This window comes from Pan troglodytes, chromosome 21, assembly GCF_028858775.2.
Source record: "Pan troglodytes isolate AG18354 chromosome 21, NHGRI_mPanTro3-v2.0_pri, whole genome shotgun sequence".
Classification (NCBI taxonomy): Eukaryota; Metazoa; Chordata; class Mammalia; order Primates; family Hominidae; genus Pan; species Pan troglodytes.
Window position 1 is genome coordinate 29,829,843 of NC_072419.2, and position 137,098 is coordinate 29,966,940.

A 137,098-nucleotide genomic window follows, 5' to 3' on the forward strand; every position below is an offset into this window, starting at 1 on the left:
TAATAGGCAGAAGAGAAGAGAAAGAGAAACAGCTCTCTCTCCAGAGAGAGGAGGGGTTTCCAAGTGGAAAAGACCGGCTGGCAGATGTGCCAGATTTTGTAGTCCAGCTTGAGGAGGCGGTGTCTGATTTACATAAGGCTCACAGATTAGTTCCATCAGGTGTGACATTTACATAGCATGTGGGGAAGGCTGGTCACCCCACCCTAATCTTATTTTGGGGCAAGGACCTTCTGTTCCTAGAAAATCACAAGGATGCCTTCCCTTGAGCTATACCTCCGGTTACTCAGGCAAGACATTCCCTGATCTTGCCAAACAAGATCACTTCCCTGAACTGTAAAACTTCCCACACACTGCATACACAGAGGGGATAAGAGATATGATGGCCGCTGACAGGAAAGGAGGAAATTATGATACAAAATTTGGAGATCCCGTTGCCGACACCTCATCGGGCAGTGGGAGGCGGGGGTCAGTCCAGAAGGCTTTGGATAACAACGGTAGGAGGTAGCCCCAGCCAGAAATCTTCAGTTGCCCCAGGACTTCTTTCAGCCCCACACAATAGCTAAGTCCTCTGTGAAAGAAAGCTGGCTCAAACATGGCCTATATACCCAGCAATCCTGGGTGCTGGGAGATTCTCCATGTTCTCCCCAATAAGCCTGTCCCCCAAGTCTTATAAGGTTGGCAGCCATGCTATTGTTTTTAAATGGCTGAAGGGGACCCCATATTTGGTTTGATTTGGTTCTAAAATGGAGGCTGAGAGCCTCGAAATGCAAGGACAGAGTTGGAGTCTGCCCCTCTACTCACTGTTTCGATGAGTATTGTACCTTGGTACCCCGGATGAGGTCCCCAGTATGAAGCAGCTACATTGTCTGGGGTATATACCTTGGGGTTCATTGTCTTGCACCAGGAAAATTTCAGACACGAACACACCCGAGGAGTTTAGGAGTGAAGGTTTAACAGGCAGAAGAGAAGAGAAAGAGAAACAGCTCTCTCTCTCTCCAGAGAGAGGGGTCTCCGAGCAGAAAAGACCCAAAAAGGGCAAATGTAAACACAGAGACATACACAGCAGAACGCCATGTGAAGGTGAACGCAGAGGTGGGAGTGATGTGGTGTCTACAAACCAAGGAACACCAAAGACGGCGGCAAACACCAGAAGCCAGGGAGATGCATGGAACAGACTCTCTCTCCAAGCCCTCAGAAGGAGCCAGCTCCACGGCACCTGGATCTCGGACTTCGGCCCCCAGAGATGATACATTTCTATTGTCTGAACCACCCAGAACAGGTAGCGTTTAGGGCAGCCCTAGTGGATTGGCTGAGTGGCTTTCTTATGTGGCTCACCGTGGGAGCTCAGCCAGGGCTCCTGAAGCAAGGACCTGCACGCAGCATCCCTATGGGACTGAGCGACTCACAGTGTGGCCAGGTGGAAGAGTGAACGTCCCGAGAGGGAACATCTGGAGAGGGAGCAGGGTGGAGACTGTGAAGCTTCTTGGCCCACCTTGGCAGTCCTGCAACATCTCTCTGCCGCAGTCTGCTGGTCAAGTGGGTCGCTATGGCCAGCCCAGACTCAAGGGGAGGGGACTGAGGCACCACCTCTCAGTGGACAGAGCAGCAAAGGGTTTTCAGCCCTCTTTATCAGCCGCAAGCAGCTACTAACAAATGGACATTACATCGACGTGTGCATCTATGCTGGGAAGTGTCCTATTGGCAGGAGACGTGGAGGGAGAGCAAGGTCAGAGGAGATCCAAGGTATCTACTCCTACCATGAGGAGAGTCTGTGCATTTGGGACCTATATGAGGCTGTCCCCCAGGGGGACAGAGAAACAGGGGCAGCTATTTTAAGAGAAAGGTCCAGTGACATGAACCGCAGTAGAATATATTCCATGAACTAAAATGCAGCCACATGGAAACATCATTAACTAACAATGGGCCACAGAGCCAGACATGGTGGCCCACACCTGTGGTCCCAGCTACTTTGGAGGCCAAGGCGGGAGGATCACTTGAGCCCAGGAAGTCAAGACTACAGTGAGCCATGATCGCACCTCTGCACTCCAGCATGAGTGACAGAGAGAGACCCCATTTCCAAAAAATAATGTGCCACCGAGACCATACTCTCAATAGTATGAGCATGAATCAGGGATTTCCATACAAAACACTACCAAACGTGAGGGCACTTCCTGAGTCTGAAGTCTCGTGTCGCATCCATGAGCACAGGTGCTCTTCATGCTGCCTTCTCAGTGGAGAGTAGGGAGGTGGGCTTACCTCCTCCCCCTCCCTGCCGCCCCCCGCCCCCGCTCCCTACCACCATTCCCCCGCCTACTCCAGCTGCTTGTCCTGAACCAGGGCATCACAGACCCAGGCAGTGCTGCTTCACCAGGGCCTGTTTGTCTTGGAGCCAATGTGCTGGGGTGAGGACTTGCTGGGCCAGGGCCTCTGTGATGTGCTAGGGAGGATGTGGCTCTGGGGCTCAATCTTCCAGTAGACATCAAAGCCCCCATTCTCCCTGCTGACAGGGTTGTAGGGAAAGCACACTGCAGAGAGCTAAACCAATACAGGGGCGGCAGCCAACAGCAGAGAGACAAAATTCCTGCAGCACCTCTGATACTTCCTCCTACCTCTCTTCCCAGTAGTCCTTATAAAGGAAAGTAGTGTGTACAGGGTGGCGATGATGGAGAGGTTGAAGGAAAGTAGTGTGTACAGTGTGGCGATGATGGAGAGGTTGAAGGAGAAGGGACTGACGATAGCTTCTCAGGGTGCTTCCGCAAGTCCGAGCAGGAGTCGCTGCTAAGACCCCAGGGTCCCCGGCAAGGAGCCCTCTCTGCCGGCTTCTGCAACACAAGCCCCAGAAGCTGAGCATCAACATTTCCAAACTTCTTTCTAGGTGCTGACTTGTGGCTGCATTCTCAAAATTATACACTGCATGTGCCAGGCTGCCTGCACATCTGACTTGTTTTCAAATGACAAAGAATTCAGTGACCAATCAGGAACCTGTTGTCCTTCTCCAGGGAGCGGGTAGGGGCCTCACATTCTAGTGCACCTGGCGCAGAAACGACTGGTGATGGGAAAGCTGATCTGGACAAGTTTGACCCAGGAAGGCAGTCAACTACCTAGGAGCAGCCTCTACCTAACCTAACTTGAGCTCAGACTCTCTCTTTCTCTTTCTCTCTCTCTCTCTCTCTCTCTCTCTCTGTCTGTCTGTCTCTCTCTCATTCTCTCTCTCCAGAAGAGCAGTGGGAGGCCTTCAGCCCCTTTGGCTCTGCTGAGGCGTTCACACTGAGGCCCCACTCACCCAATATGGCTGAGCATGGTGGGGGACTACAGCCAAGCCATCTGCCCAAGGCAGCACCCCACCAGTGAGCAGCCTGTGCAGCAGGGTCCCCCCGCGGGGCTGGCTGAGGATTTCTCAGCATTTCCTACCCATCCCTCATCCTTCACCCTCTCCTTGTCCCAGGGTCAGACTACACAGCATGGTTCCCCAGCAGACCTTCCACAAGTCACATTTCATCTTGGCATCTGCCTCTTGAACCAATGCATCATCCAAATTTACCTTGAGCTTCTCTAATGATAAGAAACTCACCAGGAAGCCTGTTCTGCTTTGATGTGATTTAAAGTTTTCTTTCTTTCCTTCTTTCTTTCTTTCTCATTCTTTCTTTCCCTCTCTCTTTCTCTCTCCCTTCCTTCCTTCTCTCTCTCTCTCTTTCTTTTTCTTTCTTTCTTTCTTGCTTGCTTTCTCTCTCTCTCTCTCTCTCTCTTTCGTTCTTTCTTTCTTCTTTTTTTCAGATGAAGTCTTGCTCTGTCACCCAGGCTGGATTGCAGTGGTGCAGTCTCAGCTCACTGCAACCTCTGCCTTCTGGGTTCAAGCAATTCTTGTGACTCAGCCTCCCGAGTGCCTGGGATTACAGGCACGTGCCACCACACCCGGCTAATTTTTGTATTTTTAGTAGAGACGGGGTTTCACTATATTGGCCAGGTTGGTCTCGAACTCCTATCTTCAAGTGATCTGCCTGCTTCAGCCTCCCAAAGTGCTGGGATTACAGGCGTGAGCCACCGCGCCTGGCCTAAAGTTATTTCTTACTGTATCATTGTGATGCTGGCAGAAAACAGATTTCTACTCAGAGGGTTCAGATGGGAACCTTTAATGGAGGGGCACTTTTCCAGGTGTGAAAGAGACAACCAGGATAACGAGCACCCAGGATGGGCAATGCCTGGGAGCTGTCAAAGCCTCACGCTGCAGGGCAGGGCTGCTTGGCGTTACTGCAGCCTAGAGAGGTGGGGCCATGTGGGTGCAGGTGCTGTCCCCCAGGGTCTGAGGCAGGGAAAGAAGGGCCACACTGTCCCCTCTCCCTGCTGGCCTGCTCCCCCTGTTCTTCACACTGACTGTGCCTCATGGGGAAGGCAGTCTGCAGGAGCACTGGGCAGAGACAGTGCCCTGGTGTACAGGGACAGCCAGAGTGAGAAAAGCATCCCGCCTCCCCAACAGCATCCTGCCTCTGCAAAAGCATCTTGCTTCCCCAACAGCATCCCGCCTCCCCGATGGCATCCCGCCTCAGCGACGGCATCCCGCCTCCCTGACGGCATCCCCCCTCCCCGACGGCATCCCGCCTCCCCGACGGCATCCCGCCTTCCCAATGGCATCCCACCTTGCCCGCCTCCCCACCAGCATCCCGCCTCCCCAACAGCATCCCACATTCTCAAGAGCATCCTGCCTCCCCAACGGCATCCCACATTCCCGACAGCATCCCATCTCCCTTCTTTGAGACCACAGGTGTGATTCTGGGCATCTCCTTTGCTGCTGTTCTCATCTGGAGCCTTACCTGTGATTCCCCTAGAATTTACTTTCAGATTTCAGCCTTGAGATTCCCTCCATCCCTCTCTGGGCTCATGCTACAGGCCTCAAGATGAAGCATCTATCTCCCACCGACACCCTCCTCTCAAGACACTAACCGCAGCCAGAACTAGCTGCTGCTGAGGGTGTGCCACTGACAAGGCCCTGAAGTCATCACTGTCTGCTCTCTACTCATGCTGTCTTGGGTGGAAACACTTGGCCAACTGAAAATATTTACCAAACCACAGAACTCTATGAACTTCTTGTTCACAGTTACTCATTCCAGCAGGCAGGGACTGCCAGAGCCTGCCTCCTTCCACAAACTGTGTGTGGCTGAGATAAGTTTCCAGCCAACCTAGGAGCCTCTTTCATGCCAAGTTTGCAGACCTCTGGGAACTGTGCACACAGCACTGTATGAACTCTGTGCTTTCAAACCAGAACCAGAGCCCAAGGACAGTCACCATCATTGAGTTATAATGTACAAAAGATGAAATATACAAAAATCCAAATTCACCCAAGGAGTCTCAAGGGAGCTGATTGCTTATCCATTGTGTTTTTAATGGGATCTCCATGTGATGCACAAAGCCTGGATTTTTATCCGCAATAGCAGCTTAACTGATGCACTGGTCCAAACATAATGCTGTAGCTTGCTCACATAAAAGCCAGGGAGCCCCTCACAGGGATAGGAATGAGGTTCCCCTTTATCAGCAGTGCCTTGGATCAGAAGTGTAGTGCCCCAGACTGTGTGACTCTTACGCAGGAGAATTGGGGGATTAAATTACAGCAAGCTTTTTATTCCAATACTATATCACAGCATGAAATAAAATCTCAAAAATGACAACAGGCTTTGATTTTTAATGAAATTCTCAGACAGTTGTTTTCCAGACATACATCTGCTGCCAAAGGAAAAAACACATCTCCTCAGTTATTTACTCCCATCCTGAGAGTAACATTGAATTCCTAGGAGCCAATGACCAGAAGCGAGGAGGAACTCAAGCCTTCCCCACTCCGGCAGCACATACACCAGCTCATCTGGGATGCTGCAGAGACAGAAACAGCCGACTCAGAGACCTCAGGGAGCCCAGAGCTCCTGGCAACAGCTGGACCTTTAAGCCACAGGCCTTCATACAGATTGCCCAGCCTGCACTGAATGCCTGCAGGGTGGAGAACACACTCCCCATGATGCTGAGTGGAGGACAGGCAGGCTTCACTCGCCACCACATTCTCGGGCCCAACCTTGCTCTAAGTGGGTGTCAAGGTGGTATCTCATACATGCCTGTCCTTTGGAACCACACGACAAGGCTAAACTTCACAGGAACACTGCAATCTTAGAAAACAGCAAAGGTTAATGACTTTCTTCACAGAATTGGAAAAAACTACTTTAAAGTTCATATGGAATCAAAAAAGAGCCTGCATTGCCAAGTCAATCCTAAGCCAAAAGAGCAAAGCTGGAGGCATCACACTACCTGACTTCAAACTATACTACAAGGCTACAGTAACCAAAACAACATGGTACTGGTACCAAAACAGAAATATAGATCAATGGAACAGAACAGAGCCCTCAGAAATAATGCCACATATCTACAACTATCTGATCTTTGACAAACCTGACAAAAATAAGAAATGGGGAAAGGATTCCCTATTTAATAAATGGTGCTGGGAAAACTGGCTAGCCATATGTAGAAAACTGAAACTGGATCCCTTCCTTACACCTTATACAAAAATTAATTCAAGATGGATTAAAGACTTAAACGTTAGACCTAAAACCATAAAAACCCTAGAAGAAAACCTAGGCAATACCATTCAGGACATAGGCATGGGCAAGGACTTCATGTCTAAAACACCAAAAGCAATGGCAACAAAAGCCAAAATTGACAAATGGGATCTAATTAAACTAAAGAGCTTCTGCACAGCAAAAGAAACTACCATCAGAGTGAACAGGCAACCTATAGAATGGGAGAAAATTTTTGCAATCTACTCATCTGACAAAGGGATAATATCCAGAATCTACAAAGAACTCAAACAAATTTACAAGAAAAAAAAAAAAACCCATCAAAAAGTGGGCGAAGGATATGAATGGACACTTCTCAAAAGAAGACATTTATGCAGCCAAAAGACACATGAAAAAATGCTCATCATCACTGGCCATCAGAGAAATACAAATCAAAACCACAATGAGATACCATCTCACACCAGTTAGAACAGCGATCATTAAAACGTCAGGAAACAACAGGTGCTGGAGAGGATGTGGAGAAATAGGAACACTTTTACACTGTTGGTAGGACTGTAAACTAGTTCAACCATTGTGGAAATCAGTGTGGTGATTCCTCAGGGATCTAGAACTAGAAATACCATTTGACCCAGCCATCCCATTACTGGGTATATACCCAAAGGATTATAAATCATGCTGCTATAAAGACACATTCACACGTATGTTTATTGTGGCACTATTCACAATAGCAAAGACTTGGAACCAACCCAAATGTCCAACAATGATAGACTGGATTAAGAAAATGTGGCACATATACACCATGGAATACTATGCAGCAGTAAAAAATGATGAGTTCATGTCTTTGGAGGGACATGTATGAAGCTGGAAACCATCATTCTCAGCAAACTATTGCAAGGACAAAAATCCAAACACCACATGTTCTCACTCATAGGTGGGAATTGAAAAATGAGAACACATGGACACAGGAAGGGGAACATCACACACCGGGGCCTGTTGTGTGGTGGGGGGAAGGGGGAGGGATAACATTAGGAGATATACCTAATGTTAAATGACGAGTTAATGGGTGCAGCACACCAACATGGCACATGTATACATATGTAACAAACCTGCACTTTGTGCACATGTACCCTAAAGCTTAAAGGTTAATTTAAAAAATACTAATAAATAAAAATAAATAAAAAGAAAAAAATTAGAGCTAAAAAAAAAAAGAAAAAACAGTGAAGGTTAAGAAATCGCCCCACCTTTTATGTTCTGAGAACACTGAAAAAACCCCTCATATGACTTAGATAAGAGTCACAGTTGCCCAGCCCCATTTACCTATGATAAGGTCAGATACAGACCCTCAAACTCCCTTTCCTTGAGTCATAAGTGATGCACTGAACTTCCTGTCCCACTGATCAATTGGAACAAAATGCTGGCTAACCACACTCTGGCAAAACATCTCTCCTTCTGAGCCAGCGCACAGCCCCTCCTGAGAACACTCTGGATCTACCGTCTGGTCTCAATCATGCCATCTCCACTCCTTCAAGCCACTTTCCCCACTTGGTTCTTTCTGGCCTTGTTAGCTCCCGTTCATAAAAGAAACGCCCTCTTTGCCTCACCCTTGTGACGCTGGCAGACCCCACAGTTGGAGTGATCTCCTTCCCTCTGGCAATAGCCCTCCTCCCCATGCAAGAATCTTTTCCAATAACGTCTCTCCTTACTAAGACCGGATTAGTTTTCATTTGGTGCGTAACAGCCATGATATCGACAGTAGTCGGCACCATCCCCGTAACTGCGCACACACACCTGCCATGCCCCTTGTTTCCTGCGTGATCTAATTCTGTACAGCATTACTATTACCAGAAAGAGAGAGCAAATGGCAGAGAGAGAAACTGAGGTGCCAGGGCATCAGAAAGTGAATGAAGAAGTGCTGAAGCCATCCCAACTCACTCTGAGCCAAAATCTCCACACTCTTCTGGTCATGCACAATTCATCGATTCCTGAGTTTTGCACAGTGTTCCAGTGTTCCTCAGTGTCACAACTACCTCACCACCCTCCCCTGCAAGATCTCAGAGGCCTTTCCTCTGTGGTTGAATGATGAGCATCTCCAATGCTTGTGAAAGATTCTGTCAGTCTCCTAGAAGATCTGAGATTCCCAGGTTCTGAGAATGAAGTGGGCCAATAAATAAAGTCAATTGGGGTGTGGCTCTGTAGAGTTGAGAGGGTGTGACAGAGACCCTGTTTCAACCGTGGCCATAGCAGTCCTGTCCTGAAGCTCTTCTCTGATGTGACCAATGTTCCTCCCACCCAGGGTTGGTCTACACACCCGCCCCTGAAAATGCGGGCTCTTGATGCCCCCAGGATGGACACAATGCTGTGTGACTTCTCAACTGAGCAAGACAACAAAAGGGGTCAGAGGCCACCAGTGTCTCCCTCCCTCTCGCCCTCCTCCTCCCCTTCCCCCATTCCCTCCTCTGTGTCTCCCTCCTCCTCCCCTTCCCCCACTCCCTCTTCTGTGTCTCCCTCCTCCCCTTCCCCCACTCCCTCCTCTCTGTCTCCCTCCTCCTCCCCTTCCCCCACTCCCTCCTGTCTCCCTCCTCCTCCCCTTCCCCCACTCCCTCCTCTCTGTCTCCCTCCTCTCTGTCTCCCTCCCTCTCGCCCTCCTCCTCCCCTGCCTTCCTCTCTCTCTTCATCTCTCCCTCTCTCCCCCTGTCTCCCTCTTCCTGCTCCTCCATCTCCCTTTCTATCTCTCTCCCCCACTCCTCCATGCTTGCCCATGGAACCGGCCACCATGTTATAAGGAAGCCCAGTCCACATGGAGAGGCTCATGTGGTGTCCCAGCTGGAGCCAGCACCCTGTAGGCTTGTGGCTAGATGAGTCTTCAGAGATTCCAGTCTATGACCTTCACATCTTCCAGCTGAGGCCCATGATGGAGCAAAAGCAAGCCATCCCACTGTGCCATGTCTGAACTTCTGACCCAGAGAAACTGTGGGAGATAGTAAAATGATCACTGTAGTTGGAAGCCCCCATGTTTAGAGGACATATGTTATGCAGTAAAGGACAACCAATCCAAGTGGAGATGGAGATGATATGCCAGTGGGTCAAAGCTCCACACCCTCCTTCTCCTGCCCCCTCACCTCTGCCCAGGCCACCCGCCAGCTTCTCATGCTCTGCCTGTCTCTCCTGCTCACTCTCTCACGGAAGGCCCCACTTCCCATGCCTGGTAAGGCTGCTCTCTTGTTTCTGCTACCAGTTCCTGTGGACCCATCTGCAGTCATCGCCGCCAGGTGTTCCTGCTTCAGCCATCTCTGCCAGGCCACAGATCCAGCAGCCAAGAGTTGCGTACAGCCTGGCCATCTGTGAGAGATGTGGCTTCCCAATTAGAGGTGACATTTCAGACGAGTCAACCCAGGAGCCACAGCCTCCGCACAAAGACGCACTGTGAATAATCACAGAGACAACAAAGTGACTGCTAGAAAGAATTCATTAATTGGGATCATCTTCACCCCAGAAATACATGTGAACATGACATTTGACAGCATCTAAAGTCTAATTTCACACCTGTCTGCAGCCACTACCTCCTTTCTCCTTCAGCTCATCCACTCTGACACCTCCTGCTATCCATCCAGAGCTTCACCCAGACACCATCCCACCCCACCCCCGCTTCCTCACCCTGCAACAGTCCCTCCTGCACCAGCCTGGGTTGCAAGACCCTGCAGGGAGCCCACCAGCCCCTACGACATGGGTGCATCCCACCTGCCCTGGGCCGGACTCTCCCTCCAGGCCTAGGACTGTGCATTCCTCATCTTCCCCCCATACTTGGTCCTACCCCTGCTCACGACCTTTGCTCCTATTTCACCCCAAAAAAGTAGAAACAGGGGCCGGCTCTACCCTTAGGCCTGGCTGCCTCTGCTGCCCCCAGTTGCTGGTGAGCCGAGGGTTCCCCTGGCCTCGGGGACTCACACCCACCCACAGCTTCTCTGGGGCTGTGCCCCTTCCCTGGCCCTGGCTATCCCATCAGAGCCTGGCCTGCTCTCCACTTCTCTCTCGCCCTAAATGCTCTTTTCTTACCCGTGGAAGTTCTCACTATAGACACGTTCACCCGTTCCCATAAACTCAAATAACCCTATAAGCCTAATGACTCCCTGTTATAAATCCAGACCCATTTCTCCCCTCAGCTCCAGTTTTGATTTTCCAGGGGTTACCCCATGTGGATGCCTCATGAACTTTATACACAGAAGGGCTCACATGTGCTCTGGTTTCCTCCACACACGGTAGGTCAAGGCAGGAAAGGCGGTTCCTCCCTTTCCTCACCCCAACAGCAATGCCAGATTATGCAATCCCCAAAATGCATCTCACCCATGGCCCTTTTGCTCCGTTTTTCACTCCTGTCACCTTCCCTGACCACCACGACCTCTCTTCAAGTGTTTCAGATTGCGCCCATCCATTCCTACCCACCACCACCCGCCCTGTCCCCCTCCCCTCCCACTCCAGCTCTCCAACCCATTTCCCACAGAGCCGGGGAGGGGGGTGCCCTTTAATGTGCATGCATTACATCACTGCTGCACCTGCAACTATTTTGACGGCTCCCATTAAGTATGAACAGCATTCCTCCCTGTTCCTTGCCACACCAGGCCAGGCGCGACCTGTCTCCAGAGGCTCCTCCAGCCTCATCCTATGCCACTCTGTGGCAGGAATGCCTTCCCACCAACCTTGTGTACCAGCCATGGGGTCCTCCTTCTGCTCCTTGAACACTCCCAAATCTAGTCTACTACAGGGCCTTTGCATTAGCTATTCTCTTTGCCTACAATGATCTTTCCCCCCAACCTTCACGGACTTGGCTAAAAGCCTACTCTTAGAGGCCTTCTCTTGACAATCCTGTCTACACCCAGTCTTCCCTTTCTTACTTGCTAGTCACTCCTTCTTTGCAATTCCTTTATTTATAAATAGGTCATGCAGGGTTCCAGGTTCTGTTCCCTTCATAACATACAATGTGCCCCAAATTTCTTTATCATCTTCTGTGTTTGTGTGTGTGTGTGTGCGTGCGTGTGTGTTATCTGTTTTGCCACCCAAGGGCAGGGCCACGACTCTTGTTTATTGCTGTATTTCACATTCAAAAGTACACACCTGGCAGTAAGTCGATGCCCAGTTACTATCTGTTGAACAAGCAAGTGAAAGAATGAATATGTGTATGTCATGAGCAACACCAAGGACAGTGCAGAGTTTTCCTTTGTAATCCTGAACCCCAGAAGATGAAAAAGGATGAAAAACGTTGTCATCAATGTTTTCTATTGTGTGCGACCTCTCAGGGACATTGATAAACAGGACAAAAATGTAGAGACTTGTTAATCACAGGAAAAGAGCTGCCCTTTCTCCAGGGACTCAGGGGAGGAGGCGTCACTCTGACTTGTGCACTCTGTCTGCGACCTTCTGATAAAGAGCTGACAAATCAAGTCAACTCAGACAGCTATCATTTTGTGCGTTAGGAGGTGTTTGAGGTGACAGCTGTCTTTATTCCTAGGAGTGGTAAGGCAAGAAGGAGCTGTCAGTATTTCCCACACTGGAGGCTGCCTCAAATAAAAGCATTCCTGGTGTAAGGACAGCCATAGATGTTACTGCACTAACAGCAATCTGGTAACCTTTGTCACCAGGGCTCAGCTAACAACATCTTGGTTCATTGCTTTGACTGATGAAGCTCTGGAAACCTAAGTGATTTTCTTTGTGTTTGTCCTGGACGATGAGGCAAGCAGAGAAAGATAAATCAGAAAGTTCTTTGTAAAATATTGTCAGGTTCCCAAAATGATCCTTGGAAAAAAGGATATAGGCTTATCTGTCTTTACTTTTTAGAAATACAATTAATGACAGACACAGACTATTTTAGTGTCCCCACATCCTGTCTATCAAAGACAGGGAATCAGATTGTTCTTTCAAAGATTGCCCTGTTCATTTCCTTTAAAAACATCTTGAGCACCCATCTTCAGCCAAACACTAAACCGGATCCCAAGAAATAGAAATGACCAAGACACAATCCTGATCTCCATGATCAGGATTGCTGGTAAGTGAAGAAGGCAGAAAAATAAGCAAAAGATCCCAAAATGGCAGGATAGGACTGTGATGGAGGTGTTCCCAGGGCTTCACCAGATGGGTAAGTGGAGGAGTGAGTGAAGGCAGCAGCAGAAGAGGCAGAGAGAGCTCTCAGGGGGGATGGATGACTGGAGGAGCTTCATTCTGGGCAAAGGCCAAGAATGTCAGTGCTGGAGGGTGACGGGATTCAGTAGACTGGCCTATGCTCTTTGTCCAAGGCTTGGCATCTAACATGTTTAAATGCAGAGCTCTGCCCACAGGAGGCCAGGCAAGGGAATGGTCAGTGCTGGAAACATACCTTTTATAGGAACTCAGTGGCCATAGTGTATGGCACCTTCTCTTTGTAGAGCACTCAATGAAGACATGCTTTTATTTGGTTATGCCCCATCTTCCCAAAGACCTGGAAAGCTCTTTCCTTCACCACTAACCCCCACCACCAAACATCTTTTGGAGACAATCCTAGCCCAGGCCCAGGGCCAGGTATTGAGGACACAAAGATGAGGAAGATGCCATCATCACCCCTCAGGTACAACAATCAAGCAGACCTTGAAGGCCAGGACTTCCTTTATCTCCTTAAACCCCCACTCCATGCATAAAATAAAATGGGAACCTTACAAATCATTGTTGGCTGAGTTCCTTCCCCAACTCTGTCTTTCCCTTCATTCCTCCTGAATTCCAGCCAATGGCAGATTCACAGGGAACACACTTCCAGAAAGCAGAGAGTACAGAGCAAGGGAGTGGACGAAAAATAGCAATGCTGAAACTTTCACCATGTTTGTCAGATGTCATAAACACTTAAAAAATGATTATACTGACTGTGACGACATTGGAATATGGAACAAAGAATTTTTATAATTGTTAAATATGTGAAGCGTACCCCAGACATCGTGATATGTCACCCCTAAATACTTGGTATGAGGACATTTTAAAAACTGACTCTGGTAGATTCAGGGCCATATCTTCAGAACAAATAATAACAATACTAATCTTTGACATTGAAATAACATGTAGAAGGAATTAGATTTTTGGTGTAGAGCTAAGGAGTTCAAATATATATATAAATATATTTGATATCTATATATTTGATACATAAATATATATATAAATATATTTGATATCTATATATTTATATATATATATCCTTCAAGTTTTTATATAGAGAGTGAATTTCATGGAGTGAGTAATTGAAGCTTTATTTATTTATTTATTTTACTTTCTGAGACAAGCTCTCATTTTGTCACCCAGGCTGGAGTACAGTGGTGTGATCATAACTCATTGCGGCCTCGAACTCCTGGGCTCAACTGACTCTCCTGCCTCAGCCTCCCAAGTAGCTAGAACTATAGGTACATGCCATTGCTCCTAGCTAATTTTTTTTAGAGACAGGGCCTTGTTATGTTGTCCAAGCTGGTATGAGACCTCAAGAGATCCTCCTGCCTCAGCCTCCCAAAGTGCTGGAATTACAGATGTGAGCCATTGTGTCCGGGCAACAGCAGTTAAACTTAGACTGTCATTTATTTACTTACTCTCAATACAGAGTAGTTGATGCTGCTGTCAAAATAGAAGAAATAGCCCCAGAGAACATTTCAGCCACTCTCAATAAGTTGGTCTAGTGTCTGTCTGTTTCAGTTATCTATTGCTGTGTAACAAACCAACCCAATGCTTGTGGCTTAAAATAACAATGTACTATATATATCACAGTTCTGTGGGTTGCCTAGGCAATTCTCCTGTACTAGTCAGGGCTTGCTGCTGTGGCTATCTTCAGCTGATGGCTGGGCTGGGCTGGGCTGGACAGCCCAGGATGACCTTGCTCCCACGTCTGGTTGGCACTGGTGGTGGCTGCTGGCTGGAATGTCTCAGTCTTCTTCCCACAGGCTGCACCATACTTCCACCTATCATGGAGGTCTCAGGCTCCAAGAGAGTGAGAATGGGAGTTCTCGAGACCAGAACTAGAATGTCATTCCTCCAGTCTGCTGGTCAAAGCAATTCCCAGGGCTAATCCAAATTAGAGGCTTCACTTCTTGCTGGGAAGAACAGCAACTTCACGTCGCAGAGGGGTGTAGCCCTAAGAGGCTTCGCTGGGAACCATTTCACTATAAGCATGTGTCACAGTGCCAGGAAAAGCACAAAGGAACCTCAGGATGTGCAACATTTAGGCCTCTGCTAATGGTTGAAAGGAAGGGAGATATTCCCCAAGAGATCCTCTGATGATCAAGGGGACAGGCTGCTACACATGGGAGGGATGCCTGGCTCCCGTGTCAAAGCTGCACATTTGCTATGTCTCATTAAGGTGTTTCCTTCAAATTCCTGGGGAAATGACCATCGGCATGTCTCCCTATGGCCTTCACTAGACATGCTTTTTCACTCAGAAATACAATTACAAACAAGCATGCATCCAGGGAGTACAACCCCAGCCGGCATGTGTCAATGCATCAGCCGCTGGTTCAGTGAATAGAACTATGAGAAAACATGTTTTTCTGGTCTCACTTTGGGCTGAAGGTCAGTTTCATTCCCATTCAAAGAGAGCGTCGGGTCACCCAAGGCTCCTCACCCTGGCTGATCCAAACAAACATGCTGTTCTTGGCAGACCAAAACTCCTGTCTCTGCAGGATTGCTCTCTGGAGTCCAGCGTTTTCATGCTCCATCTCCAAAATGGGGCCACGAGGGAAATTGCTCAAGACACAGAGTTTTGATCACCACAAAATATACCCCTCCTGAGAACATGAGCACACATGGAGAGCCATGTACACCAGGTGAGAACCAGCTTCAGTCCCATCTCCGTGCCCTTTCCCATCAGCCAGTCCTGCCCAAGCAGGGACATTCGCCCCACTTTCTAAACAAGCACACTGAATTCAACAATATTCTGGCAAGTCATGAAGAGCTGTTGTCTCGTTCATTTTGGTCCCACCATCACCTGGCAAGATTTCAATGCACTCTGGCTGCAGGCTCCTCCTGCTGAGATCATTCCTGTGTATCCCCGACACATCCACCCTCATTCATTTCCCCTGTCCTCACAGACCAATCCAGGGTACCTGGAACAGTCAGGGACCTTGTTTGCAAGCAACAGAGTCTGAAGCTGGCTAAGGCAGGCCAAAAGGGAAATTTCAATAGAAAGCTGTCTAAGAGCTCACAGAATCAATGCACAGTTTGGCAACCAGTCTTACATGTTCCTCTGGGTATATCATGCACCCCTAATGTGGCTGAGAGGTTCCAAGAAGCCTCTGCTGTTTAATAACATCTATACTGAGACCTGAGAGATGTACAAGACTCACCAGTGCAAGGTATCAGGAGGACCCAGCAGAGCCACTCCCTGCCAGCCTCCCTCAGTTTCCATCAGCTCTCTTGCACCAGACATCACTGGGCTTCCAGACCTTACACCACCTAGGGATGTCCTAGTCTGGTCTTGGGGAAGTAGCGCTCCTTTGGGAGTCAGGAAATTGAAATATTTTTTCCTGCCCCAGGATCCAGGGAATGACACTACTCAGCTATGGGCTTAGTTCCTTCCAGATATGGAAGCATGTGGACTTTGTGACTTTGAAGGCCCACCTAGTCTTATGTTCTATTTAGCAGCAGAGAATCCCAGCTTCTCTGTGTTCTACCTCCAGCTTTATAGAATCACGGCATGTTTTGCAGAGTAGTCACTGTGACTACTACTGCTTACTGAGCACCTAGTCAACCACAGGCTGTGCCCTAATGAAGGTAACACTGAGGTTCCTAAGCTTCACAGCAACCCTGAGCCAGAGGACCCCGGACTCCTGTTTACCTGTCCCCCAAATGTCTCTGGGCTACTAAACTCTCACAGTACAAATTATCCCAACGCGCAAATAAAATGGTTCCAATCCCCACTCCACTCCCAGATGGCAACCATACCTGAGTCCACAGGCTATTCAGCAGCCAGCACAGAGTGTCCACCATGCTCCCTGTCCCCTCAGTGGCTGTTCCTTGTTAACTTCTGCTGTCCACAAACCACCTGCCACTTGTGCCTGTCACAGGCACACTACGCTCCACATCCTGAGCTCTCCCAGCTATTTGGATGTTGAGGCAGGGCTGGGCTCTGTGCAGGGTGAGGGGTTCTTCTATCATGTATGTGGTCCCTTGGGCCCAAGGCAACTTGGCCTTCATCCAGATGCCTCGTGGGGTTCTTTTCTTAAGGCCCATTCTTCCAACTCTGCCTTGCCCAGACCCTGTCCACAGCACTGCGTTCAAATGTCCTGCCATCTTCTCTAAGGGCCACCATGCACAGTCACATTGTTCTTTCCTCCTTTGAGTAAAAAACCAAAGTTCCAGACAGAACAAGTCACATAATCTGCAGGGCCCAGTGCAAAATGAAAATGCAGTTTCCCTTGTTCAAAACTGACTAAGAATCTCAAGACGATGACCACAAAGCATTAATCTAGCATGGGGCCCTTCTGAGCCCTGTGCGACTGCACATACCATGTGCTGGGGAGTCAGCCCTGGCACCAGGCACCTGGGTGGCCATGCACGGGTGGTGAGGAGGATCTAATGTGCATGTCAAAGGCCAAAAGATCCCATGTGGGAAAACCAAGATGCTCTATGTCTGTGCAACTTTCCCATGGCTTTCTTCCACTCCACCCCTCCAAAGTGCTCAGCAAATGAATTTAACAACTGAATGAAAGCAGGGAGGAACAAACCTATGAGTTGGCAGGAAGCAAGACTGGTGCTTGGGTTTTCTGGCTCCTTCTTCATTGTTTCCACTCTTCCCAACTGCCAACCCTGTGCTGTAGGAGTTGTTTGCCTTAAGGGAAAGGTATAATTTTAAATTTATAACTAGGTCAGAGTAGCCCAGAAACTTTTTCTATCCTTGCTAGGGAGCTCGTGCCCCACCCTCTTGAGTGACCTTCTCAAAATATTTTGCAAATGTCCTCTCCAGTTTCCAGATTCGCCTGTGTCAACACAAGATTGGTAAATTAACCAGAAAGTATAGGACCTGAACTCAGATGCTCAGAATTGAGATCCCTGCTTGAAAGTGAGAACTCAAGCACCTTCAAAAGCATCATAAAGCAAAATCGCCCGGCTGTCCTTCCATCTCCATGGGGGAAGATATTTTTGGAAGGGCTTCGATGATTTCCCTATAATATTTTTGCCTGTGTCACTACAGGACTCTGTCCTAAGCCCAAGCAGAAGCCACTGTGAGAAGCTGCAAGAGCAAAACTATATGGTATAGAGGGAACCACTTGCAGACAGGCTTGTTTTGCAAACTACTTGTATTTGTCTTATTTTTTATTTATTTTTTTCGCGACGGGGTTTTGCTCTTGTCACCTAGGCTGGAGTGCAATGGCACAATCTCTGGTCACTGCAGCCTCAGCCTCCTGGGTTCAAGCAATTCTCCAGCCTCAGCCTCCCAAATAGCTGGGATTACAGGCATCCTCCACCATACCCGGCTAATTTTTGTATTTTTAGTAGAGATGGGGTTTCACCATGTTGGCCAGGCTGGTCTCAAACTCTTGACCTCAGGTGATTCTCCTTCCTCAGCCTCCCAAAGTGCTGGAATTATAGGCATGAGCCACTGTGCTCAGTCCTTTTTTTTTTTTTTGTCTGCCCTATTCCTCTAAATAAACAACAATTAAGCTAACAGCAGTGAGAGGATGAAACCAACATAATCTTTTCTGTGTTCTTGTTGCATCCAGACCTTGCAGGCATCGTGCACCCTGAATTATGCTTCTTCATCCACCCCTCACCCTTACCAACTGAACACATTATTCCCCAAGGTGAGATGCAATGTTGTAAATGGGTCCTAGAGCGACGAGCGGCTGAGCTCTGCAGGAGAAGCCCACACAGGGAGCTGTGTGGAGGGTGGGGGCCAGTGCTGGAAGAATTCTGGTTTTCATTAAGTTTAGGCAAAGTTAACCACATGGACGTATTCTTTTCTGCTAATTTCAGACATTCTGAGTTTTAAAGTGCAAACTAAATGCATTACATATCTAGAAGACACTGGAAGAAGGCAGAAGGGATGATATAGTCTGTTGTGGAAATCCAGTAGTGGACTTCCTCAAAGGGCACATGGCAATGCAATTACGGCAAAGCATGGCTGCTGGAGGATGGAGCTCTTTAAAGCAGTCCCATGAATCTTGTTGTGCCAATGTCAATCCTCACCTGCCTTCTTTCCCTGCCCCAGCCCTGCCAGGTGTGTTTTTGTAAATCTTGATTTTCTTGTGAAGTAAGATCTTGTTAATTAGAATGGAAACAGCAACAATTTTCAAACAATATGTCTTTTGGTTATTCATCTATCAGAAAGAAGAGAAGTTGATATCTGGGAATAACTGGGAACAATTCATGTTTGGGTTTTCCCTATAAAATGGAAGAATAGAGCTTCAGTTAAATAAGCCATCATGGAATGGGAAAGGCCATGGTGAATGCTGTGTTGTGGTTTCCCAGACACCCCTCATCCCCTAACAGGCCACGATGGTGGCTGCCAAAGGCTCCCTGCTAAGCCCGTCTGGGAAATTTCCTTGGCCTAAAGACAGCCACGTGGCCCAACGCCCATCCCTCCACCTGAGTTCCATGTTGTCTACCTTCCGATGTGAATTTCCTTTATTCATTCTTAGAAAAGTTTCCATGGTACAGTAAGATTGCAAAAGTCCAGTGACAAGGCCCAGAGGTGGGGTGTGGAGGGGAGCAGAGGTGGAGAGAGAAAGAAATAATAATGCAATAAACCAGTACGCCACACACTTGGGATACTCAGTAAATGTTTGTTGGGTTATTGATCTATTTATGGAAACACTTGTAAATAACTAAGGACTGATGATCCTGAAAGCAAAATATAGTTTTCCTCCCACTTCTCCTGAACTTGAAGAATCTCACAGAATTCTGTATTTATACCAGCAGCATATAATATGATTTGAATCCTGTTATTTCATGAGATGTTTAAACCAGACTTTCTCAATCTTGGCATGATTGACATTCGGGGCTGGGTAATTCTTTATTGTGTGGTATTGTCCTGTGCATTGAAGTATTTTCTAAGTAATGCCCCTGACATCTACTCACTCAATGCCAGCAGCACCCCCAGTCCCAGTGTGACCAGCTGTCTCCAGACACTGTCAAATGTCCTCTGGGAGCAAAATGTCCCGCCTTGAGAACCACTGATTTAGAGCAATGACCCAGAAGAACTAAATATTTATTCAAGAAAAGAACTCTGAATTATTTTGACTCAGATCTGCAAGAACCTTTTTATCTATTTTTTTTTTTTTTTTTGAAACAGGGTCTCACTCTGTCACCCAGACTGGAGTGCAGTGGCATGATCTCTGCTCACCACAACCTCCCCGCTCCCAGGCTGAAGCAATTCTCCTGCCTAAGCCTCCTGAGTAGCTGGGATTAGAGTTGCATGCCACTACCAATCGGCTAATTTTTGTATTTTTAGTAGAACGAGTTTCACCATGTTGGCCAGGCTGGTCTTGAACTCCTGACCTCAAATAATCCACCCGCCTCAGCCTCCCAAAGTGCTGGGATTACAGGCCTGAGCCACCATGCCCAGCCTGCAAGACCCTTTTTCAATAAAAATTGGCCTGCTGGAAACAAGTTCACAGACTCCACAGTGATCTGTTCCAAGCATCCTGGTTCTCCACGGTTGTTGTGTCCTCCTCCCCAGAAAAGCCAGGAGCACCTCTCACGCTGCTTATTTGTTCCGGCATTCATCTAGCTGAGCACCTGTTGCACATCAGGCATTGCTCTGAGTAATGCGGATAAAGCTGCACACAAGACGGAGGCTAGCCCAGCCTCAAAGAACTTTCCCTCTAGTGGAGAGGAAGGGGACGGCACACAAGGAAATGAATATACAACTTCAGTGGGAAGTCCACGTGAAATGGAAGAGTTCCCTGACCCTCCTCGCATGACACACAATAGGGGTGTGGCTCATCTGTTTGGCCACCTCACCTGTGCAAACCCCTTACAGGAAGGGGAGCATGCAGACAAGCAGGTGCAGGAGCCAGGGCAAGCACCTTGGGGCTCCAGCCCCATGGTAGCTTCTAGGGGTGGGTGCCTGCAACTCCCAAAGCCCAAGTAGGCATGTGTTACTGTGCATTCTTTTAACTGTGCTGCCTGCAGATAGCTTAAGTGTTAACCAGCTCAGTGCCCTCTTGGTACCTAGGTCCTTGTCCGGCATCCAGGAAGAATCAGGTCACACACAGACTTGAGGATGGTGAATGCAGGGTTTTATTGAGTGCTGGAGGTGGCTCTCAGTGGGATGGATGGGGAGCTGGAAAGGGGATGGAGTGGGAAGATGATCTTCCCCTGGAGCTTGGCTGTCCTGCGGTCTATCTCCTCTCTGACCTCCCCCAGCTGAATTTCTCTTGGCGTTCAGATGGTCCCTTTCTTCTCTCTGCCATGCCATTCTGCTGTTCTTCTGTTCTTCTGCTCGTTCCCTCGTCTGCTTCTGAAGCCTAGGGTCTGGGGTTTGTACAAGTACAGGATAGGGGGGCACGGCAGGCCAAAAGGCAACTTTTGGGCTTGAAAACAGGAATGGCTGTTCCCATTTAGGGCCACAGGTTTCCAGGCTTGAGGGTGGGATCTTTGCTGGGGAACCGCCCACTTCTACTCAGTATTTCCCTGTCTCCTGTCCTTATCACATGTAGAGAAAAAAGGCACTCAGCTAGAGAGGGATGGGGAAGGTGTGAGCTGTTTTAGGTAGGAGGGTCAGGGAAGGTCTCTCAGATGAGGTGACATTTGAGCAGAAACTAGGATGAAAAGAGAAAGCCAGCCCTGTCAGCATCCACTGCAAGAACAGCTAACCCCTAACCCTCAGCCCTGGGAAAGGCGCAAACACAGCTTGCTCTGAGAACAGCAAACAGGGCACTGGAGCTGAATTGGTGTGAACAAGGGTACAAGGGGGAGAAGATGAGGTGGGGAGATGGAGGGTGCATGCCATGCCGGGACTTGGCTTTGATTCGATTTTGGCTTATAGTCAGAGTGAGTGGGAAGCCAAGGGAGGGTTTGAGCAGGAGGGGACTGACAAGTTTCTAAAGAACCATTGTGGTTGCTATGTTGGAAATAAACAATGAGGGGGTTGGGTAAGGGCAGGGGCAGGAAACTATATCAGAGATGTGGCTAATTAGGATCAGCTGCATGGGGCCAAAATGCCCAAATAACAATGACTTCAGTAACACAGATGCTTCTCTCTCTAATGTAAACCAAGTATAGAGATAGGCCGATTGAGGCTGGTAATGGAGACCTTAAATTTTCTTCCAGCCTGCTTCCCCACCATCCAACATTGCTGCCTCACAGTCCCAGAGGGTGGTTCAGTCCCAGCCAGCACTCCTGCATTCCAGCAAGCTGCTGTAAGGAAAGGTCAAAGAAGAACCCATTCTGTTCTTTTAAGTGTATTTCCTAGAAGTCGTATAGGACACTTCTGTTTATTTCCTATTGGCCAGAGTTCCAGGGGAGGCTGGCAAATGCAGGTCTGTATTCTGAGCTACCATGTGCCCTCCCACTTCAAAATAATCAGGAGTTCTGTTCCTAAGGAAAAAGGGGGATGAATGCTGGGGAGACCATTAGCCATCTTTACCTTGGAGAAGACTGCACCAGTCCGGGTGAGAGATGATGGAGGCTCAACTGGGACAGGGAGAGTGGGGGTGGGGATGAAAAAAGAAAAAAACTTATCTGAGGAATATGAGTCTTTTTAAATGTCAAACCCACAACAAGCATGTTAAAAAAATGGTTAACATCACTAATCATCAGGGAAATTCAAATTAAAACTGCAATAAGGTATCACCTTACTCTGCAAGAATAACATAAAAAAGTCAAAAAACAATAGATGTTTGTGTGGGTGTGGGTGAAAAGGGAATGCTTATACACTGCTGGTGGGATGTAAATTGGTACGAACTCTGTGGAAAACAGTATGGAGATTTCTTAAAGAACTAAAAGTAGATCTACCATTCGATCCAGCAATCTCACTCCTGGGTTATCTAAACAAAGCAAAATAAATTATTATATCAAAAAGACACCAGCACATGTATGTTTATTGCAGCACAATTCACAATCGCAAAGATATGGAACCAACCTAAGTGTCCATTGACCAACGGGTGGATAAAGAAAATGTGGGATGTATGTGCCATGGAATATACTACTCAGGCATTAAAACCAACAAAATAATGTGTCTTTTCCAGCAACTTGGATGGAGCTGGAGGCCATAATTCTAAGTAAAGTAACTCAGGAATGGAAAACCAAATACCGCATGTTCTCACTTATAAGTGGGAGCTAAGTTGTGGATGCGTGGAGGCACACAGAGTGGCGTAATGAACACTGGAGACTCAGAAGGGGGAGGGTGGGAGGGGTATGAGGGATGAAAAACTACATATTGGGCACAATGCACACTACACTGCTCAGGTGACAGGTGCACTGAAATCTCTGACTTCACCACTATACAATTCATACACGTAACCAAAAATCACTTGTACCCAAAAGCTATTGAAATTTAAAAAATAATTCTTAAAAATAATAATAAGTTGAGGGTAAGGGAGTACATGGATCTCACTGTACTTTCTGCTCAGTTTTGTTGTGAACCTAAAACTGCTCTATGTAAAAGAATAAAATCTATATAAAAGAATTTTAAAAATTAAAATAAAAATAATAAAAAATAGAAATAAACATCAGGCCAGAGAGATATTAAAATGAGACAGCAATCACGTGCTACTTCTGCCTTGAGCTATGAATTTAACTCCTGAAACTGCTTGCTATTGCCACAAGTAGCTATAATGTCTTATGTAGCTAATTAACATAATAATGCTTCAGCAGACACTATAACCCACACTCTATAGCTTAACAATGTGTAGCCAATCAATCACTAACCAATATTATTGCAGTTAAACCAATGAGAATTCCTAACAAACAACTTCGTACAGGCCCACTCCCTGTCCCCCTTTTCTGCCTTTGAAAATCCCCTTGTGAGTGCTGCTAAGGGGGTATATGTATTCAGGCAACTTGGATCAATGCTCCCAGGTTGCAATCCTCAAGGTTGGCCCGGATCAACTCTACTTATATAAATTGTGCCCCAGCTTCTTCTTTTTAGATTGACAGTGGATATTTAGAAGTGGTGAAATTCTGGAAATATTCTGGAGGCAGAGCTGACCTGTTTTGCTGATGACTTAGGTGTGGATGTGAGTGACAGAGGGGAGCCAGGAACCAAAATTGTTTTCAGTTTCCATGGCTGCACAACAAATTACCAGAAACCAGTCTGTTGAAACAACACAGATAAAGCAAACAGCCCTCTAGAAACCTGGGTGCAGGTCTCACTGGGCTGAACTCCAAGTGTGCATGGGTCTGGGCTTCTTCTTTGGGCTCTAGGGGAGAATCCTTGCCTTGCCTCTTCCAGTTCTGAGGATGGTTGCATTCCTTGGCTCATGGCCACCTAACTCCAGCCTCTCCTTCTGTAGTCACCTCCCCTTCTCTGACTCTGATCCTCCTGCCTCCCTCCTATCAGAATATCAGGCCCACCCAGACGGGGAAGCCAGGATCATTGCCCCATCACAAGATCCTCAACTGAACCACACATGAGAGGTCTCGTTTGCCATGTAAAGTCACGTAGTCATAGGTCCCTTGGATTAGGACATGGTCATCATTAGGGGGCATTATTCTGCCTCCGCAGAAGTTTTAGCTGAATAACCAGGAGACTGGACTTGTCATTTAGTGAGATGGAGAAGAAGAAGGTTTGTGGGGAAGGGCAAGAGTCAAGCCCTGGTTTTGGCGGTGTTGATTTGGGACATCCTACTAGGCACCCAATGAAGAGAAGTGGAGCTGGCTGGTGGGAGGTTGAATATGAAATTCAGGGATCTGAGCAGGAAATGTAAGTTGTGGGGTCAGCAACAATTGGATAGGATGTGCGACCACAGGACGGGCTCTGTTTATATTGGGAATGTAAAGAAAGTGGTGTGGGAACTGAACTCTGAATGCCAGTGCTTAGAAGACTGGGCCATGAAGAAAAACCAGCACAGGAGACACAGAAGAGGCTTCTGGTGGGGAGAGGGAGACCCAGAGAGTGTTTCTTGTTTCTTTTATGAGTTTCATTGGCAACAGTAAGAAAAAGGGCTCCCTCTCTGGCTTTTGCCCAATACCCTGCCACTGCACCCCCTGCTCAGGAAGAAATGCAATCAGTTGAGGCAGCAGAAACAGGACAGAGGGCAGCTGGGAGGTTGAATCCACCTTAGGAGTGAGAAGGGGTAACAAGGTCCTTTGGGACTGACAGCTCCTACCTTTTGGGTGGCAGCAGCACCTTCCCTGGCACCAGGTCCCATCCTTCTCTGCAAAATAGCTCTTTCTGTAGGTTGTTACCTTTCCTGCAACAGTGGACCTCAGCCTCAGCTATGCAGCTTTGAAAAATGCTTATGCTTGGGAACCACCCCAGAATTTTGGATTTAATTGATCTAGGACGAGGCCCAGATAGGGCAAGCTTAAATGGCTCTCCTGCTGATTCCAGCATGCAGCCTGCTCTCCAGCTACAGCAAACCCTCCATCCACTGCAATCCCTGCAGGAGGCTGTTTTGCTAGCTTATACCTCAGATAAAGTCCTTTGTGTTTTAACTGTTCCTATGAAGTCCTGGTGAGGACGTGGAAGAACAAGAGCTCTCATGCTGTGCTGGTGGGATGTAAGATGGTGCAAGTGCTTTGGAAAACTGGCTGTTCCTTAAGGAGTGAAATGTTCACTTAACCACAAGGTCACAATTTTACCCCTAGATACTTACTCGAGGGAAATAAAGGCTAGGCACGGTGGCTCATGCCTGTAAACCTAACACTTTGGGAGGCCGAGGCAAGTGGATCATTGAGGTCAGGAGTTAGAGACCAGCTTGACCAATATGGTGAAACCCCGTCTCTACTAAAAATAAAAAATTAGCTGGGCATGATGGTGGGCGCCTGTAGTCCGAGCTACTGGGGAGGCTGAGGACAGGAGAATTGCTTGACCCTGGGAGGCGGAGGTTGCAGTTAGCCGAGAACGTGCCACAGCATTCCAGCCTGGGCACATGGGCATAGAGGAAGACTCTGTCTCAGAAAAAGGGGGGGTGTGGGGGGCAGGGGAAATAAAAAGATAACACCACAAAAAGGCTTCTAGACAATATCCCCTAGAAGCTCTATTTGTCCAAAACTGGAAACAGCCCACAGGTAAATAAAGAGATTGTGGAATAGCCATATATGGAACGCTACTCGGTGATGAAAAGAGACAGACCATCAATGCACTGAACATGGATGAGTCTTGAAGATATTATGCTGAACAAAAGAACCCAAGTGCAAAGGACCACATACAAGTGCAATTCCCCATGGGAAGCTCTAGAAGAGGCACACCCAATCCACAGTGACAAATGCAGGCTGTCTATCAAGGAAGAAAATGGTCCCTCAGTATCCATTTTCTCCATCCCCAATATTCCTCTGAGCACATGGCCACTCAGCATAAAAGCCACATTCCTCAACATCCTTTGCAGCTGTGCATAGCCATGTGCCTAATTTCCAGCCAGCAGGAAGTAAGCAGGAAGAAGTGTACAACTTCTTTAAAAAGAAGAGTTAACGATTTTGCCATCTGAGTGATGATGAGGACGTTTCCAGCCACCAAGATTGCTGATGCCGAAAAAGAAGAGTTGTCTCCCCTTTCCTTCCCACCTTGGTCAAAATATACCATCTTGCTTGGGTCAAGAAGATAAGGAATGGGACAAAAAAGTACCAGACACCGTGGACCATCACATTTGCCTGGACTTCCTACACCTGCACTATTATGTGGAAAGAATGCAAGTTATGCAAGTTATTTCTTTGTGGAACCTCTCTTATTTGGGGTGGCTATCAGAGCAGACAAATCTAGGTCCTAACCAATTCAGGTTCAGGGGATGAAGGGGGCTGAAATCACAGATTCTCAGGAGGTTATCACTATGCAATTCCTCATTCAGAGGACATGAGGAATTAGCAGACAAGCTGTGGGGAAGGAATGGAGCCTCCGTGTCTCCAACCTCCCTGTCCACCAGGGCAGCCACTGGAAACCCAGGGCTTGGCATATCCCACAAGTAAGAGAAACACACGGTGTCCTCCCTCCCGAGCCAGGCCTCTCACACGCGCTGATGATGGCAGTAGCCATGCTGCTCTCAGGACCAAGGAATCTGTCCCACAGCCGCTGGGAGGTGTGTTGGCCGACACCTTCAGCTGTCAGCTCTCTCCAGGAGCCACCTCAGCCCAGCCGAGTCCACATGAAGTCTTGTCTCTCCTGGGAGCAGCTGCACCCAATACTGATCCACCTGGAGTGTGGAGGCCCTCCCCTGAGCTGACCAGCTCTGAAGAGCCATTATAGCCTGACAGGTCCCCAGGGGGTGGCTGAGGCCTCTGTGGAGACACCTGCAGCCTTGTTTTTCCCCGGTGAACCTCCTGCTCTCCAGTCTCAACACAGAGCTGCTCCCCCTCTGGAACCAGCCAGTGACAGGCAGACAGCTATGTGTGGAACACAAGAAGCACTTGCAAACATTCTCTCCACACATGCCCGCAAGACCCCACAGGCCACTACTACTGAGGTCAACAGTGGGTTCTACCAGTTTTTTAAAAATTAGATGAGTCCGGGCATGGTGGCTCACGCCTGTAATCCCAGCACTTTGGGAGGCCAGGGTGAGCAGATTGCCTGAAGTCAGGAGTTCGAGACCAGCCTGGCCAACATGGCGAAACCTTGTCTCTACTAAAAATACAACAATTAATCGGGCATGGTGGTGGGCGCCTGTAAACCCAGCTTCTTGGGAGGTAGAGGGAGGAGAATCGCTTGAACCTAGGAGGTGGAGGTTGCAGTGAGCCGAGATCATGCCACTGCACTCCAGCCTGGGTGACAGAACAAGACTCTGTCTCAAAAAAATAAATTAATTAATAAATAATAAATAATAAATAAAAATTAGGTGAAATGAGGAAGAGCCAGTGTCCTGGGCTGGATGTCACCCATATCCCAGATGAGGCACATCATCTGGGGGGCACATCACGAACTTACCCACAATCTTTGCCTAAGTCACAGGAGGGCTGTAAAGAGAGCCGGGAGAGCCCCAGACACGCAGAGAGGCTGCAGGCTGGGAAGGCTTGAGGGGAGACCCTCAACCAGGGCCACGCAGCAGGAAAGTGGGGATGGCTTAGATGGCTAAAGCCTGCTGAATGACAGAAACACCCTTGTCTCCCCAGACGGCCTCAAGAAGATATCATTTCTCGACAGTGCCATAGCAAGGAATTTTTTTCTGGGAATTAAGCAGTGCAACGCAAGGGAAGAGGGAACCGCAGGAGGCCATAGGATCCCAGCAGAAGCCTGGGGATTTCAGCATCACCTGCATCTGGAAGGGCAAGGACCTGAAAGCTCTATACCGCTCTGGCCGCTGGCCACCATCCGAAGGTCTCCCCAGCAGCCGGCACCCTGCACAGGGTTCACAGGAGGCTCAGTGTCTGCACAACACAGACTGCGGCAGGAGCAGAGGGACACCACACTGGCACCAGCCACTGGGCCTCAGTGGGCCCCTAGAGATTAGATTTCTCCCTTCTGGCAAAAGAGCAAAGTGCCATCTCAAGCTGCAGGTCAAAAAGTTCTCCTATGTAATTGTCCACTTCTTATATTTAAGAACTCAAGGTAAAAACAAATTTCTGCTCTAACTGGCAGTCAGACCTCACGCTGCTTGATGTTCACAGTTCCCAAGCCTGAGCCACTGCTGGTCATCAGGGTTGGTGGTCAAGAGGACAGGCTGGACCTGAGCAAAGGAGGGCCATGTCACGCTGGGACCTGTTGGACATCTCTGCATCTGTCCATCGCCATATCCGACCTCAACCATGCTTGAGAGTGACAACTGCCACCTCACTGCAGCCTCCTGGATCTCAGGCAAGTTTTTCTTTGGCCAGCTGTAACCTGGAGCTGCGCAGGGAAGGGGTTCAGGTCACAGAGCTTGGCCAGGTCAAAAGGCACCATCCAGCCAGAGCCCTGAGGTGTAGCTGGCTGGTTCTTCAGGCGTGTGCAGCCCCTCCCTGGAGTCCTGCCCCAACAAAGAGCATGACGCTGCTCCTCACAGTGGCCCAACCTCACCTCTCAGCCTCGGTTTCCTCATCTGTACAATGGAGACAGTCATAAAACCCATCTGACAGGACCATTGCAAAGATCTTCAAAAACTACAAAGCTATACCAAGATGAAAGCAATCATCACCATTTAAGATGAGAAAAGCAGAATCTTGAAGAACAATGTTCAGTTTGGAGCATCAGTTTGCTTTTCCCTCCCCCTAAAAAAACTCCACAATTTAGGAGCTGCTGCCAATCATGAATCCTGACAGTGAGTAATGATAATTTTGCAATTGTTTTACACAAGTTATTTAAAATAAAATATCTGATGTGATTTCCAAATTACAGGGCTTGTTCCTAAGCAACAGCACAGGCTTTAAGAAATACGCACAAGAACAGAGAGAATCCAGGGCTGTGTTTTAGCAGCAGCTGTGCTGGGTGAGGGTAAGCCTTGGCCAAGGATGTCTGCCTTTCCCTCACCATTGCCCTCTGCCTTAGGGATCTCAAGAAGAAAGTGACTTTCTCTTCTTCTTTGGGGAGGCAGTTGACTCCTGACACATTGGCCTGGTGGGCCATCGGCTTCTACCCTGGCTTCCCTGCTGCTCCCAGCCATTGGTCCTTCACGAAACCCCCAAGGTTCATGTATCACATTCTTATTCAGGGCTGGGAGTGCATCTCTGCAGGCCCTTGCACCTACAAAGTGCAGGTGGCCAACTTCTGGCTTGTTGGGGCCCCTGCTCTGCACACACACACGTGGGTGGAACCGCCCTCCTGAGACCTCTTGGTTTTCATGGACCATGGTACCACCAAGGCATTTCCCCTTCTCAGCCCAAGCCTTTAGAACCCCATCTCTTCCTCATGCCTGTAGTTGCCCAGCAGGCTCTCATTCAGTCCTTGTCCACTCTTCTTGGCGGGCCCAGACCCATCTCTTCAGTCTTTTTCCTTCATGGTGGAGCCCATAAGACATGGGGCCAACAAGACCCCACTGGGGCTTGCTATTTTTATGGTTAACAGTGGGCTCTATCAGTTTTTAAAAATTAGATAAAATGAGGAAGGCCCAGTTCCCTGGTTTGGATGGATACCATCTCTTTTGCTGAGCTGCTACCTAAACGAATGCCTTTATTTGCCATCTGCTAAAAAGATTAGGTCCTTGAGAGCTGAAACGACTACCCTAGCTGAAGAATTGTATCTGATGAAGTGAGATGCTGTTCTTTGCTCCATAGTGCCTATTGGAGTCATTCCTTGTTGCCACCACCCAATGATTAAGATTGGGAGAATTTCTCCATCAAAGGCAATTTGTGGAACTCAGTCTGCTTTTGCATGGCTGCACCCTATTCTCAACAGTCCAGCACGCACAAGTCAAGGATATAATAAAACTTCACCAAGTGTGATGGTTGTTTTGTGTGTCAACTTGACTGGGTCACAGGGTGCCCAGATAGCTGGTTAAACGTGGTTTCTTGTGTATCTGTGAAGCTGTTTCCAGAAGAGACCAGCATTTGAATTGGTGGACTGAGTAAAGCCGATGGCTCTCCCCGCCGTGTGGATGGGCATCAATCTGTTGAGAGCCAGAATAAAACAAAAAGGCAGAGGAAGGGCAAACGCTTTCTCTTCTGAAACTGGGCCATCCATCTTCTCCCATCCTCAGACATTGAAGCTCTTGGTTCTCAGGTCTCCAGGCTCAGCCAGGTCTTAGCACATTGGCTTCTGAGTTCTTGGGTGGAAGAACTGCCTGACTGCTTGAGTTGGGACATGGATCTTCTGCCCTCTGTGCTTCTAGTCCTCAGGCTTTCAGACTGGACTGGAATCCACACCATTGGCTCTCCAGTTCTCGGGCCTTTGAACTACAGCACTAGCCTTCCTGAATCCCCAGCTTGCAGATGGCAAATTGTAGGACTTCTTGACCCCCATAATCATGTGAGCCAATGGCTTATAATAAATCTCCTTTTTCTAGATATATATCTGGAAATATATTTATTCATATAATTCTTACATTTATAATTTATATTCATATAATTTGTCATATTATTATTATATATTATATATAACAGCACACATTGAAGATATATAGATTTATATCTCCACTATCCTACTGATTCTGTTTCCCTGGAGAACCCTGACTACTGTACCAAGTGTAGTAGCATTCTGGGTAACCCACCATATCCCAGGATGATCACCCACATACATGCTACAACTGCCCCTTTCCTGGCCTTATTTTTTTTTCTCTCTTTTCTTCCTTTCTTCCTTATCGAATATTTATGACATAGGATTACTTATACTCAGAGATAGGGCCAAGCTTGTCTCCCACAAAGATGAAAGAGTTGTATAAACTCACCTCAAAGATGCTCCAGAAAGGAAATCAAAACAGTTTCAGAACTTGAATAGGAATCAGGAAAGAATCAGTGTTAAAGTATATTTCTCAAAATACAAATCATCTAGGGTGGGAGTGGGGGCTTGTGGAAGTTCACATTCCCAGGTCCTGCTCAGATGGACTGAATCAAAACACTAGAGATGGGTCTTGAGTTCAACATTTTGAGCAAACTTGCATTATTTGTTTGCTTGTGGTTGCACACAAGTTTGAGAACCAATGGCATAGATATTCAGGAACAAGGACATATGCAGGAGCTGCATTTTAGGAAGCTAAGTCCAGCAGTTTATGTAATATGCACTAAGGGGAGGGGGTGCTGGACACCTGGAGAAGATCAAAGAAGGATGGAGGCACTTGCAGTAATCCAAGTGTGAAGGCAGAGCCTCGAGTCAGGTCTTGTAGAAGCAGAGCCAGAGACAGGGGTGTGGGTGCCCATGACTGGAGGGAGGACTCAGGAGGAAGAGACGGAGGGAAGCAGAACAAGTCAAGGAAGGAGTGAGATGGCCTCATATCCGCTGCAGTCACACCTCAGCCTGGCCCCACTGGGGGCTCTGGAGCAGGGGCTGCACTGTGGCATTGATCCACCTTGACTCACAGGCACCATGTTGGTAATGTGGCTATTTCCAGCCAGCACACACAACAGCTGGGGGTGTGACCACTCAGTAAAATGAATTGGGCAGGGCACCTGCAGAGTTATAATACATCAACCCTGGAACAATACACACCCCTTCGAATTTACTGACAGGCCAATTTTCAAGCCAAAAATACAGTCCCCAAAAGGGTGTCAGTGGCTGGCCAAGGGAGGTATTAGTGGTGTTAGAAGGAGAAAAGGAATCAATCCCTAGAGAATATGCTACTTCTTCAGGGTCTGATGATTTCATTTGCAAGGATTTTTATTGGTGTTTTTTCTAAGCAAAGTTTACTGGAAAATACTAAAAGAGACCCATGGCAGGGACTGGAAAGGGAAGAGGAAGAAGTGACTAAGCTGATGTTTTACGCATGACTGACTGGGACGATAACAGTATCAGAACAGAAAGGACCACATTCAAGTCTTCTTTTCTGTTTCTCAGATGTTCACTAGAGCCATATCTGACCAACCAAGGTCCTTCAGGAGGGACTCAATCCTGAGATCGTCAATTCATCTTTCTCTCACAATAGCTTCATTAAAAACCCCACAATTCAATGCTGACAAATCCCCATTACTTCTCATTATAAATCTTAAAACCATAAGAATTAGCGTCTTCCTTACTACATAAACTTCCAGACCTCAAATCTCACCTTTTTTGGGTAAGGGTAAGCTATTTGTTGACATTTGCACAAACTTTTGCCTGGCAGAAAATTTTTAAACAATTTCTAAGGAATCATTCAAATAAAATGCCAGATCCAGGAAGAAAGAACCATTTCACTCACCAACAACAATAATGTCTCTCTCAGCCATCTATCCACACACGTCCAGGCACATCCCTTTTTGGTTTGGAACTGGTCAGGTGTGCACTGTGAAGGCATGACAAGTTGCTTCAGGAAAAGGACGATCAGGTGCACAGGCTGAGGTAGGCAGACAGGCTCTTATCTTTATCCCCAGTAGATCCATCACAGGGCATAAGAACAGCATAGCTCTTTGAGTAACTGGTTTCTGTGTAAGCAATATATGACATTTCACAGACATTAGGCTCCCTCTGGGAATTCTTCTTCTGCATGGCTCCTTTACAAAACGAGATCCTCTTCAAGACTGGTTGGTGCATCTTGGTCAATAAGAAGAGCATCAGCTCTATCATCATCTAACCCTTGAGGGTTTTCATTTAAATTATCGATTACTACCCACTATTGTAAAACAGCCTTACTATATCTTGAGTAAAATGCCACTTTTACAACCCTTGGTCTCTACTTTATATTTTTATTATGAGCTTTTCAGATCCTCCTGATATGGATTTAGCTTACAATGGTCAATGAAAAACAATCCAAACAACCAACATGTATGAATAAAGACAAAACAAAAAAATTTAGAACCCAGAAGTCATTTGGCTTTGACTCTGTCCAATGCCAGCAGAGTCCATTTTTCTTGTCCTATTTTCTCTGCTAAATGAGCCCCCAGAACTCGTTCCAGAGAAGTGAATAAAATGCATGACTCAGGATTCCCATCTCATTTATCTCCTGCCTCATGGAACCAGAAACCCCTTTTGTCCTCCATCAATCCCTGTTTAAATAATATTCCCACCTGCAATAAACTCTTTCTTCAGTCTCCACCAAAGGGCCAGCCAACCTTCACTGAGGGGTTCAGGGTCTGAGAAGTGACTGGCTTTGCCCTTCTATGCATGCTTGCTTTATTACTTAAGGTTATGACTTAATGCTACTTAATGAAAACCCTGGCTGGCAGGTCTGCAGAGCAATGCTTCAGAAAGGGCTCTGGATAGATAATCACCCTTTGCCAGAGCCCCTCAGCATTCCCAGTGCCTCCTTTCTTTCTTTCTTTGTTTTTTTTTTTTTTTTTAAATAGAGTGTCACTGTCGCCCAGGCTGGAGTGCAGTGGCATGATCATGGTTCACTGCAACCTCCACCTCCCAGATTCCAGTAATTTTCCTGCCTCAGCCTCCCAAGTAGATGGAATTACAGGTGTGCACCACCATGTCTGGTTAATTTTTGTATTTTTAGTAGAGATGGGGTTTCACCACGTTGGCCAAGCTGGTCTCAAACTCCTGACCTCAGGTGATCCACCCACCTTGGCCTCCCAAAGTGCTGGAATTATGGGCATGAGCCACTGTGCCTGGCTGGCCTTCTTTCCCTTCCCTGTCTGCTTTCCCACTCCCTACTGGTGCTCCCGAGCATCACCTGCAAAATGATCAAGGAGTTCATTCTTAGGTCAGGGAATCCATTCTGAGGTCAGGAAGTCCATTCTGAGTTCAGAAAGTTCATTCTGAGGTCAGAGAGTTCATTCCTAGGTCAGGGAGTCCATTCTTAGGTCGGGGAATCCATTCTGAGGTCAGGGAGTTCATTCTGAGTTCAGAGAGTTCATTCTGAGTTCAAAGAGTTCATTCTGAGGTCAGAGAGTTCATTCTGAGTTGAGAGAGTTCATTCTGAGTTCAAAGAGTTCATTCTGAGTTCAAAGAGTTCATTCTGAGGTCAGAGAGTTCATTCGGAGTTGAGAGAGTTCATTCTGAGTTCAAAGAGTTCATTCTGAGTTCAAAGAGTTCATTCTGAGGTCAGAGAGTTCATTCGGAGTTCAAAGAGTTCATTCTGAGGTCAGAGAGTTCATTCTGAGGTCAGGGAGTCCATTCTGAGGTCAGGGAGTTCATTCTGAGGTCAGGGAGTTCATTCTGAGGTCAGAGAGTTCATTCTGAGGTCGGGGAGTTCATTCTGAGGTCAAGGGTCCATTCTGATGGCAGAAAGTTCATTCTTAAGTAAAGAAGTTCATTCTGAGGTCAGGCAGTTCATTCCTAGGTCAGGAAGTTCCTGTTTAGGTTGGGGAGTCTATTATTAGGTCAGGGGATTCATGCTTGGGTCAGGAAGTTTATTCTTAGGTTGAAGAGTCTATTCTTAGGTTAGGGAATCCATTATTGCTTCGGGAGTTCATTCTCAGGTTGGAGGTTCATTCTTAGGTGGGGGATTTATTCTTAGGTCAGGGGGTCCATTCTGAGGTCACAGAGTCTATTCTGAGGTCAGGGAATCCATTCTGAGGTCAGAAAGTTCATTCTTAGGCCCAGGAATTCATTCTGAGGTCAGAGAGTTTATTCTAAGGTTGGGGAGTCCATCCTGAGGTGGGGGGGTCCTATTCTTAGGTCAGGGGGTCCATTCTGAGATCAGGAAGCTCTAACCTAAAACAGTCTTTAGCTGGAATCCCAGTGTGGCCACTTAGTAGCTGAGTGGTCTTGAGTAAGTCAGGACCTCCAGGTCCACATGATGATCCCACCAGGTAGGCTCATTCCCTGGGCAAATCTCACTACTCAGCACCTGCTCTGTAGCAGAGATCCTGAGAGTGCCCACGTGTGGTGGGTGCTCAGTGTCCTCTTCAGATTCTGCTCCAAGGCCAGGGTACCCCTTCCACACTGGTGGCTGAGCCCCTTCTGCATCCTCACCAAACCCCCCGCTGGTCTAATGAGCAGCCTATGGAAGGGACACGGGGAACCCTTGCCTCAACTCTGCAGGTTTCCAAAGCTCCAAGCTCCCCAGGGGCCAGTGGAGGCCTCTGTTGCAGCAGCATCAAAGCCCCACTGCTCTCTTACCCTTCCCAGGTGGGACTCCCAAGATCCCCTCCCCAACGAACCTCTACATGCAAATCTCCATCTCAGGGTCTGTTTCTAGGGGACTCAACCTGAGACATACTTCATAATGTTGCTGCAATCATCTAGGACAGAATAATCATAAACAGCAAAGCTCTGAAAAATGTTAAAACGTAAGTAGTAGCAGTAGTAGCAGCAGCAGCAGCAGCAGTAGTAGTAGTAGCAGCAGTAGTAGTAGTAGTATTTTGTTATTGTCAACATTCTCATCATGAGGGTCTTATGGCCTGGACTCTGGCCTGTGGGTCTCAACCCTCCCATGGCCTCCTGCAACCATCTCTCCCCTACCCCTCCATAGCACATAGCCTTATAGATTAAAATGTTCCTAATGGCCCCCAAACTGGTTGTGGCTCCCCCAGTGCTTGGGGGATTTCAGAGGGGCTGGAGAACAGTTTGGCTTCTGCAGCCATTTCTGAATTTCACTTTTGGTTTGTTCATGCTGTGCTGATGCTTCAGGAGTTGACCACAAAGTAGCCACCAGTCACCAAAGTGGCACAGGCTGGCCTGAGGGTCATGAGCCAACCCACTGGGCCATGAGTAACAGAGGCAAGCTGGCTACTTGGCTTCCCCTCACATTTCAGACCCGTTAAGCCAGGCAGGGGTGTGGGCACGCTGAAAGAACGTTCTTGTTCTCAATCTCTTTTAACCGGTGATGCCAAGAAAAAACTTAAAAAAAAAAAAACAAAAAAACTGACCAGGCGCAGTGGCTCACGCCTGTAATCCCAGCACTTGGGAGGCTGAGGCAGGTGGATCACTTGAGGTCAGGAGTTCGAGACCAGCCTGGCCAACATGGTGAAACCCCGCCTCTACTAAAAATACAAAAATTACCTGGGCATGGTGGCAGGCGCCTGTACTCCCAGCTACTCAGGAGGCTGAGGCAGGAGAATCACTTGAACCCGGGAAGTGGAGGTTGCAGTGAGCCGAGATCATGCCACTGCACTCCAGCCTGGGCAACAAGAAAAAGACTCTGTCATAAATAAACAAATATATAAATAAATTAATTAAATAAAATAAAATAAAACTGAGTTGGGCCAATGTGCAGCTTGAGGCAGTATTTCTTTGAGCCCTTTGTTCTCTAAGGATAAATCTTCCGAAGAGCGGCCCTCACATGGGTGGTCCAGATGAGGCAGAAGAATAGGGTCTGGAGGCAGGGAACCTAAGGCCATTTCAAGCTGACTTCCTAGAACTAAATTCAAAGTAAAGCCCTAACTTTCCACACCTTAGTAACAAACAGATCAGAAATCACTCCCTTTGCAAACCCTCACCTTTTCTGTGCAGCAGATGTGAAACTGAAAATACCTCTGATTGGTTGCTTTTTGCAACCAATCAGATGTTGCATAGGAGTGTAACTTTGTAACTTCACTTCAGCCTCTGATTGGTTGCAGAAAGCAGGCCGCCACTTCATTTACACCGGGTGAACACCAAGTGGCCAATGGGAAACCTCTAAGGGGCATTTGGACTCTGTAGATTCTATATCCTGGACCTTGAGCTGCTGCTCCACCCATTCCCACACTGTGGAGTGTACTTTCATTTTCAATAAATATCTGTTTTTGCTCTTTTGTTGCTTCATTCTTTCCTTGCTTTGCTGTGCGTTTTATCTAATTCTTTGTTCAAAACACCAAGAACCTGTACAACTTGCAGTCAAGACCAAGACCGTCTACTGATAACACAGGTCAGATACTTCACAGCCTGCTACTGAGGGATGCTGTGGAGCTTCCAGGGCCCAGGATCCTTGTTGGATCCACAACTTTCCAAGTGGCCCTCAGCACTCTGTGACCCCCACGTGGCAGCCTCCTCCCAGGAGAGACTTCTAGCCTGTATTAGCTTCATGCCAGCCTCCCGGTGTGGCTGCTCATACAATATGATGGCTGTGTTCCTTACCCAAAGCCTCTGTTCCCCATGAGCAGGAATGCCCTTGGAAGAGGAGCACCAGCGGGGGACAGGCCAGACACAGGGCAGCAACCTCATTAAATCTCATCCTTAGGGTCTTTGCTTTCTCTCATTTGGCACTTCTACCCAAATGTAGTCCCACTGCTAGATCCTGAGAAGACTCCCATTTTTACATGCCACAGAGCACTTTCCAGCACATTATTCTTCCTCTGAGCCCCCTGGGGTAGCTTGGGTTTGGCATGCTGACCCAGCACCCCATCCTTTATCTGGGATCTGAGTTGACTCCACTAGTCACAGAGGTGGTTGCAAGAATGGGCCTCACCAATTAAATTACTTCATGCACTGTCACAGCTTAGTGCTTGCTGCCAACTCTGGCTGCATAATAAATATGCATTTGAAAAGGGCACAGCAGAGCCTGCTGAAGGCTCATCCATTGCACATCTGACAACTGATGTTTGCTGTCACTGGGGCCTCACTCAGCTCCTCCCCAAATAGGCCTGTCCATGTCCTCTTTCCAGCTGGCCTAGTCCAGGTTTCCTCACAGCATGGTAGCTGCATTCATGGGTGAGCAGAGACAGACAGAGGTATGGGGAGTTGGAGGGAGAGAGAGAGAGAGAGGAAAAAAAAGAAGAGGGAGTGAGCACAGGTGAGCTGAGTGGAACCTGCATCACCTTCTATGACCTAGCCTGGGAACTCCTCTCTTCCCAGATTAAACGGGAGGAACATAGACGCCACCTCTCAGTGAGAGCAATGTCAGTCATGTTGTTAGAGCAGGAGGTCTGGGACAACTTTAATTGTTCAGACGCCTTTGGGCAATGCAATCTGCCACCAGTGACATGCACTCAGTACCTACCTGAAGTCAGGTACCACGTGTGCATCAGGTCATAGCAACCCTTTGATCTTGCCAAAGCCTTGAGGCAGATTAACTTGCCCAAGATCATGCAGCTGGTAAGTGGCAGAGCCAGCATTTGAACTGAGGATGCTCAGCTCCAGAGGTTTCTATGGACTTGAGTCTGTTCTCATAAATTTTGAGAGGTAATTGCATTCCTTATATATAAAAAGGAACAAGGCAAAAAGTACAATAGAAGAACAGAATACTAGAAAAAAGGACCAGTCAGGAACATGAGATCATGAAAGTAAGCTTAGAAAATAAAGATATAATTGGCCAGATAAGGCAAATAATAAGTCAATAGAAAGGATACACAATAAAGTTGTTTGTTTGTTTTTAATTCCCAGGGCACAGGCAAAAAAAAAAAAAAAAAAAAAAAAAAAAAAAGAAAGAAAGCAAGAGAGAGGCCAAAATTGCAAAAACAAGAGAAAGAGGAGAGAAAGTAAATGGGGGAAAGCCATAAAAAAAAATAGAATAACTTTTCCAGAGGATGAAGGAAACCCATACAGACTGGAAAGGTCCAAGGATCATTAGGGAGTGACTCCAGCGGTAAAGGGCTTTTCAAGCAATGAGGGGTGCTCTGGAAAGGCTGGCCCATGAGATGAAGGGATTAAGGCACATTATTTTGTCAACAGCAAAAGCAACAAAGACAAAAACAATTAGGAATTCCAAGAAAAACAAGATCCTGTTCCATAAAGATATAGCCGAATAGAAAGTAAACTAAAATAAGCATGGTGTAAGGAGGGTTGGAAAAGAGAAGGCTGTACACTGGACTTTGAATCTGGGAAAGTCACCCTTTAGGGGGTACAGACATCGTGGGAGAGAACCAAGCAAGTCCTACATGTGTGTGTTTCTATAGTAATCAACAGTTAGGCCTAATAGTGAAAATGCTTCTTATTTCTTTTCAATGCTTAGACTCAATCTAGACAAAGAATAAACCTAATCATCGCTGTAGAACAGAAGGTAAATGTAGTCATCCTTGATGCTGTAAATGTGAAGACAGTTCTTACCATATTATCTAGAATTAGTTTTGATGGCATCTAACTGATGAGCTCAAAATGATGTAAACAAAATAGACTTGTAGTTCTCACTTGCCTAAAAGAGAACTTATCATAGCTCTATGAAATAAAGGGAGCCAAGTCTTTCCACCCTCCTCTCTACCATCCCTAGGATCTGGCCCACATCTGCATGGTCCAAAATAGCAGCCAAAGTGCCAGCCATCACATCTGCATTTCAAGCAGTTGAATGAAGACATGGGAGATGGCCTAGCCTCCCTAGTTTTAGGAAGTCCCACACAACACTTCAAACTACATCTCATCAACCAGATGAGGTATATGCCACAGCTAGTGGGAGAGAAACTAGGAAGCATGGTCTTCAGGCTGAGTGGCCACACGCAAGTCAGGGTTCTATTTCCACAGGTGGAGGAGAGCATGGAGGTGACAGCAGCTCAAGGGTTAGTCACAGAGATGGGACTTAGGATGAGATGGTTGAGAGAACTGTTATCCCCGTCCGAGAGGGCAGAGAGTTAGACAACAGTCTCTATCATTGATGGAATAAGAAGCAGAGAGGAATTACATATTTAAAGCTATAAAGGTCATCACTAGAACTAAATCTAATGAAATTAGCTAAGAGACTATTTTGTAAGATTCCATTGTAATAGTCATTGAAGATTGTCCAAAATTGATAAGTCAAGCAATTGAATTACAAGCTCATTATTTAGAATTACAGAGGTAACTGCCAAAAGAACAAAAACATAGGAACAGTTGCAAGTGTTTACCCCACGAGCCTGAATGCGAGGGAAAGCAAGGGGCAGGACAAGAGGTACCTGCTCTCCTTACAAACCTTCTATGCTCTTGGATCTCTGTACCACGAGTTGGAACTTTGGCTTAAATTTTTAAATTAAATTAATGCAGCCTCTGCTTCCACTCGAGGCTGGGGACAGAAGAGTTGCCAGAAAGAAGAGAGAACCACTTGGCCTGTTGCTGACAGCTGCCATCCCCCATCCCCATGAAGACAGGGCCCCCAAGGAATGCAGAGGGCAAGGCTGGGGAGGCTTGGGGCATGGCCAGCTCTCCTGTCAGGGTGCCCCTTTCCAACTCAGCAGGGATGAGAATCCTCATCACCCGGAGTGCCCTCCAGGGGCCCACAGCTGGGAGCAGGAAGGGATACTGGGAATATTCCACCTGGGATGACCCTCTGATGTCACGGGAGAAGGGGTAGGGTCGTGGGGAGGGGCAGGATCTTCTCGATGCCCCCACCCCTCGCTGGTCATAGGCACTGGCTGGCAAGAACGGGCTGCCTGGGGCCCTGCGCCGGCACCCTGAGCTGATCCCCCACATGCCATCGCGCTCATCCCATTGTACACTGTGCATTTATCGCCTCGGAACCATCCCGGGACAAAGTGCCAAAGTCAGCCATTAGACCAAAATGCTCACCAGGAAGCATTTTTGAGACAGTACCTCAGAATTTGAAATAGCACCACACTAAAAGTTGTGCTGCTTTGGAGAGGCAGAGACATCTGCTTTCCCAAACCGTTTCTAAAATATCCTAGAGAAAAACAAAAAAGCCTCTCTGAGCAGCCACCTGTCAAGACAAAGGAGATTATCCTGTACTTTTTAAATGCCCTATGTTTGATATAGGGAAGGAACACTTTGGTTTCTTGATCAGAAAAGATGTCACTCAGATCCTGTCTACAACGCAAGCAGAGCGGCTCTTGTCAAAGGCTAGACCACCCTCGTGTGGCTGCTTCTGTGAATGGCAATTCAGATTTGAAGAGCAAGACAGATCAGACAGCTTCAAAAGCGGGAAAACTGGCTGGGCGCAGTGGCTCATGCCTGTAATCCCAACATTTTGGGAGGCCGAAGCGGGCAGATCACCTGAGGTCAGGAGTTTGAGATCAGCCTGGCCAACACGGCGAAACCCCATCTCCACTAAAAATAGAAAAATTAGCTGGGCAAGGTGGCACATGCCTGTAGTCTCAGCTACTCAGGAGGCTCAGGCACAAGAATTGCTTGAACCCAGGAGGTGGAGGTTGCAGTGAGCCGAGATCGCGCCACTGCACTGCAACCTGGCAACAGAGCGAGACTCCGGCTCAAAAAAAAAAAAAAAAAAGGAAAACTAAGCTCAACAGTCAAGGCTGAACTAATTGCAGAAGAGTGTAAAATAATAATTTACTTCATTAAAAAAGCTGCAGAGCACTTTTCAACCCAGGCTACTTTTATTCTCTAGTCAAGAGCAGTTGTTTTCAAAGTGTGGTCCCGGCTTTCCAGTATGACTAGAAATTGGTTAGAAATGCAAATTCTGGCCTCCCTTGGCCCTGCTATGTCTGAAACTTTGAAGCTAAGGCTCTGGCACCCTAGTGTTAGCAAGGATTCTGACGCTCCCTCACTTTGAGAACTGTAGTTTGCATTAGATTTGTTACGGTCTAGCACCAAAAGAGAGCTGTTAGCCAAGGCATTGACCCTTCAAGGGACCAGGAAAACCCATCTAGACATTCTTCAGGTGTTTCAACAGTGAGAGAAAGTCCTTTATTTGCTCCCTAGCTTAGACAGAGTCCCCAGCAGCAGCCCCTGAGACAACAATTGCACTGCAAGCCACTTATTTGAGAGGTGATCCCAGGGGCACCTGTTGGGGTATGGGGATGTGAGGCAGGGCAGGGGGAAGCCAGTACAGGGGCAGCACTGCAGGTGCCTGGCTCAGTCCCTGGGGAGCTCCGGGATGATGCGGGGTGTGCCTCAGAGATGTCCTGCCTGAGGGGCTGGAAGGGTTGGAACCCTCCAATTCCCATCTGTCCTTATTGAAGGATGCTCTTGGGTGTTAACTCTGGGCATTCCTGCCCTGCCATGAGTAAGGTCCAAGACTGTGGCCAGAAAACCCTGGTCTGGAAAGGAGTGAAGAGGGTATCTCACTGTCTGCTCCACTCAGCTTTCCCAGGCTGCAGGGGGAGACAAAAAGTGCTTGCCGCTCACTTCTGAGCTCTCAAGACTCTTTGATTCCTTATTCAAAGCCCACTCATCAATCAAGGCCTCTCTCAAGTCTCATCTTTGCCAAGCACCTCAGCATCTCCCACTTGGGAGCAGCCTCTCTCCGCACACAGACCAGCCCTCAGATCCATGCATCACTAAAACGTCTCTGCTGATGCTGGGCAAACCAGGGCCTTGCCCTGGGCCCACACGGCCTGGCCGAACACTGGGGAGAGAGCGAGAAATGAATGCCACAAAAGGGGCACAGGAATGTTCAGAGGGGGGAACACCACAGACCTTTCCACAAAGTGGGATGGCTGTAAAGAGAAGGTGGCATCTGAGCCAGTCCCTGAAGGATAGCGGAAATGTGTGCAGAAATGGGGGCAAGGTACACAAGGCAGAGAGGGCAGCCTAAGGACTGGGGCAAGCAGCATGGATTCCGCGTGGCCGAAACACGGGACGGGGGAGAATGGGTGGGAACCCAGCTCATGTCTTATTATGGAGGGCCTCGGGTCTGGGACCCTAGTCTAGGATATGGGGAGCTCACAAGTAGGGATACTGCAGAGTGACAGTTGTGCCCCAGGCAAGTCCCTTTGAGGAGCATGTGTGTTTCAGGACCAGAAAAGTTAGTGACCCGTTAAGAGAGGAAGAGAAGATGGGAGTGGAGTTGGGGTAATTGTGCCACAAGAGCTGCACCCACTACCCAGGCATTCTTCAGGTATCCACATGCCAACATCAGGGAGCAGGTACCCTGATTTTACAGGCTCAGAGGGTTAGATCATTCACAGGAGGTCATGCAGGTCTATCTGACTCCAAGTTCGCATGCTCTTTCTGCTCTATCCACCAGGATTGTTCAAATGGCCCCAGAGAAAGACAGCTGAGCCCAAACTCCAGACCCACAGTAGGAGCTGCAGGGGCATAAGCGACTCAGCAAGGCTGAAGTAAGTGTGAGCCTCAGAGCATGAGAGGAATGGCTGCCCCCAGCCCCCAGTCCTGAATCAGGAGGAAGGGACACAGACACTGGCCCCAGCCCTCAGCTCTCAGAGTCAGGAGGAAGGGACATATGGCAGCTAGGAGACAAAGCATCTAGAAGCAGAGGAACCCAGTGGCCATGAGGTCACGAAAGTCACCTCCAGTCACTTGGACCAGAAGACATGCCTTTGGGCAGCTGGCATGTCAACTGAGCCTCGAGGAAAGAGAATTTTTTTTTTCTGTTTAATAATTTCTTGAGGTGAAGTTTATATAAAATGGGCTATTTTAATGCAAACAATTCAATGGCTTTTAGCAGTTTCACAATATCGTCCAACCTCTATCAGTTCCAGAACATTTTCATGACTCAAAAGCCTGGTACCCATGAAGCTGCTTCTCCCCATTCCTCCCTGCCCACAGCCCCTGGCAAACATCATTCGGCATTCTCTCTGCAGATTCACCTATTCTGGATATTCCACAGAAATGGAATCCTACAACAGGTGACTTCTGTGTATGGCTTCTTTCACCATGTTTTCAAGATTCATCTACATTGCAGCATGTATCAGTACTTCATTTATTTTTATTTATTTTAGAAATGGGGTTTCTGTTGTCCAGGCTGCAGTGCAGTGGCATAATCATCGCTCACTGCAGCCTTGAACTCCTGAGCTCTAGAGATCCTCCTACATTATCTTCCCAAATAGCTAGTACTACAGGTGTGACCCACCACAGCTAGCAAGTTTTTTTTTTTATTTTTTGTAGAGGCTAGGTCTCATGATGTTGCCCAGGCTGGTGTGGAACTCCTGGCCCCAAGCAATCCTCCTGCGTCAGCCTCTCAAAGCACTGGGACTACAGGCATGAGCCACCACACCTGGCCAGTACTTTATTTTTCATGGCTGAATAATATTCCATTGTATGGGTATACCACATTTTGTTTATTCATTCATCCATTGGACATTTGGATTGTTTTTAATTTTTGGCTATTATGAACAATCATGAACAAATACTCACTTGAGCACCTATTTTCAATTCTTTTGGGTATTTACCTAGAAGTAGAATTGCTAGGTCATATGGCAGTTCTATGCTGAATTTTTTTGGACTCATCGTACAGTTTTTTACAGTGACTGAACCATTTTACATTCCCACCAGCGATGCACAAGGGTTCCAATTTCCCCACATTCTCACCAACATTTGTTATTTTCTATTTTTTGATTCTAGGCATCCTAAGATTGCAGAATGGCACCTCATTGGGGTTTTGATTTGCATGTCCAGAGAAGGGCATTCCTGGTAAACAAAGCAGCACAGGCCATTTTACAAGGCCATCATTCCCTAAGAGCCTAGTGTTTATAAGTGTCATGCCCTCAGCTCGAAGCTCAGCTCGAGAGCAGGGATCATACATCTTACCTTTCCTTTGTGTCATCAGCTTTGAGCACCCATGGCTTAATGAGGTTCACAGCCCCTTTCCACTCAGATCTACAGTTGGCCTACATGGTTGGGTCAATAGGAATAGCCACCTCCAAGGCTATGCCCAAGGTCACCACGGGGTTGCTTGTGAAGTACACTGAATATGCTGGGTCCTCCAGAAGCTGCTTGTGGAGCCACTTAAAACGCCTGCTATGATTGACACCTTCAGTGCCTGTCTGAGTCCTGGTACTTCCCTTTTCAGGGGGCTCTAGCTGATTTCCAAATGCCTAAGGGCTTTTTTTCCAGGCCAGTGGAAGAAAAGCTTCTCTGTCCCTCTTGCCAGACAAGAAAACGACACCTCCCCAGCAGCCCTCAACTCTCAGGAGTTGTGTGTAAATTCCACAGTTCCCACACGCTCCTGGCCCTCCAGGGGGAATAATTCTGAAGCATGTGTTCTATGCTGTTCTATGAGGAGCTGCACAGCGTGATGAGGATCCAGTCACCCACAGTGGTAGCAGCCTGGGTAATCTACTCCTCACCCATCCCAATTCCCTACACCCCTTTGCCTAGCAAACCAATTACTTGCACCAAAATACTTGCTTCGGATCAGCTTCTTGGGGAATCCAAACTAAGACATGTACCATGTGCTAGGCACTTCCTACACAGTAATTTATAAAACTGGCTTAGAAGCAGAGAAATAACAGTGTCCCTGAGAGTTAAAAGTCAATAAGACTTGGAACATACCTATGCAATGTCACCTTTAAGAGAAAAGAGATTCCCAGCCCATGAGGTGAACAAATTAAAATATCCACCACCAGAATGTGGAAACGCCCAAAAAAAGGGGTAGGGTAATTCACAGGGGCAAATGTGGGCAGAGCTGGTGAGAAGGGAATGTGGTCACCAGACTCACTGTGGGGTATCTGGTCTCCCTGGTGACCATGTTCCTTCCTGAGAACATAGATCCTTCAGGCCCTGTCAACTTGTGCCCTTGGCCACTGGGATCATGCCATCTACTGTGTTTCCTTGTTCTGACCCATGCTCTTATAGCCACCTGCACCTGCTCACATAGAGAGCACATGAACACATGCTGCTTAGTCCCTGGGAAGTTGGTTCTGGCTGTAGCTGAACCAACCAACACCTGCTCTGGAGTGCAGCCTTGTGAGCTTCTTCCTGTGACTGGTCCTAGCCAATGGACCCATTTTCAGAAATCAGGACAAAGCCAGCCTCAGGACTGTGGTGAGTTCGTTGAGGTGGCATCACTACGTAAGGCCTTGAGGGGCCTTCTTTTCTTTTCTTTTTTTTTTTTTTTTTGAGATGGAGTCTCGTCACCCAGGCTGGAGTGCAATGGCATGGTCTCAGCTCACTGCAACCTCCGCCTCCCGGGTTCAAGCAATTCTCCTGCCTCAGCCTCCTGAGCAGCTGGGATTACAGGTACCTGCCACCACTCACGGCTAATTTTTGTATGTTTAGTAGAGACAAGGTTTCACCATGTTGGCCAGGCTGGTCTCAAACTCCTGACCTCATGATGTGCCCACCTCGGCCTCCCAAAGTGCTGGGATTACAGGCATGAGCCATCGCACCCAGCCAAGGGGCCCTATTTTCAAGGTTCCATTAGCAGCAAGTGGCAAACCCAGGTCAGACATAAATTAAAAAGGAGTTATTGCCAGCACTAGGCTATTCCCTGGAACCTTGGGGCAGGACCACAGCAAGGACTTGGAGAAGGAAAGTAATGAGTAAGAACTCTGTCTTGCTGCATAGCAGACCACTACAAAACTTAGTGGGTTAGCATGACAACAATCATTTATTTTGCCCACAAATCTGCAGTTTGGGTGGGGCAAGGCAGGGTAGGCTCATTTCTCTTCAAGCCTTGCCAAGCTAGGACCACGGTGGTTCACACAAGCCACACAACTGGCTACTGGGCACGCGTTGCTGTGGGGTGGCTCAGCTGGAGTTGGGCTTTGCTTGCAGCACAGCACTGGGCTCCAGGCACATGTATAGCTAGAGAGCAGCACCGGCTGTATCTCCTTTTACAGGCCAACCTTGGCAGACATGTAACACCATTTAGCCTGAGCTCACACAGTCACAAAGGCCTGCCTGATCAAGGGAAGGACTCAACACCATCTCCTGACCGCGGGTGGCAAGGTAAGGTTCCAGATGAGGACATGGGACCAGAAATTTATTTTGTGTCCATTTTCAGAAAATGTAATCCATCATAGTAAGGAATCAAGGCAACCATTCTCCATAGCTCGTGTGTACACATGTGTACATGTAAGTGTGCATGTGTACATGTAAGTGTGCATATGTGAGTGTCCATGTGTGCATGTGTGTGTGCATACATGTCTTGCTCCAGTTCTCTCCTCTGGTCACATGACCTTGACCTCTGCTTCATCCTCTGTCTGTGCTCATGGCCTCAGTTATTCCTGCCTTCTCAGAATCCCCCCTCCTTCCTTTGGGAACAGCTCCTCCACATTACTTCTTTTGAGAAACTTCCTCCCCAGGTGTTTTTGGCAGGACTGTCCCTCAGGCCACCCATCCCTCCTGGGCAGCAGAGGGGTGGCACATGACTGAAGTTGGGCCAATCCAACTCTCTCCTGAGAATCTGACTTTAGTGGAGAATCCCAGGTTCTAGACACTGGTCACAGCTCTGTCAGTCCAACTCAGCCCCTGAGGCATCCATTGCCCAGTTCTTGTTCCCAGACTAAAAGAGCCACCTTACCAGTGCCTTCTGTAGACTCTGCAAGCATCCTGCAGTCTTCCATTAAATACTGATAAATATGTGTATTTAGTTCCAATTCCACATAGAGGCTTTGCAGCCGTCTGACCTCTCCCACAATTCCAGATGGCTGGTGGCTGAGCTGGGAGGAGGGCTGAGATTCAAACCAGAAATGATCCCTACAACCTTCTCAGACAAACGGCATCATTGCAGGCTGGACAAATTCTCCAGATGGTGCCTCCTTTATACACTGCCATTTAATGTCTACAGTGTTGACACCCCCATTTTACAGAGGCAGTAACTGAAGTACAGAGAAGGCAGAGCTCAGATTTCACAAAACTCTGTCTAACCCCATAGGGTTTGCTCCTTCGGTAAACCTCAGAATCTCCTCAAAAGTCAGGTCCCCAACTGCCCTCCTGGAAAAGCAGCCCCAGCTCACTCTGAACTGGCAGTGGCTCAGATGATCCTGCTAAGGCTGAGAGACGGAAAAGAAAGTGTTTTTGGTGGCAGTACATTAGAGTCACAACTGCTTTGCTGTCACCGTAGATTGACTGGCTCCAAGTCATGCAGCCTCTCATGGCAAACAAATGCTGTTAAGATCCTGCGCCAGAGAACAACATTGACAATGAGGGAAAAGATCAATCCTCTGTTTACAGACTTAAAGATCCTTAAGTCAAGCCTGTCATCAGAGCTGCCAAGGACTCTGCCTGTGTGACCAGATGTGCCCTTCCTCCCTGGACGGACTCCACGCTGCACATGGGACCACTGGGCTCATCTTCAGAAGGGCCCATGCAATTTGGTGACAAATCCCACCAATTTGTCAATACACTTCTTCCAAGTTTAAAAGCCAGTCATTGGAGGGATTGTTGGCAAATAAGGAAGTTGCTATAGATGCAAAATGTCAAAGCATGATTCTGCTTTCCCAACGCTTTCTGGATGCTACTTCATGCTCGGCCCCATATGAAGCACTTAGCATGCATTGTTTCGTTCGCTCTTCACGTCAGCCCAAGGAGATGGATATGACCATTGTCCCTATTCTACAGAGGAGGCAGCTGAGCCTCAAAGAGGCTAACTCACTTGCCATAGCCACCCTGCTAATGCTTAAGCCACACTAGTCAGGTTGCAAATAACTTTATGCTTATGCCCAATTTTAAATAGTACAAAAGATAAAAGGATTTCCTGGCTCTTGAAACTGAAAAGTCCAAACTTGAGGGATGATTTGACTCCCAACATAGTCATCAAGAGCCTGATTTCTTCCCAGCTTTCCTGTCTGCCTCATCAAGGGTCTACCACTCAGGGCAGCAAGATGGCTGCAACAGTGCTATCCACACACTGTGAGTCCAGAAGGGAAGGGAGAAAAATCTCCTTCCCCAGAATCCTTCAGCAAACACCTCCAGGCTCAGTGGCCCTAACTGGGCCTCCGACCACCCTCAGCTGTGCTCAAGGCATACAGTGCCAGTCGTGTGTCCTTTGGAACCAGGGATGTCTCTGACCTCCCCAAACTCCAGGATCATAGTGAGGGAGGAGACCACCCCTCATATTGTCTTATGCCCAATTTCTGCCTCCAAAGAAAAAAGTAGTAAAAACTAAAAGGCAGAAATGAAATCCACAAGCAGACAGCCCAGCGCCACACTCTGGGCCTGGTAAAGATTGACTCCTGACCTAATTGGTTGTTTGCATAAAAAAGGCACTGTGAAGATCCCTGTCCTGTCCTGTTCCGTTCTAATTACCTGTGCATGCAGCCCCAGTCACGTACCCACTGCTTGCTCAATTGATCATGACCCTCTCACGTGAACCCCCTTAGAGTTGTGAGCCCTTAAAAGGGACAGGAATTGCTCACTTGGGGAGTTCGGTTGTTGGAGACGTGAGTCTTGCTGAAGCTCCCTGGCCGAATAAAGCCCTTCCTTCTTTAACTTGGTTTCTGAGGGGTTTTGTCTGCGGCTTGTCCTGCTACAAATAGGGGGAATAAAAGCCAGGGTTGCTTCCAAAGAGAGCAGGGAGTGAGTGTTGAGGACAGATCATCACAACTGTGCAGTTGAGGAGCATGATTTGAACCCAGGCTTGTCTGTTCATTCAAACAGTATTTATTGAGCCCTTGCTTTGGGTCAGGCACAATTTTATATGCTGGAGACACAAACCTAAAAGGACCCTAACCTAAAAGGCAGACCCCACAAACCTAAAAGGCAGAACAGCTGCCTTTCAAAGCTAAAGTCTCGCATTTTTAAAAGGCCTTGGAGCTGCATTAATGTTCTTCTAACCAGCTTTTCTAGGTATGAATCGACCCTGTGACACCAGGATGGTTCTTTGTCAGCCTCCTTGTCTATAAAATCAGAAATAATGGTACCTCCCCCAATAAGTTATGTGAAACAAATTAAAGGGGCTTATTATACAGGAAACAAAAGCAGCACAACATCCAAACTACTGAGCGTGCAGTAAATCAACGCATTCCCACTTCCATTCCATCCACGCTGATTTAGATCAATCCAAGTATCACTGCCTTGGGGTTCAAAAGGCCATGTTAGTTCATAAAGCCCCGAAAATGCTCTTTCACACTCTCTGCTCAGCCTCCAACGTGTCTTTTTAATAATCCAAACTTTCCACCTACTTAACTGAAGTGTGTGGGGGGAGAGGGTGCGGGGGGGAAGGGGTAGCCTATACTAAATAGCCCAACTGTTTTCCACTTGTCCTGAAATCTGAGACCAAGATTCTCTTAGGAATGCACGCAAAGGGAGCCGACGGGACGCCAAGAAAGCACAGGTTAAACTACCTCACTTCATCTAGCCCCATTTCTCTCCTGGCTTTTCAATTAATTATTCAGCCTCAGACCAGCAGATGGAGCTGAAAATGTTGTCTAAAGAAATGAGGTTTTTCTTTTAATTTACAAGCTATAGTTTCTCATGCCTCCACACTGAATGGTTACATCCTGTTGAGCCTGTTCGTAAAGTTCAGTAAAAATCCAGTTCTCATTCCAGAACAGCTGAATCGTAGCTAGGGACGCGGAAGAACACAGTCCCAACCCCAGCCGGGCCCGGGTTTCCCGGAGTCCCTCAAGCCTCAAGGCAGTGGGGAGCCGCCGTCACGCCCCCGCCTCCCCCACGTCCCACCCTCGCCCCAGTCTCCTCCCACTTTTAGCTACTTTTCCCATCTGACTAAAACTGGCTTCCTCTGTGTCCACCAAGATGTCGCCTCTAAGTGGCCTAACTCCTAAAGAGCGCGATCGGCTCAAGCACTCCGCCACGCGGTTTCCACGGGGCGCGGCCGGCGTTGCCCTCGCCGTGGCCTCAAGCATTGCGGCGCCCCACATGTTGCCAGACGGAAGGCCTCGGCGGGGTCAGGCAGCTGCTGCTGGCCGTGACTACATCACTGGTGACGTTTCACGAGACTTTTAACTGAAATCACTCCAATACAAGCGCATGCGGGACGAGGGGAAAGCATCTCACCCGACCCCACACACCTTCCCCTCCCTCTCCAGCCTAGCGGCCTCCGCGCAGCGGAAAAAAAAGCAGACGCTACTCCCCGCTCTAGGTGCGGGACCTAAGAGGTTTGGCCCAATCAGGCATCCCACCTAACCAGACGGGCCGGAGTCTGTGGCCCGGTTGGACCAACGAAAACTCTAGGGCTGATTTGCCGGGATTTCTGGGAAAGTGACACTCCCGGAAGCTACCGCCTCTTATAAGCCACACATGGGCGGAGTTAGCCTTCCGGCCCGCAGTCCTACTGGCTGACTTCGCTGCCCGTCACGGGAATGCGGGAGAGGGCGGTGCCGGGGCGCTCGCGTCTGCGCGGAGACCGGCTGGCCGCGCGCGGGAAGCCGCGGAACTGCGCCGGAAAGTCCCCCGGTTCTGGGGCCCCGGTGACCCAGAGTAAGCCTCCAAGAAGGAGGAGGAGGGGAGAAAGGCGGCTCTTCCCGTGCCCCTACCAGAGGCTTCGGTGGGCCCACCTTGTGACCTCCGCGGCCGGCTCCTCAGTGGAACTGCGGCCCACGCGGGGGGCGTCCCGACCGTGGGGGCCGCGGCCCGCGCTGACCCTGGACGTCGCCGCGCAGGTACGTTGCCGTCCCCCGGCGGTCTGACCCCCGAGACAGCCCCTAGTGCATACCCCACGCCCTCCTCCATTGTCGAGAATGAGACACGGCTGTGCCTTTGTCCACGTGGTAGAGTTGCCGCCGCGGTGAGGCTCTCGCCTGTGCAAAAAGCGTGGCAGCGAATTCTCATCAACGAGGGGAGGCGCGTCCCCTCACAGCGCAGCTCTCGGGTCTGAGGAGGGCCGGGCAGGGCGTGCGTCTGTCTAGGTTTGAATTAAAGGCGACTCACAGGAAATAAGGCCATGCCACTGTGGTAGCTTTTCCCGTCCATCTCCGGACACTCGACGGTGTGGGTCGTGCGAGGAGGCGGCAGTCTTCACAGCCTCTTACTCTAGTCCTCACGGTCAGGTTCTTTTTCCGATTTGACACAGACAGCGGGACTGACGACCTCATAGGTAGCTGAAAACCGTAAGTGGAGATGGTCCTTCTATGGGGTGTGGGGGCGTGGCCAGTTGTTAGATTGTGTTTGGAAAGACAGCCAGGGGCAGAGAAGAGGGGCATTTCTGAGATGATGGGGGGACTGGTGCCATGGAGGGAGGAGGAGTGAGGTGGAGATCGGGAAATCCAGCCAAAGAGAAATGGGGTCCCTGGGAGAAAATTCCCACTCTAGCAGTCCTGGAGTTGTGCTCATGGAGACTTGCTTACGCTAGTACAAGGACAGCGTTGTATTGACAAAATTTCAGCCCTCAGTCTAGTCTTGTAAACGATAGATCAGGAGTGTACCTAACCGTCGTTACCTTGATCCAGCCCTAGGTTTCCCTTTTCTCATTTGTAAAATTGTTATAGTAATACCTTTTTCATCCATTTGTGGTAACAGTTAAATGAGGTAATTTGTGTGAAGCCCTTAGCAAACACAGCGCTTCTTATTCGTAGGTTCCGCGTGGGGTGGATTCAACCAACCTCAAATCAAAAATATTTTTCAGAAAAAGAAAAATGGGTTTGTACTGAACATGTAGAGGCTTTTTTTTTCTTGTCATTATTTCCTAAACTATACAGTATAACAACTATTTACATCCCATCTACATTGTATTAGGTATTATAAGTTACCTACAGATGATGAAGGTATATAGGAGGATGCTGCGCATAGGTTATATCAAACAGTACACCATTTTATCAGGGACTTGAGCATCTGCAGATGTTGGTATCCTCGGGGGTCCTGAATCCAGTTCCTCACAGATACCGAGGGACCACTGTACTCAGTCCAGAGTACAGTTGAGGCTTAACTATGAGGTCTGTGGAGGGCGTGGAAAGACCCACGTCTGAAATTGGCTCTTAACTGCTCATTTTTAGGACAGCTTCCCTCCCAGCCAGCCCTTTACCAGAGGCAATGCACCACCTTTGCAGCCGTTATAAGTACCTGGCTCTTTCCAGCCCTATGTGGAATGTTTTATTTATTTCATAAGCTAATCATTATAAAAAAAAAAGTCTTTTTTTTTAAATGAAAAAAAACTGTTCACTAAGTTTGTAAGTATAAACTATTTTAGTAATGTCTTCTATTTTAGTAATGTCCTCTTTTTTTTAAGTGAAATATTTTAATTATGGAGAAAAGAACATAACAGTTGTACCTGTACCCTGAAAAAAATAAATGTCAATTTTTTAAATGCTTTTGGACTTTTTTATTTGGGGGACAATGTGACATTTCAGCTATAGTTCATATTCTGTGCCCACACACCCAAGAGCTTTGAAATCTAACATGCCTTTCTGTGGAGGCACTGTGACTCCACAGGACTTATCTGGTGGATGTTAGTACCTGTGTAAGCTGGGTGTCCTCCCTTCTAATCCCCACTCACCCAAGAGGTTTGCTGCTTCCAGCTTATCATGGGGATTATGGCTGCCATTTTGGTTCTGTCCTCATGTCATTTGTGTTTCTACCCTCTTGAGAAACCTGCCTTCTCTGCCTTCCCAGTTCCTCCTGAGTGAGCTCATGATAGACTTTCCTAGACTCAGCAGCTGACGAGCATTTCATTGGTTTGGTTGGCCTTTATTGGGCCAGTGACCACTCTTCCCTTCAACATGGTCCACTGTCTTTACCAAGGGGCTGTCATGTCTGTTGCAAGCATTCAGGAAAGAGTGGCCTTCCATACTCAAATGTACTCTGTTTTATAAAATGTGATTTTAAAAATTCGTGGTCCAATCAGGCCTCCTTATCCTCTGGGAATTGATTCCAGCAGCCCCCCTACCCCCACAACAGACCAAATCTGCTGATGCTCCAAGTCCTTGATATAAAATGGCGTTAAGGCCGGGCATGGTGGCTCATGCCTGTAATCCCAGCACTTTGGGGGGCCGAGGCAGGCAGATCACCTGAGGTCAGGAGTTTGAGACCAGACTGGCCAACATGGCGAAACCCTGTCTCTATTAAAAATACAAAAATTAGCCAGGCGTGGTGGCGGGCATCTGTAGTCCCAGCTACTTGGGAGGCTGAGGCAAGAAAATCGCTTGAAGCTGGGAGGCAGGGGTTGCAGTGAGCCGAGATCGCGCCACTGCACTCCAGCCTGGGTGATAGAGTGAGATTGTCACAAAAACAAAATGGCATAGCACAGTCAGCCCAACGTATTTGCAGGTTTCGCCCTGAGGTTGGCTGAATCTGTGGATGCAAAACCCTCAGATATGGAGTGCTGACTATAACTAAATGTTTTTAAACTAAACACTTAAGGTATACTATCTCAGTTTGCCACAGTGGTAATCCCATCTTAACAGTGAGCAAACCGAGTCTTAGTAAAATTAGGCATTTAGGCATTGGGTACTATTTGAGCCTACAGTCATTGTTCTGCAGTCTGTAACTATTTTGCCAATAGTAGAAAAGGAGGAATGTTCCATTGTCAGGGCAGAATGAACTTTGGCATTCACATGGCTTCTCTTCAACCTTATTTCCCTGCAGCCCCTGGTTCCCCAAGGCAGAGTAAATACCCTGGTGGAGCCCTCCTTCCATAGAACCAGAGATGGCATCTGTGGATTTCAAGACCTATGTGGATCAGGCCTGCAGAGCTGCTGAGGAGTTTGTCAATGTCTACTACACCACCATGGATAAGCGGCGGCGTTTGCTGTCCCGCCTGTACATGGGCACAGCCACCCTGGTCTGGAATGGCAATGCTGTTTCAGGACAAGAATCCTTGAGTGAGTTTTTTGAAATGTTGCCTTCCAGCGAGTTCCAAATCAGTGTGGTAGACTGCCAGCCTGTTCATGATGAAGCCACACCGAGCCAGACCACGGTCCTTGTTGTGATCTGTGGATCAGTGAAGTTTGAGGGGAACAAACAACGGGACTTCAACCAGAACTTCATCCTGACCGCCCAGGCCTCACCCAGCAACACAGTGTGGAAGATCGCAAGTGACTGCTTCCGCTTCCAGGACTGGGCCAGCTAGTGGGGGTGGCAGAGGTCTCTTTGCTTCATTCAGCCCTAGCTCTGTAGAGAAATGCAAACCTCGACTCTCAAGGATGTGAGGAACACAAGTTCATTTCTGTTGTTGCGGAGACACTGCAGACTCCACTGTGCTGAGGTTGAACTCTTTTTTGTTGCTCAAGTTCTAGGAGTCCCTTTCCTGAATATATACTTGTTTGTCATAGTTTCCTTTTCAAAGTAGTAAACTTTTCTATTTTTCTACTTGCCCAGTAGAGACTCTGATTCTGGAAATTCTGACAAATAATTTAATAATACACATGTTGCTTCTTTCCCTGTCTGATGTGTTTGACCAGGTTGTGAGGGAGGAGGAGGGCTAAAGGCAGAAAGCATAATAGGAAGCACCTGCACAGGGGTGAGGATCAGGGCTTAGTACCTACCCCAGGCACCAGTGTGCACATAGTTGGCCCACCTGGAGCTGTGATTCACAGCCCCATGCACACTAGAATCCCTTGGGACACTGAAAATTACCTATGCCAAGGCCATACTCCAGACCCAACCATGCTTGAGTGTGTGTGTGTGTGTGTGTGTGTGATGGTGGGTAGGGGGGTTGGTTTTGTTTCAGGCTGGAGTGCAGTGGCATAATCTCGGCTCACTGCAACCTCCATCTCCCGGGTTCTAACAATTCTCGTGCCTAAGCCTCCTGAGTAGCTGGGATTGCAGGCACATGCCACCACACCCGGCTAATTGTTTGCCTGAATCTTTGAGGATACAGCTGGGCATGGGCAGTTTCTAAAAGCACCCTAGGTGTCTTTTAGGATACATCACCTTAGGATATAGCAGAATCACCTAACAGATGGCTGGGCCCTACCTTAGCACCTTAGCTGAGAATTAAATGATGAGAACAGATGAAATACTAGAGTTAGCCAATTGCTTATAAATGAAGCCACTATATTAAACTCATTCATAAAGAGAAAGTGAATCAGCACTGATTCTGAGAGGAAGAAGCACTGAAACTGGGATGGAGGACATCAGAACCAGAAGCTGCTGTTACTGATCCTAAAGGCCAAACCCAATTGCATTTCTTCAATGTAAAGAATAGAAAACCCTATAGAAGTTGGACCAATAGATGATGTGCCTGCCATGCTGCAGCTTCCCCAGTTAAGTTGTCTTTGGTAAGAGTGTGCTAGGTTTGGGATAGGGTAGTCAAGATACTGCAATGGGAAATTTTGAGAAGGGTAAGAATCCTGATAAGCACAGTGACACAGGTAGCCGTTTCCTCTTGACACCCCTTCCCTTCTCTATTATCTGAAGCCCAGTGTTTTGAGAGACAAGGGACCCACCTTAAATACTTGACTTTCTCATTCAATTTGTAGCTAGGTCTGACATGTGATTAAGTTCTGGCCAATGAAGTAGGACTGAACTTGGGGGAATTTTCCTTCAACAGACCCTTCTTTCTTTCCCACTCTATCCTGCTGCCTGGAAAGGTTATGCTGGCCTGATCACAGGCTCTGGCTCAGTCTTGGCCAAGAGAACAGCTCAGCCATACCCTAGAAGTAGGATAGTGCTGAGCTAAAAGGAGCCTAGGTCCCATGTGGAAACACCAAAATAGCCCCAGCTCACTCAACCAAAGACTTCTTTTTAAATGAGAAATCCCATCTTAAGCCATTATCAATTTGGGGTGTGTGACACTGACACACAGCAGTAATCCTAAGTGAGGAAAAGGATTTGAATGGGGCAGACTGTATTCACTACAGGGCCCAGAAGACGCGGGGACGGCCCCAACTACTGCCCCTCAGGTCCGGGCCAGACCCGCAATGGGCAGGATGGGTAGGGTACAGGGCGTGCGTCCCCACCTACACTAGCCTGGTTGCAGGCGGCCTCCAAGGGCACACCGGGAAGCTCCGCCCTTGCCATGCCCCCACCACCGGGGAAGGCAAGACAAATGTGCGTGGCACCCTCCTCCTTCGGTTCTGGGACACATCTCCACCAAGCGGCCGTTCGGCAGGTAGGGCCAGATGGTCCCGGCTCGTCCCTGCGGGTGGGGTTTCCCACCGGCGGAAAGCGCAAGCCCCTCCCGTTCTGTCCAGCGCGCTGCCCGCTGCCTTAATTATAAGGCAGATGAAGGTGAAGAGTTTACTGGTTTTTATTTTTGCAACTTTTTGTAAATTTTAAATTATTCTAAAAAGTTTAAGAAATGAATTGTGCTGAGGAGTATAATCAGCACGCAGTGCGAGTTCTTATAGTGGCCACGTCCACAAACCCTGTGTTGTGGAAGAACAGAAGGCGTTCTGCTTTCTGTGTTTCACCGTCTCTCCCTCGCTTTAACTTCCAGGTCCCGGAGTAGTGGTGACAGCAAGGTCTGTTGGTTTCTTTGGTTTAGGTTTGATGAAAGGCCACTCCAGTGGGGTAGGAGATGGGCAGGGAGAACAGGGGCTAGGGTGGGAGGGGCAGGAGTTGGGTCCTGGGGGTGGAGGAGATGAAGGGGAGAGTGGCTTGGAGAAATCTGCAAGAAGAGACATTGGAAGGCCGGGGGAGGTGAAATGGACACTGGGTGAAGCTGAGGAGTCCTAGTGAACCATGTTACCTCTGATCCAGATATTCCCAGAACAACAGGAAATCAAGCTTCTGAATGTGGTCTGTTGCAAGCTTGGAAGGTGCACACCTGTTGCTGCTAATTTGGACAATTTGGGGGAAGAGCAGAGATTTAGATGTTGCTTTGGTCGACCTTAAACACCAGCCCTGTCTCCCCTACCACTTTGCCAAATTAGGGCCCCGTCTCTCTAAAGAGCAAACAGAAAACTGCAGAAAGTTGCTTTGTCCTGTAGACAAAAGGCTGGGACTAGGTAAGAGGAGGGAGCCAGGATGCAAAACTTAAGACCAGCCTGGCCAACAAGGCGAAACCCCGTTTCTACTGAAAATAGAAAAATTAGCTGGGCGTGGTGGCAGGCGCCTGTAATCCCAGCTACTCAGGAAGCTGAGGCAGGAGAATCGCTTGAACCCAGGAGGCGGAGGTTGTAGTCAGCCAAGACCGCGCCACTGCATTCCAGTCTGGGCGACAGAGCGAGACTCCGTAACAAAAAACAAACAAACAAACAAAAAATCTTAAACATCACCAACGAGACTTGTGAGAAATGGTTTAACGTTGTGATACCTTGCCCAATTTTAAGGCAGGTAAAGGCGTGTGTTAAAACTCAACTCTTGAACTGAACCCCAGCTGCCCTTTAGGGCATGCTTAATTTGATGTGGACTGTAACCTCTTTTGCAGCATTGTAGAGATTTGGAATCTGCACATTAGGAAGAGACCCCACGAGGCGGTGGCGTTCTTTCTCGTTCGGAGCTCACACCCCTCCTGGGGAGCCCTCTCCCAACCCGGGCTCCCGGTGAGCGCGGTCGCCGCTCCTCTGAGGGCTGCTCTTCCCTCGCTTCTGAGCCGAGGTCCCCGCGACACGAACGCCACGCCCGAAGCAGCTCTTGCCAGGACGTACTGACCGAGGGTAGGCTGCCCAGCCGGGTGGTAACGTTGAGGAAAGGACAGCAGCTTCGCAAAGGAGCTGGGTAAAACCACAGCCCAGACCCCGCTGGCCACCAGCCCGAGACCAAGACGCAGGCGGTGGCGCCGGTTTCTCACTCAACCGCAGGTTCCAGCATCCCCGATACGGCCGACGTCATTACCCTGCGACCGCTCAGGACACTTCTGAGGACTCTTTTGACAGCTAGTAATCGCGCGGTGGCGCGACCACGTGACTCCGGCGCCCTAGCCCCGCCCTCCGTCTCCAAGGAGCCCTGGAAGGAGCTATACCAGCGGCTCCAGAAGGCGGGGAGAGGCGGGGCCGGACTCCGGGACAGCCAATGGGCGAGGAGTGCCGCCCAGCCTGACCCACCGGCCGCTCCCTCACGAGCCTGTGGGCGTGCGCCGGCTGTGCAGGTGAGGGGCTGCGAGGGCGCCTAGTGGGCAGGGCGCCGGCGTTGCGCGTGCGTCAGTGTTCTTCCTAGTGCAGTTTAGAATTTGATACATTTCTTTCCAGTCTATTTCTATAGATTTGTTTTCAAATCACATCAGACCCTGTGTAAAATAATGTACCGTCTTTACTCATTATAACATGGCGAGCATTTCCCCAAGCTATTACACATATTTTTAAACATTGTTTTAATGATCGGCATAATAATCCAGTGCTTGGATATATCAAATTCTTCGGCCATCTCCTTATAGGTGAGATTGTTTACAAAGTTTCACTAATGTAAGTGCACTGCAGTGAACGCCCTTACGTAACAATTGTTCACTCCCGTGTACTTTTCTCGTGCAGAGTTCTACAGCATGAAACACTATATTTAACTTTGTCAGGTTGATGTTTATCAGTGGTTTATTGTTTTTATAGTATTCCATTGTCAGTGAAGTATGCCATTCACACTGTCAAGTGAATTGTCTATTTGTATTATTTTAAAAAAACAATCACAAACATAAACTTAGAAAGGAGAGCTTTATTTCTTTAAACGGTGATAACCTGCAAGGTGGCCCTTCTGACAGGCTGGGAAGCATAGCTTCTGGCAGAAGCTCAAAAGGCAGGCAGCTGGAGGGAAGGGGGCCTAAGACAGGAATTTAAGCTGAAGGACTTAGCCAAGTACACATATGAACAGGCCACAGGAAGAGCTATGAATATTCATGAAACGGGTCCTGACCCATGCTTACTGGACAAACGTGCATGTTACAGGTGACCTATGTTTACTTTGGGGTGGACTCTTAGCATTTACAGGTATTCATGTATTACATTTAGACCCTATAAGTTGAAAGATCTTTTCAGGACACCGATGCACTTGTGTGCAGCCTCTGTAAACCGCCAGAATCAGCCTCTGTTCGGTTGTTTCCCATCAGGAAAAAGTTACTGCAGTCAGTCTCTGGTCCAATCAAAGCAGTAATTATTTGTGGAAGTGGTGCGGCTGGGGCAGGGGGCGTGTCAGTCAGCATGTGGAGGTGGATGAAAAGCACATTGTTTGAATATTGCTTATCTAGAGGCCAGTGCTTGTTTGGCTGCTAGAGAATAAAAACCTTGTGGCAGTTAAGGCATAGTTTCTTCTTGAAGTGTAGAGGTGCATGACAACCCTTGCCAGGCATGGCCCTTCGTTCTTTATCATTTAGTATTGCCACAAAGAGTCTGTGAGTCTTATGACCTCTATTTTTAAAGCTATTAAGACACTCAACTAAAGCAATCCTTTCAGTATTGAATGGATTAGCTAGCATTATGTTATGCTAGCTAACATAATCGGAGACGGAGTCTCATTCTATTGCCCAGGCTGGAGTGCAATGGCATGATCTAAGCTCACTGCAACCTCCATCTCCTGGGTTCAAGTGATTCTCCTGCCTCAGCCTCCTGAGCATCTGGGATTACAAGTGCCTGTCACCACTCCCGGCTAATTTGGTTTTGTTTTTTTGAGACAGAGTTTTCCTCTGTTGCCCAGGCTGGAATGCAGTGGTGCAATCTCTGCTCACTGCAACCTCTGCCTCCCATGTTCAAGCGATTCTCCTGCCTCAGTCTCCTGAATAGCTGGGATTAAAGGCATGTACCACCTCACCCGGCTAATTTTTGTATTATTAGTAGGGAAAGGGTTTCACCATGTTGTCCAGGCTGGTCTTGAACTCCTGACCTCAGGTGATCCGCCCACTTCGGCCTCCCAAAGTGCTAGAATTATAGGTGTGAGCCACCACACCTGGCCTAATTTTTGTATTTTAGCAGAGACGGGGTTTCACCATGTTGGCCAGGCTGGTCTTCAACTCCTGACCTCAAATGATCGGCCCGCCTCGGCCTCCCAAAGTGCTGGGATTACAGGCGTGAGCCACCGTGCCTGACCACCTTTTTGTAATGCAAAACAAAATCATAAAACACGATTCTGGGCCTGCTGGAGCCATGGGTGAAAACTGCGTTCATTCCAATTTCTTCAAATCATGGAATGCAAATATAAAGAGAGTCGGCCTAAGAAAGATTTCTGTCACTCATTCATTCTTCAAATATTTATTGAGCACCTACTATGTGTGGGAAGCTGGCTCCTGTTCAGGAAATATAATTAAAAGTACAATCTCCCAACCCTCTTCAGAAAGGTAGTGGAGAAAGAAAACACTTTGTAATTGAATAAGCATTAAACTAGAATGTGATACCCATCACAGGCAATCCACTAAGAGACTGCAAAGACAGAACGAAATCTCACTCTTTTGTGCAGCCAAGCAATCTATTACACACATTTTCAAGATAAACAATAACTAGCTCTCAAGGGAACTTGGCAGCATTTTTCATCACACACAGTTCATCTAACCTGATATTTGGGGTGATCCTCTGTGTTAGCCAATTGGCTTTATCTAGAGGAAAAAGAAACTTGTATCTTTATGATATGAGATAATTTTGTAAGTTGGAGCAAAGGGCCCACTGAAGTTAGGCTCCTACTCTCCCATTAAAACTGGGAGACAGGGGCATTAACTCCCTTGATACTTAAAGAGATGGCTCCTAGGTCCTAGAAAAAGACATATCTAGGTTATAAAGCGCACAAAAAGGCCTAACTAGTCTTCAAAAGGATTTATATATTTCAAAGAGAGGAAAAAGTACTCACACTAATTACCAATTTTCTAAAAGTAAATGTTCAAAGAAAAAGGGAGGGAAATCTCATATTTTCAACAGGAAGTAGTAAACCTCTTATTTCAAATTTGTATTTGTCCTGACAGTCCCCAAACATTACAAACTCAACCTGTCGGTAAGACAAGGCTGAGTTAACTGCTGGCCACAGTAAGGGACAGCATGACCTGGCAAAGCTTTACCAATGGCTGGGAGCAAAAGGCAAGGTCAGTTTATTGAGAACTGGAAGTCTGACTCAAGGAAGGTGTTTCAAAGCGGGCTTTAGTTAGTATTGAGCAAGAATTGGTGGAAACAGCAAGATTTCGAGGAGTCAGCGAATCTTAGGGAATCAATTGTGCTTTCCCCGAAGAGTGGATGGGTCTCTGGGGAAGTTCTGTAGTGAACAAAGCCTTCGCCCGAATGGGAACTCCTGGAAATAAAGCCCTGCAGTAAAGACGGCAGGGTGCGGTCCCGGCTCCTGGCGCGCCGAGCCCCCCAGCAGGGCGGGGGCACCGCGGAAGAAGCGCCCCAGAGGAGAGCGCCGCGCCGCGCCCCGCCTGGCGCCAGTTCTCCAGCGCCCGTGGAGGCATCTGCGCCCCTAGTAGCCAAGGTGAGTACCAGCTCCAAGCCCGGCTTTCCGGGAGGTCCCTCGCGTGGCCACCGTGCCCTAAGGGTGCGCTCGGCCTCGGGGACGTGAGCAGCTCTTAGTGGGAAGCCAGCTGCAGGCCCTGACCGCAGGCTGCTGGGGCCTGGAAGCGCTGGCGCCTTGCGGCCAGAAGCCCGGAATGGACGCGAAAGTGACCACGCCAATCTGACGCTCACGTGACTTTTCGCGACTGGCCCCGCCCCCCTGTGGCGTGCCGCAGCGCAGGCGTCGCTGTCTCCTGCGCAGGCGCAGGCCTTGGCTCGCGGCGGGTGACGCAATGCGGCGGGTGACGCAATCCGACGTCGCCAGTCAGTCGCGCGGCCAGATCAGGTAACTGCCCGAACCGCTCCGCCGCCCGACGTGTGGCTCAGCCTCTTCCTCAGCCCCGCCAGGGGCGGGGCCTGCCGCGGGAGGGGAGGGGCCTGCAGCGACCAATCGGCGGTGCCCGCGCAGGGTGCTACGCCACGCCCAGCCTGGCCGGCCGTTCCTACCGACCTGGTCCAGCGGACAGCGGCGGCAGCGGGGGCGCCGGCTGGGAGGTGAGTGCGCGGCCCGTAGGCCTGGTTCCGGCCCCTCGCCGCCCGCCGCCGCCTCTTTGTCCGCGCGCCCCGGCTGCTCTGTGGACCTGCGCGTCTCGGGGATGCGGGAGCGGGGGCAGGGGGCGGCCCGAGGGCCTGATCCACGCGGCCCCGGATGCCCGCGTCGGGAGGCGGCGCGTCGGGCCGAGGAGGGGCTTCTCTGTGGCTGCAGTAGTTTGTTCTCTGGGTCGTCTTTGGAGTGGCCGAGCGGCGTCCGGGCGCTGGGGCGGCCAAGTGGCGCGGGAAGGGTGGGAGGTGCCGTGAGGGCGACGAGGACAGCGGCGGATTTAAGCCCCACTGGAAACTCCGGTCCTTGTGGCCGTGGACTGGGCTGCGGGTAGCAGCGTCTCCTGGAAGGGCTCTGGCCCCGTGAGCCTCGGGGATTCAGGGGCCGCCGACGTTGGTGCAGATGCCGGGTGCACTGGGAGGCGGCCGGAATGCCAATGAGATTTGGCGGATACGCAGCTGTCACCGGCCGCAGACGGCCCTGTCGCCACTTCCAGTGCCTGCACTCCAGTAGCCAAGCAACATAGGAAATCGCGCTCAGAACCCACTTTGTTGATTGAGAAATCAGGTCCCCTCGAGGGCCCTGTTGGCAGAGGTCTGGGGAAGTCAGGGCATCAGGCTGAGAGAGCCCTCTGCAGTCTTGTTTCCCCAGGCTGGGGCTGGGACCACTGAAACCCCGCCCCACTCTTATAGATCCCTTCCTTAGGCTTTGTCAGTGTTCTCACAGTTTTACTGGGGCGTCTCCTTCAGGCGACATTGATCAAGCCTCATAGGTACCTGTTTACAGCGGAACTCCCAGAGGGCAGTCTTTTCCATGTTTGGGGGACTGCTAGTTGTGGGGAGCGGTCTCATTGATGAGACTGGAGAAGGGGAGAGGGGTGGGACTAGTTTATCAGGGAAGATGATGACAACTTTTTTTCTAGACACGTCGAATCTGAGGTGACATCTGTGGTCTGGCCGAAGGAGGCTAGAAGGAAGGCATGTGCTTTGGATGGATGGAAACAGGAATCAAAGAGGAAGGTAGATTCAGGAGCTGAAGGGCAGGGAGAAAACACATTCAGGGAGTTTGTGGCAAAGCAGCAGAAATGACGATGGGGTGACGGTATCTGGAGGCCTTAGGTGGGGTTGGTGAAATTTGCATGCCCGCTGCAGTGGAAAGATTTAGGGGCTAAAGATAGCCCTTTGCCTTTGGCAAGGCTGAGGGGAAGAGTGTGTTGAGTAGTCTGAGTTGAATCCGGGCACCAGGCCCTGGCTCATGTCCCAACCAGCCATTGACTGTTACCTTGATAGGTCCTCATCTATGAAATGGGGATCACTGTAGCACCTTGGCCTATGTGTGGGAAACCAATAAACTAGCCAACAAGTTTCAGGCTCATGGAACCCTGGTAACAGCCGGTCAGCCTTCTTCAGAGGAGGAAATGGGTTCAGAGAAGTTGCTTGCTCAAAGTAGCACAGCTTGTAAAAGCTATGGAACTTACATTATTTCAGTAGAGTAACAATAATTCAAATTCCGAGGAGTTTAGGATGTTGGGAATGGGCGATTAATTGTGAACTACTTTTCCAAGAAGTTTTCCTCATGGAAAGTAGTTATTTAGTTGGTTCTTTTCAAAGGCAGAAATGATTCCCTGAGGTTTTGGATTTGCTCCCAGATGGTGGTGGCTATGTGTTTTAATTATCTGGTTTCCTGATCAGAGAACTAGACATTATTGTTGCCATGAATTCTTTTACAGTTTTGGGGACTATGTAAGCAAATTAGACAGTGACCTTGGTGAGCAAATTACTGTGTTAATGTATTTCACTAATCACAACTTCCATCATTTGTTTATCACTGGAGGAAACCTTAGAATACACTATTTTTCATGCCAATTTATTACCTTAGGAAAATGCATGAGGAACCTCACTTTAGAAAACTGCTAAGAAGTAAAATGTCATTCGAATCTTTACCTGAGTAAAGCTAGGTTGTTAATGAGTCTATATCCTCTCAAGTACTGAAGGAATCCTCATAAATTTTAGTCCTTTTGCATCAGTGGTTGCTCATGCATAATTCTTGTTTCTTTTTCAAAGCTGTTTTTGGAAGGAAGAAAGATGGAAAGCGGTGCAGTTCTGCTGGAATCCAAATCCTCCCCATTTAACCTACTGCATGAGATGCATGAGCTTCGCCTCCTGGGTCACCTGTGTGACGTGACAGTCAGCGTGGAGTATCAGGGTGTCCGCAAAGACTTCATGGCCCACAAGGCAGTGCTGGCTGCCACCAGCAAGTTTTTTAAGGAAGTGTTCCTTAATGAGAAGAGTGTGGATGGTACTAGGACTAATGTCTACTTAAATGAAGTGCAGGTTGCTGACTTTGCTTCATTTCTTGAGTTTGTCTACACTGCCAAGGTACAGGTGGAAGAAGACCGGGTGCAGCGAATGCTGGAAGTGGCTGAAAAGCTGAAATGTTTGGATTTATCAGAAACTTGTTTTCAATTAAAGAAACAGATGTTAGAGTCGGTACTTTTGGAGTTGCAAAATTTCTCAGAGTCTCAGGAGGTGGAGGTGAGCAGTGGCTCCCAAGTTAGTGCTGCTCCTGCCCCCAGGGCAAGTGTGGCCACCGATGGCCCTCACCCCAGTGGTCTCACGGATTCCTTGGGCTACCCAGGAGAGAGAGCCAGCAATGGCATGTCTTCAGATTTGCCACCGAAGAAGTCCAGGGACAAACTAGACAAGAAGAAAGAGGTAGTTAAACCTCCCTACCCTAAAATCAGGAGAGCTAGTGGAAGGCTGGCTGGGAGGAAGGTCTTTGTGGAGATCCCTAAAAAGAAATATACGAGAAGACTCCGAGAGCAGCAGAAAACTGCTGAGGGTGATGTGGGGGACTACAGGTGTCCCCAGGACCAAAGCCCGGACAGGGTGGGCACGGAGATGGAGGCGGTTTCCAAAAATGAGGGTTGCCAGGCAGGTGCTGAGTTGGAGGAATTGTCAAAGAAAGCAGGGCCGGAGGAGGAAGAGGAGGAGGAGGAGGAGGAGGACGAAGAAGGGGAGAAGAAGAGCAGCTTTAAGTGCAGCATTTGCGAGAAGGCGTTTCTGTATGAGAAGAGCTTCCTGAAGCACAGCAAGCACCGCCACGGCGTGGCCACCGAGGTGGTGTACCGCTGCGACACCTGCGGCCAGACCTTCGCCAACCGCTGCAACCTGAAGAGCCACCAGCGCCACGTGCACAGCAGCGAGCGCCATTTCCCATGCGAGCTGTGCGGGAAGAAGTTCAAGCGCAAGAAGGACGTGAAGCGGCACGTGCTGCAGGTGCATGAGGGCGGCGGCGAGCGGCACCGCTGCGGCCAGTGCGGCAAGGGCCTGAGTTCCAAGACAGCGCTGCGGCTGCACGAGCGCACACACACGGGAGACCGGCCCTACGGCTGCACCGAGTGCGGCGCCAGGTTCTCGCAGCCGTCCGCGCTCAAGACGCACATGAGGTACGCGGGGAGCCGTCCAGAGGGGTCCCTGCGCACTGGGAGGGTGTGTCAAGCACTGAGGTCGTCCTGGGATTTGATGTCTCACTGCTTAATTTCTCCGCTCCAAACCTGGGGGCTTATTTCGAGACAGCGTTTAGTTCTCTGTGAAGGTACAGGGGCTGCGAGTGATGGCTCTGCTCCCTTGTTCTGAGACCCCTGGGGCGCCCCTGCTGGCCGGGACGTCCCCCTGGTGGGACCGCGACAGCGGCCGCGGGCTCGCCCCACCGTGCTGGAGGAAGAGTTGGGCCTCGTTACCTTTATTTCTCCTTTCCTGACTCTTCGTTTAGATCTTGGGGTTCTGTGACCCTCCGGGTCCCACAGTCTCAGTAGAGACCTCAGTGAGATGCCATTTCAGGCTTTAGGACTCGTCTCTGGTCTTTTGGTTCTCAGGCTTGGAAGGAGTGCCATCTGGGCAGTCTGCACTCCAAAATCAGGACAGACAATGCTTTCTGTTTCTTAATATGTTTCTGAGCTGCAGGTGTGTGGTGATGTTTTTAAATAAGTTTTCTTATAGTTCTTAGTATATTTATTCTTGAAATCCCAACAAGCAGTTGTTTTCTCTTCTCTTCTAGATCTGCCCTCAAACCTAGGTCAGTCTTGGGTTAGCAGCATGGTGTTCATTTTTTACTCTATATAATAAGTTAAAAATACTTGGTTTAGGAAGTGCTCAGTAAATTATGTTTGATTGCTACTTCATACTAGTTGTGACATTAAAATGCTTATGCATTTTAAAAATGCCACCTTCAGCAATTTGAGAACAGTTCTCCTTTCTCTACTGGTGATGTCATATTAGGAAATGAGAGTAACATTTTTGATCATGTGACACTTAGCAGTAGTTCCTAAGGTGTTTGTGGCTGATTATTCTGTATGAGACAGCTTTACAAATATCAGATTGTGGTCTTTAGTGTTTAAAAAAATCTGCAAAGGCCTGGTCTCTACCTGCACATGCCTTATAGCATCAGCAGTAGGGCTTGTGATCAGGTGTAGATGAACATTCCAGTCAGTGATTTATGGAAAATGTGTGGATCCATTGACCTTGTGCAGAAACTCAGTTTATTTTGGGATGGAGATTATGGGCTCTTGACCTGTCACTACAGTCATTCTCATTAGGTCTCTTGGAGTAAATGATTTTTGCAGGATAGAGTGGAAATTGTATTGCAAAGTGAGCTTTGAAATACATCCTAAGTTATCATCTGAATGTTGTACTTTCAGAATTCATACAGGGGAAAAACCTTTTGTCTGTGATGAATGTGGTGCAAGATTCACTCAGAACCACATGCTGATTTATCATAAAAGGTGTCACACAGGTAAATACTCATGCTGTTGTGATTGAATGTCTTTCCTAGATCTAGAAGGAAATGCAATTGATTAATTTTGAAGTTGGCATCTACCAAGGTGGTGCAGGTTAAAGCCATGATATAGCTTTTCCATCTAGTAAGTGAGCAAAATGAATAAACATACACACATTGCCTTGTTGCTAGTGTGCACATGGCTGTGGCTTTTATACCACCAGGCCATAGGATCTGGCATGCAGGTCTTAGGTATCAAGAGATATAAAATAGTTCTTTTGTAACCGAAAATTTTTTTTCTAAGACTCTGTCCTAAAGAAATTGTCCAACATATGGGAAGAGCTGTATGCTATTATCCCCCTTCTTGCTATTTTTATTAACTAAGAATGGGAAACAGCCTGATTGTCCAACCACAAGGAAGTGCTCTAGTCAACTCTGGTAAATCTATACCCTGGCTTATGACCCGGCTATTCAGAGTAAGGGCTCTGAATGACATGAAAAAGTCTGTGCTTGGATGTTCAACTTTAAAATGCACAATTAAGCATACAGTTAACCTCAATTGTATTGAAAACCTGCACATAAAAGACCAGAAGAAAATAAGTTGTTATATGATACATTAAGGTAGTAGGATTATCTCATTTCTGTTTTCCAAAGTCTTTATGATTTATTATGTGAGATAAAACTTAAGTTGGCTTTATTCTGCTTCAGCACAGTAACCCTGAGGTTTAGAATCTTGTGGAAGATACAGAAGCATACAGCACTGAAGTGTTCCAATTCTTCTCAGTTTCTTCTTTGCTTGCATTTTTTATTCTTACTTGTAAACACTGGCTTACAAGCCTCAAGTTCAAATGCATGTGAGACAGAGATGACATGTCTCTGACTCATTAGACACCACATCTGTGTGATTAGACACCAGTTCTGCTCATTCTGAAGTCATAATTCATGTCATTGAATGAAAATCTCATTTAATGTCATGAAATTAGCATTTAATGACATGCATTATGACTACAGAATGAGTAGAATTGTTGTTTAAAGAAAGCTTGGGATTGGGGACAAGGTCAGGTTATAATGAAGGATTAAGTTAGAATTGGTCCTTTGATAATATTAACATGGTAAGATTTTATTAAAGTCACTATTTTTATTTTGATGTCTGTGAAATCGGGCACAGCTAATAATTTGGTAAGTCTGATTTGTGGGATTAAACTACAAAAAGTGAGATGATATTTAAAACTTTTGTCCTACAATTCAATCAAGTTGATTGGAGTTGCTACTCTAGAACAGTGATATATATCCATTGTCAACTTCCCCTTTATTCTGATAAAGATCCATAGAAGTGTTCCTTTGAAAATAATCCAGCAGTTCCTCCAAACAGAAGTTGTGAAATTATTTCCTTGTTTGGAATGAGTAAATTTCTAAAATGTGAGCCAGCTGAACAAACAATACCTCTTTGATTCTAGTCCAATGGAATTTTTCTTGCAATTTCCCAGGATATTTTACACCAACTTTCAGTAAGTAGCAAGCATCTTACATGAATATATATTTTATGATAGTTTTTACTGGAAAATGTAACATGCTGCCTACCAAGGCACTTTTGAGGAGTTCACGTGGGTTTTAACAGTGGAGACCTACTGTTCCATGTGTTTTTAATGCCTGTATTGTTTATGACTTTATTTCATTTTCTCATGTAGGTGAAAGACCTTTTATGTGTGAAACATGTGGCAAGAGTTTTGCTTCTAAGGAGTACTTAAAACACCACAATAGAATCCATACTGGATCCAAACCCTTTAAATGTGAAGTATGTTTCAGGACTTTTGCCCAGCGGAATTCACTCTACCAGCATATTAAAGTCCACACAGGTATGGTTGGAATGTCCCAGGGAAGGGAGTTTAGTTTGGCCAAAAAAAAATTCTAAAGCTTGTAGATTTACCAGTAAATTACTTGGAACTAAGCTTTTGAAGAAAACTGGCCAAACTTTGTATGTCATAATAGCATTTCTTTAGAGATTGTTTCTAACTCTGAGAAACTGAAAAGTGGGAGCACTTATGTGTGTAAATGGGAGAAGACTAAGTCCCTTTGCTACATGGAGTTTTTACTGAAAAGGACAGACAGCTTAGTCATGGTGTGAATGTAGGAAGTGGATGTGTGGACATAGGGATAATGATCTGTACATGTTAGTAAATGCACATGCACACATGCGTATTCAGTTGTTAGGGGTCTTGTAATTTTATACTCCATTACCATGGAAAACAGGTGTCATTCCTATAGTTATAATACCTGCTGCAGGCACATGTCCTGGCCCCTTTTTGGTGTAGGCCATAAATTCTTGGTATTATAGATAGTGGATTTGTAGCCCTTAAGTTGTTCCCAACATAACCTTCCTTATGTTGGATGCTGAGGCTTCCCAGTGGTTTGCAACAGCATCATTCACTCAAGTGTGTATTCACAATTAAGCACAGTAGGCCAAAGGGACCCACCAGCAGTCTCCTCTCTCCCTGCCTCAGGGGAGCGTCCCTACTGCTGTGACCAGTGCGGCAAGCAGTTCACCCAGCTCAACGCCCTCCAGCGCCACCGCCGCATCCACACAGGGGAGAGGCCATTCATGTGCAATGCGTGCGGACGGACATTCACCGACAAGTCCACTCTTCGGCGGCACACCTCAGTAAGCAGTGGGTTGGCTTATTTGAGAAACAAGCTGCTGCCCCCTTAGATACACGGAAAGAGAAATACCTACCACCATTCTCCAAGGTGGTTAGAGGTCGAGGCAACAGGTACTTTCTCCTTGGGTTGTCTCCGCAGTGGAACGCTCACGGAATGAATGAAGTGGAACACCAAGCCCCAAGGCCCAGGGAAAGCACCATCCACGATGACTACTCTGTAACAGTGAGGGTGGTGGCAGGCGGGTACTTATTAGTGAAAGTTGAAAATTGAAGTTGTAGAGGGACTATTGTTTTAAAAGATGCACTTGTCCAGAGACACATTCAGTGACCTTTGTTTTGTGTTTAACTTATAGATACACGATAAGAATACTCCATGGAAGTCTTTCCTTGTCATTGTAGATGGCTCGCCCAAGAACGATGACGGACACAAGACTGAACAGCCTGACGAAGAGTATGTGTCGTCCAAGCTTTCGGATAAATTGCTGTCTTTTGCAGAAAATGGCCATTTCCACAACCTGGCTGCAGTCCAAGACACTGTACCTACCATGCAGGAGAACAGTTCTGCTGACACAGCCTGCAAGGCAGATGACTCCGTGGTGTCCCAGGACACCCTCCTGGCCACCACCATCAGCGAGCTTAGCGAGCTGACCCCACAGACAGACTCGATGCCCACACAGCTTCACTCTTTGAGCAACATGGAATAAGAGCTTCAAGCAGTTCCCATCCTGTTAGTCTGCGTGTGTGGTAGCTGAACTCAAGATGATGTGGGGCTAAGAAAAATAATTGTCCATGTGCAAAGATGTGGGCAAGAATGGCCTCTGCAGATTTTCCTGAACTTCTGCTAACTTGCACGGCTTTATCACAGCATTTTTAAAGCTTTCCCTCAAAAATCCTGATCTGCATGATCTCAGCTACTTTATTGACAAAAAGGCAGTGAACATAACCTCACTTAATTCTGGTGTAGGGTGTATGTGTTAATTGTTCTAATTCTTGATTACCTAGTTTATAGATAACTGCTGGTCTTAATTGCAGAGTACAGAGAACTGAACCAGCTCCTGATATTGTAGTTAGCAGTCTTCCTGGCTTCTCACTCTGCCTTATATTTCCATGTGGGTTTACTTCTCTCATAACTACTTTCAAGGTATTTTTCTTCCAAGCCGAAATAAAACTGGGGCCACATATTTTCAGTCATTTCTTCCCTGTTGAATTGAAGCAAATCAGATTTTCTGTGGGGACCCTCAAATGCAACTGAAGAAATAGATTGTTGCATTCATTCCTCCCCACTCCCCATTTGTAGGCAGTAAACAAAGTATGACAGATTGAACACCTGCAAAACTGCTAGCGTAATCTCAGCACATACGCAGCGAGGAAGTTTGTCATAAAATCAACTTAGAAATGAGATGAGGCTGTTCAGTTTCAGTCTTAAAAAAATCAGATTAGGTAAAAGCTGTCCTACCAAAGAGTCTAGCAAAACAATATAGTATTTTTTTGCAGAGGCATGAAAAATTAAGACGCTTTAGAGTACTTGAAAGTTGTGTAGTCATTTTATTTGCAAAATGAGGTGACTGTGGCAAATTATAGAACACAGAGTATTATTATTTTTGCCAGGTTTTTCTGACTTGACTTCTGTAATTTCCAGAAACCCAGACTTCTCATTTCCACACCTAGAGATGGAAACAGGCAAGTAACTGACATGTCTATTTCCTTGGGAGCATGTGAGAACATAGCAGTAGGGACCAAAAGTCTCAGCACACTTACCTCCGATTATGCCTTAAAGAGTTGATTGTGAAGAACCAGTAACTTTGTCTCAAATGCTTCTTTGGCTGTTTCATGCAGGACTTAATTATTGCTTTAAAAAATTCACAATGAAAAGACGATTCTGCTGTATTTGTTAAACGTTGACATTTGGTTCTAGGGCCTTGAGTATGTGCCACGTGCTTGTGAAATGCTATGATTCACATGTAACATTTAAACATTAATTTAAAAAGGGAACCTTGGAGAATTCTTTTGTTCACTAGTTCCTTTTTTCTCTACATTTTTAATTTATTAAACTTGCTGTGAAAACACTTTGATTTTCTAAGAGGAAGGTACTTTAAGTTCCAGGATGAAGATGTAGCTGCACTATGCCAGAAATTAATGAGGGAAGACTTTCTTCCTAAGTGCTTATGTTTTAACTTATGTTAGTGAAACCACTACAAGGTGTTTCAGGTGCTGATAACATGCTTCACACCTGCCCTTGGAGGTCACAGTACTAATTTACTTCAAATTTAGTTATGACAGTGTCACTGTATCCTAGTTATGTTTACAGAACAAATAAATAATGACTGTCACACATCCAGAGAAGACCGAACCTGCCCAGCTGATGTACTGTTTTATGGAATAAAGTCACTTGATCAGAAGGAATTGAAACAATAGATCATTTTGTTACCTACTGGAGGGATTTTTGTCTTGAATTTGTTTCCTTAGAAATTCTACAAAAAAATGTTAATAAATGTCTGCTTTGTAAAAGCAGTTTTGCAATTTTTTAAAGATCTATTTCTGTTATAATTTAGGTTCTGCAGAAATATGATTCTTAATTGAAACATATAATTTGCTTAATTACGTGAATAATGAAATGCAAAATCCGGGTCCATAAGCCTTTATTTCATACAGTCCTAGGATTAAGCTGTTTAACTGCTTGGATCCCAGTTGGTCTCTGGCAGTGGGATCCTGGAGAGGAGAAATCCTGGCCTCTGCTCATGCGCAGGCCACAACCGGGCTGGAAGTGCGGTTGAGCTCTCTGCCACTTTCTTCAATGTAAAAAGTAGGCATCAAAGATACGACTTCTACTATATACATTTCTCTGTCCCTGAGAACAGAAAAACCTAACCCTGTAGGGGACTGGTTACAGAGGACCTCCTGGAGCATCTGCCCCATTCCTCCAAGTCCAAGCACAGCCATGCTGAGTGGAAGCGAGGCCACCGTCTGAGTGGATTGGTCCCAAGTGTGTAATGAGGAAAGTGGCCAGGTGCCGGCACAGTGCCTCTCCCAGAGCCTCAAGAAGGGCCATTTAGGAGCTTGCTTCAACCATTTTCCAACCATTTTCTGTGAAATACTGTCAGCCCAAACTCCAAAGGGATGTGCAGCCTTTCGTTTTACCAAATTCTTTGCTGTCGTTTGGAAAAAATGGGCCATGTGGTGGAGACCTTTATTTAAGTTGATTTTTACAGAAATGTGATTTTGCTGTAGGTGATTATCCAAACAAGTAAATTTGAGTGTATAATTTAATTTTTAACCTGTTAAATAAACCTTGTCCCTCCAAGGAGTTCATTTTTGGGAAACAAGATGGGTACTTGTCAATTTAACCAAATGTCATGATATTCATGTACTCAGGAGTAACAATATTTCATTTGACGTGACTGAGAAAGGCACACAGGTCAGAAGATGATCTAGCACAGCAGTCCCCAACCTTTTTGGCACCAGGGACCACTTTTGTGGAAGACAATTTTTCCACAGGTGGGGGGACAGAATGGTTTCAGGATGATTCAAGCGCATTACATTTATTGTGCACTTTCTATTATTATTGCATTGTAATATACAATGAAGTAATTATACAATGCACCATAATGTATAGTGGGAGCCCTGAGCTTGTTTTCCTGCAACTTGACAGTCCCGTCTGGGGGTGATGGGAGACAGCAACAGATCATTAGGCATTAGATTCTCATAAAAAGCGTACAACCTAGATCCCGTGCACGTGCAGTTCAATAGTGTTTACACTCCTATGAGACTCTAATGACACTGCTGATCTGACAGGGTGCACAGCTCAGGTGGTAATGTGAGCCACGGGGAGTGACTGCAAATACAGATGAAGCTTCACTGCCTGCAGCTCACCTCCTGCTGTAAGGCCCAGTTTCTAACGGGTTGGGGACCCCTGATCTATCACATCATCCTAAATGAGACTCAGAAAATCATCTGCATACCTTTGGCAATCCGTACGTGGACTCTTAACTAAGGCTGACAAAACTAAGCTTTTAAACTACCATGGTGGCATCTTCATTAGGAAATTGATTCTGAGAAGAGCCACTTGATTTAGGCTTTGAATGATCAACAACTCAGAATGCCTAGATGAGGACAGCTTGTTCTACCATTTAAAACATTTTGCTTTGACTTACCTGAAGTGTTGTGAATATACTTTAGGACCTGAAATCAAGGCTCTATGATAGGATGGTAGGATGAGCCGGTCTGCACTACCCGCCATGGGTCCTCTTCCTCATCAGAACTTCAGGCCCCAGTGGTCAGTGGGACTGACCCTTCCCCAGGGGCATCTCCTCTCCCTGTGCTGATATTTTGCAAAATTAAGATAAATGCCCACATTGACCAGATAGTTGAGTGGTACTTTCTTGGGGTAGGACAGTGTCAGGCTTAGGGGTGCCTCACCTCCCCACCAGTCTTCCAGCAACCATGCCTTCCTCAACTTTGCAAGTAACTGTAGACCCTAAAGGATTCAAGGAAGGGATGAGAATGTGGGGTCTGCAGGGTTATCATGTACTTTAGTGGGCTGCATCAACAGAAGTTACCAGGGTTTCCTTCTAAACCCTCAGTCTGCAAAACCATTACGGTGCCCTGGAATTCCCAACAAATGACCGGAGCCTAGAGAGTATTAACGTCTGCTGCCTTAATCTTAACGGGAACAACTTGAAACAATGGAAGCTACTTTTGACCTATGCCAATTTAGCAACAAGACTCATCAAAATATTACTGATAATTTCCACTTTACAGGTTAAAATAAAACAAACATACTTTTTCTGCTAAGGTAGATTTATTGTTACACATGGTTAGTTTTCATAACGTAATCCCCTGCCCCAGAGCAACTCAGGACTCCATGGAGCAGGAAGCCTGCTCTTGGTCATAGCTCATACCACAGCAGGCAGGTCACGGGGGCATGCTGTGCTGCCAAGTCCTCCAAAGGAAGTCACAAAGGTTTGCATTTGGACATTTAAATCCACAAAATCAGGAGAAACAATAAATGCACAAGGGCTGGTGCATATACTTTGGTTACAGTGACGCCACCACACACGGTCACGACTGTGCAAAAATACTGCTTTCAAATCATTAAATAAAAAAAGGAACTCACACAAGCTATAAAAATGTTGCCACAAAAAGCAAAACTTTCCTCTAAGAAATATTAACTGACTTTGACTATGAACTAACTCCAGATTTGCTAAAGTACAAGAATTGTACCATAAATAATTATATTTTGTTCATAAGTAACATTCTATAAATCTTGAAGACCTAGCTCACAGGCATCTTGAAACATGGCACTGTCCTACATCCATGGGACATTTAAAGGAAGTAAGTTTGCACACCACTGACTGGGCTTTTCTCTCATTCTTTTTTTTAATCTTCTGGCAGGTCTCTTCTAGCCATTACAATTACTTTGATTCTTTTCATGTGAAATATTAAAAACAAAAATTAATTCTTAACCCCGGAACTGGTCCCACTGTTTATTGCAATACAAACAAGTGACCCTCTAATTGACACAACAAAATGTTACAAACATTATTGTTAAAAAAAATACCCCTTCAGACGGGTCTGTTGGAGTATAATGATGAAAGCTAAACATAATTGCCCGAAAATAAATCATGTGGTTTTTACTTTAAGTGGTCAGACCAGAAGATTCTTTAAACAAGTAGAAACAAACTACTTAAAACCAGAGGACTCAAGCTGCAGAACCACTCCTCACACCCCATTTTCACAAAAGTGCATTTGGCTGGTTGTAGGATATATTATTAGGTAGGGAAACAAAACCCCACTTTTCTCTCTGATCATTTTTTCATAAGAGATTCTAAGAGGGAGTGAAAAAGTACCAACTGGACTCCATTCCAGGTCTTACCTCTAGAGACAGCCAGCTCTCATTTAAGAATCTCAGAACTTGGAAGGAAGGAGGAAATCCACATTAAATTCTAGGGCCCAACAGACAGTGTCTTCATTGCCACCCCCAGTAGTGGGGACTACAGTGCACCTGTAGTCCCAGTAGATGCTCTGACATCACAGAGCTTCCTGCTCTACCAGCCCACCTCATGCATGTCACCACCATAACTATAGCCTGCAAGTCCTCGTGGCCACCTGTTGTGGATCCTCTACAGTCTGTCTTTGGCTGGCCCTTCCCACTTCCTTTCCTGCTACTTTCTCTTTCTTCCTAGACTGACCTACTCATCATTTCTCAAACAACCTGCAGTCGACCCTTGGCCTGGAAGCACTACCAATTCCAGTTGAGAGCCACCAAAAATGAAAACATCATTCCAATACTACTTACTACTACCTGACATAACATAGGAAGTTTCGTTACCTGTCATCAGTGAAGCTCCGTGATGTCAGAGTGTCTGCTGGGTTAAGTCTGGCAACACATTTCAAATATAAATCATTTAACTATAAAATATTCAGAGGACATTCAGGAGACAAGCGTATGTCTAAAGTACAATATCAGCATATAAATAGAATCAAGTTCATGAATCAAGATAGCATACATATATTATATAAACCAATTAAACACGACAGAGTTCAAACACATAAGCCAACATATTCCACCAGCTAAGAGAACCATCAAGTCCCCTGAGAAACAAGTTGGGGTTCTTGCCCACTTGGGCATACAGGACATTCCTGTACCACATTCACCCCACCTAACCCATCATGTACAATAAACAGGAAAATTACATACATTCATTCTCAAGCTTAACTTAGATAATCTATCCAGCCCTGACCAAGATTTCTATAGTCACAGCACAGAACACACCACCTCAACGTGGGAAAGTGTATAAACATGAAAATAATGAGCAGGCTATGCCAATTAAAATACTTCAATGTAAATATAAAGGGATTTCCACTCCAACTAAAAGTGAAAACTATCTCCAGAAAAAGAGAAAAATTCCATTTCTAACAGATCTTGTGATATGTGTGTGTGTGTGTGTGCACGCGTGTGTCTAAGTACAAATCAAATTCACTTTGACACTCATCCATACATGAAGCAAGTACTTCCAGAAAGCTCCTTTCCTCACAATGTGATGCCTACAGACCCTGGCTATTCTAAATTTTTGCCATGCACATGTTAGCATACGGAACAACACAAAAAGCAAAGAAACTAGTCACTAGCACCATCAAAATAATCACAGGATAACAAAAATAGAAATGATTTCTAATAAAGTTATAAACTCATTCCTAGTAACTGTCCTAAACTAAACACACATTTAAAGAACATATTCAGATGCCAAAGCACAGAGAAAATGCAAAGCATCTATGAGAACAACTGGGCTGAGTACTCAAGTCCAACGAAAAGGACATAAAAACACGTGGCAACATTAAACATAGGCTCCGCAAATACCAATGAAATATGAGGAATGAGATTCTGAAGTACTTCTCAGAAAACGCTGGGGGTTCTGATAAGCATGAAACAACCCATCATTACCACAAGATGAACTGGAGCCTCTCCTTCATTCATTTCACAGCAACACAGACTTGGCGAGCTTAAACAATACACAGGCCGTCTGGCTCATATGCAACAAAATTAAGCCATTAAATAGGCATCCCATAAAGATCACTTGACCCTAAGACAAAACTAAAGAGGAGTTAGCTGCATGCCACAAAGACAAAAACATTTCATTTTAGGTCTCCATCTCCTTCTCCATCCCCTTGGATGGACTTTTTGATGCGAAGCAACATGGTGGTCAGCCACTGATCCAAGCGAGATATTGAGTCAAATTCCTTCACCTAGTATAAGGAAAGAGGAACAGGAATTACCCCATGTAAATACATTAAAAACACAAAATAATAGTACCCCAAGCTGTTTATACCTTTACAGCCATAATCTACTAACTTTCTTCATCATTTGAAATTAATCATTCCAGTTTATAACTTTCTTCATTAAAAAATTGTTTATTTTTTCATTATCCTGTTACTATTTTGATACTAGTGACAAGTTCCTGGGCTTGACATTTCTCTGTTTTCAAACATGTGTAAGAAAAAAATTCATTAACAGTCATAATTATTGTGGCAAAAGAAACTGGATATTGTATAAAAATTTGAAAGGAATATGGAAAATTAATACTCACTGAACATGGGAAAACATTAATTACAGAGTTAGAATATGTATGGAAGCGGAATTAACACATTTCAATGCATTACCCAAAAATAAAATTACAATAGGATGAAAATGATGTGGTAGGCAAAAGTTAGACAGGGAAACATTCCTTTCCTCTATCACTCCTGAGCTGTGATGAACATGTTACAGGAGGCTACTGAGAAATTTGCTTGAGGCTGGATGTAGTGGCTCATGCCTGTAATCCTTGAAGTTTGGGAGGCCAAGGCAGGTGGATAGCTTAAGCCCAGAAGTTAAGAGACCAGCCTGGGCAACATGGTGAAACCTTGCCTCAACAAAAAATGCAAAAAAAAAAAATTAGCTGCGGGTGGTGGTGTGCACCTGTAGTCCCAGGTACTTAGGAGTCTCAGGTGGGAGGATCACCTGAACCCAGGAGGTTGAGGGTGCAGTGAGCCGTGATCACACCACAGCACTCCAGCCTGAGTGACGGAGTGAGGCTCTGTTTCAAAATATATAAAAACATTTTTTTTTTGCTTGATTCTAAACATGAGCTGGCAAAAGATGGAAAAACAAAAAGTATAAAGAAAAAAAACCCTCATATTTTTAATATATATATATATATTATTTATTTATTTATTTATTTATTTATTTTTGAGATGGAGTTTCACTCTTGTTGCCCAGGCTGGAATGCAATGGCATGATCTTGGCTCACTGCAACCTACACCTCCTGGGTTCAAGAGATTCTCCTGCCTCAGCCTCCCGAGTAGCTGGTATTACAGGCACACTCCACCATGCCTGGCTAATTTTTGTATTTTTAGTAGAGATGGTGTTTTGCCATGTTGGCCAACCTGGTCTCAAACTCCTGATCTCAGGTGATTCACCCGCCTTGGCCTCCCAAAGTGCTAGGATTATAGGTGTGAGCCACCGTGCCTGGCCACCTTCCATTTATTTCATGCCACAAATATAGCAAATTCTCACTACTTAGTTTTTATATTTTAAATTATATTTAATTTTTTTTCTTTTTTTTTTTTTTGAGACAGAGTCTCGCTCTGTCACCAGGCTGGAGTGCAGTGGTGCAATCTCAGCTCACTGCAACCTCTGCCTCCCGGGTTCAAGCGATTCTCCTGCCTCAGCCTCCCGAGTAGCCTGGGACTACAGGCGTGTGCCAGCATGCCTGGCTAATTTTTATATTTTTAGTAGAGACGGGGTTTCACCATGTTGGCCAGGATGGTCTCGATTTCCTGACTCATGATCTGCCTGCCTCGGCCTCCGAAAGTGCCAGGATTACAGGTGTGAGACGCCGTGCCTGGCCTTAACTAATTTTACTTTATACTTATTTATGGGTCAGATTATTTTCAAAAGAAAAAATTAAAACAGCAAATTATAAGAATATAAATGGAATATTTGCTCCTGAACTAGTCTCACAGCTAAATTAGTTTTGAGTGTAAGTCGAATCTCAGCATGGCTAATGGAACTGTTTAATTTGTGTGATATATAAAAGGTGACGTTTGGAAAATACATCTTAAGGTATGCTGGAGTCATGTTCAAATAAATGTTTAGAATTCACATAATGAAAAGGAAAAGAAGTTTCTTTAACTTAAATCTTCAAATAATGTACCATGTCCCAAACGCATAACTTACTGCTTCAGTGTAAGCTTCACTGTTCTGTTCTTCATGAGCTTCTAGGAGTTTCTGGTAGCATAAAAATATTTTAAAAAACAGTTCTGTAAGATGAAGTCCCATTTCTAAATATATACTTTAAGTATAATACCAATGTTGCCAAATATTGCACAAAACTGAGGAAATACTCATATACAAGTCAAGAGCCAAGTTAGGGATCTAGCTTCTGTAGTAACATTTCTCAGGTGCCTATTTCAGAACACAACTACATGTTTCTGACCTTAATTGCATTTGAACACCTATAATACGAAAGCAGGAAAGTACCAGGGCCCCTCAGTTAGCAGACTTTATAGATTAAAACTTCACTTCATACCCAATCCCACTTAGGTGTTGTCACCTAACAGAACAAAAGCATTTTTCTTCAAAGTTCTAATATTACTTACTTTCAATAATTTACATTCTCTTGAATCAGTAAATGCTGGAAACATTTCCTCATATTTCTCAAGAGCAAGCTGAGAGAGAAAAACCACTCATCAATTTCAGACTTACTAAACAAAGCTTTCAACATTCTATCAGCTTCAAATAAGATCTACCTATATCCTATCAAGTGTTGAAAAAGTATGTAGTTAAACTCAACAGCAGAATCAACATAGAAAATCTGTCTATTCTGAATTTTCCATTTCAATAAAGAATAACTTCTAAACTACTTTTTTCTGAGTTAGGCTGCTGCTGAGAAGACATTGTAAATGAAAATGAATTCTTAAACACTCACAGACCAGGTATCTGTATCCATCCATTAAATGGAGACGTTCTTAATACAGTCCAGATTCCAAATAAATTACATTTAGCTTCCTGCTTGAAGCTGACAGAAATAACAGTTTCTCTTACTGGCTTTAATTCTGCTCTTCCAACTCCAGACACTGGCCATGCCAAGGCTGCCTGTCTTTTTGCCTCTTGGCTCCCAGTGCTCACTGTGCTTTTCAACTTCTTCCCAGTCCTCACTCCAACACCATTTCTGAGCTTGCCTGTTGTTTTGGTTGTTTTTTAAATGGATATTATCCTACTCTTATTGTCTCCTCCTTTAGTTCCTTAATTTCTTTCTTTTTTTTTTTGAGACGGACTCTTACTCTGTCACCCAGGCTGGAGTGCAGTGGTGCGATCTCAGCTCACTGCAACCTCTGCCTCACAGGTTCAAGTGATTCTCCTGCCTCAGCCTCTCAAGTAGCTGGACTTACAGGCACCCGCCACCACACCCAGCTAACTTTTTTGTATTTTTAGTAGAAACGGGGTTTCACCATTTTGACCAGGCTGGTCTCGAACTCCTGACCTCAGGTGATCCACCCCACTTGGCCTCCCAAAATGCTGGGTTTACAGATGTGAGCCACCACGCCTGGCCCCCTTAATTTCTTTAAAGCAAAACTACTGAAAAAAAAATGGTGGCTACCAGTGAACATATACATATATTTAAGCCTATAGCACTAAATATTCCCAGGCAGTGCCCCCCATTCAAGTACCAGGCTCTACACTGCTTAGCTTCTGAGATCAGACGAGATTGGGTGTGTTCAGGGTGGTATGGCTATAAACTATCAGGTAACTTTTGAGAACAGCTTTGACAGCTGTTAAAAGATTACAACTGGGACACATACCACAGAATAATACTTATTTTTAATGTACCCGTTTATTCTTGGTACTAACATCAAAATGAAATGATACCAAGAACAAGAGAGAATGTGTACGTATTCTTATGGGTGAAATCTGTCAATCAGTGCTCAAGGAAATCAGTCAATCAATGCTGAAAAACTCCTTACCTTGGCATTCAACTCGTCTACTATGAAGTGGCAGAGGGCAGCTTTGAAGAAGTAATCCTTTGCACTGTATTTCAACAAAGGATTATCCATTGTGTTTGCCCCAACCTAGGCACAGAACGCAGAGTTAAATTTAAAAGATTTACCCTCTTATATCAGGCAAAGTCATTCTCATCTGTTGTCCTTTAGAAAATAATTATGTATCTTATGTTTGTTTAGCTATGAAATATATTATTTTATCCGAATACCATATAGTAGAAATTTTACTAGACAAGACCATTAAATACATCAAGTCTTAACCAGTTAAAAATAGCTCAGAAGAATTCTGCTTCCAATAAGATGGAGTAAACATCCTTTCCCCTAATCCTCCCACTAAGCACTACTAAAAGCCCAGGTCATTTTCTAAAAAACAAACGTTTCCCAAGGGAAAACGTGGTGGTGGGTTCCCTCGGTTTTCTTTTCCCTTCCTATATCCATGGCATGAAACTGAAGAACCAGCAACCCAGAAATGCCAGTATGCACAGATCAAAAGAGAAGAGACAAAAGCCTGCTCTCTCTGGCCAAAGGACTAGAAAAGGGGCAGCCCAGCAAGAGAGAAAACACTTAGACAATAACTGCTCTACTCCAGCCAAATATCACAGAAAAACTGAGGCCCTAACCCCATTTACATCATCAAAGGCTGAAGAAGGAGTCCTAAAGTCCATTCTTGAAAGACTGTAAGAAGCACCCCAATACCTCTGCTTAGGAGCTTCAGAGAAGGCCAAATAGGGAGCTGAGGCTTGATCCCCACCCAACCCCCTGACACTAAGGCAGTGCAGACCACACTGGGAGCCTGCATCCTGTCTCTGTCCAGCAGGAAAGAGGTTCCCCTTCTTTCTCCAGCTGGTGTGCTGTCAGAAGAGGTCTAGTGGAGGGTGAAGACTCTCACCGTACCAAGAACAAACCAGCACTGTGCTGGCAGAAACAGATAAGGAGAGGGGATGCCACTTCTGCCCAGGGCTGACTAGGCCCCTCAGGTGTCAACAGAGACCTGGTGGAAAGCTGACACTTTCTACCTCCACCTGGCAGTAATGAGGTAACATCCCCACCTTCCCCAGCCAGAGGAATCTCAAAGAAGGCCAACTGAAAGAGAACGTTTAAACAAGACCCAGTCTCATAACCTAATGTGCCAATGCCCTGTTTTCAATCAGAAATGACTTGTAATACCAAAAACACAGGAAGATCTCAAGCTAAATGAAAAAAGACCATTAACAGATGAGGGTTCCAGATGACGGAAATGTCCAAAATATCCCACGAAGATTTTAAAGAAGCCCTCATAAAAATGCTCCAAAAAGCAAGTACAATAACACCTGAAGCTAATGGAAAAATGGAAAGCATCCACAAAGAAAAAGGAAGCCACAGGAAAAAAGATATAAAGTAAAAACAAATAAAAATTTCAGAACTGAAAAAAAAAACAGTACCATACATAAAAAGTGGGTGGGCTCAACAGCAGGATGAAAGGGACAGAGGAAAGAAGCACTAAATGGAAGACAACAACAGGAACAACAGAGAGAAGACAAACTGACAAAAAGGAACAGAGCATCAAGGACCCATGGGATAATAAAACAGTCTCACTTTTGTGGCATCTGTGTTCTAGAAGGGGAGGAGAAAGAGAAAAGGGCTGGCTGGGCATGGTGGCTCACGCCTGTAATCCCAGCACTGTGGGAGGCCAAGGCAGGCGAACCACTTGAGGTCAAGAGTTCAAGACCAGCCTGGTCAACATGGCGAAACCTTGTCTGTACTAAAAATACAAAAATTAGCCAGGTGTGGTGGCAAGCACCTGTAGTCCCAGCTACTTGGGAGGCTGAGACAGGAGAATTGCTTGAACCTGGGAGGCAAAGGTTGCAGTGAGCCAAGATCGCGCCATTAAACTGGCACACCTGGGCGACAGAGCAAGACTCGGTCTCAAAAAAAAAAAGGGAAGCTGAAAAAGTACTTGAAGAAATAACTGCTAAATGATTCTCAAATTTGACAAGAAACATAAACCTACAGATTCTGTAAGTTTAGGGAAACTCAAATAGCTTAAAACCAAATATATCTATCCAAGCCACATTATAATTAAACTTCTGAAACTAAAAGAAAAAAAATTATGAAAGTGTCTAGAGAATAACACCTTTTTTATAGGGGAAAACAAGTTGAATGACAGCAGACTTCTCATCAAAAACAATGGAGGCCGACTAGGCGTTGTGGCTCATGCCTGTAATCCCAGCACTTTGGGAGGCTGAGGTGGGTGGATCACTTGATGTCAGAAGTTTGTAAAACCATGGAAGCCATAAAGTGCACATTTTTGAAACTAAAGGAAAAGAACAGTCAACTTAGAATTATACTCCCAGGAAAACTATGTTTCAGAAATGAAGGCAAAATCAAAACGTTTCCAGATAGGGGAAAACTAAGAAAATTTGTTGTCAGCAGACCTACCCTAAAAAAATGACAAAAGGAGGTTCTCTAAATAGAAAGGAAACAATAATCTTGGAACATCCAGAAGAAAGAACATGGTAAGCAAAAATATGGGTAAATATAACAGGCTTTCTTTCTTGAGTTTTCTAAATTATGTTTGATGGCTGAAACAAAAATTCTAACATTGACTCATGTGGTTCTAAATGTATGCAGAGGAAACATTAAGACAACTATATATTGAATAGGGGGAGTAAAAGAACAGAAAGGGAGGTAAGATTTCTATATTTCACCAGAACTTATAAAATGATGACACCAACCTACAGCATTTAACCACAAAAGCTACACAAAGATATATACCATTGATTCTCCAACAACACTGGTTTAAACTGTGTGAATCCACTTATATATGGATTTTTTCAACCAAATGTGGATTGAAAATACAGTATTCTTAGGAATTCAACACCCATATAAATGAAAGGCAGACTTTTTTATATGTGAGTTCCACAGGGCCAACTGTGGGACTTGACTATGCACAGATTTTGATATATGAGAGAGGTCCTGGAACTAATCCCCTGTAGACACTGAGGAATAACTGTACTTAGAAACACTAGAAAATCAAGTAGGCTGGGTGTGGTGGCTGACGCCTATAATCCTAGCACTTTGGGGAACCGAGGTGGGCAGATGACTTGAGCTCAGGAGCTCAAGACCAGCCTGGGCAACATGGCAAAACCCCATCGCTACAAAAAGACTTGAGCTCAGGAGTTCAAGACCAGCCTGGACAACATGGCAAAACCCCATCGCTACAAAAAATAGCCAGGTGTGGTGGTGCATGTCTGTAGTCTCAGCTATTCTGGAGGCTAAGGCTGAGGTGGGAGGACTGCTTGAGGTTGGGAGGTGGAGGCTGCAGTGAGCCAGGGTCGCACCATTTCCCTCCAGCCTGGGTGACAGAGTGAGACCCAGTCTCAAAAAAAAAAAAAAAAAAGAAAGAAAAAAAAGAAAAGCAACCCATAAAAAGGTTGGAAAAAGAAAACAGAGAAACAAAAAGCAAAGAATAGAAAGCAAAAACTAAAATGGCAGAAAGCAGAATTAAGCCCTAACATATAAATAACTGCATTAAATGTGAATGACCTAAATACACCAATTGAAAAACAAAGATTGGCACAGTGGATTAAAAAACAGGATCCAGGCTGGCTGTGGTGGATCATGCCTGCAATCCCAGCACTTTGGGAGGCCAAGGCGGGTGTATCACCGAGGTCAAGAGTATGAAACCAGCCTGGCCAACATGGTGAAATCCTGTCTCTACTAAAAATACAAAAATCAGCCAGGCATGCTGGCACGCACCTGTAATCTCAGCTACTCGGGAGGCTGAGGCAGGAGAATTACTTGAACCCAGGAGGTGGAGGTTGCAGTGAGCCAAAATCACTCCACTGCGCTCCAGTGTAGGAGACAGAGCAAGACTCTGTCTCAAAACAAACAAACAAAAAAAAACAAGATCCAACTACAAGAAACTCACTTCAGTTATAATGATATAGACAGGCTGAAAGAAAAAGAATGGACAAACATATCATATAAACATTAATCAAAAGAAACCAGGCAGGGCTATAAAGTGGATAAAGTAGACTTGAGCCAAGAAAATTACCAGAGACAGAGAAGGACATTATGTAATGATAAAAGGGTCTCTCCAGCAAGAATAGCAATCCAGAGCTGCAAAGTATGTGACGCAAAGACTGACACAATGAAAGAAGAGTCAGACAAATCCACAACTACAGTTGGAGATTTTAACACCCAACTCTCAACAATGGATAGAATTAGAAAGAAAATCAAAGGCCAATCGCAGTGGCTCACAACTGTAATCCTAGCACTTTGGGAGGACAAGGCAGGCAGATCATTTGAGGCCAGGAATTCGAGACCAGCCTAGCCAACATGGCACACACCTGTAATCCCAGCTACTCGGGAGGCTGAGGCACGAAAATAGTTTGAACCTGGGAGGTGGAGGGTTGCAGTGAGCTGAGATCAAGTCACTGCACTCCAGCCTGGGTGACAGAGCAAGACTCTGTCTGAAAGAAGAGAAAGAAGAGAAAGAGAGAGAGAGAAAGAGAGAGAGAGAAAAAGAGAAAGAGAGAGAGAGAGAGAAAGAGAGAGAGAGAGAGAAAGAGAAAGAAAGATAGATAGATCAGCAAGTATATTACAGAACTCGACAATGCCATCATCCAACAGGAGCTAATCAACATTTATAAACATCACCCAATAACAGCATAATCATAAAACATATGCCAAGATAGACCATATCTAGGCCATAAAACAAAACAAATTTATAAGAATTGAAATCACGCAAAAATATGTTATCTAACCACAAAGGAATTAAAAATAAGTCAACAATAGAAAGATTACAGAAAAATCTCTGCTAGACACTTGGAAATTAAATAAAACACTACTAAATAATCCATGGGTCACTGAAGTCTCAAGGGAAATCAATAAATCCAACTAACTGAATAAAAATAAAAGTATAATGATATAATAAAATTGGGAAGTAGCCAAATGTATGAAAGGGTAACTGATAACACTAAAAATGCATACATAACAAAGATGAAAATCAGCAAGCTAAACTTCCATGTCAAGTACCCAGAAAAAGAGCAAAACAAATCCAAAGAAAACAAAATGGAGGAAATAACAATAAAAACAGAAATCAGTGAAAATAAAAACAAAAAAAGAGAAATAATTGAATTCTACCAAACATTTAAAGAGGAATTCACACCAATCCTTTACAAACTCTTCCAAAACACAGAAGAGGAAGAAGACATCCTAATGCATTCTGAGACCAGAAATACCTTGATTCCAAAACCAGACAAAGACACCACAAGAAAACTAACGATCAATATCCTTTATGAACATAGACATAAAATCCTCAACAAAATGTTAGCAAACCAATTCTGGCACTTACAAAAAGTAAAGTCAGCCACAAGGGTGGTCAACATCTATGTCACTGGACCCCAATAAAAACTCAGAACACCACGTTCAGGGGAGCTTCCTTGGTTGGCAGCAGTCTACGCTTATTTTCACTTATTACTGTGGGGGGAAGTAAGTGCTGTTTACATAACTCCACTGAGAGCCGACAACTGAAAGCTCTTCCTGGAAGTCTCCTAGACCCTGACCTATGAGTCTCTCCTTTGAGTTTAATCTGTACCCGTTTGCTGTAATAAACCATAATTGTGAGTATAACAGCTTTCAGTGGGTTCTGTAAGTTTGTCTAACAAATTATTAATAAACTTGAGGGTGTTCTTGGGAAACCCCTCAAAGTTTGCAATGACCAAGTAGAATTTATTCCAGGAATGTAAGGTTGGTTCAACATATGAAAATCAATCAATGTAATCTACAATATTAAGCTGATTAGGACAAAAACCACATGCTTATCTCAATTGATGCAGAAAAAAGTTTGACAAAGGACAAAAACCATGTTTATCTCAATAGATGCAGAAAAAAGTCTGACAAATAAAGGACAAAAATCATATGTTTATCTCAATAGACACAGGAAAATGCCTGACAAAATCCAATACCCTTTGATGATAAAAACACTCAACAAACTAGGAAGAGAGGGGAACTGCCTCAAACTGATAAAAGCATTTACCAAAACCCCACTACTGATATCTACCGATATCACACTTAATATGAAAGACCAAAAGTTTTCCTTACAAGATCAGGAACAAGACAAGGATGTCTGCTCTTGTCACTTCTATTCAACACTGCACTGGAGATTCTAGCCAGGGCAACCGAGAAAATGAAGTAAAACACATTCATATTGCAGAGGAAGAAGTAAAACTATTGTTATTTGCAGATAACATGATTTTGGATATAGAAAACCTAAGAAATCCACACAAAAAAAACCTATTAGAGCTAATAAACAAGTTTGGCATGGTTGCAGGACAAAAAATTGATATACAAAATTCAACTGTATTTCTATACACTAGCAGTTAACAATCTTAAAAGGAAATTAAGAAAATAATTCAATTTGTAGTAGCATCAAAAAAAATAAAATACTTTGGAGTATATTTCACCCAAGAAATACAAAACTTACACACCAAAAACTATAAAACATTGTTGAGCAAAATGAAAGAAGATCCGAATAAATATAAAAGGAACTCTGTATTCATAGACTGTCAGACTTAGTATTGTTAAGATGGCAATACTCTGTGATGACTGATTTTATGTGTCAACTTGAGTGGGCTACAGGGTGCCCAGATATTTGGTGTTATTCTGAGTGTGTCTGTGGGGTGTTTCTGAATGAGATTAACGTTTGCATCAGTAGGATGAGTAAGCAGATTGCCCTCCCCAATGTGGGTGGGCCTCATCCAATCTACTGAAAACCTGAATAAAATAAAAGGTTAAAAGGAAGAATTCATTCTCAATGCCTGTCTTAGAGCCAGGACACTGGTATTCTCCTGATTCAGACTTGGACTCAGATTAGAAATTACATCATCAAATCTCCTGGTTCTGAGGCCTTTGGATTTGGACTGGAGCTATACCATTGGCTCTCCTGGGTCTTCAGACTGCAGATCTTAGGCCTTCTCAACCTATATAATCAAGCAAATCAATTCCCTCCAGTAATTTCTCTCTCTAAACACACATACACACTCACACACACACATACACCCCTACACCTCTTATTGGTTCTGTTTCTCTAGAAAACCCTAAAACCACTCCAAATTGGTATGCACATTCCATACAATCCCTATCAAAATCCAAGCTGGCTACTTTGCAGAGATTGACAAGCTGATCCTAATATTCGGATGAAAATGCAAGGGATCTGGAATAGCCAAAACAATTCTGAAAAAGAACAAAAAGCTGGAGGACTCACACTTACTGACTTCAAAACTTACTGCAAAGTTACAGATATAAACAGTATAATACTGGCACAAAGATGGATAAATAGATCAATGGAATAGAGAGCCCAGAAGTAAGCCCTCATATTTCATATGGTGAAATAATTTTCAATAAGGGTCTTAATACCATTCAATAGTTAAAATATAGTTCTATTCAACAATCGGTGCTAGAAAAACTGGATATCCACATATAAAAGAATAAAGTTGGACCCTTACCTCATACTATATACAAAAATTAACTCAAAATGGATAAAAGACCTAAACCTAACAGCCAAAACTATACAATTCCTATAACAAAACAGAAAGGAAAAGCCTCATGATATCAGATTTAGCGATGATTTCTTCTATATAACAAAAGCCAGACAAAGAAAAAATAGACAAACTGGACTTCAAAAATATGAAAGACTTCAGTGAATCAAAGGACATTAATAACAGAGTCCAGAGACAACCCACAGAATGAGAGTAAATACTTGCAAATCACATATCTAATAGGGGATTAATATCCAGAATATATAAAGAACACCTAAAACTCACCACCAAAAAACAAACAGCCAAATTAAAATCCGGAGAAAGTACTGGAATAGACATTTCTCCAAAGATATACAAATGGCCAATAAGCAAATAAAAAGATGCTCAACATCACTAGTCATTAGGGAAATAACAATCAAAAACAGAATGAGACAACATTTCACACTCATTAGGGTGACTATTATTTAAAAAAAAAAAAACAAAACAAACCAAAACAAGTATTGGTGAGGATGTGGAGAAACTGGAACACTGTGCATTGCTAGTGGGAAGGTATAATGGTGTAGCCACTGTGAAAATGTCTGGCAGTTCCTCAAAAAGTTAAACATGGACTTACCACATGGTCCAGCAACTGCAATTCTATTCCCAGGTATGTAACTAAGAGAACTAAAAACACCGCCACAAAAACTTTAACACAAATGTTCACAGCAGCATTATTGATAATAGCCCCAAAGTGGAAAAACCCCAAACATCCATAAATTGATAAATAAACCATGAGGTATTAGCCACGAAAAACAATGACATACTGACATTTGGTATGACATGGATGAACCCTGAAAACAATACACTAAGTGAAAGATGGCAGTCACAAAAGGCCACATGGTATGTGATTTCATACATATTCAAGGTTCAGAATAGACAAATCCATATAGACAGAGAGTAGATTGTGAGAGTAGATTGTGTCTTCCAGGGACTAGGAGGAAAGAATGGACTGCTGGGCTTCTTTTGGGGATGATTAAAATGTTCTGGAATTAAGTAGTGGTGATAGTTATACAACTTTGTGAACAGACTAAAAACCGTTGAACTGTACTCATTACGTGATGTGTGGATTATATCTCAATAAACAGAAAAATAAAAAGTTTAATTTTGAAAAATTATTCAGACAACTTCTCTCCAAGGAAACAACAGTATCCTCACCTGCTCATAGATCTCAATGGCTTTCTGGTACTGCTCAAGCTGGGCAGCATATGCTGCCACCTTCAGCAGACACTTGTTTGCTGAGCTGAAATCAAGAACCAAAGCAGAGTGAGTAACAAGCCAATGGAAAAATAAAAGATGTGCACTGGGCCTCAGTACATCTTCATTTGGTATAGTCAAATACACTCACAAAGTATAAAGAAGTATTTTTTTATCACACATAATAAAACCCATTAAATCATATTAAGAAAAGTAATACTTGCCTGTTGGATTCTTCTCCTTTGTAATAATCAGCAGATTGTTCATAATGTGCAATAGCCTGAAAACATACATATTTTATTCACACACAATTTATTTGGAGAGCTGCATTTTAAAACTACATTTGCATAGGTATTTTTCCATAAATAAACCTACTCTACCAGCAAACTTTTCACAACTCGGCCTACTTTCTTTAGGAAATACAAGAAAGCATGCACCTCTGGAAGCAGAATGCTTGCTGACCATCAAAATCTGTTTCCCCCTCCCCACATGGCATATGCCCAGCTACACCACTTCCTCAGCTTCCTCTGTAGTGAGGGGCAGCCTATGACTAGTTCTCTCCAGTGGAATGTAAACAGACATGTTGGGGGCCACTCCCAGGCTTGGGCCATGTATCTCACTTTGCATCCTCCTCCAGGCCTTCCACTTCCCATGAGCTAGGAGGGCTATGACCAAGTCCAGAGTGACACTGTAAGCTAGACACCAAAATGGCAGAACTGTCAGACAGGTTCCTAAGTAATTACAAAGGACACAAGGTACCTCCAACCCAGTGTCTCTACCACTGTCAAACCCTTAGCAGCCACACTGGATTGTTAGAGAGCTATGAAGCCCTAATTACACCTTACGTCTATGACTTGCAGCACAGACTACACACACTAATACCTTAAGTGTCACCTAGAATAAGGGTGTTGCCGTCAATCTAAAATATATGGCATCAAGTGGAGAAGAAACAGAGATCACAAGCCAGAAAGCTAGAAGTCCTTGTCATGCTGTGGTAGAAGTTAGTGAAATCAAGCACGTGACAACTCAGAAAAAAGAACTGGTGTCGGCCAGGTGCCGTGGCTCATGCCTGTAATCCCAGCACTTTTGGAGGCCGAGGAGGGTGGAATACCTGAGGTGAGGAGTTCAGGACTAGCCTGGCCAACATGGTGAAACCCTGTCTCTACTAAAAAGATACAAAAATTAGCCGGGCGTGGTGTGGGCACCCGTAATCCCAGCTACTTGGGAGGCTGAGACAGGAGAACTGCTTGAACCGGGGAGGCAGAGCTTGCAGTGAGCTGAGATCGCGCCATTGCACTCCAGCCTGGGTGACAAGAGTGAAACTCTGTCTCAAACAAACAAAAAAATAGGTGTCTACCGGAGTCCAAAACTAAGCAAAATGGCTGAGAAGAGTCAGATGATAGTGTGTGCTGCTGTTTTTAGCACAGTTTTGTAAGAGCTGAACTCTGCAAAGAATCAGCTGGTTTGTAGATGGTGGTAGACAGCCTTAGAAATAAAGCTCTCATAAGATTGAAAAAACCTTCTATACCCCAAATAACAAGAGGTAAGTATGAGCAGCTCTTTAAACCAGGGCTCTAGCCAAAGTTTTTCTCTAACAGGTCAGACAAGAAATATTTTAGGTTTTGTGCATCTTTGTTGCAACTACTCAGCTCTCTTGTGGTAGCATAAAAGCAGCCATACACAAGATATAAATGAATAAGTGTGGTTGTGGTCCAATAAAACTATATTTATGACCAATGAAATTTCTAATTTCATATAATTTTTACACATCGCAAAATGCTTTTTTCTCTCAAGGATTAAAAACCGTAAAAACCATTTTTAGCATGCAAACATACAGAAGCAGGTGGTGGGTTTGCAGGATGCTTGAATGACAAAGGTTTCACAGCAAATGCAAATGAGGGAGCTAGCAGTCTCTGAAAATCAGATTAAAGGTGCTGCCTTTCCGCCCAAGCCCATTAGTTAAGTGGCTTCAAGGCAGCTCCTAGTGAGTTAGAAGAGATTCGCAGGGACAAGAAAACAAATAAAACAAAACAGGCCATGGAACTACAGGCAGCTTTCATTTGTGATGCACTTTGTCTTCATTCACTTAGCATCTGTTACTGAGCACCCACTTTGTAAATAGGCATCATGCTAGGCTCAGGGCTGTGATGGTGAGCGAACAGTCATGGGCCCTGCCCTCACAGAGCCCACATTTTAGAGGGTGGAGATGTACCTTCATCAGGTAATCTCACATGTGTGTACATGACAGCTCTGACAGGTGTTCCAAAGAAATATTTTCTTCCAGAGAAATAGTTTCTTGCAGACTATTTCTGTGTGTGACTAAGTATTTGCAAAAAGAGAACCATAGTACACCTGTTCTTTTATAGCTGCATTTTAAAATTCAGTATTCGTGAAGGTCAGGCATGATGGTCCATGCCTGTAATCTCAGCATTTGGGAGGCCAAGATGGGAGGACTGCTTGAGTCCAGGAGTTTGAGACCAGCCTGGGCAACATGAAAAGACCTCATTTGTATGAAAAATTAAAAAATTAGCCGGGCATGGTGGCACATGCCTGTAGTCTCAGCTACTTGGAAGGCTGAGGTGGGAGGATCGCTTGAGCCCAGGAGGCTGAGGCTACAGTGAGCTGTGTTCATGCCACTCCAACCTGTCCAGCCTGTGCAACAGAATGAGGCACATGCCACCATTCCTGGATAGTTTTTTTTATTTTTATTTTTAGTAGAGATGGGGATTTCTCATGTTGCCCAGGCTGGTCTTGAACTCCTGGGCTCAAGTGATCCTCCTGCCTTGGCCTCCCAAAGTGGTAGGATTATAGGCATCAGCCACTGTACCTGGCCTTTTTTTTTTTCAAGAGAAAAAAAGAGTATGTCACATTTCATTTTATCTGTTCTCAAGTTTATGGAGACCCATGTGTTGGAGACCATGCCTGGGCAGCAGAAATGACACAGCACTGCAGGCTCCTGCCCCAGAGTGCCCTTCTGACCACTGTGAAAGAGGAAGCTGGAACAGGAGCCTCTGCTGGCAAAGATGCTCTGCGCACAGTGCTCATCCCCGCAAGACTCACTCAAACCTAAATAAAGATACTGTGGCCATCCCAGACACCCTGACCAAATAAATACCCCAGCCACACCAGATCCATCTCCCTCCCGTTCCATCATCAATTCCACACCAGGGAACAAAGGAGGTTCAGATCCAGCTCCATCACCTGCCTCCAGGATCCACAGATAACCTTCCAAAGAGAAGGCTCACACACACGTCAATGCACAGGGTGGCCCTGACTTGATCAAGATCAGGGAGTATCCTCAGAAAAGTATGGCAATTATAAAAAAAAAAAAGGTCAAATAATAAATTTTATGTAACAAATATGAGCAAATTTTGTGCTGAATAACCAACAGGTGGAGGTCACACAGTCAAAAGAGTGAATGTTAACAATGCCAGTCCAATTTCAGTAACGCCTAGCAGATCCTTCCCCAGACCAGGAAGACTCCATTTGGTATGGTGGAGGTAGGGGTAGCAAATATTTAGCAAATATTTAGACCCCACTAGGTCCCAGAGTTCTGGGCTCTTGGGACACATCAGCAAAGCAGAGACAAAGCTCTCTGCTGACACGTGTGCCCAATCTGGTGGAGGGAGAGAGACAACCAATATGAGAATGATGAGCAAGCATATGAGAGGGCATATTGTAAGGAGACATCTGCTCAGCAATACAAGAAGTTAAGTGAGGTGTGTGGGGATCTACTATGTCTTCCTGGGGGGCTAAATTAACTAGGGGGTCATAATAGTTAATCATGGAAATAGGTAATAAATGAGCAAAAATGGAAGGGCACGGGGAAGTTAGCCATGTGGACTTGAAAGATGTGAGGAGTCAGCCACGTGGACATCTGGGGAAGAGCTTTGCAGACAGAGGAAATCATGGATACAAAGGTCCTGAGGCAGGAGCGCTCATCTGGCAAGTGTGCGGAACAGCAAGGAGGCCAGGATGGCCGTGCAGGGTATGCAAGAGGAGGAGAATAACAGAAAAGAGGAGAGGCCAGGCCACACAGGTGCATGGGGAGTGTGGGGCTGGGAGGAAGCAATTCAGTGGAGCCACGAAGGCTCTGCACAGCTCCAGCTGTTCCTCTTAGTGAAAGGGGTCTAATGACTGTCAGCAGTAGAGAAACAGAGTATGATGCAATGCTTAGAAGGCTCACTCTGGCTACTCTGTGGCATGGGGATGTGGGGTTGGCAAGGTAGGGAGAGCAAAAGCAGGGAGACCGGTTTGAAGGATCCTGCAGCGATCAAGTGTGAGCTGGGAGACAAGGTAGTGAGTTGTGCCAAGACTTGGGAGCAGGAAGGACACCGCTCACAAAAATTGCTCACAGGTTGTAGAGAAAGAGAAAAGGCAAGGAAGCCTGTAGTTTAGGGGGGAACACTGGGTTGGGGACATCTGAGAATCCAGTCCCAGACATGTTGGGTTAGAGATGACTGCTGGACAAAGTGGAGAGGTCAGCAGGCAGGTGGATACAGGAATCTAGCATTTGGAGAGAGGTCTAGGCTGCAGTCAGATTTCTGAGTCACTGGCACACAGATACTTAAAGCTGTGATGCTGACTGAGTGTACAGAGGTGACCTCTTACACTTTCTTCACTGGGCCTTAGAGTACTAAGCAATACAGCTGAAGGTTCTTTTGGCAATGCTAATGTTCTGACATGAATCAGAGAGAGTGGAAACAACAGGTGATCTCTGTAAATCTTAACCAGCTCTCATGTCTTAGATGTCCACTCCAGGAAAACAGCCCATCTACTTAGCCAGCTAGTAGACTTTGCCAGAAAGTCTCCAGGCAAGGCCATCTATGACCACTCTACACCTACGATCACTCTCAAACTGAGGAGAGGTGAGTTCTTTGAGTCAGCTTATCTGCCTGCTTCACATCTGAGGAAGTGTGCCCACTGCTTACCTTCTCAATGTCTACAAGTTCAGTCTCATAGATCTCTGCAATAGTAATGTGGTGCTTGGCTGCAATTGTAAACCTTCCCTAGGGGAAAAAACAAGAAACAGTCACACACCGATTTTACCTATCTGAATGCCAGTTTGGGAACATAAAAAAGAAAGATAGAACTCTAAGCCATCTCAAGACTCCACCCCACAGCCACTCAAGCAATGCAATGTCTTACCATGTCTGTGTAAATGTCGATGGCTGCATTTAAGCAGTTGATAGCCTCTGAAGCGTAGGCATTTAAGAAAAACAATGAAAAATCCATTCAGTCAAAGAGGGTTCAGGTGAGGCTGTCTTCTTGGCTGTTATTAGAACGTTAATGAGGTATAATTTTGGAGTGGAGGGTGGGCAGGTTAGTGAGAAGCAAACAAAAATCATGCACAAGTCCAGATTCATCAGCATGGCTTTGTTCCCAGCAGCTATAGTATAATTTAGGGAACTGTAGCTGGAGTAACATTGGCTTAGTTACTCTTAACCTTAAAGTGAGGACTCCATCCAGGCAAAAGACTGTATTATAAAGAAAATAAAACCATAGAGGTTGTCACCAACACTGATAAATTGTATCTGCTAAAATATGAATGCAAACATATTCCTCATTAATACCATGCATATATATTAATTTTGGAACATGGCACCACATCACAAGAACAATCACCTCAATAGATTCTACTCTCCATGCAGCCAAAAGCAAAAGCACTTTGAAATGCCTATTCAAACAACCCTTAAGCAAAGTCAACATTCTGTATAATGTTCAAAGATGCTAAATTGTAGCATACTAACAAAATGAAGAAACAAATCTAATAAATAATAATGCTAATAAATTTTACTAATTTTCTAAACAAGTGAACCAAAAAATTTTCCCTATCATAAAATGATGGTGTTTATAATGCTGGCATACAGTGACAGCTCCAAGTTTATTACGTTTGGTTTAAAGAGGCAGCAAAGTAGAAAAGCCTGACTACAAAATTAGAAAGGTAAGCAGATGAACAAAAATTAAAACAATTTCCCTCTAAACTACATAAAAAATGTGGATCCCTGTTACACCTTTTAAAATACAGAATATAAAGAGAAAAATAATCTATCAATAATCCCGCTCAAATCCGTTGTTAGTACTCAGATGTACTTTTCTTTTGTGTTTATTAGACACATTTCTATATGCACAAACTTTTTTCTGAAAATGAGATTATACAACATTCAGTCTCATGTGCTTCTTTAATTGATGTGTAAACATTTACCAGGTCACTGAAGATTCTCTGAAACCAGGGATTTTAATGCCTGCACCATATTCTAAAGTACTGATGCATTACAATGTTACCACTCTAACAGCTTATTTAACCTGTGTCCAGTTTGTCACTTTGGGAAATAAACTGTGATTAACCCTTATACCAAAGGTATTGAAGATACCCTATTTCTTTATGACATATTTATTCTCAAAATTTGGGATCTGTGTGTTAAACAAAATGGACTGCTAAAAGAAAAAGGAAAAACACAAAATTTCCACTGTGCACGCGTGTGGAAGGTAAGAAATTAATACTTTTAATTACACTCTTCTAACTAAAAAGAAATAATCTTTGCAAAATTTTACCACATTAAATATCCAATTGCATTCTTTCCTCAAAACAAATACTTTGAAAAACTTTTTAAAAAACCAAATGGATACTGTATGAATCAGACTTTTTAACGATTGAATATTACAATCTCCCATTAACTGGATCTGAAAACTCCTTAGGTATTTAGGAGTAAGGGAACATAAGAGTTTCCTTTTATGAACAATATACATTTTCACAAAATTAAGATATAAGAAGTCTTAGATAAAATTAAAGGTAATTTCCAAAAAATTCTCTAAAATGCAATATAAATAAGAGTTTAATTAAATGATGCTATAAACAGCCAGTATAAATTTAACATAATTTCTCCTCATAAAAGCCCCCAAATGATTAAAAAAGAAAAATCCCTAAGGTTATCAAAATTCTCTATTATTCCAAAATACAAAAATTCCTTTTTACCAGGACTTGAAAGCACACCAACACTGACCTTAACGTTGAGGGAAGTACTGACTGGTTAGTTACACACAGAGATAGCATGCTACATGCCTGGCTGTCTTACCTTGGGGATCTGCCTTTTTGTAAGCATTTCCAGCATCCACAAAGCTGGTAGCGGAGTCATGTTTGCTCTGAAGCTGCATGTGGAGCTTGGCTGCCTGACAAAATGCGTTTCCTGCAGCTGAAGAAGACACTACAATTAAACACAGAGGAACAAGTCCCCCCCAGAGCAGCCCATGCTGTAAGCACTGGACCTCCCTAGAAAAATTATATTCCACTGAAAAGAAGCATTCTAGTCAGAAGCAAAAATCCATGTGGTCCAGTGCACCTCGGGCAAATATTAAAATAACCAGAATCAAGTCAAACAGCGATGAAAGCTTCTCCACCTCAGCTCCAGCAGACTTTCCAAGTGTCCCTGGGCACTAAGCCACTATTCCCTGATCTGGCCATTCAATACCAGTAGCCAAGTCTTGGGCTACTCAATTCAATTCCACTAACATATAATAAACATCAGCTAAGGGCTTCAAGCCACAAATGATTAAAGAAAGGTAAAACACTGAGCGCAAAGATATTTGCTCACTTTTCTATCTTAGTGTCTCCTACACTTAGCTGTTGGTGTGGAAGAAACTGCTAATGAAGGCTTCATGGATAAAGTAAGTTTCCTAAAAAGTGAAAATCAGGCCCACAATTTTGAAATTCAAAAAAGTCTAAAAATCCAAATTTTTTTCTTTACTTTATAGCAAAATCTGACTGAAATTTATATGAGGTTTAATCTATTTTACCCCATTTAGTGTGAGAATTTACAAATTTCCCTGCAGAATCACTGATGGATCTGGTTGTGGGGTACCGCCCAGGTCTCCAACTGGGACACAGTACAACATGTAAGGTACATGAACTAATCTTTTTCAGAAAAGGTTTTGGATCAGGGACCACGGATTCTGGAGTGCTGGAAAAGAAAGAGGGAAGGAATCGCTAGCAGAGGAGTCACAGGAACACAGAAGAAATGCTTGAAGGTAAGAAAGGGCTGGAAGTGGAGGCCAGTGACAAGCCTGCCCTGACTGGAGGAGGCCAGTGGAAATCAAGGCTGAGGCTGCATCAGGCCACTTCCCAGAGGGTTTAAACATCAACATGCGAAACTTCCTGAGTTCAGAGAAAGCAACACAGCAGAGTGCCTCTGAAAAATGAGTCACATTGGGGAAGTCAGTACAGCAGAAATGGAGAGGAAAGAATCTGATCTACCAGGAAAAGCATGGTTAAGAATATCACAAAGCCTTTAGGTTTCTAAAAAAATTATCATAAAGCAGTACTCACTGCTGATATTAAACATTTGCTATAAATTTTTTTTGTGAGGAAAAAAAATCCAATTCTTTTCTTTTTTTCAAGACAGGGTCTCAATCTGTCACCCAGGCTGCAGTGCAGTGGCGTGATCACAGCTCACTGCAACCTCCACCTCCCAGGATCAAGAGATCCTCCTGCCTCAGCCTCCTAAGTAGCTGCATGTGCCACCACACCTGGCTATTTTTTATTTTTAATTCTTAAAAAAAATTTTTTGGCTGGGTTTGGTGGCTCAAGCCTATAATCCCAGCACTTTGGGAGGCCAAGGCGGGTGGATTACCTGAGGTCAGGAGTTCGAGACCAGCCTGGCCTGAACATAGCGAAACCCTGTCTCTACTAAAAATACAAAAAATTAGCTGGGCATTGTGGCAGGTGCCTATAATCCCAGCTACTTGGGAGGCTGAGGTAGGACAATTGCTTGAATCCGGGAGGCGGAGGTTGCAGTGAGCCGAGATTGTGTCACTGCACTCCAGCCTGGGTGACAGAGCAAGACTCTTGTCTCAAAAATTTTTTTTTTTTTTTTTTTTTTTTTTTTTGTAGAGACAGGTTCTCACTATGTTGCCCAGGCTGGTTTTGAACTTCTGGGCTCAAGCAATCCTCCAGCCTCGGCCTCCCAAAGTGTTGGGATTACAGATGATTATACCTGGCCGTAAACATCCAATTCTGCTAAAGCTTCAGCTGCATCTCTTGTTCCAACTCCCTCTCCCCAGAGGAAATGCATAGTTCTCACGTGGGTTTCTGAACCTGAGGGCAAAGGGACAGTACAAACTCTGGAGCCCACCTGCCCAGGTTCAATTCTTGCTCTGTACCACAGTTTCTGATTAAAAAGAGTAACCAGGCATCTTTGAAAAATATGTAACCACCAGCATGACATGGGTAGTGCTATGATCTGAATGGTAGTATCCCCCCAAAATTTGTATTACTGGAGCCTGATATCCAATTTGACAGTATTAAGAGGTGGGGCCTTTGGGGGAGTGATAAAGTCATGAGAGCACCACCCTCATAAATAGGATGAGTGCCCTTATAAAAGAGGTTGAAGAGAGCTGCCTTGCTCCTTCCACCACGTGAGGACATAGCAAGAAGGCGCCATCGTGGAAGCTGAGAACAGTCCTCACCAAATACGGGATCTGCTGGCACCTTGATCTTAAACGACCCAGCCTCCAGAACTCTGAACAATACGTTCGTTTTCTTTATAAATTACACTAAGGTATTTTGTTATAGCCGCAGGAAGAAACCAAGGCACTGAACAATCAGAGTACATGCCAGCCTCAGAGCTAGAGCTGGAACTGAAGAAGCCCTGCTGGCCCCTTGTGAATCATGAGAGGCTGGTGGATATCCAGAAGGGGCAAAGGCCACTGCCAGGACAGTGGCCAGGCACCTGGGGTACTTGGGGCAGCACTTAACCATGAAGTGGCAACTCAGGAACATATCTGGCTAAGTGGGAGCTTTAACGGGCTCTGCCTCAGAAGAACGTAGTTAATAGCTTGGACTTCGCAAGTAAAGTGCTTAGAAGGGCCTGACTCACATTACACACAGTGGCCACTTTCATTATTACATGCAAATCTGGCCTTAGATCATATCTGTGGTTTGGCATATTGAAATGCCATCATTTTTTTACAACCTACATCCTTGCTCTCCTGCTGGCATTTCATTTTTGATAACTTATCTATGTTTCCTGCCTCAGAATCAGTCATGGGCCATCCTTTTCTTGCTCAGTAATACCACAACACCCAGGCTCTTCTGAGCTACCTCCATTTCTCCAGACAATAGTAACTGCTTTAATTTTACATTTTCACATTCCCACATTCCAAAACGAGTTGCTGGCTTACTTTTTCACTCTGACTATTCATTCCAATCACTGACAGCAAATGCTAGCTCAGTCTATCTAAACTTGGAAGTGTCGGGCCGGGCACAGTGGCTCATGCCTGTAATCCCAGCACTTAGGGTGGATCACGAGGTCAGGAGTTCAAGACCAGCCTGGCCAACATGGAGAAACCCCATCTCTACTAAAAATACAAAATTAGCTGGGCGTGGTGGCACATGCCTGTAATCCCAGCTACTCCGGAGGCTGAGGCAGGAGAATCGCTTAAACTCGGGAGGCGGAGGTTGCAGTGAGCTGAGATCGCACCACTGCATTCTAGCCTGGACAACAGAGCAAGACTCCATTCTCAGAGGTGGAGGGGGAACTTGGAACTGTCTTTAAAGGATCATATATTAAATTAAATGGTCTCTGGGAAGCCACACAACTTAGGCTAAATTTTCTCACCCGCAAAACTGGTATAATACCTGTGAGGATAATCTCTCAAAAGCTGAGTATCAAACAAATTAGCTTAGTCATTATGAAAGAACTTTTAAAACTATAAAGAGATGCAATGCTGTTATGATCATCACCAATGCAACATGGATAGAACTTCAAGGAGTCTAATATTCATCCACTCAACAAATATACTGAGCACCTATGACTTTGCAGGTAATAATCCAGGGCCTGGAGATACAGCAGAGATAAAAACACACAAACATGGCCTTCCAAGGTTTACTTTCTAATGAGAATCACCATATAATAAAAACATGTAAATATAAATGAATAAAACATTATGTAATTTATTTTTGCTAGATGGTGATAACAGTGTTGGAGAAAGAAAAAAAAAAGTTTCCAGGAAGGACAAGATTGTTATTTTTAAAAGGGGTGGCCAGAGAAGACTTCACCAATAAGTTGACATGTGAAGAGGGAGCTGAAGGAAGCAGGGACCCAGCAACATTCTGTTTGGGGAAAGAGTAGGGAGACAGAGGGAACAGTACATGCAAAGGCTCTGAAGTGGGAGCTGGGTGCACAAGGAAGGGGATAGTCTTTGAGGGCCACTACAGAGACGTCAGCTCTTATTTGGAATGATATGACCTTACTTAACTTGTGTTACGTTACTTCATTAACACATTTATGCCTAGTGTTCCTTCACTGGAACTCTAAGCACATGGGAGTTATTTATATCCTATCCTACTGCTCAAGGTCATCGCCAAGGTCTGATTTCCAAAATTCAAAAAATTGCAACCTCAGACATAAATGGAAACAGACTGGAAAAGTGCAGCAGTATGGCAATGTCAGGAGGCTAGAGCATCACCCCAGGCAACAGATGACGCGGGGTGCACATACAAAGCCTCCTTAGTTACATACATGATCAGTGGCCTCTCTGAAATGGAATTTCCAAAGGTTAGAATACCTCATCACCAGATACAATAAGTAATAAGTGGTCTCAGCCGGGCACAGTGGTTCATACCTATAATCCCAGCACTTTGGGAGGCCGAGGTGGGTGGATCGCCTGAGCTCAGGAGTTCCAGACCACCCTGGGCAACATGGTGAAACCCCGTCTCTACTAAAATACAAACAATTAGCTGGGCGTGGTGGCGCGTGCCTGTAGTCCCAGCTACGAGGGAGGCTGAGGCACAAGAATCGCTTGAGCCCCAGAGGCAGAGATTGCAGTGAGTCAAGATTGTACCACTGCACTCTAGCTTGGGCTGCAGAGTGAGACTCTGTCTCGAATAAATAAATAAATAAACAAATTAAGTAAGTAAATAAATAAGTAAGTAAGTGATCTCTTCAGGTAAGATCACTTTTTACTTATAAGACCTGAACAAAATAAAAGAGGGAATGTGAAACAAACTGTTTTCTCCTCCATTTTAAAAATACAATATAATTCAGGCGTAGGTGTGTTTTGAAAAATAGCATATCTAAAGCCTTAGCTAAAACTAAACTTCTTACAAAGATCTTTAAAGCCAGAAGAGACCTTTTAGAATCATCTAGCTCAAAAGCATTTTCTCCTTTGAAATGATTTTAAAGTGTCTGCCTTGAAACAGCTTGTAGAGGGCGAGTCCCACTTCCAATCCCACAGCAGCTGTGAGCCAGAGCACAACACCCACGTCCCCTGCTCTGGTCAACGGTGGTCTCCATTTTCACTACAGAAATATCCCATCACTAAGGCATGAAAGATCTCTTTCGCTGAAGGGAGAGGGATGAATTTCTCTCAAAGAGCCATCCCATCTCAGACCAATGAAAATAATAATCCTGTGAATTTTGTTATGCCCGGTCTCACTGGGTAGAAAGCATTACTTTAAAAAATAACCATGAGTCTATTGAGGTTAATGTAAATCCATCCCCCTCCCCCCAAACCCCACTGTCAGTTCTCAGTGGAATCACAATCAGTTATTGCGTAGCAGGGAATGCTCATTCTCAACCAATGTTCAGGTAAAGAAAATTCTCTTTATCCCACCAGTTTTAATGACTTTTATTCCAACTTTCATTCCTTATGGCACTGTGTTTATTTGAACATATTAGTAAGAAGCAAAGATTACTCTAATTCCAAGTAATTTTAACTATTTTTAGTTACCACATGCCTACTGTATTAAGAAGTTTATAGAAACTAAGACAGACACTGTCTCTGTGCTTAAACTTAAGCCAGGCTTTCCAGCTTCATTCACTTAGAGCACACCCCTTTAGTCTCCATGTCAGTAGCAGTCACATCAGTTATTCAGCACTGACATCTGTCTCTGGGGCCAATAGTCTTGCTCTTCAAGGGGAAAACAGTCATTTCTCCCTTCAAAGTGATTTTAAACCATTTGCCTAAAAAGCAAACAAAAACTTTGTACATACCACTCCAATTTTTAGCCATCTTGAACATATTTGCAGCTCTGGTATACATTTCACAAGCCTCTTCTATTCTTGTGTTTCCTCTGAGAAAAAGTTAAAAATTAGATTACATTTTAACAACCATCCACATCTCTAATTCCCCCTCCCTCAAATGATAAACATTTAGTATATACTTGCTATGTGCCAGACAAGCATTACAGAATCTTAACCTCTATTTAAAGGAGACACTCTTACTATCCCTGTTTTCCAGATGAGGAAACTGGGGTGTTAAGTGGTAAAGTAACTAGCCCGAGGTGACACAGAAAGGATAGCTCAGAATTAAGACTCAAACACAGGGCAGGGCATGATGGCTCATGCCGGTAATCCCAGAACTTTGGGAGGCCAAGGCGGGTGGATCACCTGAGGTCAGGTGTTCGAGACCAGCCTGGCCAACATGGTGAAACCCCATCCCTACTGAAAATACAAAAATTAGCTGGGCGTGGTGGCATGTGCCTGTAGTCCCAGCTACTCAGGAGGCTGAGGTAGGAGAATTGCTTGAACCTGGGAGGCAGAGGTTGTAGTGAGCTGAGATCGTGCCATTGCACTCCAGCCTGGGCAACAAGAGCAAAACTATGTCTCAAAAAAAAAAAAAAAAAAAAGACTCAAACACAGATCTGGCTGACCCCAGAACCAGAGGTGTTATAAACTGAAGATGTTATTCTGATTACATCTTTAATCAGAGTCCTTCCCATCTATAAAAGCTGGAAGTTTTATATCAGTCTGAGTAGTTAAAAGTACGTTTTTCAAAGGAGATTAAATTTTGAAGGATAAAGACATCTTTACCCTGTTATCTCCCAAGAGTTCAGCACTATGTTTATTCAGAAGCCATGTCTTATGAGAAAGTGGCACGACATTCTACAGCTGTATGATGTCAACTCTGGTAAGGGCAAGTCCTTCTCCAACCTGGAGGAAGCCTCAGGGTCCGGCCCAGTTTAGAAATGCATTTTGCAACACCCTGAGAAATGCATTTTACAACACCCTGAGAGAAGGGTACCTCCACTGTTGCTTGGACATATACAGTTCTGCAAAGTTCTTTACCAAGCAGCTGATTCCACTGAGGGACAGCTTTAAGCTACTTGGAAATTTCTTCTCACATAAAAGCCAAAATTATCCTCCGTAATCCTCCCAGAGTTAACTTTGCTTTTACTATGCTAAGGCCCCTCCATGAAAGACGTTTATCTATCTTGTCTATTTATAATCATAAAATAAACAGCGGAAAACTGAGATGCAGCAGACTCTGTACAGTACACATAACAAGGAACTCAGTGGGGTATGGACATAAGGACTCAGAGACAGAACAGGTCAAGGCTGACACTGGATGCTGGGCCTGGTATGAACATATGTACATGAAAGAGTGCACACACGTGTTAGGAACTCCATTAAACTCCAAGCTCCAGCAGAGGAGCTTGCAGCTCCCTGTCAACACAAGTCCTAGTGCAGAGCAGAGGCTGGGCATACAGCAAGGCTCAGGTGTGACTCAGACCTTAGGCAATAACTACTAACAGTATGGCCCTGGACCAGTTCTTTAACTCCTTCACACCTCAGTTTTGGCATGCGTAAACTGAAGATAATGTATACCTAGGAGTTATTATGAGAATCAAAAGAAATAATCCACATACACCTGCCACTGCAGAGCTTCACCCAGAGCAGGTACTCAATCAGAATGGTTATCATATCTAGATCCATGTATGGAAGGCATAAAAACCTTTGGGAATGTTACATTGTATGTCTCATAAGGAACATGTATTTGGAATAAATGCAAATCGAAACCACACATGTGATACCACATGGCTCCTGCTAGGATGGCTAGGATGGGCTACTGTCTGTCAAAAGACAAAAAATAACAAGAGTCAGGGAAGACGTGGAGAAACCTTATATATGTGGAGAAACCTTATATATGACTGGGAGGAATATAAAAGGGTGCAGCCACTTTGGAAAATGTTACCATATAACCCAGCAATTCCATTCCTAGGTACACACCCAAGAGAAATTAAAACACATCCCGGCGGGGCAAGGAGGCTCACGCCTGTAATCCCAGCACTTTGGGAGGCCGAGGCTGGAGGATCACCTGAGGTCAGGAGTTCAAGACCAGCCTGGACAACATGGCGAAACCCCATCTCCACTAAAAATACAAAAACAATTAGCCAGTGTGGTGGCACATGCCTGTAGTCCCAGCTACTTGAGGGACTGAGGTTACAGTAATCCGAGATCACACCACTGCACTCCAGCCCACCAGTCTAGGTGACAGAGCGAGACTTTGTCAAGAAGAAAAGAAAGAAAGAGAGAGAGACAGAGAAAGAGAGAGAGAGAGAAAGAAAGAAAGAGAGAGAGAAAGAAAGAGAGAAAACACATATCCACACAGAAACTTGTATGCAACTGTTCACAGCAGCATTAATCATAATAGCTAAAAAGTGGCCAGGCACAGTGGCTCACGCCTGTAATCCCAGCTCTTTGGGAGGCTGAGGTGGGTGGATCACTTCAGGGCCAGGAGTTTGAGACCAGCCTGGCCAACTTGGTGAAACCTCCATCTCTAGTAAAAATACAAAAATTAGCTGGGCATGGTGGCGGGTGCCTGCAGTCCGAGCTACACGGGAGGCTGAGGCAGGAGAATCACTTGAACCTGGGAGGCGGAGGATGCACTGAGCCGAGATAGTGTCACTGCACTTCAGCCTGGGCGACACAGAGACTCCGTCTCAAAACAAAAAAAAAAAGCTAAGGAGTGGAAACAACCCAAAAGTCCATCAACCGATTAACAGATAAATAATATGTGGTATACACATACAATGGAATATTAATGCGCAATATGAGCAGTCACAGTGAGATTCCATTTATATGACAGGTCTACAGTAGGCAAATTTTTAGAGACAGAAAACAGGTTAGTGGTTGGTAGTGCTATGGTTTGAATGTTTTTGTCCCCTCCAAAACTAAATTAAAATTTAATCCCCAATGCAACAGTGTTGGGAGGTAGGGCCTACTGGGAGGTGTTTAGGTCATGAGCCCTCTGCTCTCATGAATTTATTAAGGCCACTAATAAAAGCGCTTGTGAAAGGGAGGTTCCATTTTCTCTGGTTCTCTTCTACCATGTGAAGACAAAGCAAGAAGGCCCTCATCAGATACCAGACGCTGGTGCCTTGATCTTAGACTTTCCAGCCCCCAAAACTGTGAGAAATACATTTCTGTTCTTATAAATTACCCAGGCTAAGGTTATTGTGTTACAGCAGCGCAAAGCAGGCAAAGACATCTAGAGGTGGGAGTGTTGGGGAAAAGCAGGGAGGTGAGGGAAAATGACAGCTAAATGGTACAGGGTTTCTTTCTGGGGTGATGAAGATGTTCTAAAACTGCTGTGGTTGCATAGCCCTGTGAATAGGCTAAAAACCTCTGAATTGTACATTTTAAATCAGTGAATTGTATGGTATGTGTATTAAATCTCAATAAAACCTCCTCCCCAACACACACACACAAAATCAAAAAACAAACAAAAACCTTTGGGGACTATGTTACACAGTGAAAGATAGAATGGCAACAAGCCATACCAAAAATGAAGTGTCAGAATAAGCTACAGCTTTCTCTCACACCTTCATGTCCCTTTCCCTCCACTTCAAATCTACACATTAAAAAAAAAGAAAAACAGCTAATAAGTTTCCTAAATGGAAAATTCCTCACATGAAAACGTTCTCAACCTTAGCTATACCTCCCTTGGCGTAAAGTCTTGCTACTTTCTTGGGTCTTGTTTTTCTAAAGAGTACTGGGAATCTTGAACTGTAATTATAGTTCAATCATTCTTATTAAAGGTTTCTAAATAAAACTAGCTTAATTAAAATGTACTTTATCCACTTATTTTCAGAGACAGGATACAGCTAGAATTAACAGAGTTCCTACATTATTCTAGGTTTTATGCTAGATATTTCCATATATGTTATGTCATTTTCATTACTACAACCATGAAAGACACTATCTCTATTTTACTGAAGAGAAAATGGCATCTAGAGGACAATGGCTTATCCAAGGCTACCCAGCCAAGGTCAGTAGTGTACCTGACACTTGACTTCAAGTTCAGTGACCTTTGAACTTTGCTAAACCATGAGATCCTCATGTCTCCTGAAACAGAATTGCCAGAGGTAGCCTCACTTTAAAAACCCATTTGTCATAAACCGACCATAACTTTAAAACTTCCTGAAAAAAGGTACTTTTGAAATTACACCGGATGCTTATTTTGTTTTATGTGAAAGTTAATTTTTTGTAAATTTTATGGACAAGTATTCAGAATTTGCATTCAAAGTAACAACTGTTATCCAGAGGTCTCACAGTGAGGCAGAAGATCCTTGGAAAAAATATTCTGTGGGGAATCCATATTACGCAGCGACATAAGTTACAACACTTAGCACTCAATTGACATTAAGAAGCTAAACTGAGCTAAATTAACTATTTTTTTGTATTACAGGAATCTGACTTGGAAGAAGAAACATTTTCCCCACCGTGAAAGAAAACACTGCCCAGCTAGCACAAAAACCACTGCCACCTGGCTGGCCCAGGTGAACCACTCCTGCATTCCAGAGGCAAGGCAGACTCTCTTCTTCTTGACCATACTTATTCAGGAAATATTTACTGAGATCCATATGTGCCAGAAAACACTAAGGAAATAAACTTCTTGCCCACAAGGAGGTCACGACACTGAGGAAAGAATATAAAGCTTCACGGCCAGAAGGGTCTGAGAAAAAGCCTATCAATTCCCCATGTTCCCCTGAGGAAACATTGTCAAAGCCACAAATGTCCCACCAGGAGCCAGTGAACAGCAGAGCTGTGAAAACCAATTCATCTTCAAATAATCTAAAATCTTGATTTCCCCCATCCTGAATAATAACTATTGCAGAGCATTGTAAAACTATGACAACTATAGTCCGTACTATTTTAAAACTGTGGGTGGGAGGAAGGAGACATCGTAGAATTGTGAGAACTAATGACACACACATCATGAGATGTACCTCAAAGAAAAAGGCTGACAACTCCTGAGATAGAAATAAAGTTGCCTCTAAAATCACAAGATATTAGAGTAGAAATACCAAAAAAAGTGACAGTGACAGTACTATGAAGATAAGCATGTAGAACCAGAGGCAAAATTCAGCTCTAACATCAGGATGCCATGAAGGGGTGTGTCAAGCCACCCCAAAAGACTGAAAATGGACTTGCCCAGTGTGGGGAGCCTGGGGGGATCCCCACAAAGCATGGTACCTCCTTCTTCTCATTATTTACCAGCAGTATCTCCTTAGCCACTAGACTGATGCTCTGGGGAAGAGGAAGCAGCACGGGGCCTGGCACACAGGCCACAATAACAAGGCTGACTGCTTAGTGTCTGGATGGAACAAACTGTCCACATTCATTTTTTAAGGTTTCCCATGTATGCCTCAAAATAATAAGCAAATGTAGAAAGAATCTAGAAGAGAGGAAAATTCAAAATCTGTCTGAAAGTGCCTCTGCCATACACAACTACTCTGTGATATTATAGGCTCTATAAACAATTTATTTCCACCTGATGCTTCACTTCTGGAATCTCCACAGATTCTAAAAACTTGGGGCTTTCCTAGGTAAACTTAACCCTTCCAAGATTACTTTATTTCAGCGCTTAATATATTTTATAACAGTACAAATCTTTTATGTGATGCAAAAGTAGAGATTTCTTCAGTGGAGGAGATGCAGAGGCCCCAGAAGGACACAAAACAACTGGAAGAGATATTTTTACATGTTCTCAACACAAAGAAATGATAAATGTATGAGGTGATGAGTATGCTAACTATCCTGATTTGATCATTATACAACACAGACGTATATCAAAAAATCAAACTGTACCCCATCAATATATGCAATACAATGTGTCAATTAAAAACTATTTTTTTAAAAAGGTAGGAGGGAGATATTCTCCAGAATGCTAATTTGAATTCTTACAGCAAAAGGCAGCATTTAAATGTTTCACTGTTCTTTTATAAATCGGTAATGCAGAAGCCCAAGGTATGGTGGAAAGGCCCAGGGCATGGGCTTCAGTCAGACCACCTACAAATGAACAGTATCATTTATTTACCAGCCTCCAGTTCCCTGGAGCAGCGAGGCCTGTCTTGGCCTTGGAGAGAAAGAAAAATTCCACCAAGCCAGCTAGCACTGTACCAGTAAGGAGAGTGCTGTCTCAGTGGCCTTGAGCTTTTGGAATCAATTTTCTAAGAACTTTTCACTTTACTTCTGCTTAATTAAGGACAAAAATCATAGATTCTCAAACAGAGAAAATAATCAGAGACATTTAAGGACTGTGACCAAAGTATTTGTGTTTAAGCACAATTTCCTGAAATAAAGCTTATGAGAACAAGTATAACAAAGAAAACTAGTTAGACTTTATTTTGACAATAGTTTTCTAATGCCTCAACTTTATATGGGGAGTAGTCATCTTTATAGAGAAGAAATAGGTATAGACTGGACCTATTTATAAAACAAAACAAACATATTTAAATACTTAAGAAAGATAATGGTAACTGCTAGATTAATTCAGAAATGACTGTTACATACAACCTGATTTACCAAGAGCAGTTTTTAAATTGAATTTCAGTCTTTATAAAAATTTAAGCTGAATTTCAGTCTTCAGAAAATACTGATGAGACATGTGATTCCCAAAAAATCATGGTGGCTGCTTAGATAAATATATCCACACATCCTCCAAAAACCTTATAGATCAACAAAAAGCATACACAACCACCCATAATCCGTGCCTACAGCAAAATGAGGCAGTATTCAGCAAGCCTCCATTAAATATAATTGAGGAAATAAAAAATCCAAAACTACCAGAGCTAGCAACACTGCCTCTGCTGCCAGTCAGAGGGGCGTCTGTGGACAGGAGAGGGGAGTTTAACCTGGCAATCATTGTCCAGGGAAGAACTCTCAGCAAGGAAGTGCCCTACCACGGTGAGCAAACACCCCAGACCAGGTGGAAGACCTGGCAGAACACTGCAGTTGGGAACTGAATAGAAGGGCTTTGCCACAGGCTGCAGTTTCCAGAAGACACTGCTTCTGGGAGAAGGCAACTTAGAAGGTGGGGGCAGCTCTATGGAGGTTTGGCAGTGAAAGGAAAGAAGGCAAGTGATGGAAATACGTTCTTGAAACAAAAGAGTATCACAGAATTAGAAGTCACACAAACCTACCCCTCCACAGCACCATTCATTAAAGAAACCGCACTTAACTGTACCTACACAAGGCAGCATTTAAACTAAGAAACCCATGAAGTCACACAAACCGCTCATCTCCTATCACAGAAACACATGCTATTGTGTGCCCAAGAAACTCTGTGACTCTCTACACTAAACAGAAAGGAGAAACAGCATCCATATGAAGCTACTACATAAGAAAGAAGATCCTAAGTGAATTAATGCAGGAATAGAAAACCAAATACCGCATGTTTTCACTTATAAGTGGTAGCTAAACACTGGATACCCATGGGCATAAAAATGGCAACTGTAGACACTGGGGACACTAGAGGGGTATGGGGAGAGAAACAGTTGAAAAACTATTGGGTACTATGCTCAGTATCTGGGTGACAGGATCATTTGTACCCTAAACCTCAGTATCACACAATATACCCAGTTAACAAACCTGCATATGTACCCCCTGACTCTAAAATAAAAGTTGTAAAAAAGGAACAAATATTAAAATAAAAATGAGCCATACCAAAAAAGCCCCAAAACAAAAAAGAAACAAGAATTAAAATACGTTCCCTAAAACAATCACAAGGCACAGGAAAACAATTCCATATGACTGAAATATTATTAAACAGATATGAAAGTACATCATAAGCTAGAAATTTAAAAACTCATCATGGAAATACACAAAAAAATAAGATGATGAACTCTTGTTTCAAATTCTAGAAGGATAGAAATAAAAAGACAAAATGATCTCAGAAATAAAATCTCTGTTATAGCATACCTAAGGGGAAAGCAGATTCTACTGACAATAAGGAAAACTATGAAAACAGCCAAGAGAACAAAAATGAAGAGAAAAGGATCTAAGTAAAAGTAATACAGGATGGGCAAAGAGCCAATATCCATGTAATTAGAGTCCCTAAAGAGGGGAAGAAAAAACCCATTTTCACAATCTGAGAAAATTTTCTGGAAACAAAAGGCATGAATCGAAATACTGAACAGGCCTACATGTACTTGGAAAACTGACCCAGAATAGTCTACTGTGAAACATATCCTAGTAAGATGACTAGATTTTATAAATGAAGAACATTTCTGGGCTTCCACATAAAAACTCAAAGTTACTTATAAAACTAAGAAAATCAGGCTAAGACTTCAACAGCAATATACGGAGCAAAACAACAGTGGAACAATGCTTTACCAGAAACTCAAGGGGGAAAAAAGTGTGAGCCAAGGATTATACAACCAGGCCATCCAGCACGCAACCCCCAGTGTAAGCCAGGACCCAAGGGATAACTAAGAGATGACTAGGAAACATAGCTGAAATGACTGGTGGTGTCACTGCATATGTTGTATTGTAGATCTAAGACAAAATGTAAGGACAAGGGTAGAAAAATAATAGGGAAACACTTCTATGTCTGACAAAGTACAAACAGCTTTAAAAAAAAAACAGGCATATTAGAGAACAAGAGATGTAGAATGTGCTCACTGAGAAGCACATAGGTAACAGGAGTTTTCTGGAGTGAACAAAATAATAGGTGCCTAAGTAAGGAAAAGGAGCTAAGGATATTTAAAAACATTTATAGCATAAAGGTAACCAGTAGAACAAAATTACAAACCTTCCTAAATAAAAAAAGAGACATGAAGACAAATAGCAATGAAAATATAATATACAGTAAATATAGTAGTATGACAGTTAAGAACCAATCATATACTCGTCATTTTCAGATCTGCTCAAAAAACGAAACTCAACTTTGTGCTCAATACAAGAAACACAACTAAAATACCTATTCCGAAAGGCTTAAAATAAAGAGATGGTCAAAAGTATACCAAACAAATCAAGCAGCTCTCATTAGAGCTGTCATAACAGCAAATAACCCTGACATCTCCCAAAGGCTTCTCTCAGTCACTTGACTTGTTTACTGCAGACTGGCTGTGACTGCTGCCTCTTTCTCCAAGTGTCATCATTCTCTACTCTGGAATGTAGCACTTATCCGGTATATATACTCTTCTTAATTTCTTACAGAAGGGTAAAAGCCATGGCAGAAGTGCCTTCCACTCATACTTCATCAGTCAAAGTCAGTCACATGGCCACAACTGGCAGCAGAGGGCACAAGGTAACAGACAGCATGTATGATCCTCTTACATAATACAGTCCTAAGGAATGCAAACACAAGCAGTAAGAAAACAGAGATTGCTACCCTGCAATGAAACAAAGTAGAATTTGGGCTCAAAGACCTTAAATGAAATAAAGAAGTTCACTTCATAATGCTAAAAATATAATTCATAATAATATTAGTTGTGAAAATCTATGTACCAAAAACACAGTAGCCCCCTTTATAAAGCAGAAATTGCAAACGTTAAAAAAGATAGAAATACACTTATAAGAAAGCAGATATTAATATGCCCCCCAAAACAGATCAAGTGAACAGAAAATACAGACATGAAACACAGAGACAATATAATCAATAACTAGACAAGAGGGATCTCTATCAAAATTTGATAAGAAAATATCCACCTTCTAAAGTATACATGGGAGATTACAATCCCAGCACTTTGGGAGGCCAAGGCAATTGGATCGTTTGAGGTCAGGAGTTTGAGACCAGCCTGGCCAACACGGTGAAACCGTGTCTCTACTAAATATACAAAAATTAGCCAGGTGTGGTGGCGTGTGCCTGTATTCCTAGCTACTGGGGAGGCTGAGGCAGGAGAATCGCTTGAACCTGGGAGGCAGAGGTTGCAGTGAGCCACACCACTGTACTCCAGCCTGGGCAACAGCGTGAGACTCTGTCTCCAAAAAAATAAAGTGTACATGGGTGCTGGGTGCAGGTGGCTCATGCCTATGATCCCAGCACTCTTTGGGAGGCCAAAGCAGGAGGATTGCTTAGGCCAGGAGTTCGAGACCATCCTGGGAAACACAGCAAGATTCCATGTCGAAAAAAAAAATTTTAAGTAAAGTGTACCTGGACTATTCATGAACACCAACAATATATTAAGTGGCAACGAAAATCTCAGTAAGTTCTCTGATCATAATGAAAAAAAAAAGTTTAAGTAATAATATACAAAGAAAGGCCATTCTTTCTACCTGGAATAAAACCCTTACAATAAAAGCCTCTTGCAACAAAGGGGAAACAAACTAAGATAAAAACATTATGTAACAGGATCTATAAAATACAACTGAAGCAGTTTTAAGAAAAAAATGTATAGCCATGAATATTTTAATCCATACAAATAAAGTAATGAAAACAGTGAATAAACACCTCCCTAGAAAAATGAACCAGAGGGAAAAACAAAAGAAGCCAAAGAAAGCAATAAAGATAAAAGTATAAGTCAGTAAGACAGAAAACACAAAACCAGTAGAACAAATCAATCAAAATATTGGTTGTTTAGAGAAAAAGAATCAAGGAAAAAGGGGGAAAAACACAAACACAAAAATAAAGTGACAGAAGAAAATTACTAAAACAGAACATTTTTAAAAGTCAGAAAAGACTACTATGCACAATGCAAATACATTTTTTAAAACTTAGATAAAATGAATTATTTCCTAGGAAAACACAATTTACCAAAATTGACCTCAGTAGAGATAGAAAATTTAAACATTACAAACTCCAGAGACAAAAACAAGAAAGTTATCAAAGAAATACCCATCAAAAGCCCCAATGGTTTCACTGTGGTATATTCTTAAATCTTCAAAGACCAGAGTCCAAAAAAAAAAAAAAAAAAGAAAAACATCCAAATTATTTTTAGGAGGCACCTGTAACAGCAATACTTCAAGCTGATAAAGTAAAGCTATATACAAATGAATTGTAGATAAAACAATCCTAAATCACGTATGTAAAAATAGAATCTAGGCCAGGCACAGTGGCTCATGCCTGTAATCCCAGCCCTGTGGGAGACCAACCAGGCAGATCATTTGAGCCCAGGAGTTTGAAACCAGCCTAGCCAATATGGTGAAACCCCATATCTAATAAAAATACAAAAATTAGCTGGGCATGGTGGCCTGTGCCTGTAATCCCAGCTGCTGAGGAGGCTGAGGTGGGAGGATCACTTAAGCCTGGGAGGCGGAGGTCGCAGTGAGTAATGAGCACATCACTGCACTCCAGCCTGGTCAACAAAGTGAGACCCTGTCGCAAAAAAATAAACAAATAAATAAAAATAAAAATGGAGTCTACATTTAAAAATACATTATAATCCTGAGAGGTTTACTCCAGGAGTGCGAGGACAGTACAATACGAGGCCTCATATTTACTAATTAACATATAATAACTCTAAGGAGAAAAATGTTTATCTCCGCAGATATTCAAAAAGGCCTTCAAAATACAACACTAATCCCTAATGAATACACGGACTAAAACTGGAATTGACAGGCGAGTCCTCACTATGAAAAAATATACCTTAATTCAAGGAAGTATTGACTTATTAGATTTTGTTATTACTTATAAGTTCCACTTAAATACAGAAATAGTTAACATTCTGAAACTCTACTTCCAAGTTTCCTTACTGTGAACTTTATTAGTCACTGAAAATTCTTTGAAGGTACAAAAGCTTTACTGATTTTATCATCCAATCAGATAAACACAATGTGAAAATCTAAGAAGAGTATATGAAGTCTGTAACTAGGGTGATTCTGTGTCCTCATTGCATAGATATGCTTGACTTGTACCCATTTTCTTAGTATCTCAAAAATATCACAATTTGGACAATATATTCTCTTTGACTCCATAACTCACAAAAATAGAAAAATATATTTAAAAAAATTTAAGTATAATATTTTGATTAGCTTAATTATTCAGCATTAATTCATAGATGAATTAAGATTTAAATATGCTGTTTATATATAAAAGGTAATAGAGATTGAGACATAACTAAGTAAAATGAGGAGGTAAAGGGGAAAATGTAAGACTATGTAAGTTATAATAAATTTTTCATCATTTTTAGCAAAATCAACAGATACTGTCTGAAAATCAAGATATCAGGAAGTAGAAGTGCTCTAAAATTATTTAGAAATATGGTGGTAACCATCAGAAAAACTAATGAGAAAGTTAAAAATGGTTGCTTCTTGGGAGTGAGATTACGTAAAAAGAAGACTCAGAGAACTTTACTTTTCAACTGAAAACTCTCTGCGCTGGGCACGGTGGCTCATCCCTGTAATTCCAGCATTTGGGAGGCCGAGGTGGGCGGATCATGAGGTCAGAAGTTCAAGACCAGCCTGGCCAACATGGTGAAACCCCGTCTCTACTAAAAATACAAAAATTAGCTGGGTGGTGGCACCCATCTGTAATCCAAGTTACTCAGGAGACTGAGGCAACAGAATCACTTGAACCCAGGAGGCAGAGGTTGCAGTGAGCCAAGATCATGCCACTGCACTCCAGCCTGGGCAACAGAGCAAGACTCCATTTCAAAAAAAAAGAAGAAAACTCTGTACTCCTTGTACTTTTCTACCGTGTACAGCTACAATGTTTATAATAAGCAAATATTTAAATAAAATGCCTAGTACAGTGGCTAACACCTGTAATCGCAGCACTTTGGGAGGCTGAGGTCAGCAGAGCAGATCGCTTGAGTCCCGGAGTTGGAGACAAGCCTGGGCAACATAGCAAGACCCTGTCTCTACAAAAAATACAAAATTAGTCAGGCATGGTAGTGCATGCCTGTAGTCCTAGCTACTTGGGAGGCTGAGGTGGGAGGATCTCTTGAGCTCAGGAGGTCAAGGTTGAAGTGAGCAGATATCTCGCCACTGCCTTCCGGCCTAGGCAACAGAGTGAGAGCTCGTCTCAAAAAAATAAATACATAAATAAAACGGAAGAAAGCGACTTAAACTCTCCTTTACTTGGTATAGCTTTGCTCTTGAAAACTAGGTAAGAATAAAAGAAAAAACATCAGCATTTGTATTAGCATTAATACACTCATTCTCTCCACCAATATTTACCACGTGCCTAACGCATGCCTCAGGCTGCGTGAGGTGTTAGCCACAGCAACAAAACAGGCAGACTTCCAAGAAGCCACATATGATTACTGGCCCTCCCTCTCTCCAGAGTAACTGCACCTCACAGAGCTCACAAGAATGAAAGAATATGTGGAGAAAACTGCAAAAATGCAACAAGAAAAAGGCCAGTCTGGTAACAGTTTATCATTTGATACCAAGCTGTAACAACCTAAAATCAGAAAACCAAACAATTATAATAAAGTTATATAGCTCTGTGCAACTGAATAAGCATTCTGACCTCATTCAATCCTTAACAATCGTGAAAAACAGATTCTGTCTCTCTGCCCATCTGAAAACTAAAAAAAAACAAGTTCTGAGTATGATTTACTTGACTATGGTCACCAAAATAGTAAATGAGAGAACTTGAGCCTCTACCTGGTCTCCCCATGAATAATAATATAATTATATTTCTTACGTATATTATATAATTTATAAAAATAATTGTTCAATTTATAATCGATTTCTTTTGAGAAAGATACACAAATATACGTATATATTTCTTATACTGTATCACCTGTCTCTGTAAGTAAACCTGAGCCTAATAATTTTTTTAAAAGTTCAATCTGCATTTGAACAAGAATTGTAACTGAGGAAAACCTAAATGCTTCACCTATGTTATCACATGGCCCCACCATATTTTGGCCAAACTTAAAAGCAATCTTTGTTGAAATAAACACAAGTGAAGAATACTGATAATTTACAGTCTACAATGCTTAAGAAATATTCACAATTTTCACAAACAACCAATAAATTATAGATTCATAATTATTTCAAGATAACCCAATGGGGCCTTTCATTAAATTTACATTGACATTGCCAAATTTGTCGCTCTTGTGTAAACTCAGACTAAACACTGAAAGGCAAAGGAAGACAGCATTAACCATAAAGAACATCTTTCCACTGGCATTCTTTTTTTTTTTTGAGACGGAGTCTCGCTCGGGGGCCCAGGCTGGAGTGCAGTGGCACAATCTCAGCTCACTACAACCTCCACCTCCAAGGTTCAAGTGATTCTCCTGCCTCAGCCTACCAAGTAGCTGGTATTACAGGCGCCCGCCACCACGCCAGGCTAATTTTTGTATTTTTAGTAGAGACGGGGTTTCATCATGTTGGCTAGGCTGGTCTCAAACTCCTGACCTCAAGTGATCCACCCGCCTCGGCCTCCCAGAGTGCTGGGATTACAGGCATGAGCCACTGCACCTGGCCTCCACTGTCAGTCTTAAGCACTTTCTTCTATGTGCATTGTGCAGGTTATTCCCAACCGGGTCTCATAGCAACAAGATGGAGGGGATAGTATTATAAGAGGCTTTTCCAATTCAAAACTATCTTAATGTCAGACTCAGGCCTATTTAAAATCATACCAGTAGTTCATTAACATTATAAACTGGAATTTGAAATTAACTACAAAATTCCATAGCTCATCCCTGGCAACAAACTAAAGGACAAGACAACTCCTTTGGAAGTAGTTTTACTAAACGTACTATACTACAAACTTGAGAAAAAGTTTTAATTCCACAACTACAAAAGCACATCACTGCTTAACGGGCAATTAAGCAGAAACACAAACCACCACAACAGTGGTTTCCTGCAATGTTTGCATCCCTTGTCAGCTCTTTTCCTGGGGAGGAAGGTGGGGATGGGAAAGGAATATTGATACCTTACCTATCAAGCAGATAAGGCAGAGGATTTGTGCCTTACACAGAGAAGAAATATTTGACTGACACGTTCTCATAAATACATATGCATATTTTCATCTAATTTTACTGAAAGCAAGAAACAAAAGCTATAGAATACTACTAAGAATACAGTATTGCCACAAAACCACTGTGAGTGGTAAACACTACAGAACTCATGGCAGGCTTTAATCTGCAGATAGAGCATTCAGAATGTCTGTGATGTGAAATATCTGCAATATGCCAAGCACCTTTTAATGACTGCCACAACCTGAAAACAGATGGCTTATCCTCTTTAAAGCACCAGCTAGTCAGCTCTTAAATATATGAGCTCTGATGATATTCAAGTCAGTATGTGTGTTTTATTAATTTTGTATTACATTAATTCTGGAGTCTGACATAGAGATGGATTACTCTGCGTTTTAAATAAAGGATTACATGCAGACCTTTAGGAATGAAAATGGTGACATTCTATAGCTAAGAAGGCAGGGGCAGGGTGGAATAACATGTATTCCAGTCTAGAAAGGTGATGATACATGCCATCTATAAGGTAGGATTCTAAACATCTAAAATTGATACAGAATCTTAATTATCCTACTGACACAGGAACACTACGTCTGTTTTCTGGCTTCAGTAATTATACAATATTACTAAACTCCTAAAACTCTAAGTACTCTTCTTCCTGCAAGCTTTCCTGGAGCAAGTATTACTGGAAATAACAGTCTTCAAAGTATAAATCACACTTGCATGGTACATTAATGGTTAAAGCTCTTTCAGATATTTTATTTCATTAAAAGATCAATGAGGCTGGGCGTGGTGGCTCACGCCTGTAATCCCAGCATTTTGGGAGGCCAAGGCAGGTGGATCACGAGGTCAGGCGTTCGAGACCAGCCTGGCCAACATAGTGAAACCCCGTCTCTACTAAAAATACAAAAAAAAAAAAAAATTAGCCGGGCGTGGTGGCGGGTGGCTGTAATCCCAGCTACTCAGGAGACTGAGGCAGGAGAATCGCTTGAACCTGGGAGGCAGAGGTTGCAGTTAGTTGACATCGCGCCACTGCACTCCAGCCCGGGTGACAGTGTGAGACTCCGTCTCAAAAAAAAAAAATCAATGATGCAGTCTATGGCTCTGAAATTCTGGAAAAGTTATCTGTTTGGCCTACTGCTTCTTTGATAAATAACTGGAGCTGATAATTTTGATGAATATGCTAATTAATATCTCATGGTCACTGTCTCCAACATCCATGGTTCCAAATGTTTTGTAAACATAACCTCACTGAACTCCCATAAATTTTGAGATATACTATTATTGTCTCCATTTTATACACTGGAAACTGAAGCACAGAGAGGCTAAGTAACTTGCCCTAGGTCCCAAAGCTAGATAATAAACCAACCTGTTGTACCCAGGTAAGAACTAAGATGCATTAACTTTTGTGTAAACTGAGTGTGAATGGTGAAGATTCGTCTTCTTGTATGTCCTGTCAATAACATAGGTAGCAACATTTAAAAGGGAGACGTTTCTTTAAAAACAAAGGCTTTTCAAAATCCTTTAAGGATTATAAGCTCAAGATTTGGCCTAGTTTCCTAAAAACATCGAAAACCTCTTTCCCAAAAGGAGTGTTCTCCTGAGACAAGCACCAAGTGCTGTCATGCTTTTTCCTCTGCCAGTTACAGACTCTCCCACAGGGAAACACTTCCTGACTTGAAATAATGTTGTAACATTAAAATAACCTCCTGGCATGAGGTACTATGACATTAAATTTTATTAGAGTGAATTTTAAATGTTTTGTGAATCAAAACATTTAAAAGGAGTTAGTGTGGCGCTAGCACTTGATGGTACTGTCATAACTTTTAAATGCAAAACAAAACATAATTCATAGCTATATCTCCTACACATCACATGAGAAATTTAGAAACCAGCTGTGATAAACGTCCTCTGAGAGGTTCCTGAGGACAGGGACCCTTATCTTCTTGCATTTTTGCAGCCCTTTATGCATTTCTGCAGTTATGCGTACTGCATGCAACTTGTCCTTAAGCATTTCCTAAAGACGTATCAATAGCGGTAAAGTATTATAATTTATAGCCAAAAGAATGAAGTTGGCAAAACAAGCTAAGAGCCCATTATGTCTGTCTTCTGAAATAGAGTCTGAACTGAATGTGTACAGAAATAAAATCGTGTCTAGTCATGCAATGGGTTAAGTATCTGCTCTTGGTAACAGCAAAGGATCTTTCACTTTCAAGAGAAAACAACGAAACAGGCACACACAAAATTTCTGTCTTTCTCATCCTAAACAGCTGAATCATTCACATATTCAACAGCCCAGAATTCTTCCGGGCTGTCAGTGCGGGCTCTGCTTTTTGAGAGGTTGGAATTTAAAATCCTCCTTAGGAGAGCACGGAAGAATTACAGGAAATTAAAGGGATTCCCAAAGGGCGCCTGACTTAAACAGCAGCAGCGTTACCGTTAATCAAACAGGAGGCTCTGGCTATCAATCAATCTTTGGAGAAGGAAAAATACTATGCTGAGAAAATATATTCGTTCATTAGTCAAGTATTTACTAAAGGTGTACTCGGCGCAAGGCCCCTGGAGAGAGGCCAACAAGCACACCAGCTCTGGATCCCGCGCCGGACCGCCCCCTCCCCCGCGGGGCCCACCTGCAGGCGGGACGCCCCCAGGTGCGCGTTCCAGGCGCCGGGGGCGGCCCCCGCACCCACCCCTCCGGCTCCACCCCTCCGGCTCCACCCCGGCGCGCCTCACCCGGACCGGTCTCCGGAGCGATACGGGCTTCAGCGTGGCGAAATGCACCGATACGACTCGCTACGCACTGAGAAGGGGGCCCCACGCGCGCCCCGAGCTACCGCGCCCGCGGGCCTCAGGGAGCCGCTGACCTTCTAGGTCGTGGGACCCCCGCACCAACACGGGCCAGGGCGAGGGGGGCGATCTGGGGTCTCCAGAGGGCGCGTGAGGCTGACAGCCCCCCTCCCAGAGTGTTCTAGGGGCTTCGTGGGGCGCTTGGGGAGCTCTGGGGGTCCTAGGGGTTCTCTGAAAGGCGCGTGGGGGCTGAGGGTCCCTGTGAGACTCTGGGGATTCTAAGGGGGCGTGTTAGGGGATCCGGAGAGCGTGTGGGGGCTGAGGAACCCTGGGGAGTTCTGCCGGCCCTAGGGGGTCTCTAAAGTGCACGTGGGGGCTGAGAGCCCCTGGGAGGATGCGGGGTTTCCAGGGACCCTGGGGGGGCCTGTGGGGTCTCTGGAGGGCGCGTGCGGACTGAGGGCCCCTGGGCGTCCTGGGGGCTCCAGGGGGCGCTGGGGGACCCTACAGGATTTCTGGAGGGCGCCTGCAGGCTGAGGGCCCCTAGACGTGGTCTGAGGGCCCCAGAGGTTGCGTGGGGGACTCGGGGGGTCAGCCTGAAAGGAAGGGGGCCAAGTACGGAGACCCCCCCCCCAGGGCACGCACGGTCTGGCGCTCACCCAAACAGCCCTCGGAGGAAGGAGTGGGAGGCCTTGACTCGCTTCTCGGCCTCCGCCATCAGCTGTACTGCCTCACGCTCTTTCCCCGCGTTGTCCATGTCGCCCGCCGCGGCCGCCACAGCCCCCTCAGCCGGCTCGCTGTGCGCCCAGGCGCCTTAACCCTCCCTCTGGCGGCCGCAGGGGCGCAGGCGCAGGCGCGACGCGCGAGGCCTTTCGGGAGCTGTAGTCCGGGTCCTGTCATGGCGGCGGGGATTCGCGAGCCGCCTACTACAGTTCCCAGGAGGCCCCGGGGCGGGGTGTGTGTGAGCCGAGCTTGCGCACCGCTAGCTCCCAGGACATCGGCGCAGGGGGCGTGACCCCCCCAAGGGGTCCTGGGCCAAGGTGAACTTTAATTTTGTATGTATGCAGAAATGGAAAAATGATCCGTGGCCTCTAGTAAAGATCACCTCCTCAGTAAGACTCGCATGGCAATGGGATGGATGAAGGAACAGGGGATAACAGATTGGATAGAACCCACACCCTTCATGCAAGTTCTGCAAAAGAGAATCTGGTGTAGCCACCAAAGCATCACATGCTTGATACCGCCCACCAAAAAACGAGCAACAGCTGGCAATAAGAGCCATTTTTATCTCCAAGAGCAAGACGTCCCCAATATAAGTTCAGTTATTTTTAAATCTCCCCAAACTGTAACTTTCTGTTGGTCCTCTCTTCCTTGGTTATAAATGAGTTGCATATATGCAATATATGCATAATCCACTCTTTTGTTGACTGAATTATATTCAACGGATGTGAGCCATTGAACTCTTATCCTTTACATAATACTGGCCATAGTGGATGGATCTCCAGGGACAAAATGTTTGCCTGCCAGGAAGACTTCTAATCTCCTAGGAGAAGTATCCATAGATAGATGGGATCCTGTGCCAGAGACTTTCAGGCCTGTCCCAGAGGGAGTTATTTTTGAAGACAATGTCTAGACCATTCAAGCTTGGCAGTGCTAAGGCAGAGATGCTGAAACTAATAAGAAAATCACTGCCAAGTGAGATTTATGACAGTTTCAAACTGTTAATAAATACACTCTGGGCACTGGCATGCAAAATTTTAGAAAATGAAGACTGTCTGTAGAGGGCAAGGCAAGAGGGGCCAAACTCCTAGAAAGAAAGTTGACTAAAGCACATGTCACAGAGTTCATACATTTCAGGACTCTGTAGAGATAGAAAGAAATCTCAGCTCTTCATGCAGTTTATTTACGATTACTACATGCATTATTCTAACTTTGAAAAGCTGATCTGTGTGTTTTTGGAGAGAGAAGGAGGCAGGAAATTGGAGGTGACCATAAATGCAGGGGAGACCAGAGAAAAACTGTAAAAAGTGAACATAAGCATTTGGAAAGCAGAGCAGTCTATGGGGGCTTAATGGAGTGAGGCTAAATCAAAAGCTCCTAAGTAAATCAGTGTGTTGATTAAATCAGCTCCCTAACATGGTTCGATGCAGAAGCTCTAATGGATATTTAAGAAATACTGATTCCTAGGCCACTGGGTTTTGGTATCAAGGTCTCTTGCAGCTGGGGTCTAGAAAATGCACATTTTGAAAAGAACTCTCCATCCCTATCCTAAAGCACACAGTTCTAGATTCTCATATCTGTAGTCAGTTGAAAAGGAGCTGGAACAGACTGCCTCCCCGAAGCTAGCACTTGCAATTAAGAGAGACATTTTTGGTGGTTTCTAGTAATTTCCTTCATTCTCTTTTTTGTCACAGGAAATTTGTGGGCACTCCCACCGTTCTGCCAGTCCACACCAAAGTGGGAGAAAACCTTCAAACCTTAATTACTGGGTAGAGCTAGTGTTTTATTCTCCCAGAGGCTGGGGGAGGAAAGGAGGCAGGGCAGAGAGATAAACCTCACAGAATAAGGCCTGACTAGAGAGACAGCTGAGGAATCCTTGAAACAAGAAGGAAAAGAAAAGGAGAAGCACCCCTGGTGTGGATCAGGAGAAGAGTAGAAGTCATCTTGGAGAAGAGCAAAAGGACCCACTGCCCACACCTGCGCTGCCCAGGATGGAGCCACTCACCACTGGTGGCAATTTACATTCAAGTTAAATAATATTAAATAAAATGTAAAGTTCCATTTCTTGGCTGTACTAGCCGTATTTCAAGTGCTCAATAGCCACACATAGCCAGTGGCTACTGAAAGAGTTATAAATATAGCATCCTGGTGGATTGACTAAGTTAGACACCTGGTGGATTGACTAAGTTAGATACTTGAGGGCGGTGGCTCACGCCTGCAATCCCAGCACTTTGGGAGGCCAAGGCAAGCGGATCACTTGAGGTGAGTAGTTCAAGACCAACCTGGCCAACACAGTAAAACCCCATCTCTACTAAAAATACAAAATTTACAAAAAATACAAAAATTAGTTAGGTGTCGTGGTGCATGCCTGTAATCCCAGCTACTCAGGAGGCTGAGGCAGGAGAATCACTTGAACCTGAGAGGTGGAACAGAGGTTGCAGTGAGCCAAGATTGCGCCATTACACTCCAGCCTGGGCGACAGAGTGAGTGAGACTCTGCTCAAAAAAAAAAAAGTTAGACACCCAAAAAACGACAGGTGCAAGAAGATTACTTTGACTTTTTCTTTTCTTTTTTGCATACAGAATACACACTGGACACTTTGACCTCTTGTTTCTTTCTTTTTTTTTTTTTTTTTTTTGAGACAGAGTTTCACTCTGTTGCCCAGGCTAGAGTGCAGTGGCTCACTGCAAGCTCCGCCTCCCAGGTTCACGCCATTCTCCTGCCTCAGCCTCCCAAGTAGCTGGGACTACAGGCACCCACCACCACACCCGGCTAATTTTTTGTATTTTTAGTAGAGACGGGGTTTCACTGTGTTAGCCAGCATGGTCTCGATCTCCTGACCTCATGATCCACCCGCCTCGGCCTCCCAAAGTGCTGGGATTACAGGCGTGAGCCACCGCGCCTGGCCCCAACCTCTTGTTTATTTAAAGGCAAGAGATGAAATTCCCATATGAAAGATGTCCCTCTTATACTAGAACTAAAGCAACATTCTTATCATCAAAGACAGGAAGTTGAGGCTAAGAGAATTCTGTACAAACCCTGTTAAACTAACCCTTATCTTCTTAGTCACTTTTCTATCCAATTAACTACCCTAGCCCAAGCCCCTCTGCCTCATCACATTTTCAGTTTACTATTCTTTGTCCAATTCAGTAAATAAGTAACACACTCTAACTGCTTCTTTGGGTTTTCATTTCCTTATGAGGCCTCCCATGCCATGTAAAACTTGTATCAAATACACCTGTGTGCTTTCCTGCTATTAACTTGTCTTATATAAGTTTAATTTTCAGACTCCACCAGGAGCCTGAGATGCCCCCCTACACTACTATATGGACTGCACAGACAGAGAACAATTTTATCATTCCACAAGTCCTAGTGGATGGCACTAGCCTCTATGTGCTTTGCTTTTCAGAAGTTCTGGACACTTGTAAGAAAAGAAGAAAAAGGCTTCAGGGAGTTTCTGAGAAGGCAGAGCAGGAAAGGAGCCTGTAGCCTGAACAAGGCAGAGCCAACAGTACTGCTGGCTTTTCCCTGTGAGAAGATGGAGGTGGACACCTGGACGCTCAGACTGAATCAGCACATACCCCGAAAGATGATCCATCAAGACAGGGCTGAAGCTACTTGAGAACCCCAATACTAAGAAAGCCAGAGTCAGAAAAGAACAGAATCGATATGGGGAAAGGGTGTAGCCATCTGTGTGTGTTCACAGAAGGGGAGAGAGCACCAGGCAAAGATCCAGTATGGAAAATTATGGGACATCACTGCTGCTTCACTGAAGCAAAGCAAGAAGGCTCACCCACATTAAAGGGGAGGGAAATGAGACGACATCTCCTGATGGGAAGGCCTCTGAGGATTTGCAGATGTTTTCACACCATGACAGCTAGGTTAGAGGGAGTCCGTGCTCACCCTGGTCCACTCTGGTTGCATTGACAAAGTTGGGAAGCTGGAGCGCCTACGCTGGCGTTGGGGGACAGCCCTCAGCTCACATGGCCCTGCATGGCATGGCCCAACGGTCCCTGCCCAGGTCTGCAGTGGCCTTCTCTGATGACATCTCAGCCTTGGTTCTGCCTGAAATGCTAAGCGTGGCTCAGAGTCATCGGACAAGTTCAAACCATCTAAAGCAGAGTGTTCTGCTTCAGAAGGCAGGGAAGGAAGGAGTCCATTTCAGGAGGCTCTTCACCCAAAATCGTTAAAGGAATGCATTAATGAAAATAAATCTTCCATCTGTGTGGATGAGGTTGTGCAATTCTAAGGACAGAGTTTAATTGTTCTATTTACAGTGATTCTTTTCATTTTTCTCATAGACTAACAAAACCCAAGAACATTTGAATGGCACATTTCAGAGAAATAATTAAACAGCTTTTGTTAATCTCTAAAAAACTTTTTGAAACAACATCAGTTTAAGTGTTTGTGTGTTAGGTGTGTGGGGTGACATTTCACACCCTGTCAAAATTGTTACAAGTTTCCCCAAATGTAACTTTATTAATCTTATTTAACCTTTCCTTAAAAAATTACTCTATAAAATTCAGACCAAAAAGTTAGAAAAGGTAAAATTAAATATACACAAATATCTGTTACAGAAAACAAAAAATGGTAAATTAAGTTAAAATAAATGCTTATGAGAAAATATATATTATTGTCATTAGTAAGTGCTCTTCTTCTTCTTCTTCTTTTTTTTTTTTTTTTTTTTTTTTTTGAGACAGGGTGTCGCTCTGTTGCCCAGGCTAAAATGCACAATCAAAGCTCACTGCAGCCTAAATCTCCCAGGCGTAAGTGGTCCTCCTACCTCAGCCTCCTGAGTAGCTGGGACTACAGGCATGTACCACCAAACCCAGTTGTTTTTTAATTTTTATTTTTAGTAGAGATGAGGTCTTGCTCTCTTGCCCAGGCTGGTCTCAAACTCCTGAGCTCAAGCAGTCTTTCCATCTCAGACTCCCAAAGTGCTGGGATTACAGGCATGAGCCACTGTGCCCGACCAAATATTCTTCTTTTTATTAGTTGATGTAAAAGTCTACAAACAAGTTTTGAAATTAACTTGATGCCTTTATTTATGGCAAATGGGCATAAGATCATTTTGACAATTTTTATTTATATTATATATTCTAGGACCTTTCTTATCTATGCTTAATGTAAATTAAATGGTTGTGAGCCACAGACACAACTGCTTAAAGGGAAAAATGGTTTATTTCTCACATACTCTTTGAATTCCTTTCACATGATTATTTAATATTACATTAGGAGAAATTTTAGGGAAAAAAAGATGCTCATAATTCTACCTACTCAATGAAACATTTTTAATTTTTTATACATATATAGTGCTATCTCATTTTTATCCATCAAACTTACACATGTGTAAGTATTATTAGGAGTATGCTTGTAGTTTGTATTTTTTGTTTGTTTATGAAACATATATTTTCTCTGTTGCTATAAGTGTTTGTAATTGGTTGTTAATGGCCAATAGTTGAATAAATCAGATTTCACAAAACCTTTTTCCACGGTGGCATATTTGGTTTGCATCACATTTGGCTCTTATGGAAACATCTAAGACTGTCTTGGAAAGTGAAATAATTTCCCCATCACTAGATTACACCGTCCCAGGCTTATTTAGGGTGCGGTGCTAGCATTTCTTCATTATCAGGTGGGAAGAACTGGGTCTTCGCAAATCTACTCTTAACATGGTAGTAACTGTCTTTAAAAACACACTCAACCCTTATTATTCATGGATTTCATATTTGCAAACTCACCTACTTGCTAAAATTAAGTTGCATTCCTAAAATCAACACTTGTGGCACTTTTGCCGTCATTCACAGACGCTCAGAGTGGGCAAAAATGTGGGTGGCCTGACACATATGTTCCAAGCTGAGGTCAAATACAGCAGCAATCTGCCTTCTTGTTCCAGCTGTTGTTGTTTTTGTTTGTTTGTTTGTTTTCGAGATGGTGTCTCACTCTGTCTACCAGGCTGGAGTGCAGTGGCTCGATCTCAGCTCACTGCAACCTACACCTCCTGGGTTCAAGCAATTCTCCTGCCTCAGCCTCCCAGGTAGCTGAGACTACAGGCACGTGCCACCATACCCAGCTAAGTTTTGTATTTTTACTAGAGATGGGGTTTCCCCATGTTGATCAGGCTGGTCTCCAACTCCTGACCTCAGGTAATCCACCTGCCTTGGCCTTGAGCCACCACTCCCAGCCTTGTTCCAGCTCTTATATTGTTAATGTGTCCTTCTTCACAGCCTGTTTAGTGCCACGTTTCACAATTTTGTATTGGTTTTTTTTTTTAGAGGTGGGGTCTTGCTGTGTTGCCCAGGCTGATCTCGAACTCCTGAGCTCAAGTGTCTTCAGCCTTGGCCTCCCAAAGTGTTGGCATTACAGGTATGAGCTATCACATGTGGTTTGAGTTTTGTGCTTTTTTTGGTTGGTGATTTTGCTGATTAAAATGGCCCCAGGCATAGTGCTGCAGTGCTATCTAGTTCCTAGGCACAAGAAGACTGTGAGGTGCCTTATGGAGAAAATGTGTCTTAAATAAGCTTCATTCAGGCATTTACAGGACTGTTGGTGGTGAGCTTGATGACAATGAGTCAACAATATATATTTAAAAGACACCTCTAACTAGAGACACACATAAAACGAGGTTAAATATTGATCAATTGACAGAAAGTGTTGTAACCAGAGACTCAAGGAAACCAAACCTTGTGTTTTTCCTGGGCACAATGGTTTAGCATTTACTACTTCAATGTTTGCAGAGATTTTATAGAAGATAACTTCTGCAAATGATGAAAATCAGCTGCACATTGGGACAGTATCTGGATAAAGAAATGAAATGAAGTCAGATCATAGAATATCCCTTTCCCAATCCCTAAAAGAAATGGGCAAAAAGATAAAAACTAGCAGCTTTTCAAGAGAACTAAGACAGAGGGAAATCATCTGGTGCTGGCTAATTTCTGTTTGCTCCCTAGCCCCACTGGCTAACCTTCTGTTATGGTTAATTTTACGTGTCAACTTGACTGGGCCACGGAATGCCCACTATCTGTTAAATGTTATTTCTGGATGGGTCTGTGAGGATGTTTCTGGAAAAGGTCAGCATTTGAATCAGTGGACTGAGTAAAGCAAATGGCCCCTCCAATGTGAGTGACACCATTCAATCCAATCCACTGAGTGCCCGAGTGGCAGATGGTTGAATTAGCTCTGCCTGGCTGTTTGGACTGTGACATCAATCTTCTCCTGCCCTCAGCGCTCCTGGTTATTAAGCCTTCAGACTCGGGTTGGAATCTACACCCGTGGCTCTCCAGCTCTCAGGCCTTCCAACTATACCATTGGCTTTCCTTGGTTTCCAGCTTGCAAACAGCAGATGGTGGACTTCGAGGCCTCCATAATTGTACAAGCCAATCCTTTATAATAAATCTCTTCATATCTCTGTGTTTCTCTGGAGAACCCTGACTAATGCACTTTCTCCATGCTGCTCTCTGCTTCACAACACAGGCTGCTATGGACTCCATCCGTGGGGCTCTTGCGCCCTATAACTTCTGCTTGTATTTGACAACAAGATGCCTAGGAATGAGGTAGAGGACAGAGGAGATTGACATCATGGTGTTTGTCCCCTGCTCTCTCCACAAAGTGGCCAGCTGGCACTCCAATTCTTTCTAGATGTTTGCCTCATCTTTCAGGCTTAGGCTAGCTGGCATGGCTGCTGCAGACACTTGCCCTGTGTCCCAGGGTTTCTGTGTCCCTGCATCATTGCACAGTGCCCCGTATAGAAACTGCCCTGAACTCTCCTGTTGCAAGTGTGCCTGTGCTGACTGTGGAGACCCAGGCTGACATGCTCCCCAACCCGTTGGATGAGGCCAGTATAACCTTGAAACCCAAACCAGGAAAGCACAATATGAGAAAAAACAATCACAGGCCAGTTTAACTCATGAAGATAGATACAAAAATTCTGAAGAAAACATTAGTAAACATACCACGCACAAAAGTCTAGATGGATTATGGATGTAAATGGGAAATGCTAAACTTTAAAAATTTCAGAAAAAATATTTAAAAGTAGCTTTATGACCTTGATTTCCTAAATAAGACATAAAAAATGCAAACCACAAGAAAGAAAAATCAATACATTCTTTCCATTAAGATTAAGAATATTTTTTCATCAACATGCCATAAATAAAATGAAAAGACAACCACAACCCAGAGGATGACATTTGCAAGAAGGATAAATAAATCCCACAAATCAATTGAAGACAACCAAACAGAAAAATGGGCAAAAGATTTGAACTTGAAGACTTAATTACAGATTTCAACAGACTCTTGGCCCTCTTCCGCTTTTGCTGCTCATTGCTTCAGTGGGAAGAGCATCTGCTTACAGAAAACCAGACAGATCGCAGGAGAAGGTGGAAGCAGGAGTGTCGCAGCCTGCAGAATCCACCTGCTTTTTCTTTGCTTTCAAAATGGAACCTGATGACTATTTAAGAGCTGGTAAACAGATACTGTGCTGTGGAAAACGTCTGCAGAAAGGAGACCAAAGGCTGGATGAGGACGATGACCTCCCCACAAGCCCCTCCACTCTGGGCATCCTTGGCCTCTTGTGACACGCTCTCACTTTTTAAGCCTTGTGATTTCTCATGTTTCTGTGTCTGGAAAGAGAAAATGTACCCTGGGACCTTTGGAGCGATGCCAGTTTGGAGCCATCTGTAGCACCGCCTTGTTTGCTGACTTTCTGTGCGCCTGCTGCTGGCCTGCTCCCCAGAATCAGAAGGCATTTCCAGCCAAGATCAGCCATGTTCTTCTGCTGCTGCCCTGGGGGCGAGGGCTCAGGGCTGCAGTGGGAGCTGCTGCTGGCAGCATGGACTCTGCTCCCCTACCCCTGCCCTGCAGCCATGGTTGGGAGATTCCTCAAGCAGGCACAGACTGCTGACCATTCCTTCCTGGGCTATGTTTGGAGGGTGCCCGGCAGCAGGTGGGTCGCAAATAGATTTGCTTTCTGCCTGGGTTATCTTCAGGTCAGCAGCCAGCCTAGAACAGGATTATTTAGGGGACAAAGAAGAGCTTGTCAAATAGTGCTACATGCAAAAAAAAAAAAAATAGAGAGTGGAGAGAGGAAACCAACCGAGATCAGCTGTGTTGTTTACAGAGGATTATTTGTTTCCCCAGAATGATCAGAAAATTTCAGACAGCAGATGTCGGCTGATGAAGAGAGTGTCACAGTGTGACCCTTTCCCAGCCCCAATGCCATATCTACTGGTGAAGGAGTGATGAAGAACTACAGCCAGGAAGCTCCCTGTCTGCAGGTTCCTCAGCCCACATAAGCAGGGCCTGCTGGGATAAAACACATCATCATGTTCTTGTTTATTTCCTGCTTCTCCTAGGAGCTGGACTGATAAAGAAATCCTGAGCTTGGTCGTCAACAGACAGAACCAGGAAGTTGTGCAGCTCACAGGGGGCCTCTGTGGGACACACACCACCTCGCCCACACAGCACCCAGCCACGGGTTGATCCAACAGGAATCCCACACTTGCCATCATGCCTGGTCCAGCAGTGGCCTGTTACCAGGTTCAGCTTATGAGGCAGGAGGCCTGGTTTGCTGGACTCCTGGGAAACATACTTTTTCTTTCTTTCTTTTTTTTTTTTTTTTTTCAGATGGGGTCTTACTCTGCTGGGCAGGCTGGAATGCAGTGGCACAATCACAGCTCACTGCATTCTAGACCTCCAGGGCTCAAGTGATCCTTTCACCTCAGCCTCCAGAGTTGCTGAGACTACAGGCATGTGCTCCCCGGCTAATTTTTGTGTTTTTTAGTAGAGATGGGGTTTCACCATGTTGCCCAGGTAGGTCTTGAACTCCTGGCCTCATGTGATCTGCCCACCTTGGCCTCCCCAAAGTGTTGGGATTACAGGTGTGAGCCACGGCTCCTGGCCAAATTGCACATATTTAAAGTGTACAATTTGATGAAATTTGTCATACGTAGGCACCTGTGGAATTATCACCACAATTCATACAACAGATATATCTATCACCTGAAGTTTTCTCATGCCCTTCTGCAATCCTTCTCTCCTATGCCCCTTATTCCACAGACATGAGCAGACCTCATATTTCCTGTTATTCCATGGTCTAACCTGAGCTCGTATTTTTCCCTTCTTTTATTGGCAAGAACAGGGCTCCTATTTGTTATAGCCAGCACTCCTAATTTACTTTTGTTCCACGGAAATACTCGGGCCCCTATTTTTCCATTGTTTCATGGCAGTAACCAGACAACAACTAAGCCCTCTATTTCCCTTTGTTCTGTCGCCCAGGCTGGAGTGCTTAGTGTGATCTCAGCTCACTGCAGCCTCGACCTCTCTTGGGCTCAGGTGATCCTCCCACCTCAGCCTCCAGAGTAGGTGGGACTACAGATGTGGGCCACCATGTCTGGCTAATTTTTGTATTTTCTGTGGAAACGGGGTTTCACCATGTTGCCCAGGCTGGTCTGGAACTCCTGGGCTGAAGCAATCCTCCTAGCCTCAGCCTCCCAGGTGTCAGCCACTATGCTCTGCCCCTATTCCATGCTGTAACCAAGCTCCCTGTCTCCCTTTATACATGTACCTTACCAGAATCGTATTTTTTTCCTGATTCCATGTCCACAGAGTCAGAAATCAGCATTTTGCTGACACAAGCTAAGGAACGCCAGTGTGACCTGTTAAGCCCCTCACATCTCTTTCTGTGGCATAGTCAGTGTCTATGTTTTCCTTTTCTTCAATTAAAATTGCCAGTGACTCATTTTCCTCTTTCCAACTCCCATATTTCTTAAGCAGATTTATTGTTTATGCTTTGAGCCCCACATCCATGGCGTTTCTAATATGGCCCACCCAATGTTTTTTTTCCTCTCTATGGGTCTCAGCCTGATGGGGGTATCCCAGGTGTCTGGGGCGTGCTGAGATGGCCCAGGTCTGCGTGGCTTCCCTGATTACTCGGAATCCTTCATTATCTATTCTACAGCAAGTGGCCCTCGGCAGCTCAGGCTCAGGGAATTTCAAACGTATCACCTCCACCGGCTGGACAAGTCCTCTCAAGACAGGCTCTGGGGCCAAGGGAGGATGTTGTGACAGGTGCTAGCAACATTGTCATGATGGAAGGTGGCCTGGCTTCCAGGACAGGAGGGACCTGACAGGCCATGGGTTAAGTGTGGGTTCAGAGTCACAGAAGAATCACGAAGAAGACATTCTTATGCACCTGACACCTGACTCGGGAGCAGGTTCTTTGCCTACATCCAGTTAGTCTCTACCACAATTCAAGTGGAGTCTTTCTCCCCATTCTCATATTACAGGTGAAGAAACCCAGCTTAGGGAGATGAGGTAACTCTCCCAGAGTCCCCAGCAAAGGACTTGAGCCAGGACAGTTGGATCCTAAGGCTCCTGCTTCCCCTCCCTCAGCACGCTACTCCTCACAGAACAATGCTTTATTTAGTTTTGGACATTTTAACCTTTATTTTGGAATAATTTCAGACTTACACAAAGGCTGCAAAAATAGCATAAAGCATTCTCGTATACCCTTCATTCCACTTCCCCAAATGTTAAGATATTATACAATCACAGTACAACGGTAAAAACTAGAATATCAACATTCACACAATACTATTAACTAATCTGCAGATTTTATTCACATTTCATCAACTATTCCACTAATATTTTTTTCTGGTAGGATTCCATTTAGGGTGTTTTTTTGTTTTGTTTTTTTTTCTGAGACACAGTCTCGCTCTGTCACCCAGGCTGGAGTGCAGAGGCACCAGCCCGGCTCACTTCAGCCTCCACCTCCTGGGTTCAAGTGATTCTCCTGCCTCAGCCTCCCAAGTAACTGGGACTACAGGTACATGCCACCACACCCAGCTAATTTTGTATTTTCAGTAGAGATGGGGTTTCACCATGTTGGCCAGGCTGGTCTCGAACTCCTGATCTCTGGTGATTCACCCACCTCAGCATCCCAAAGTGCTGGGATTACAGGCGTGAGCCACCACGCCCAGCCAGCAAATGTTTTTAAAATAGGGCATTCATGGGCTTTTGGGGGTAAGTGACACCTAATCTTCAGGGGTCTGAGGATAATTTCTAAATGGGGCTCACAGCTTATTCCTCCCTCATAGGGAGGCTGCAATTACCTCACAAAGCTCCACTAGGGTCACAACAAGATAGCAAAAGCCAGTGCAGGGCCTGCAGGTATAGGGGGATCCTGCAGGCAGAAATCTGTGGTGGGCGGGCGGCAGGTGAGCAAGGAGAACGTGTCTCTAAAGGAAGCACAGGGAACAGGTGGTGGCTTTGTAAGACAGTTGGAACCCAAGGAAGGTAAGAATAATGTACCACTCCTTGCTCCATATGACTGCTTCCTTATATCTCAGTTCAGATATTACCTTCTCCGTAAGGCCGCCTCCCTTCCTGTAAGTGATGCTTCTCTATCTACAACCCCAGCTCTTATTGCAGAGCACTGTAGGGGCTGTTCTGGGGCCTTTCTTCCCAGAGACATGTGAAGGCAGGGAGAGGGGCTTGCACGCCTTGGCAGGTGTTTAAAAATTTTGCTTGCCTGGATCACCAAAGAACTGAATGGGTGGTGTAAATGGGTAGAAAATGAACTGGCTGGAAAGCGAGTGACAAGGTTCAGGTCTGAATCTCTGTTTAAATGCAGGCAGGCCATCCCCCAGGAAAGCCTATGTTGGTGAGGGTTATGGTGGGAGAATGAGTGAACTACAGCGTGGCACCACCACACCCTGGAAGGTGCAGTTGGGAAGAAGGTTTCTGAGGCTGTAGACATGGGGATCGGATGCTGGAGAAACCCCCTGCTGCTGCTGATTGCCCTGGTCCTGTCAGCCAAGCTGGGTCACTTCCAAAGGTGGGAGGGCTTCCAGCAGAAGCTCATGAGCAAGAAGAACATGAATTCGACACTCAACTTCTTCATTCAATCCTACAACAATGCCAGCAACGACACCTACTTATATCGAGTCCAGAAGCTAATTCGAAGTCAGATGCAGGTTTGTACCTTGCTCTCCCCAGACATCAGCAGGCCCTGTTCTTGCCAGTTCAGACATGTGAGGATTCTGGGGTGTCTCCCAAGAGAACCAAGCGGTGGTCCTCTGTGAGGTCCCAAGTGGGAAGCATCTTCACTTGTAGCAGGTACATTGTAGAGTTGTTCAGATCCCAGAATGTCCTTAGCCATGCTTCCAAAATGCTTTCCTAAGGACTGGCATGAACTCTAACTCCAATACACTTAGAGGCAAAAGTGTTCACTGAGGATTAAACTCTTTTTTTTTTTTTTTTGAGATGGAGTTTCGCTCTTGTTGCCCACGCTGGAGTGCAATGGCATGATCTTGGCTCACTGCAACCTCCTCCTCCCAGGTTCAAGCGATTCTCCTGCCTCAGCCCCCCAAGTAGGTGAGATTACAGGTACGTACCACCACACTTGGCGAAATTTTTTGTATTTTTAGTAGAAACCAGTTTTCACCATGTTAGCCAAGCTGGTCTCGAACTCCTGACCTCAGGTGATCTGCCCACCTTGGCCTCCCAAAGTGCCGGAGTTACAGGCGTGAGCCACCACACCTGGCCAACTCTTTTTCCTTGGGAAGAAATGCCTTTCATTCTGATATTTGACCCTGCCGGAGTGACAGCAAGGATAATTTTGCTCCCTTTAAAGTTCTCATTTGGCAAAATACAAATATTCTCTGTAGGCCTGTAGCCCCCAATATTTTTTCAATGTGTAGGGTTGTAAAATTCAAAACTGGGTGTTCTGTGTTATACAAACTTCAAATTATACAGAGGGTTTATTCTGGAAGTGGAGGGGATGTGAGAGATAGGGTTCAGCCAGATCACCTCACCTTCTGTTTTACATATAAAATTTCTCTGAAATATATCAGTTGGAGGATAATAGAAGAAAGAAAAGTTGTTAGGGAACCCCTTTTATTGGTACAACATTTCCTCAAGGTCAGATAATAAACTATACAGTCCCCTTGGTGTCCATGAGGAATTGGTTCCAGGACCCCTCAGGATCCATGGATTCTCAAGTCTTTTATGTAAAATGGAATAGTGTTTCCACATAACCTATGCACATCTTCCCACATATGGTAAATCATTTCTAGATTAATTATAATAATTGGTACAGTGTAAATGCTATGTAGATAATTATTATACTGTACTGTTTAGGGAATAATTACAAGAAAAAATGTTCAGTATACAGGCAACCATACATTTTTTTTTCCTGAATATTTTGATGCACGGTTGTTTGCATCCACAGATATGGAGCTCATAAGTACAGAGGGCTGACTGTAGAAGTTGGGGCAGCAACAATGCTACGTCCTAGTTCAATTAGCTAGATTTGGGAAAACACAACTGGCTATGGGAAAGCTCTCTCGCCAGAGAGTAAGGCAGCTGCAACAGAGAGAACCGGCAAGGCGGGAGGGCAGGGTGGGGAGGACCAGTCAGCATAGGTCAAATCCTCATCCCAATGCAGACTGTCCCGCAGGCCGGCTCAGTGAGGCACTTCTACCACAAGATGACGATGTTGCCCATTTGGTTCTTGGTTCTTCCACAATTGGTTAAGACCCCAAGGAGGCTTGCCTTGTGAAATCAATCCATCACCATTAAGTTAGCTGTTAAAGAATAATGATGAGCATTTGATGTCATTCACATTGATAAGCAGGCAGAGCAGGCGTGCCTCCTGGTAGCTGGGTGATCTTGGCATGGGCCTCTGGGCATCCCCACACCCATATGACCATTGTGTCTGTCCTTACACCTCACAGAGGGGACAAGAGCAGGCGTGGAGGGCTGCCAGGTGCCTCTGGGGCTTCACGCCCAGCTCCTCCCAACTGAGGCTCTTGGTCAAGTGACATCCAGACTCTCTAGACCTCAGTTTCTTCACCTGCAAAGTGGCTCAGAACAGGAGGGAAGTACTTAGCACAGTGCCAACATCTGGTAGCACTTGTAAAAAATCTTTGCTGTTATTATGACTACTCCTGTCATTATCGAACAAATAAGTCTAATAACGAATAACACTTTGCACACTGGAATGTCAGTTACAGTGATGACGGGTGGTTTAGTTTTTTCTTACATTCTGAGCGTGCTGAAGGTCAGTGTGACCATGCCTGGGGCAGCCCTGCAAATGCCCATGCATGGATGGCCCCCACATGCTTGGGTGCAGGGAGGCTGGTACTGCCCTCAGGCCTAGGCTCCCTGCTGCCCTGTCCCATTGTTTGCTAAGGGTGTCTTCCTCCCAGGAGCAGTGTGGGCACTCTCTGCCTCAGTCACCACCCCAGAGATGACCAAGCCCTCTCACTGGGCTTGACCAGTGACAGGGCAAGGCAACAGGGAGCCTCCCAGAGCTTCTCCTGCACCAGTGAAGATCCACTAATCCACATATCTACTCAGGAATCCAGCTCAGAACCCGACAGGGAGCCGTAACCCCCAAGCTCTCTGTTAGTCTCCCTTCTGGGCGTAGGACCTCCCTGCCCACAAGGGCTTTTCCAGGCTCCAACCCCTGCAGGCTTCATGGCCTCACACTTGATCACAAGTGAAAGAGCCATGGGGAAATCCCTGGCATGCGTTCTCCATGGCTCGTGTACCCACCATGCCTCCTTCCTTCATTTCTGTACACGCTAGGAGGAAACTGGCATTATTCTCCTCATTTCCTAGATGAGGAAACTGAGATTCAGTAAAATTTACAGAGTCTGCAGGGGGTAAAGCCAGATTTTGTGTTCTGT

At 45.0% G+C, this 137,098-nt stretch overlaps 4 protein-coding genes and 2 long non-coding RNA genes across 17 annotated transcripts in view; 3 read left to right on the forward strand and 3 right to left on the reverse strand.

Annotated features, from left to right (window-relative positions):
* Window positions 1-50,833: 50,833 nt before the first annotated feature.
* NXT1 (nuclear transport factor 2 like export factor 1) lies at window positions 50,834-54,812 on the forward strand. Of its 2 annotated transcripts, none has more exons than XM_001146071.6 (2): window positions 50,834-51,104; window positions 54,022-54,812. In XM_001146071.6, the coding sequence occupies exon 2, from the start codon at window positions 54,083-54,085 to the stop codon at window positions 54,503-54,505; it is 423 nt and encodes a 140-aa protein (XP_001146071.2). In that variant the 5' UTR covers window positions 50,834-51,104; window positions 54,022-54,082; the 3' UTR covers window positions 54,506-54,812. The 2 variants fall into 2 exon arrangements, with proteins under 2 accessions (XP_001146071.2, XP_001146149.1); XM_001146149.6 differs by having other exon boundaries at window positions 50,959-51,551.
* Window positions 54,813-56,610: 1,798 nt separating this feature from the next.
* Window positions 56,611-58,191, reverse strand: LOC742574 (uncharacterized). 2 transcript variants are annotated; one of them, XR_676175.5, is made up of 3 exons: window positions 57,973-58,191; window positions 57,068-57,154; window positions 56,611-56,986 (listed from the first exon to the last, which is right to left on the reverse strand). It is a non-coding gene; the product is annotated as an uncharacterized LOC742574 (long non-coding RNA). The 2 variants fall into 2 exon arrangements; XR_676176.5 differs by having other exon boundaries at window positions 57,738-58,147.
* Window positions 58,192-62,182: 3,991 nt separating this feature from the next.
* GZF1 (GDNF inducible zinc finger protein 1) lies at window positions 62,183-73,065 on the forward strand. 9 transcript variants are annotated; one of them, XM_054674285.2, is made up of 7 exons: window positions 62,376-63,082; window positions 63,233-63,329; window positions 64,374-65,758; window positions 67,010-67,104; window positions 68,775-68,942; window positions 69,588-69,745; window positions 70,097-72,263. In XM_054674285.2, the coding sequence occupies exons 3-7, from the start codon at window positions 64,395-64,397 to the stop codon at window positions 70,445-70,447; spliced, it is 2,136 nt and encodes a 711-aa protein (XP_054530260.1). In that variant the 5' UTR covers window positions 62,376-63,082; window positions 63,233-63,329; window positions 64,374-64,394; the 3' UTR covers window positions 70,448-72,263. The 9 variants fall into 9 exon arrangements, with proteins under 9 accessions (XP_016792698.1, XP_009435195.1, XP_016792695.1 ...); XM_054674286.2 differs by having other exon boundaries at window positions 62,402-63,082; window positions 70,143-72,263; XM_063802494.1 differs by having other exon boundaries at window positions 62,407-62,877.
* LOC134809197 (uncharacterized) lies at window positions 72,366-74,061 on the reverse strand. Its single transcript, XR_010154302.1, has 2 exons — window positions 73,895-74,061; window positions 72,366-72,591 (listed from the first exon to the last, which is right to left on the reverse strand). It is a non-coding gene; the product is annotated as an uncharacterized LOC134809197 (long non-coding RNA).
* Window positions 74,062-74,522: 461 nt separating this feature from the next.
* On the reverse strand, window positions 74,523-121,562 carry NAPB (NSF attachment protein beta). Of its 2 annotated transcripts, XM_514551.9 has the most exons (11): window positions 121,349-121,553; window positions 103,024-103,103; window positions 97,111-97,227; window positions 95,183-95,229; window positions 94,966-95,043; window positions 90,259-90,314; window positions 89,996-90,080; window positions 81,243-81,347; window positions 79,878-79,946; window positions 79,456-79,506; window positions 74,523-77,486 (listed from the first exon to the last, which is right to left on the reverse strand). In XM_514551.9, the coding sequence occupies exons 1-11, from the start codon at window positions 121,444-121,446 to the stop codon at window positions 77,376-77,378; spliced, it is 897 nt and encodes a 298-aa protein (XP_514551.3). In that variant the 5' UTR covers window positions 121,447-121,553; the 3' UTR covers window positions 74,523-77,375. The 2 variants fall into 2 exon arrangements, with proteins under 2 accessions (XP_514551.3, XP_063659304.1); XM_063803234.1 differs by lacking the exon at window positions 95,183-95,229 and having other exon boundaries at window positions 121,349-121,562.
* Window positions 121,563-133,558: 11,996 nt separating this feature from the next.
* Window positions 133,559-137,098, forward strand: part of CSTL1 (cystatin like 1) — a 5,256-nt gene continuing 1,716 nt past the window's right edge. Inside the window, exons 1-2 of the mRNA XM_016937550.3 lie at window positions 133,559-133,700; window positions 134,038-134,380. Of these exons, the coding sequence (XP_016793039.1) occupies window positions 134,162-134,380 (219 nt within the window). The 5' untranslated portion in view covers window positions 133,559-133,700; window positions 134,038-134,161. The remainder of the gene's footprint in view (window positions 133,701-134,037; window positions 134,381-137,098) is intronic.

Bases quoted from the DNA above. Each gene is read 5' to 3' on its own strand.
- GZF1 (XM_016937206.4), top strand. From the start codon at position 64,395: ATGGAAAGCGGTGCAGTTCTGCTGGAATCCAAATCCTCCCCATTTAAC. The intron at 65,759-67,009 runs GTACGCGGGGAG...TTGTACTTTCAG, and splicing joins GCGCTCAAGACGCACATGAG to AATTCATACAGGGGAAAAAC. The intron at 69,746-70,096 runs GTAAGCAGTGGG...TTTAACTTATAG, and splicing joins CTCTTCGGCGGCACACCTCA to ATACACGATAAGAATACTCC.
- NAPB (XM_514551.9), bottom strand. From the start codon at position 121,446: ATGGACAACGCGGGGAAAGAGCGTGAGGCAGTACAGCTGATGGCGGAG. The intron at 95,044-95,182 runs GTAAGACATTGC...TTTTTCCCCTAG, and splicing joins TCGACATTTACACAGACATG to GGAAGGTTTACAATTGCAGC. The intron at 77,487-79,455 runs GTAAGTTATGCG...TCCTTATACTAG, and splicing joins GTGAAGCTTACACTGAAGCA to GTGAAGGAATTTGACTCAAT.
- NXT1 (XM_001146071.6), top strand. From the start codon at position 54,083: ATGGCATCTGTGGATTTCAAGACCTATGTGGATCAGGCCTGCAGAGCT.